Here is a 135,643-nt window from a genome sequence, read left to right on the forward strand (position 1 = left end):
ATTACATATTATTATTAATTTGGACTTTTCTTTACCTCTTTTTGGACTTTATTTTAATCTGCAACTTCTCCACTTAACAAACTAATAATTAGTATATTCATAGACAGTTGAGACAACATCTCTCTTATCGTATTAATAACCAACTCATGGATGCCGTTTTCCGAGGGACATACCGCGTGAGAGTTACCAAGGACATGACTAAATTATAAAATAATTAATTTAATATCTATGCGCTATTTATACAATCAACTGGTTGCTTAATAGATGACTATAGACAAATCTCTCAGCAAAAATTTATTGATAAATTAAATTAATTGTTAATCTGCTATCATATGTTAAAATTGACCGATATTTAAACAATCTTTACAATGCCAGTACATTAAATGTTAGTGCAGTTGGTTCTTTCTCAAATTAGACAAAATTTATAAGTTTGTCAAATTAAAATTCAATGTACATCAGATAATTAAGATAGAGACAGAGAGTACTTTTCTTATCATTATCTCAAGAAATTTTACCCATATATAGTCATGACAAATAATCATGTAGTAATAAGTTATTCAACTAATAATAGCAGCAATAAATTGGTAACTATTGCTCTATATATTTTTTCCGGCCAAATGTTCAAAATACAGTCAAACCTCTCTATAACAATTTTGTTGGTTCCGAATATTTTTGGATGTTATAGCGAAGTGTTGTTATAGAGAACATATATTATGACATAACACAAAAATTGATTCCAAAAAAGTTTGGCTTTTATAATGAAGTGTAGTTATATATGGATGCAATTACAGGGGTCTGTATAGCCCTGCTAAATTGTTCAAAGGGAGCAGCTTGATATGTAAAGTCAAAGTAGTCAACGTTTTTCATAAATTCCCATTTGTAGTTTTCCCCAAACCTAATTCGACGCCACGTATTCGAAAATGATGTTTATCTCCCTAAAATTTAAGGATTTAAATACACTAACATTACTTATAAAAAACTTATACTATTACCATAGTTTCATAACTTACTAGATTATTATTTTATTTTTCAAATTATCATGCTTTCTGTATGGGTCCAAATTTGAATAACCACGATCATCGACAAGTACGATGAAATGGCGAGTTCCCCATAACTTAACACCTTGGAGAGGATGACCTTGAGACAAACAAGAGATTGTACGACCCTTGTAATAATATAGGCCCGTTAGGAGATACCAAGAATATTCCTTATAATCTGTCTTTTACAGCTTAGAGGGGACTCACTCCCTATATATATAGCAAACCATAACCTTGTAAAGGGGGGATTCAGGATATTGGTTATAATTCTACTTATGAATGAGAAGTTCTCTTGAAAGGATTTTACTGATTCAGATCGATAAAGAAATCTTATTACCCATCTTCCTCTTATCTATCTTCCAATCTAGAGATTATTATGCTTAGCTAAGATTTACCCCTTTAATTTTGATTGATTTGTTCAAAAAGGTTTCGATATCTTTTGAGTCAAACACTTCCTACAAATTTTATCTGCTATTGTAAGTCAATTTAAAATTTAACCTAATAATGTAACAATAATAACAATAATAATATACCCAGTGTATTTCAATAAATAGGGTATAAAGAGGATATAATGTATGCAAATTTTACTCTTATCTCGTATAAGGTAGAGAGTTATTTCCGATAAACGCTCAGTTCAAGACAAAATTATATGTACATTACGTTGCTGGTGTGACCGTAGACAGAGCTTAAACTCAACAAATAACAAGTCATCTAGACTTTGAATTTAGGAGGAAAAAAATCATATGCATCGGTAATGTGATAAAATTTAATACTTACTAATTATAGATAATTATATGTATAGTAAGTACGAATATTCGAATAAGATCTCAAAAAGTGGTTAAATAACGGTTAACAGCTAGATATATATATCAAGTAAAAACTACGTTCTAATTAATTTCCTGACACCTAAGTTTCTCTTCTGATTCAAGCTTCATCTTTCACAAGAATATAGAGAGAGAGAGCAAGAGAGAGAGGAGTAAAATATTTACATTTCCACCATTGAAGCATAGATGTAGAGAGAGAAAAAATTTAATTAAGTTGGAGAAATCAAATTCATATTAATTAAGTTGAATTGAATGCTTAATTACCTGTTTTCAGGATGAATAATGAAAACTTGAGAGAGATTAATCTTAAGGCGGCTAATTCTCCGGCGAAACAAGTTTAAACCCAGATCGTCTTCTATAAGTTGAAATCGACTTCCTCTAGAAGATTCTATTTTATCTCTAACATCTTCTACTTCATACTCCACTCCTCCATTCATATTCATCGTCTCCAGTACTTCCTCTGCTACTCTCGTCATTATCACCAACTATATCAATCAATTACCCAAATTCTCGATGTATAAATAGATCGAGAAATTTGGAATATTTTCAAATGAAAGTTGATTGAATACTGAATTAATGAAACTTTTCTGGAGAGTTCGTGTGATGGATAATTGAACTCGTGGTAGCTAGATTTTACGAATAAAACTGGAAAAGGAATTGGCCCAGAGAAATTGGATATTAGAAAAGATGAATTTTCACGAGAAAGTTATGGTGAAAATGGCCTGAGGAAGAATTTAGCCTGAGATTTAGATGTAATGTGTATATGGAGAGAGAGAGATTTGATGAACTGTTGAACAAAGAGGATGGACTATTTATATGCAACTCAAAAACTCTACCACAATTTTTTAAAAACTTTAATGTGTTTATTTATGTTTATATATAATTTATATAAATATGGAAATTTGTGACATCACGTGTGAGTTTATGCGCCCACAAACACTTGAGAAGTGCATGTTATTTTAATATATTTATTAATTATAAAAGTATAATAATATATATGTGGCCTAAGAAACTAGGATAGTATAAAAATATTTTAGATTATCCTGTTCAATTTAACCGGTTAGTAATATCATCTTATTTTTAAATTGCTATATCATACTTATTATAATAAATGTGTTATTGTACGTCAACTTAACCAGTTAATTTAATCTATAGAGTTTAAACTCAAAAAATAATGATACCAACCTGATGTTTGATTATTATTTTTTGATTTCTCATTCGGTGTCTGATACTCTCATTGGAACCCGACTATATTCGGATTCGTGCCGCGTATGGCCCCATTCGGGGGAACCCGCTCCCTATCATAGCCCACTGGAAAATTTGAACAACCTTGTTGAATTTCCTGGTTTCGCTACTGCTCGGTATCTTCCGACTATATCCGGATTCGGGCCGTATAGGGTCTCATTCGGGAGGAAGTGCTCCCTACTAAGAATTTTTTAATACCAAAGGGTTGAACCGAAACCTCTGATTAAGGGAAGAGCAATCACATCCGTTGCACGACATCCTTGGGCGGTGATGTTTGAAATTAATTACCAAAAAAAAAAATAACAAATGATATAAGAGAGATGCGAAGCACGAGAGAGCCGTACGTAGAGATTAATTCTAACATGCATGAGGACAATTAATAAACTCAAATGGTCAAGTTGGCATAGCTTGATGAGGAAAATCAAAGGTAAACAACGTGCGTTAGCAGCTTGATAAGAAAAATTAAAAAAAAAAATTAAAAAAAAAATAAAACGTTAGCAGTTTAGGTGGCTTTGCTATCTGTTTAAGTGTATCTGATCAAATACTAGGTAAAAACATAATAAATGACTATATAATATAGTTTGACAGCAATTTTCTTCTCTATGTTTGACATGTTCAATTTCAAATCATTATGAGCTTTTTAGTGCATGAACTATTTATTATCTATCACTTTTGCTTTGTATTTTTCTTCTGCATTTCATGTTATTCCTATTTTTTTTTATGATTTTTATGGTAATACTAATATTGTCTTTTTTTATCTTTTTATTTTCTTGAACTGAGGGTCTTTTCGAAAACAGCCTCTCTACTTCGCGGTAGGAGTAAGGTCTACTTACACACTACCCTATCCAGACCTACTAGTGGGATTCTAGTGGGTTGTTGTTGTTGTATATATGAGCACATATTTTACTTTTTTTCCTGCTTAGAAAATGATAATAATGTCCAAATATATAAGGGCAAAGGGTCAAAATTATCCCTCTACTATTGTTTATTGGTTACACTTTTCGGCCATTTTTGTCCCTGCCATTAATGAAATTTGAAAAAATACCCCTAACCCTAATTCAGTTGAGCACAAGAGCCTTCACCACCGACATCATTGCCGTCTCTCCGACCACCGTTACAACCAAACAATCCCAAATCGGATTCAAGTAACGTTCATATTCCCAGAAAACATCGACAATTATTGTTCTCATTTTTTTTTCACAAGGACTTTTCCAGATTTTGAAGAACTTGAAATAAGTGTTAAACTCCGAATCTAACACAAATAAATGATTTTTAGAAGATTTAAACAATAAATCGCTGAACATCTATTAAATATTCAGATCTGTGAACATGAAAACCCGAAATGGGTTTTTGATTTTATTTCAAAATTAATCCAAACCAAGACGGCAGCAAATCCGATTTGGCACATACTGACATAAGCTAGGTAATTGCTGCAATTCACTTTCAGTATTGTTTTGGCACGTTTGTTTACTAAGGACCGTTTTGACCAAAGTTCAAAACTAAACGGGATTACTGTTAGTGTCGACGAGTAACAGCTTGTTTGGATGGTTGTTACTCATTGTATCGTATCGTATTATTACTTTAAATAAATGTTTGTTTTGATTGTTACTTAAATTTTATTGTATCGTATTGTTAAATCCGTCGTTACATAACGACGAAATGTGCCACTTTATGTAACGACCGATTTGGTGTGGTCGTTACCTTGTCTTTTTCTTTTAATTTCGCCCTTTATTATTATTAAATTATTTTATTTTATCATTTACCCTATCTTTTTATATAGTAATTTTACCTTGTATCATAATTTTTCTTTATAATATTGCAAGTTTCTTCTTCGTATTGTTGGTGCGTAATATCATGAAACGACGACAAACGACACAATCTATTCAAATATTGTATTTATCAAACGATACAGTACAATACAATATAGTACGATACGATGCGTAACAACCATCCAACCAAACAAGCTGTAAAATCCCATACTTGATTCTTGAGCTGAATCATCGTACAACAGCTACAGAGAGGGCCACAATTATCATGAACAAAAAGAAATTTCCGGCCACTTCATTTAGTTCATACTAGCTATTCCACCATGCCAATCGTCGTCCCCAAACCTCTGCAACTCTCCGATGAGCACCAGGTGGCCGGAAATGAAGTTCCGGCCGTCCAAATCGACCAAAACCAATGCGAAATGATTTCTGTTGATGAGGAGATTGCTCCCAACACCTCAAACGACAACAACAACGGGCCAATCTTCTCGATTCTGAAGAAAACAAATTCTGCAGAGACGACCATGCCAGGTGCTCGACAAAATGCCAAAGTCAGGGGAAATCACGCACACATACATAGATCTGTACAAAAATAAGAAAAAGGGGTATTGGAAGATATCCTTTTAAGCCATCCATTTGTACAGTGAGCAAAAATTCGCGAATTAAACATACGCCAAGTGAGTAACTTGTTTGATTTTAATTACATGCCCATAAAGAAAAAATCCGGTGAAATTTAATGATATACAATTGATTAAACCAAATTATATATCTAAATAATTAGTAAAAAAAATAATGATTCCACTTTTGTCCGAAATGAAAGAAAAAAGAAACACAAGAAACCAATTACTGAAGAAAATCAAAATGATTAAAATAGGATTAAGCTTGACATGCGTCCCTTGGTTTTAACCTCTCCTCCTTTGGCGTCCCTTCTAAATTCTGATTTCTTAGCTCAAAACAGAGCTTGTAGGAAGGATCTTTGGTGTGATTAATTAATGACTTGGCAGCTGACATGGCAGCTGACATGGATAAAGTTGATGTGGTCAGCTGCCACAGTGTCAAAACGTTAGGGTTAGGGGTATTTTTTTCAAACTTTATTAACGGCAGAAACAAGAATGACCGAAAAGTGCAACGGGTGGCACAAGTAACCAATAAACAATAATAGAGGGGCAAGTTAGTTTTTGAAAATTAAAATTATGTCAGAGAAGATATAGAGACGTCTGAAATACTTGCGAACCAAGTGAAATGAATTTTGCGATACACAAAATCGAAATATAATTTTACTGGTGACCATAACTATATATTTGGTCACTATTGTGCTGATCATGAGTTATCAAATTTGGCCTGTCTTATGTGGGGGTAGTTTCGTTTATTTCTTCGAGTCAATCCTTAATTTGCTTCTAATAAGAAATAGACAACTTAAAACCATGGGAAATTAATGTTTTGTCCCTTTTTAAGATAGAGATAACACATAAATAGAATAAATATTTAATAAAAAGAGATTATATTTTAAGACATAAATAAGGGTAGAATAGTCAAATCTCTTTTTTAATTAATATTTTTTAACGGACGTGTAAAAGAAAAACACGACACATAATATGAGACGGGGAGAGTAATAGACTTTCTTCAAGCTGTGGTTTCCATGGTTACATTTTATGTAACTAGATCTTATCCCAAAACTAAACATTAACTATCAAAAAGTTTGGTCGTACCATTTATTAATAGCATAAATTTTTAGCCAATTTACCAAAAAGGAAAGCTAAATGAGTTGGCTAAACACCTAACTTTTGAGGATATACAGTTAGGAGACTTAATAAATAGGTTATATTAATTTCCCTTTAAATGGAGACAATGCATTAAGCCTTCATCTTATTGCTATTCTTGATATAATTAAACTTCACATTAAGCCTTAATGGAGAGTGATGTTTGATTACTTTGCTCTAACAACTTTGGCTCTTCTAATCTAAATGTTATTTTAACGCCATTGTTAATAAGGTATTATTTAATTTGAAAAAAATGACATTGTATAACCGCTGTAAAAAGAATAGTCGAAAAAATGTATAAAATGTGTATATTTTTTTGTGTATATATAAATTCTGTACGTTAAATACAAAAATTATATCAATTTTATACATTTTTTCGACTACCAAATATAAATAGTTTCTGGCGCGAACTAAAAATGATAATAACCCTATAATTTTGTTGTAGCCTATTACTTCTAAATATAAGAAAGGAAAAGGTCGCATTTAAGAGAAACCTCAAAACTAATTATCGCACTAACATGTCGCATTTAAGAGAAAATAGACGATAGAAACAAAGAAAGTCTAAAACTATTTAAAACGAATTGAAGAAATAACAAAAGAAGCAACTTGAAATAGTGAACCAAATAGGACCTTGCTAATGGGAATATATGAAGGCATAAACCACTAATTGTTATACTTTAATAACAATAAACCTCAAAACTAATTGCTCTAACATGTCGCATTAAGAAAATACTACAATTGCTCTTTCATCCCAAATAAGTTGGGGTCGGCTCGTTTGATGAGGATTGATCATGAGTTTGACAAGTTTTACGCTCGCTGTCAGCCTACAGCTGTAACCCTCCTTCTTTATCCGGATTCAAACAGACTATATGAGCAAGTTACACAAGCGGAATTGTGTTGTTTCTTAAAAAATAATAGAATAAAATTAAAAAAGAAAGAAAGAAAGGAAAAGGTCTAAACATTTTAAAGCAAATTGAAGATTACTAAAAGCACACCCCGGTGCACTAAGCTCCCGCTATGTCCAGAATCCGGAAAGGACCGGACCACAAGAGTCTATTGTACGCAACCGTACCCTGCATTTCTGCAAGAAATTATTATTTCCGCGGCTTGAACTCGTGACCTTCTTGTCGCACAACAACAACTTTACCAGTTACGCAAAGCTCCCTTCAAATTGAAGATCACCCAAACCACAAATAAACTCTGCTAATGGGAATCTATGGAGGCATAAACCACTAACTGTTCTATATACTTTAAAATACCCATCAAACTTAAACATCTTTAATTTTAGGTTTATGGTGGTGATGTACAAAACCCACTTAATGACCTAAAGAAACAAAGTTGCTAGTGTTAAACCCACTTAACAATTTTATTTGAATAAATGCTTAACCGCCATACATGATGCTAGCTAGCTAATTTATTTTCTCATGGCCTAACATGCCTTTTGATTATAGTGTAATGTGTTGAATACCACCATAATGCTTTTCTATTCTAATGAAGATGGAGCTGCAAGCAGGATCCGGCTAGCTTGAGCACACCTCGATTAATTCTATAAACTATCTGCTATTGTTCACTCATATAAATATCGAGTAACCCGATTCACTAGCGCTTGCACAGATCATGAAAAGAAATCACTTAATGTTAAGTTTTTTACCTAAGTAATGTAAAGTGAAGATCACTAGACTACAATTATCCTCGAGATGTCAGTGGAGAAACCAGAAATTTTACAAAGAGTGTTCGAAGTTTAATAGTATATATTTTTAAAAGTAATTTTTGATCTATATGTATAATATAATTTTTTATATACATAATACAATTTTCCGATAAAGGATGTTCACTCTAATGTGGCTACGCCATCCTAAATTGTAATATTCAATATGTAATTATTCCCCAAAAAAATAAAGAAATTGATGGAAAATTTTGAATGGCCCAAAATATTTCTATCTACAATACACCTCGTATTAGACTTAGTAAATATTATATATGGTCATGGAATTTCTAATATTAAGACGTGATTATGTACCCCAAGAAAAAGGAAAAAATGAGTTCATTAAAAGATTGTTTTGAGCTTAAAATGGTCACTTTCATCTATCTTTCGCATGACCCTCATGCAAGTCCTAAAAAAGGTGCAAGCTCTTTAATGTAATTAAAGTTTTATAAGGAGTTGTGGTTCACATACTCCTTTTTTGTTTATTTTGTTAAGTATTTAATTTCTTTAAGGTTTATGTTACAACAATTATCTTACACAAATCGCAGTAAAAATTTACCTACCTAATTGGAAAGGTAATAAACACTATTATAGAAATATCCTGGGGCGCAGGCATCTTGTTAGTCACGTGACACCGCTTTGTCGAATTTTTTCGTAATTTGTGTGTGTAAATGATAAATAAAATTAAAATATTTGGTATAAATATTTTTACAGAAATAACACCACTTGCTGGCAATAATTTATTCATGTGTTCACTTCTTCAAATATTAAGATCACTTACAAAAATTCCTGCATATGCCACTATAAATATCAATTTATATATGTTTCACTTTCATAAAGAAATGTCCCAAATAAAGAGACCTCTCTAATTTTATTGCATTTAATCATAAAAGCATACAATACTTGGTAGGAAACGCTTTACTTTCAGGTGAAATTCAAAAATCACCAGATTTATCAGCGGTAATTGAAAAATAGTTATAGTTTCAAAAGTAATTGAAATTTAGTCACTTTTCATGCAAAGATAAATCTGAACGAAAATGTTATTCAAAATCCGAAAAATATTCCAACACAATATACTGGAGTTCGAATTTTTTACATGTGAACTTCCAACATAATATACTGGAGTTACAACATAATATGCTGGAAGTTCATACACAGGTGCTTCAATCTCCAATATATTATGCTGAAACTTTTCGTGTGCTGGAGTTCCGGCATAATATGCTGGAAATTCATATACATATGCACTAATGTCCAGTATATTATGCTTGAACTTTCTTGTTGCAGCAAAATAATAGTTATTTTTCAATGACTTTGCAAATGCTGGCTATTTTTCAATTACAAGATCGAAACCTCGCTTGCCCGTGCTATTTTCACTTACTTTCAAAGTGGATCTTTCTGTGCGAATCTGGATTAGTCGGACTCCAAATACGAATGTGGGGGGGGGGGAATAAAATTACTCGACAAAAAGTTAATTTTTCGTAACCAGATACAATAATTTTGGATTTAACCTGGCGATGAAATTGATTAACCATCTTATTTCAATCAACAATAAATATTATTATTTTTGGTTTCCTACCCAATGTTCGTTGCTTGCATTGGAGTTTGACTATATCCGGATTCGCATCGCGTAGGGCCTCATTTGTAGGGAAGCGATCTCTATCAAAGATTTTTTCATACTCAAGGCTCGAACTCGAGACTTCTGGTTAATGGAAGAGCAGCTTCATTCACTGCATCACATACTTTGATGGTAATCATCAATAAATTATTGTTATCCAATACTACTTCATTCCCTTGTTTTATTGGCCAATCCATTTCCTTTCTTTGTCTTTTGGAGTTGCCTATCTTCATCGTTGACCCCTAATACTAAAAGAAAAATAAATTCTCAAAAGCCACAAGATTGGTCTGTCTTTGAAAATTAGACCAGTAGAAATCTTAGTCGGCTAATCAAAATTGGCTCTTAATTAATTATTATCATATGTAAGACAACTGTCAAACAAGCACTTGAAAAGTTATCAAGAAAAAAAAATTCCATTTTCTGAGTTCCACTTTGAGGTGAATAAATATTTAATAATATATCAAAGTCATTAGTGGTGTGAGAATTTTCTCAACTCTTAGGACACTTGTTGGCCAATGAGCAAAGTAACAAACACAATATTTGTTTAATTAATTGGTAAAAAGCAAATCAATAAATAAAAAAAGTCTGCTTGGATAGAACCAATTTTAAGGTAAATGAGGATGACAAGGAAATGAGTCATTGTTGTATAATGTTTTGGCAGACATCATGTTACCATTTACTAGAAAACTATGGGAAAGCATGTTTAATTTGTATTAGAAGAAAAGCAAACAACGACAACATACCTAGTAATATCCTACAATATGAATTTGGGGAAGGTAGTGTATACACAGACCTTGCCTCTATCTTGTTAGGATAGAGAGGTGTTTCCAATAGACCTTCGGCTCAGGAAAGCATAAGTGTGAGCACGTGATTTTTGCCTCACAAGAATTACTCCAAAAGAAATCACAAATAACCTTTTTTTTTATGCAATTTTGAATTTTTCGTGGCATTTTATTTGTGCATGATTGTTTTATTTTTAATAGGAAAAAATATAAAAAATAGTAATATAGGTACATGTGCATTTAGGAATTAATGTTGCATTTTTATAATTAATTAATCCTGGGTTTTTATAAAAGGATAAAATAAAATAAAAAATAATATATTTAGGAATTAAATAAACCATAGTTGGTTTTAAAAGAGGGAAAAATCGCAAAAAAATATGCCTATGTGTTTCTTGTCATTGTGTTTAATTTTTTTAATTAGAGCATTAATTATCATGGGTGTTAAATAATATGTGTTTAATTTTACTTTATTTTTATTTAGTGTTATTTGAGTGGAAATTTTCTGATTTTAAAAGAAAGGGGTCAGGCAGCATTTAAGGGAGGGGGCAGACTTGTATAAGAAGGGGGTTAGGGACTGATTTCAAAAAAAAAAACAGATAGAGAGGAGAATAACAAAAGAGGAGGAATAGATCTGAAAAAATAGATAGAGAGAAAGAGAGCTGAAAAATCAGTAGAGAAAACAAGAAAAGATAGACAGAGAAAAGAAACAGAAAAAAAAAACAGAAAAAGAGAGCACACACACACACACAGAGAATCTGAAACAGATAGAGAAGAAAAAAAGAAAATCAGAAACATAGTTTTCCTTGAATCTGTCCGGGTTTGTTTGTTGATATTGTTTGGTTTAAGTCTGAAATTTCCTAAGATTCCTGCTACTGTGCGTCTGGGTTTCACGGGTCTTGTTGTTTTGCTCAAATCTGCTTAAATTTGAATAGTTTTGAGGTATATAATTCATACGCGTAAAATATAACTTGCGGTCAACACCTAATAAATTTTGAATTCTTTTCAAGAAATTTGGAGGCGTCCAAATCAGTGATTTCCCATGACTTTCATATTTAAGAATAGGGGGATATAATAAACACTTGAAGAAATTTTATACTACCATCAAGAATATTTTTGTGAAATTAGGGATACGTTCGCGTGACCTAATTACATTTTCTAAAAGCAATTCGGATTATGCGTTCGCGCAACTTCGAGCAAACTTTTAATAAAAAGGGGTTCTTCGGAGAATCTTAAAGTAATTTCATATAACCCGAGATGTGCAGTTCACTATTTGATCATACAAGAGTGACGAATGTTCTTAATTTTATTTTAAGCACAATTTCGAACATAAGTTTTTTTATAAAAAAAAAATAAAAAAAAAAATATTATCAATCTTATTGTGTACACGTATGCGTGACACGATTCTTTACATTTATAAAAAAATATAATACGAATATATATACGCGTGATTCGTTTCAAGAAAAGTCTATAAGTGTAAACAATCTAAACAAAAGCGGTAATAAAATCAGGCAACAGGAAAAAATGTATCTAGAGATAATTAAGCCAAGTATAAAAACGGTTAAGCGACCGTGCTAGAACCACGGAATTCGGGAATGCCTAACACCTTCTCCCGAATTAACAGAATTCCTTACTCGGATTTCTGGTTCGCAGAATGACAAACAGAGTCATATTCTCCTCGATTCGGGATTAAAACCGGTGACTTGGGACGCCATAAAATTCCCAGGTGGCGACTCTGAAATAAATAAACAAATCCCGTTTCGACTGTCCTTCAATTGGAGAAAACTCCTTCACCCCTCGCGGGGGCGAAAAAAGGAGGTGTGACAGCTCTGGCGATTTTTATTGAAAACTTTAACCCATAACCACTGGTTCAGGGTTTAAGAATTCGAGCTTAAAATAACTGTTATAGTTGGCTTTATTTATTATCTGATGTTTACATGTTTATGCTTAATGTGCTAAATGTTGCTTTTACCGCTTTAATATTATCTGAATTGTGTATATAAAATTGCTACGAAACCCTCCTTCTTTCTGAGTCTTCTGAATTTATGGTGCACACGTGCTCGTGGCCCACCTTTCTGTTAAAAGTCATACCAAATAAGACGAAGTTGGGACAAGTAACTAGGCCGGGTAGACTTTCGTGCTCCCGGTACGTTGCCCCCACTTCGGCTCAAACTGTCTGTTTGGGTAAGCCAGGTCTAGAACAATCTGCCTCAGGTTTTTCACTTAGAATAACTCAGCCTCATACCGGATCCCTAGTAGGAACGTCTATTTGCATCATATACATTTGACATTGGAGACTCAACACAGGGGTTGGGTCTGTCTAGGACAGGTGAACCCGAAATAAAAAGACCATCCTGATGCATCCTACTTGCTACTTGTGCATTCATTTGCCTCGGATTTGCTTGTTGACCGGCGTAATCGAAAAAATCATTGTGAGAGTTGAGAAATAAAATGGGTCGTTTTAGGAAATTCCCAAAATAGTTTCAAATTTTGAAAAAAAAAAGAAGTGTTAAATATAAAAAAAATATATTTTTTCTGAGTGTCTGTTTTCAAAATGAGTTTTGATTTTGTTAAAATTAATCGCAGATACAAAATGAGCACCACCCAAAACCCACCATTCGCAGATGTAGATGAGTTTCTATTTCGGCTTCAGGTGTGGTGGCAGGAGTTAGGAGAAGATGGTCAGAAATGGGTCGTTAAGCATTTGGGAACTCTTACAGATATTATGAAAGTTAAACCACGTGATGATTTGATTACGGCGTTAGTAACTTTTTGGGACCCCGTTCACAATGTCTTTCGTTTTTCTGATTTCGAGCTTACTCCTACAGTAGAAGAGATAACTGGATATGCTGGTTTTGATGGAGATCTGAGAAATCAAAATCTGATATTCCCAAAGGCTCCCTCAGTACATCGATTCTTTGGTCTTCTGAACATCAGTAATCAAATCAGAAAAAGCAATGTTGTCAACGGGTGTTGTTCTTTCAACTTCCTATATTCAAGGTTCGAAAAGCCGGACGGATTTGAAATCCATAAGAAGGGCCTTACTAACAAATAGAACAAAGACACCTGGCAGATTCACCGTCACTTCGCTTTCATGGTGGCTTTTCTGGGAATCATGGTCCTCCCAAACAAAGAACAAACAATTGATATTCGCACAGCGAAAGTCGTACAGGTCCTCACTACCAAGGAAAATCACACCCTTGCCCCGATCATTCTCTCAGACATTTATCGGGCATTAACCTTATGTAAATCAGGGGCAAAGGTCTTCGAAGGGTGCACAATTTTGTTACAAATGTGGATGATTGAACATCTCCAACATCACCCCAAGTTCATGCAGTATGGTCCAAGCAATGATAATTTCATCGAGAGTTATGAAGAAGAATAAAAGATTATAAGTCTCCAGAAGGGGTGGAAGCCTGGGTATCTCATCTAAGATCTTTAACGGCAAATCAAATTGAGTGGACTTTGCGATGGCTCCCGGTAAGGGAAGTGATACACATGTCAACCCTGAATAGTTATTTGCTGCTATTGGGATTGAGAAGCGTCCAGCCATATGCACCACAACGAGTTCTAAGACAACTAGGAAGATACCAAGTGGTGCCTGATGATGAGGATTTGAGTATGCAAGTAATCGAGTTACATCCCGAAGCCACTCTTCTCGAGGCTTTAATTCAGCAGATGTGGAATGGATGTCGATACTTGAAAGATGATACTCAAGTTCCAGATACTACAAAGGGCGAGATAAATCCAGGGTATGCAAGGTGGTTTGAGAAACGATCCCGCGTGGATGATGCACCAGAACCCGATCTGAGAAAGCCTATAAAAAGACCCCATGTTCAAACCTTTAACGATAAAATCCAAGAGCGATTGATTTGGGGAGAAAAGGAAAAGGGATACAAAGCGACTATCCATGCCTTAAAGGAAAATCTGAGGAACCTCAATTTGGAGAAAGACTTACAAGCACAAGAAGCAGAAGGCGAGAAGAAGAGTCTGGCTTGTGAGAATAAAAATCTTCACGCTCAATTTCAAAAAATGAAGAAAGCTTCTGAAACACCAATGAGAAGTTGGAAAGATCAAAAAATCATCGCCAGCCTTTTGGAAAAAATGCAAGATTATGATTCCATTTTGGCAAAAACCGAAAAGACGTTGGGCAAAGCTAAAGAAAGAATCATACAATTAAATGAGGAGGCTAGATCTAATAAGGAATGCCAAATAATGCAATCCGAAGAAGACAGGGCACAATTCAAGAAAGAGAAAGACCATTGGATACATTCAGAAGCTCAACTCCATGCACAATTGGAAGAAGCGAGAAGGTACAATAGAGAACATCAACACGCAGACATTGACAGAGAAAGAGCACAGGCGAGACTCGATCAGGCCAGACTCCGAGCTCAATTAGAGTCAGCTTTAGATCGCGAAGACCATATAAGAGATATAGCCACCACTCGCCAATAGCAACTGCAAAACCAAGACCAACGTCTCCAAGATTTCAGGGCACAAATCCATGATTTGGAGGTTTACACCTCTCAAAGTTATGTAAACTGCCAAGGGATGGATTATGAAAGGTTTATAGAGCATGCACCTATTTTGGCCCGTCATCTGGCAATGGAGTTAGAAAGAATGTATCGCACGCTAGGAGGTCAGCCGGGTCAAGCCCCACTGTGAGCAGATGATCCAATGATTGAAAACAAAAGTGGGAAGTGGAGCATATTTAGAGGTGTTAAGAGTTGTGTCTTTTGTTTGATTTGGGTTTGTGTCGAGTTTTTAAACCATTTTCTTATAATGTTTTCCAAATGTAGTGTCTATTCCGTCTTTGTATTATTTCAAGAATAAATAAAAGTGTTGACAATTGCTTTATGGTCCGAACTACGCAAGGTCTGATTCATGCGGGGGCATGATACGTAGGCAATCTCTATAAGATTCGACCACATTTAAAAAAATATAAGTAAAATAAAGAGAGAGTGACAATAAAAGGGTCAAGAAAAGCTGGGATGACACAAGCAGCCGAGCAAATGCATAATAGAAAAGGGTTATTTGTCTAGGAACATTGCATCTCAACGTGTAATTATATATGTGTTAAACTCTCAAAACTAACAAGTTTGCTCATTTCTAGAATTCAAGCAGTTAGTTTTTCTAGGAGTATACTGGCATATTATCATTATCACACCAGATCAAAAGGACCGATACCCAAAAGCATGTCTATCCCGGATGTCGACACAGGTATTGAGATAGAGGAGATGGACGTCGGTAAAATGAAAGAAGAGATGCTTAAACTTAAGCAACAAATGGCTGAGATGTATCGGGCCTGGACCACAGGGCAATCACCCCCATCTTACCCAGCTAACCCTGCCTCTACACCATCACTAGCCCAAACTCAGAATAGTCCTACCACTGAACTATCCCCGAGTTTCTCCATCTACCAGCACTACCGAGGCACCACCTCTCATACACCACAGTCTCCACCTCCTAAACCAGTTCCATACCCTCCTCCACCAGTAACTCCTGTCTTCGTGGCACCTCCCACAGCTACATTCCACAAATCTCCTAGTGAGCCTATATTCCAGGCCCAGGACAACCAATACTACCCCCCGGAGCCCACTTTCAAAGCCTCCGAAATCCATTCATCTACTCCTCGTTTTGACCTCCCAACCGAAATTGACAAGCCAGTCAAAAATGCTGAACAAGAAGAGATGTTCAGGAAGGTCAAAAGCCTAGAACAATCGTTCCGAGACATGCGAGGGTTAGGAGGGCAGGTCAGTGTGGCCTACAAGGATTTATGCTTGTTCCCAAATGTGCAATTACCAGTTGGTTTCAAGATGCCCAAATTTGACCTATACAATGGGCACGGCGATCCAGTAGCTCACTTGAGGGGTTTCTGCAGCAAGATGCGAGGAGCTGGGGGAAGAGATGAATTATTAATGGCTTACTTCAGCCAAAGTTTGAGCGGATCAGCTCTAGAGTGGTATACCCGCCAGGACCATGGGAGATGGTATACCTGGGATGACTTGGCGCAGGCATTTGCTTGTCACTTCCAATATAATCTGGAAATCATCCCAGATCGACTATCTTTGACAAAATTTGAGAAAAAACACAATGAAAGTTTTAGAGAGTATGGTTTCCGGTGGAGGGAACAGGCAGCAAGGGTGGATCCTCCTATGAAGGAAAGTGAAATGGTAGACTACTTCCTACAAGCCTTGGAGCCAACTTACTATGCCCATTTGGTTTCAGCGATAGGAAAATCATTCAACGAAGTAGTGAAGATGGGAGGTATGGTGGAAGAAGGCCTCAAGACGAATAAAATCATGAGTTATTCGGCTATTAAGGCAACTACTCAAGCTATTCAAGGCAGAGTAGGAGGGATTGGAAAGAAGAAAAGAGAGGAAGCGGCAATGGTTGATTCAGGAACTTGGTCGGGATCCAGAGGTTCACCTCAGTACTACAGTCAACATCAATCCCACCAACCAACTTATCACCACAATTCTCCCCAACACTACTATCACCCGAACCTCATTTTTTCGTTAACCATGTGCAAGCATACAATCAGCCACCTGCCCATGCTCATTGGCGTGCTCCTGCCTCACCAAGCACCTACCCTTATCCGCGAACCTATCCCAGACCAGGTTTCAGGTCTAATCAATCATTCAGGGGTGAAATAGGGCAGAAAAAGAAAGCCTTCACTCCACTGGGAGAATCCTACACTAATCTGTTCCACAGACTGAGACAGCTAGATATGCTAAGGCCAATACAATCCAAGCTGCCCAATCCTCCTCCAAAGATTCTGGACTACACTGTTAGCTGTGAGTATTGTTCTGGTACACCAGGCCATGATACAGAAAAGTGCTGGCATTTAAAGAATACAATACAAGAGCTGATTGATACTAATAAAATTGAAGTTCAAACCCCCGAAGCTCCCAATATCAACAGAAATCCAATGTCAGCCCATCAGGAGACCAATATGATAGAGATAGTACGGGCTGATGGGGAAACAAAGAAGCCATCACAAACCGTCATGATGATTCGGTCTCATGAAGCCAAGCCAAATGAACAGTTAGCAGAGAAGAAGTCGGTACCTAAGCAGAACAAAAATGGTGATGAGCCATCTGTGGTAGTTGAGAAGGGATCTTCGAGCAAAGTTGCTACGAAGCAGGTAGGATCAAAAGTGATTGTACCAGGGGTCGCCAGAAAACCCATCATAGTCGTGGAAGGAGCCCGTGTAGACCGAGTTATTATCAAGCCAGTAACCCAGTTACCAGTGATCAACAACAAGGCCATTCCATGGAACTACGAACGGGTGACGGTAATGTACAAAGGAAAAGAAGTCAAGGAAGAAGTCTGTGAGGTGCAAGGCTTGACTCGCTCGGGAAGATGTTTTACTCCCGAAGAGTTAAGAAAAACTAAAAATCCAACACCAATGAAGAAAGCTGTGACGGAAGAAGAAGCGGAAGAATTCTTGAGAAAGATGAAGCTCCACGACTATTCTATCATGGAACAATTGAAAAAGACACCCGCTCAAATTTCATTATTGTCATTGCTGATCCATTCTGACGAGCACCGTCAAACTTTAATGAAGATCCTAAATGAGGCACACGTTCCTGACAAGATCTCCGTGAATCACTTGGAAAGAATAGCCAACAAAATCTTTGAGGCAAACAGAATCACATTTTCTGATAATGAATTGCCTGTGGAAGGTACTGAGCACAACAGAGCCCTTTTACCTCACCTTGAAATGTGAAAGCTCTGTAGTGACCCGGGTGTTGGTTGACAACGGGTCAAGCGCAAACATCTGCCCTCTCTCCACTCTAAGCAAGTTGAAAATCAAAGAGGAGAGGATCCAGAAGAATAGTATTTGCATACAGGGGTTTGACGGTGGAAGCAGAGATTCATTTGGCGACATAGTGCTGGAGCTGACAATAGGGCCAGTTGAATTCACGATGGAGTTTCAAGTGTTGGATATAGCTGTTTCCTATAATTTGCTGTTGGGTCGACCATGGATCCATGCTGCTAAAGCAGTCCTGTCAACACTACACCAGGTGGTCAAGTTTGAATGGGATAAACAGGAAATAGTTGTGCATGGGGAAGACAGTTTAAATGCTCACAGCGGTGCCATTGTACCGGTCGAGGGAATAGAAAATGACCAGGGACCATGGGTTTACCAGGTTTCCGACACAATGTTGGTAGAGAAAATTCCAGAGGGGAAATACATTCTGAATCCAAAGATAACCTCTGCATCAGTCATGGTAGCCTATGAAATGTTAAAGAATGGTTTTTTACCCGGCAAAGGTTTGGGCTCGTCTTTGCAAGGCATTACACAACCAGTATCTCTCCCCGAGAACTGGGGAACATTTGGTTTGGGATTCACACCCACTGTCACAGACGTGAAAAAGGCTAGAAAGCTGAAACAAAAGGCATGGGTTCTTCCAAAACCAGTCCCACATCTATCAAAGTCTTTTGTCAAGTTCGGTACCAGAAATCACCCGATAACAACAATTCCTAAATCCTTGATTAATCCGGAGGAGGAATTAATTGAAAGATTTGAAAAGTTGTTTGACGATGTGAACATGGTGGAAAACGATGAAGGTTCTAGCAACGCGGAAGTTCAATTCGTTGGGCCAGAGACAAAGCTTAATAATTGGAAAGCCACTCCTCTCCCCATTCGAAAGGAGTCTTGGTAGTTTATTTTGATTTTCCTTCAGTTTGTTTGGGTTACTTCAGGGTTGTAATCCTGTTTATCTTACAGTTTGTTTGAAGTGTGCAAACCTTGTTATCTTTCATCATCCAATGAAAATACAGTTTCCTTTTCATTATCATTCCTGATAGTTTTCTTTTCTTTTTTCTTCTTTTTCTGTACAGTTCTTTTTACGCTGGCTCTAGCGATATGGCATGCATGAGGAATCCTCAGCCCAGTCTTAAAAATCAATCTGGTTCCGAAATAATAATTCAAGAAGTATATTGTGATTATGAATCAGAATATGATGAGGATGAGGCTTTCGAAGAGATTAGTAAAGAGTTAATTCATTTTGAAGAAAAAACCAAACCTAATTTGAGTGATACCGAAGACATCAATCTAGGAGACACAAATAATATCCGAGAAACTAAAATAAGTGTCCACCTCGAACCAAAGATCAGGGAGGAGTTAATTAAAACACTCATTGAATTCAAAGATGTTTTTGCATGGTCATATGATGACATGCCAGGCTTGAGCACTGATTTAGTGGTTCACAAGTTGCCCACTGATCCAATGGTGTCTCCTGTCAAGCAAAAGCTAAGGAAGTTCAAGACTGATATGAGTGTGAAAATTAAAGAAGAAATTACCAAACAGTTGGATGCAAAGGTCATTCGAGTCACTCGGTATCCTATTTCGTTGGCTAATGTCGTTCCTGTGCCAAAGAAAGACAGCAAGATTAGAATATGCGTCGATTATCGCAATCTCAACAAGGCAAGTCCGAAGGATAACTTCCCATTACCCAATATCCATATTTTGATCGATAATTGTGCCAAGCATGAGATAGGATCTTTTGTGGATTGTTATGCCGGGTATCATCAAATTCTAATGGATGAAGAAGATGCAGAAAAGACGGCATTCATCACACCATGGGGAACTTATTGCTACCGGGTAATGCCATTTGGTCTGAAGAACGCCGGGGCAATTTACATGAGAGCAATGACCACGGTGTTTCATGATATGATACATAAGGGATTGAGGTATACGTGGACGATGTAAACATAAAATCAAAGCATCAGGCCAACCACGTTGGGGATTTGAGGAAATTCTTCCTGAGACTTCGCAGGTACAACCTCAAGCTTAACCCTTCCAAATGCGCATTTGGTGTTCCATCTGGAAAGCTGTTGGGATTTTTATAGTCAGTCGGCGAGGCATCGAGCTAGATCCATCAAAGATCAAAGCCATCCAAGAATTGCCACCTCCAAGGAACAAGACTGAAGTAATGAGTTTGTTAGGGAGGTTAAATTACATCAGCAGGTTTATTGCTCAGCTCACGACAACCTATGAGCCTATTTTCAAATTGTTGAAGAAGGATGTTACGGTCAAATGGACCGATGAGTGTCAAGAAGCATTCGATAATATAAAAGGATACTTGTCAAACCCACCCGTGCTGGTTCCGCCAGAGCCAGGAAGACCTTTGATTCTTTACTTGACAGTCTTGGAAAATTCATTTGGTTGTGTACTGGGGCAACATGACCTCACCGGCAGAAAAGAACAGGCCATCTACTACCTTAGCAAGAAGTTCACAGCTTATGAGGTTAAGTATACTCATCTGGAAAGGACATGTTGTGCCCTAACTTGGGTAGCTCAGAAATTGAAACACTATTTGTCATCCTACACTACTTACCTCATTTCGCGTCTGGATCCGTTGAAATATATTTTTCAAAAGCCTATACCAACGGGGAGACTTGCAAAGTGGCAGATATTGCTCACAGAATTTGACATCATCTATGTGACTCGGACTGCAATGAAAGCCCAAGCATTGGCCGATCATTTAGCCGAAAACCCGGTCGACGAGGAGTATGATCCATTGAGAACCTATTCTCCCGATGAAGAAATAATGCATATCGGTGAGATGGAGCAAATTGAAAACCCTGGCTGGAAGCTTTTCTTTGATGGGGCTGCTAACATGAAAGGAGTCGAGATAAGAGCTGTAATTATTTCTGAAACCGGGCATTACTATCCTGTTACGGCTCAACTTCGATTTTATTGCACCAATAATATGGCTGAGTATGAAGCTTGTATTTTGGGGTTAAGACTAGCCGCAGACATGGGCATCTAAGAAATCTTGGTCTTGGGAGATTCGGATCTTCTGGTACATCAAATTCAATGAGAATGGGAAACACGAGACTTGAAGCTCATACCATACCGACAATGCTTACATGATCTTTGCCAACAGTTTCGATCAGTGGAGTTCAGGCATATTCCAAGAATCCATAACGAGGTTGCCGATGCATTGGCTACCCTGGCGTCAATGTTGCACCATCCGGACAAAGCTTATGTGGATCCACTGCATATTCAAGTCCACGATCAGCACGCTTACTGCAACATGATTGAAGAAGAATTTGATGGTGAACCATGGTTCCACGACATCAAGGAGTATATCAGAATGGGGATATATCCAGCACAAGCCACCGGGGATCAAAAGAGAACCATTAGACGGTTGGCAAATGGATTCTTCTTAAGTGGAGGAGTTTTGTATAGAAGAACACCAGACCTTGGATTATTAAGATGCATAGATGCTAAACAAGCCACGACTGTCATGTCTGAAGTACATTCGGGAGTTTGCGGACCCCACATGAGCGGATATGTGTTGGCAAAGAAAATTCTCCGAGTTGGTTACTATTGGCTTACCATGGAGCGAGATTGTATCAGTTTTGTGCGCAAATGTCATCAATGCCAGATACACGGAGATTTGATTCATTCTCCACCATCTGAGTTGCACACAATGTCGGCACCATGGCCCTTCGTCGCATGGGGCATGGATGTCATTGGACCAATTGAGCCGGCAACATCCAATGGGCACAAGTTCATTCTGGTAGCCATTGATTATTTCACCAAATGGGTTGAGGCCAAAACATTCAAATCAGTGACCAAGAAAGTTGTGATCGATTTTGTTCACTCAAATATCATATGTCAATTCGGAATCCCAAAGGTGATCATCACAGATAACGGTGCTAATCTTAACAGTAACTTAATGAGAGAAGTATGTCAACAGTTTAAGATTGTACATCACAATTATACCCCATATCGGCCCAAGGCGAATGGAGCAGTCGAGGCAGCCAACAAAAACATAAAGAAGATACTTCGGAAAATGGTAGAAGGTTCAAGACAATGGCACAAAAAATTACCATTTGCGTTGTTGGGATATCGCACTACTGTTCGCACTTCAGTAGGAGCAACTCTTTATTTGTTGGTATATGGCACTGAGGCGGTAATTCCTGCAGAAGTTGAAATTCCTTCCCTTCGGATTGTCGCCGAAGCTAAGATTGATGATGATGAATGGGTCAAAACCCGTTTGGAACAGTTAAACTTGATTGATGAAAAATGATTGGCAGCAATATGTCATGGCCAATTGTATCAAAGAAGAATAGCAAGAGCATACAACAAAAAGGTGAGTCCCCGAAAGTTTGAAGTGGGTCAACATGTGTTGAAACGTATTCTTCCACATCAGGTTGAAGCAAAGGGCAAATTTGCCCCGAATTGGCAAGGACCGTTCATTGTGACCAGAGTATTGTCCAATGGCGCATTATGTTTAACAGATATTGAAGGAAAATGCATAGACATGGCTATCAATTCTGATGCGGTAAAGAGATATTATGCATGATTTTTCTCTGGTGTAATTATTGAATGTTTGTATTTGGCATTATTTCGAAGATTGGAATGACAAAGGCAATTCGTTCTGCTAGCTAAACACCGTACCCTTTGTTTCCCCTTTGAGCCACATTTGTTTCTTTCCTACCCTATTTTGGAATCAATGAAAAAAATTATCATTATTATTGGAGTGAACTACGTTTGACCTGATTCCTCAAAGAGGATACGTAGGCGTCTCACGGCTCGGTCATAGGGTGCATAATATGCATAATGTGCATAAAATGAAACATCAAGAGACCCCCAATCAAGAAACTGGGGCAGGGATTGTATTGGCAATAAGAAAAATGATTCCAAGAGTTGTAATTTTTAAACCCATATCAAAATTGTTTAACTTTTGATACCCTTTCATTCCAACCACATACCAAAAGACCTTTCGATCAATCTTAGAAAAATGCCGAGTCAAGCAAATGGAGATGGTTCATAACACTCAGGTCCAAACAAGAAAAGCAATGAAGATGAGAGAGTCTTATAGGTGAAAACCCGCACGGGCACCATGAGACGACGGAAGCTAAGAGAAAGTAAAATGAGAGAGTCTTATAGGTGAAAACCCGCACGGGCACCATGAGATGACGAAAGCTGAGAGAAAGTAAAATGAGAGAGTCTTATTGGTGAAAACCTTCGCAGGCACCATAAGGCGAAAAGGAATTAAGAAATAAATAAATGAGGAAGGTTTGTAGGTGAAAACTCTTTAAGATACTGCAAGTCGGACAAGGTCTGTAAAAAAGTAAAATTGGGTTGTGGAAATTTTGGGAAAGCAAAGTGAAACAATTGAAAAGGAGATTGGCTAAAAGACTGGGCTGATTAATCCAAAATGCATACCCTGATTATTGGTGCCAGTAACTCCAATCAGATAAGTTCCTTATTCCTTCTCCAACAGTCATCCAAATTTGGATTTTCCTTTTCATTCTTAATTGTCAAAATCATCATGTTTCGTCACTAATAATCTTACTCTTCTAAAGCTTTTGAGGTAAGTTTCGTTCCAAACAAATAAAAAGGAATGTCAAGGTATACTACCAAGATTCAAGATTGCATAATGCAAAATACGGCCACGAGAGGCGGGAAGTAATAGGATGAAAATAAGATATGGTTGTGAGAAAAGTTGAATCAAAAAAGTGGTTCAGAAATGTCAGGAGAGACATATGATTACAATTGAAAGGGTTTGAAGTGAAAACAACAGTTAGGGATCCTACGGTTAAGGATCAATTACAAGGATAAAGCAGTCTTTTCAACCACTCCAACGCAGTAAAACAGGACAAAGAGAAACCCCACCCTCAGCAAGAATGCCACAACTAACCACCATGCCTTAAATTAACAAAATTTTCTTTGATTTGAAACAGGGGCAAAAACAATATTTGTTTCAGGAAAAACCCGGTGAGGGAAGCAATCAGGCGTCCACCTGGAGAACAAGGAAGAGCAATGGAAGTGTTAGAAATCAGGCGTCCACCTGGAGAACAAGGAAGAGCAATGGAAGTGTTAGAAATCAGGCGTCCACCTGGAGAAAAAGGAAGAACAATGGAAGTATTAGCAGTCAGGCGTCCACCTGGAGAACAAGGAAGAGCAATGGAAGTATTAGCAATCAGGCGTCCACCTGGAGAACAAGGAAGAGCGATGGAAGTATTAGCAATCAGGCGTCCACCTGGAGAACAAGGAAGAACAGTTAAAGTATTAGCAATCAGGCGTCCATCTGGAGAACAAGGAAGAGCAATGGAAGTATTAGCAATCAGGCCTCCACCTGGAGAACAAGGAAGAGCAATGGAAGTATTAGCAATCAGGCGTCCACCTGGAGAACAAGGAAGAGCAATGGAAGTGTTAGAAATCAGGCGTCCACCTGGAGAACAAGGAAGAGCAATGGAAGTGTTAGAAATCAGGCGTCCACCTGGAGAACAAGGAAGAGCAATGGAAGTATTAGCAATCAGGCGTCCACCTGGAGAACAAGGAAGAGCGATGGAAGTGTTAGCAATCAGGCATCCACCTGGAGAACAAGGAAGAGCATTGGAAGTATTAGCAATCAGGCGTCCACCTGGAGAACAAGGAAGAGCGATGGAAGTATTAGCAATCAAGTGTCCACCTGGAGAACAAGGAAGAACAGTTGAAGTATTAGCAATCAGGCGTCCACCTGGAGAACAAGGAAGAGCAATGGAAGTATTAGCAATCAGGCGTCCACCTGGAGAACAAGGAAGAGCAGTTGAAGTATCAGCAATCAGGCGTCCACCTGGAGAACAAGGAAGAGCGATGGAAGTATTAGCAATCAGGCGTCCACCTGGAGAACAAGGAAGAGCAGTTGCAGTATCAGCAATCTGGCGTCCACCTGGCAAACAAGGAAGAGCGATGAAAGTATTAGCAATCAGGCGTCCACCTGGAGAACAAGGAAGAGCAGTTGAAGTATCAGCAATCAGGCGTCCACCTGGAGAATAAAGGAATACAAGTCAAACTTTAAGTGATCAGGAGCCCCCCTGAAGAACAGAATGACATTTTACTTTTGACATTGCTGGTTGGAGTCAAGAGCCCGCCCATATAATAGAGAAGTACACCTAGAGTCAATAAAGCAGAGGAATCCAACCGATTCCCTAGAGGGAAACAACAAGAATCCCAAACAGAGGAAGGAAGTACATGACACAATGAAAAACAATGCGAAAAAAATAAGCAGTTCGAGATCGGTGGTCAAAGGAGAATACGAAACAAATCGGAAGCAAAGGATACCAAAGAGTCACCAAGACATCAAAGCAACAAGAAGCGCAAGGGCATGATCTAGATAAGATTTTGTAATTCATATAACATGTTCTAGTCTAGCTTTTTGTTTTCTTTAAGCAGGGTGTAATAAGGAGGTCAACAAACAGTAAAAGCAGCACGCAACAGCAGTAACAGCAAAAAAGCAATCCCATGGTAGTCCCAGCTACCAAAACTTCCCGAACTACATTGACCTGATTCCTTTATAGCCAAGGATATGTAGGAAACCTTTGAAGCAGAGGTTCGGTCAAATCTTTCAAAAAACGCTTCCCACGGAGTATCCAAACAGGCAAAAATCGCTCGTATCCGCTCACTTTATCTTTGCACGAAAACTCTTCGAATTTTCGGACAAAGAGGGGCAGCTATGAGCACGTGATTTTTGCCTCACAAGAATTACTCCAAAAGAAATCACAAATAATATTTTTTATGCAATTTTGAATTTTTCGTGGCATTTTATTTGTGCATGATTGTTTTATTTTTAATAGGGAAAAATATAAAAAATAGTAATATAGGTACATGTGCATTTAGGAATTAATGTTGCATTTTTATAATTAATTAATCCTGGGTTTTTATAAAAGGATAAAATAAAATAAAAAAAAATATATTTAGGAATTAAATAAACCATAGTTGCTTTTAAAAGAGGGAAAAATCGCAAAAAATATGTCTATGTGTTTCTTGCCATTGTGTTTAATTTTTTTAATTAGAGCATTAATTATCATGGGTGTTAAATAATATGTGTTTAATTTTACTTTATTTTTATTTATTTTTAAAAGGAAAATAGGAAATGAGTCATAAATCAGACTTGGACCGAAATCCAGGCCCAAACCAAATTAACCCCTTCACACCCCAACCCAGACACCCTTTTGCCCGGTCCAAATCTCATAAGACATCCGAGCGACGTCGTTTCAGCAGGCGATCAATCGCGGCCATTGATCCTGCATGATCCAACGGCTCAAAGGCCATCTCCTTTACCCACTCCCTGGCCCGACCCGTTGCCCGATTCAAACCAGCACCCAGTTACAACCAAACGACATCGTTCCCCTCATACGAATTGATCCAGGCCTTTGATCTCCGTTGATCTAACGGCCATGGTCCATCCACCTCACCCGTATATAAGTCATAAACCATACCCCACGCCCCCTAGGCCATACCCCCCCATTTCCCCTTCGTCTCTGATGTTCAGAGACCAGATCAAACCCCGTCTGTAACCACCGTCAACCACCCACCGGAAATCGCCTCACGGCGGTTCAGATGGTTCAAATGACCCCATCTTAACACCCTCGACTCTTCTTAACCTCCCCGTTCCAAATCCATAACCCATATCCCTCGAATCAGGCCCCAACGTCTCGAATCTTCGATCGAAGGTTGGCCTGAAAACCCAACCGTCTCTGATGGCTTCCAAATCAACACCATAGCTTCTCCTGACTACCCTCGTCATAGATCCGGTAATGGCTTAGGTCAAATCCTCCTAGAACTGCTCGAATCTTCATTCGAAGATTCGAGTCAAACAGGAACTGCCCAGATCCTTTTCAAATTCGTACTAAATGACCCCTAAGCCTCCCTCACCCCTAAGTCATCCTTAGTTCCCTTCAAATCTGCCCAGAATTGGTCAAACCCTAAATCTGAGAAAAAATGAAACCCTAAAATGCCAAATCGTGGAATTTGTCCAATTAAACGAGGGATTGAGGTCTAAGAGACTTTAATCGAGGTATTCTCAATTGAGAATACTTCGAATAAAGTCTATTCAACCTCAAAAGGTCCGAATCCAAGTTAAGCATGTGTCCGTATGAATTCTGAAGGTTGGAGGTATTTTTCCTTTTTCTTTTCCTGTGTTTATGGTTTTGTTTATCCATATATTTGTGTAGTTTAGTTTTGATTAATTGTCCACATTTTTCAAATCATCTTTTCAGTCCCAGTATCCCTCTTATTTGTTTGAATTTGTTTATGTTCTTTGTTGTGAATAGTCATATGATGTGTAATCAATTCGGATAAGTTCTTGTCAATGCCGATTGAAATTGCCTGATTATTTATAGACTGATTGTTGACAATTATTGTAGATAATCAGTTGATTAGTGCTCGTCAATCAAATCATTCTTGTTTGAAAATCAATAAGTTCGTCAAAAGGATGTTGTGTATGTTGATCTCTAGGAAATTAGTTTCAGGGCATTGTCAATGTGCTGACAATGTTCCTGCATTGATGTGGATTTTGATTCAAGTTTCCATTTCAGCTTCAGTGATTATTTCGAGTTCTGTGTGATGTAATGTGATGTTTGGTTTGAATTCAGTTTTACAAGTGTTGATTAGATATAATTGGGTTAGAAGGTTGCATTTTCAGTTAAGATTCAGTCCAAAATTTGTTGTTGTTGGTAAAAGCTGCAGTTTAAGGGTATTGCAGGGGGCAATCTGGGAATGAGACAGATGAGGATAATACTTTGGTTTAGTGCTTTGTTAAATAGGGTATTAATTAATGCAATAATGGGGGACAAAGGGAATTGGGAGTGCTGAAAATAAGGGAAAAGGTATCCTTAGTGGCTGATTGATTAGAAAAGCAGTTTTAGTGTTATTTGAGTGGAAATTTTCTGATTTTAAAAGAAAGGGGCCAGGCAGCATTTAAGGGAGGGGGCAGACTTGTATAAGAAGGGGGTTAGGGACTGATTTCAAAAAAAAAAAAGAACCAGATAGAGAGGAGAATAACAAAAGAGGAGGAACAGATCTGAAAAAACAGATAGAGAGAAAGAGAGCTGAAAAATCAGTAGAGAAAACAAGAAAAGATAGACAGAGAAAAGAAACAGAAAAAAAAATAGAGCACACACACACACACAGAATCTGAAACAGATAGAGAAGAAAGAAAGAAAATCAGAAACATAGTTTTCCTTGAATCTGTCCGGGTTTGTTTGTTGATATTTTTTGGTTTAAGTCTGAAATTTCCTAAGATTCCTGCTACTGTGCGTCTGGGTTTCACGGGTCTTGTTGTTTTGCTCAAATCTGCTGAGTCATTGGCATTTTCTGTGGGTTTTTGTTGTTGCTGCTACTGCTGAACTTTACCTCTTTTACCCTCGTTTCCAGGTACATATCTGTAAACTCATGTCATGAAAAGCTTCAACATTGCAAGTAAATGAAGTTTGGAATTACAATTATGTCTTCTACTCATTTAAATTTATTAGTTTAAGTTTCACTTTTGTTTTAGTTGGTTAATATAGTATTATACTTGACATGATAAACTATTAGCAAATTGACCTTTTGAAGTAGTAAATTCTACGATAATCTTATTTATTTTGAAGTTTAGTGATGACATTTATTGTTTGAATTGTCGAGAATAGGGAACATGGCAGAAAGTTGGCCATTAATTAAATTTTGTGACATTGTTGGCTAAGTATAGGATAGTATGGAAATATCAAGAAACTACATTACTAGCATATCTCATCCAATATTCGATTTTGTTTAAAGCTAGATGATGAAAGTTGTATTTTGTTCGTACATTGCGTGGTAACGGTTATGTGCATAACCATGGTGAGAGGTGAATTGATATAATTCGTTACGTTTACGATGTTGGAATATTATGAATGGTTCAGATTGTATACCTACGTTACATGTAATGTCATTTTATTAAATCAATTTGTAAATTAGTTTTTTTTCCTTAACAACAAATGGACCATTTATTTTAGGAATGCGATCAATTCATTTTCTTAAAAATAGTATATAAAATAATGCAACAATTTTTTTTATAAAGTGTAGATTTAGTATTTGTGAATAGCTTGTATAAGCCGAGATAAAGAAAATTGGTTTAGTTTATCTATCCCAAATTCAATCATTGTAGGCAAATTAACCAAATAATTTGACCTTTGGACTAAAAACTAGTTGTGTAAAAGGTTGGATTTGTAAATACTAAAATGCAACATTGAAGTCATAGATATACAAAAATAGAGTTCGCTCTAAATATAACAATGAAAATTCTTCGAAAACTATTAGTTTGTTTATCAAATTAATTCTTTTCCTAGTTTTGCACGTAATTCGCTTTTTGGGTATACGAATATTGTATTCACAATAAAAATGGTAGTTTTAGTTACACGTTGTTTGTTTTTCATATCATTAATTCTTTAAATTTAAATAGTTTTGAGGTATATAATTCATACGCGTAAAATATAACTTGCGGTCAACACCTAATAAATTTTGAATTCTTTTCAAGAAATTTGGAGGCGTCCAAATCAGTGATTTCTCATGACTTTCATATTTAAGAATAGGGGGATATAATAAACACTTGAAGAAATTTTATACTACCATCAAGAATATTTTTGTGAAACTAGGGATACGTTCGCGTGACCTAATTACATTTTCTAAAAGCAATTCGGATTATGCGTTCGCGCAACTTCGAGCAAACTTTTAATAAAAAGGGGTTCTTCGGAGAATCTTAAATTAATTTCATATAACCCGAGATGTGCAGTTCACTATTTGATCATACAAGAGTGACGAATGTTCTTAATTTTATTTTAAGCATAATTTCGAACATAAGTTTTTTTATAAAAATAAAAAATAAAAAAAATATATATTATCAATCTTATTGTGTACACGTATGCGTGACACGATTCTTTACATTTAGAAAAAATATAATACGAATATACATACGCGTGATTCGTTTCAAGAAAAGTCTATAAGTATAAACAATCTAAACAAAAGCGGTAATAAAATCAGGCAACAGGAAAAAATGTATCTAGAGATAATTAAGCCAAGTATAAAAACTGTTAAGCGACCGTGCTAGAACCACGAGATTCGGGAATGCCTAACACCTTCTCCCGTATTAACAGAATTCCTTACTCAGATTTCTGGTAAGCAGAATGACAAACAGAGTCATATTCTCCTCGATTCGGGATTAAAACTAGTGACTTGGGACGCCATAAAATTCCCAGGTGGCGACTCTGAAATAAATAAGCAAATCCCGTTCCGACTGTCCTTCAATTGGAGAAAACTCCTTCACCCCTCGCGGTGGTGGAAAAAGGAGGTGTGACAATAAGTACCATATTAATGAAAATATAGAGAAGAAGAGACAGTACAAAAAAGCTATATAAAAGCAAAATAAAAACAAGACAATAAGGTGATCAACAATGAAAGAAAACAATGGTTAGTCATAAAAACCTGCTACCAATATAAAGCGAGACTACGTGTCAATACTACTGTTATGAACACTCTATACTACCTACTCTACTACCCTAATGCATGACCTCCATATCTTCCTATCAAGGGTCATGTCCTCGGTCAGCTGAAGCTGCACCATATCTTGCCTAATCACCTCTCCCCACCTCTTCTTTGGCCTACCTCTACCTCTCTGTAAGCCCTCCAAATATCAACCTCTCACACCTCATCACCGGTGCGTTTGTGCTCCTCCTCCTCACATGACCAAACCACCTAAGCCGCGCTTCCCCCATCTTGTCCTCAATAGGGGCCAGACTCACCTTGTCGCTAATAACCTCATTTTTGATCTTATCTAACCTGGTGTGCCCGCACATCCATCTCAACCTCATCTCTGGTACCTTCATCTTCTGGACATGAACGATCTTGGTTGGCCAACACTCAGCCCCATACAACATCGTTGGTCTAGCCACCACTCTATAGAACTTACCCTTAAGTTTCGGCGGAACCTTCTTGTCGTACAAAATACCGGAAACGAGTCTCAATTTCATCTATCACGCCCCAATACGATGTGTGACATCTCCATCATTCTTCCCACCCCCCTGAATAATAGACCCAAGTTACTTAAAACTTCATCTCTTAGAGATGACCTGCGAGTCCAGCCTCACCTCCCCTTCCTCTCCTTGAGTCTCGCCACTGAACTTACATTCCAAATATTCTGTCTTAGTCCTGCTTAACTTGAAACCTTTAGATTCTAGGGTCTGCCTCCATACCTCTAATTGCGCGTTCACACCGTCTCGCGTCTCATCGATCAGTACAATATCATCTACAATTAGCATGCACCACGACACCTCCCTTGGATGTGGCGCGTCTGTACGTCCATCACCATAGCAATGTATTAGGAGAAAAAGAAAAAAAATTTGAACCAAAATGGAATAACACAAAGTGGCCTTTAGTTGAAAATTTCTTTTTTTTGTTTCATGTGGATTTCCCAATAACGTATTCAGAAAAAGACCACTTATCCTTCGGACGCCGTAATATAGACTATAGAGTATGTGGTATTATTAAACCATAATCTTTTTTATGCTAAACACTTATTCGCATCTAATACTTACCTCAAATTATATTAACTTATGGTTAAGTAATTTCATGAGGTAAGAACATATATGTAAGTTAACTATAATTAAATGATAAAAGTTTATGCACAAACATATATCATGCATCTTTTGATGTAAAATCAAGCATACATAACTATAAAATACAACCTCTAATGAGCAGAAATTCTAGCTAGACTACATAATATCCTATCCTTTAGTGTGAGAATCGTCCTTTTTCTATGATCCTAAAAATTCTACAGATTTTTTAAACAATTAAGAAAGCAAATTCACTAAACTATCCAAAATGCAAACCTCAATGTGATGTTTTTCAATATATTAACTTTTTGACCACTTTAATGTTTTCTACTTCTATCATCAATATATTATACAAGTCAAATTAACGTACTGCACCTGTACCCAGTTAAAACACGTAATATTGTTCAAATTGTTAGCACCAAGACTCAAATAATCCGAATTTAATTCGTTTGACCAAAGCTTAAATTCGAACAGGAATTAGTTCATGATTAAACACAACCTAAATGATATAAACATATTACCAAACTGTCTAAAACTAAAAGAGCAAGCCCTTTAGTATTAGCTGATTGAATAATTACTAGTTCTAATCTTTGGGCTGCAAATTTTTTGGCTACCGCTTCACCATTGCATAACAATGACAGTAACTTGCAGGCACAATTTAAGAAACCCTATAACAGAGTACAGAAAATTTCTTTCACAACACAGCATGACTATACTTTTCTGTTCCATTCTCGGCTTGTTTAGCACAGTGGCATCCAAAAGGACAACTCTGGTGCCAACTTTAACTATGTCCATCTTCAAAAGGAGTTGCCTCAAGTTCATTACTCAAGCCTAAATGTAACCTAAGTACAGCTCTTTTCTCAACAACCGCATTACTCTTTGACAACAGAGTACCCAAATGAATTTGGTTCATTGTTCCTATTTACTTGCAGGAGCAGGCAAAATCCTAGTTTGCAGGTCAAAGAAAAAGTCATAGTTCCATATCAGCTCATGGAAATTGCAGCACAGAAACTCAATGCTCATCCTGCATTCACTGTGTTGAACCAAAAAATCTTCAGTTCAAGGAACAAGTGATTCAGAAAACCTTGTTACCTACAGTCAAAAGGACAAATATTTAGCATGGGAGCAACCAAACTACTCCAGAGACACACGGTCAGAATATGACGGTGAGGGAGAGACTAGAGAGAATGTGTCCTACCAGCAGAAGCACCTTCACAAATGTTTAGCCCTCCAGTCCACGGTAAGATTCTCATCACTGTCACCATCACTTGATGATTCATCATCACTGGACTCCTTATCTACAACCTTATTTTCTTTGCTGCCTAACGAAGAATTAGCAGCCTTAAGTTCCATCTTCTTCCTCCTCAACATCTCCAGTCTTTCCCGATAGCCCCTGAAGTCATGCAAGATAAAAGTTTATTAACTTTGGACCATGTAAACAAAATATAGCAAAATTTTCAAAAAGGAGAAAATCATTTCGTCATTTGAGAAACTGACCTCTGTTCAACAGCTACTTCCTCTTCAATCATTTCTGCAGCATCAACCTGCAATATAAATGGCAAAGTGGGTCGATAAATGGGTTAATAAGATAAAAAATTCACAGATGGCTCAACAACTATTTTGTAATAAAAGATGACCTCTTCTTCTTCTAAACGGTTGTCAACCTCTTTTAAGTCTTCTTGGATTAACTTCTCAAATTCTTTGTACTCATCCCTGCAATGAAGTCATTAGAGTCAAGGTCAACTTTGTCTGGAGGAGGAAACATATTGGGTTGGGGGGGGGGGGGTAAGTGTGGGGGGGGGGGGTTCCACAAGGACTGAGACTAGATTAGTTATGCCACTGAAAGAACACAGTAGTCATATAAAAAGTAAGATGATTTATCTACTCCAAAATGTGAATGAGCTGATGAAAAAACAGAGAGAATAAATTTACTTTCTGATGCAACAGCTATATTTTGATTACATCCAAATCAATAAAATCAAAGACTTCATATGCCAATTAGCTTCAGCTATTGCACGACACAACCATGACCACTACACATTTCCAGACTGTCCACAGAATAAAGCGCACCGGGAAGCAGTTCAACTGCACCACTGAACCATGACTGTTACAGCAACTAATTAGAAGTAATCGTGATGAAGCTGGAGGTAGTGGTGCTGTAGCCTGCAATTCAGGAGAACATGAATACTATTTCGAAAGTTGGAGGAATAAATGGAAGAAACATGAGCCTTATAGCTCTTATGACTCTGAAAGAGAGCAGCATCCGACAATATCCTGCATCTATATTGCCAGCATAACGTGGTGCTTCTCCTCTGGATATCCTATTCATCTAGGGTAGCAATTTACTTTCTGGTTCAGGCTACTCATTTGGATATTCTATTCATATAGAGTAGCAATTGGCTTTCTGTTCAGGTTAAAGAGACAGCAGGACAAGACATGAAAGATCCCATCTGAGGTCGAAGGTATTAAAAAAAAGGAAAACAGTTGAAGACACAACAATCAAAGAGTAAGAAACTAGGCTGCTTAGCAAGCGATATCAAGTTATCAAATCTTACTTGACATCTGGTTTGACTGGTGTAATACCACGAGCACGTAAGTCAGCATCTTTGTTATCAAAGAAACCTGCAGGGAGAGCTCCTTTGACCTGCTTAGCATCTGAACCAGAACTCAGTTTTGACATTGGCCCATTTTCACCAGATCGCTGATTTTCTGTGCTTCTAGTGTCAGCATTCTTGGAAGAAGATAAGCCCTGCATGCTAGACCTTGACAACGACGTTTCCTCCACTTCAGTTTGATCTGAAACTGGAGCATGTCTGTTTGATACGTGGTCTCCCAACCTAGCCGAATCTTTCTCTGAAACACAAATATATAGATAAGGCATCCATGAAAATGAGAGCAAGATAAACTTTTATATTGCAATACCATGTCTTCATTACTGTAGAATAATATTTTTAGGGTAGGGGATACCAAGTCCTCATTACAAAGTATATATCAAATCAGAAATATCATTGTATATCTAAGTCTTCCATACAAAGTACAGAGAGGCAGAATCAGGCACGCCAAAAGCAGCAAAATTACTGATTTCTCTACCTATCGTTCCACCTTTTCTCTCCTTCTCTCATTGCAAATACGTTCTTCCTTTAAAGCAGATATTAAACAAAATATACACAAAATGGACCCAACAAAGACTCACCATACAGCCAATGTGCATGGATTTTATGATTAACACTTGCAAAATCTTAGAATGTCTTGTTTTTTTTCAATATCATGGAATGCATTGAAGACAGTGTCATGCTTCAATCACTGTTTAAATTTTCTATACGGAAACCTTCTAAGAAAAGGTAAATTCCCACAGAAGCACCTTACCAATTTTTGGCCTCTTTGTCTCTTGATTATCAAAAAAATTGGGAGGAAGCATAGATGATGCACGAGGCTTGGACAATCCAACAGAAGCTTCAGGTTCTTTACGGCTTACGCCCTCAGGAAGTTCAGACTTGGGTTTAGGCAACTCCTTTGGAGGCTCGCTTCTTACAGTGTTTGGGCTTTTCACTGCAGCAGCATTAGCTTTGAGATTATTTATGGCCTGTACAAAACATCAGAATCTGTCTAAGCAGGGAAGAGTACAGCACAGACCTCACATGTGATATCTAAAGGAGAAAACAAGAGATGAATAGCAAGAACTAAGGAAGTCCTTAGAAAGCACACCAAAGGTTACATAACACGTGCATGAAGCTTAGATGACCAGCAGAAAACTCGTACAAATTAGTTGAACCCAGCCCTTATGAGTTCTTCCCTTTTAGCTAAAAATTCAAATATTTCTACTTCGTACCTATGTGAGGCTAGTCTGATAGGATTTTTGTCTTAGACTGCTAGTGGTTAATGTTGTGTCTTACTACTCTTCCGTTTTTCATAGTGCTTGGTCTTTTTACTGGCTATCGCTTTTGCGTTTCATCTATTTTCTGGTTTTTACGATGTTGTTATTATTCATTTGGTCTCTGTTGGCGATACTAATATTGTCTCTTTTCGTCTTCTTGAGTCGAGGGTCTTTTAGAAACAACCTCTCTACACCCTCGGGGTGGGAGTAAGGTCTACATACACACTACCCTCCCCGGACCCCACTTGTGAGATTTTATTAGGTCGTTGTTGTTGTCAACTATAGTAAGCCCCCTGACCCAAAAAAAAAACCCAAAAAGGCATTATAATTCCTCCCCAATCAACCTTCCTACATTAGATTCACAACACATTGTTCCAATCAATTCCTATTCCTTTTGCTTCCTGTACCGGCATGCCACTTGAAATGCCTTTTTCATTTTCAATGAACCCAGAGCAACTTCTACAATCACAAAGCAAAAGTAAATTTAGACCATCCCAAAACTATGAGTTCTTGATGAAAACGTAAACTAGCCATATGGCCAATTGAGAATTATGAAGGACAATGATCCCTTTATTAGAAAAAGAAGCAAACTGATGACTTCAAAGCTGACAAGTCTGGCATGGCCTTGTGGAACCTACTTTACCTGATGCTTATACTCGAACAAAAAACATACCTCAAGCTAAAAACAAAAGGCGAAAGGATATGCTCATGTTAATATACAAATGGCTTAATGTGTTCATCTTAGCATGATCGAAAGCACCTTTTTCTTAAAGAAGTGCGAATGACCACATCGTGACTATTTTACTGAGCTTGGACTAGCATGCACCAAATTCCAGTATGCAAAAAGTTAAGACCAAATTCCAGTATGCAAAAAGTTAAGATCCTACCTCATGATGTTTACGAGAAGCTTGATGTCCAGGCCACTGTGATTCAGATTTCAGAACAATGTCACACACTCTACATACAGGCTGATCGTGCTCATTGTACCTGTGCTATACATTAGACATGATTTGAGAGTGAGAATCAGAAAAAGCTAGTGCCTACAACTCTACAGTAGACAATGCACCTTTAACTAGGACTGTAAATACAAAACTGTGTTAAGTATAGATCGCAATCATGTCCAATCATGTAAAAGATCAAATACAACAAATAGTATATTTATATCACATCCGAATGCAGATAAAACTTCCCATCTTGAAAAATAAAAGTAGTTTACATCAAAACCAAGAACACACGCAGATGCTGATTTGGTAATTAAACAAGGATGACAACAACTGGAGTTATAGATGAAAGCATTAGGCTAAATTTTAGAAGCCAAGATCTTGCTATAACTATCAATAGCATTGAGTTTCCAGATGCTCAATCTATCTTTGGATGGCAAAAACATTTCAGAAAGCTTGTTGTCATACATGAATTTTTTAAAGGGCATATAGCAGGGACTTTAGTCATTTTTCGATAACAGAGAACTACCCAAGGGCTATTGGCGCACGGTTCGAAACTTGGTAAGTAATGGACTCGCACCTCTATCCTTCTCCACTTAAATATACTTAAATACAGGTTCTTATCAAGAATCCAACATGTGATGTGTGCCTAACCCACATATCACGCCTTGCTCCCTTACAACTAGACCCCTATCAGGGACTTAATAAGAAAATGGACATTCTCTTTTGGAATGAAAATAAGAAAATGGACCTTGGACCTAACTCAACCCAATAGGGCGTTGTCAATGGCTCATTTAAGGCGCGCTTAATCCCTGAAGCTTAGAAAATATCAGGGAGGGCATTTCGCCTCGCTTAAGCTGTGCTTCAGTCTAGGCAAGGTACTAAGGTGTGCGCATTCATTGCCCATGAGTTCTATCTTGGACCGAGCGGTGCTAAACACCAAATATAATCGGCAAATAAGTGTAATAGATGTTAAGGAAAATGTTATGAATGAAATTTCTTACTTTTCTCTAAAATTTTATATATATATAGGGGTTAGTGTTGTCAAAGGCGAAAAACTCTGAAAAGCGCTTCAGGTCTATTGGGCTTTGAGCACAATTTAAGTATGCGCTTTAGTTAAAAAAAAAAAAAAGGGTGCAATAAATAAAGTGTGCATATATATATTATTTTTTTTATTTTTTTTCATTCTCAACAAAAAAAATACTCCCTTCGTTTCAATTTATGTGAACATATTTCTTTTTTAGTCCGTGCCAAAAAGAATGACCCCTTTCCTTATTTGGAAACAATTTACCTTTACACAAAGATTTATAGCCACACGTAATATATGTGCCTCATTTTAGACCACAACATCAAAAGTCTTCTCTCTTTTCTTAAACTCCATGCCCAGTCAAATGAGTTCACACAAATAGAAATGGAGGGAGTATATATATGTATGCACACTTTATTTATTGCACCTTTTTTTTTAACTAAAGCGCATACTTAAATTGTGCTCAAAGCCCAATAGACCTGAAGCGCTTTTCAAAGTTTTTCGCCTTTGACAACACTAATCCCAAAAGCTAGTTCATCAGTTGAAGATTGTCCAAGACAATATAAGGAGACCGAATACCCACCCCACAACCGATTGGGACAAACTCAATAGGACTTTAGTCATTTACTAGCCATAACTTAACACCATGAAATGAAAATAACGAAAAAATACTTTATTGACTCCCTTGTATATAATAATACCTTACAAGAGGGGAATCAATTCGCTTTTGCTTCTGTTCCTTCAGCTTTGCCCGGTATAATGCTCTCTTGTCCATTGCAATATTCTGTGTTAATACAGCACCAAAATCCAGTCAGAATAAAACCCAAAAAACAAATTAATTCAATAACAAAGCACCCGTTTTTTCTAACTTTCATCTGAGAAAAATATACTGTAAATAACTGGCCAGCAAGTTGCAAAGTTTTCACCAAAAAGACAAACAAAAAAAGAACTCCAATTCAGTAAACGAAACACCAAAAAAAAGAATATATATAAAAAAAAAAAAAAAAAAGCTTCAGCTAATTCTCATTTGGAAAATAACAATTGTCTAAATGGCCTGAAAAAATTCAGCAAACCCTTTCTACTTGTAAATACAGTAAGATTTAGTCCAGCTACTCAGAAACCAAAAAGGTAAAAAGAATTAAAATAAACACCTTTTGCTAATTTTCATCTAAGTAAAACAAAAAAGTGCATAAATGCAACAAATTTTCAGCAAAATCCCTGCTCAATTGGGAAACAAAACTAATTATTAAACCTTTTAGCCAACAAAAAGTATGTCCACTTCAACTTCATTGAGCTGAAATTCAGTGCTCAGATTAAAAAAAAATACTTACTTGCAAATACCAGAATCTACGTTAGGGTTAATAGATTATCGCGCTTTTATCTTGTGGGATTCAATTCTCTGCTTCGTAAATTCGAATTGGGTTTTCCTGTTTCTATTTTGGTTCGAGTGAAAGGAGGGGGTGGGGTTAAAATTTGGTTTTGGGGTTCGGTCCCCAACTTATGGAGTGACTTTACATTTAGACCCTCTTGAGTTTTAATTTACCAATTTGACTCTAAATAATAATCACAAGAGGAATTAAGGGAATTTTGTGTGCTTCATATATTTTATACTCCAGTATGAATTTTCAGCTTAGTAACTTTTTTATATTTATGTTATGTTAGTCTAACTTCACTTAATTTCTCATCCAAAAAGAATAAAAAAAACTTTTCAAGTAGTGTAGGAGCATTTTCGACCAAAATAAATGTAAGTATATATTTGTTGAAAATATTATAGCATTCATTTTTCTTTGAAAATTATTTAACTATTCTTCTTCACTTTTATTAATATTCAGCTGAATAATCAAATATACATTTGTACTTGTACTAACTTTAAATTATGTTTTAAATTTTTTATAATAAAATATTAGTATCATATAAACGACACAATGAACCAATAGAATAATATTTTTGAAAAAAGTAAAATTATTAAGTACAGTCAAACTAATTCCTCAAAAACGTATTTTTGTGAAACAACTTAAATAAACATATTTTGAAGAAATTTTTTATGAGGTATCAAAAAAATATTTATACAAACAAATCAACTGAGGGACGAAGAATTTTTGCTCAAAAAAAATATTTAACGTGAATTCATATTAGCAGCTTATTTGGATGGTTGTTACATATAGTTTTATAATATATCGTATCATACTGTATTGTATTGTACCGTATCGTTTGATGAATACAATGTTTGGATAGATTGTGTCGTTTTCCATCGTTTCATGATATCACGCACCAGCAATATGAAGAATAAATTTGCAATATTATAAAAATATTATGATACGGGGTAAGATTACTATATCAAAAATAGGGCAAATAATAAAATAAAATTATTTAATAACAATAAAAGGTGAGATTGAGAAAAAAAATAAGGTAACGACGTGACCACATCAAATCGGTTGTTATATAAAGTGACAAATTTCGTCGTTACGTAACGACAGATTTAATGATACGATACAATAAAATTTAAGTAATAATCAAAACAAGCATCGTATTTAAAGTAACAATACGATACAATATAACAGGTAACAACCATCCAAACAAGAGGTATATTTTTTTTTACTTTTGCTATTGTTGATGTCTGGTGCAGTTTATGATGTTGCAATTTCTTGGATGTTAAGGAGTTAATTGTTGATTTCTAGTTAAGATTTTCTCTTTGTTCTTGTTAGCGTTAGAGTTTGTTACTTAAAGGACCAATATTTCTCAGGAGAAACTTCAAGAGACCATTTTAAACATACCTAAAACTTAAGGGACACATTTTGTCATTTTCCCAAACCCTTTTTGTACTATTTTCCCTTATCGTCCATATATGAAATTTTCAAAATTCACTAGCAGTAAAACTCCTGCTCCTGGTCCCCGGCGACGATCTCCGATCACCGGAACATTTCAACTCTCCGATTAGTCAACATCTAAATTATAACCAGTGAATCGAAGGGAGAGAACCCACAAGTTCTGAACCGGACAAAAACCGTGTCCATATGGTCTAGGGTTTAGTGTTCTAGAAGCTTCACTATAACAACAACTTCACTTCCGTCATGGACGATACAAAGCTCTTAGTTTTTCTTCTCTGCTTCATTGCTCAGTTTTGCCTCTCTATCTCAGGTCACTCATTTTTTTTCTCTTTATTTTTCGCGGCAGCTTGAGTTAACAATGAGGTGTTAATGTTACTGTTTTGATAGATATGTTAATCAACTTTTGTTATTAATCAAATTAACAAATCACTAAGCTGATTTTTTTTTTATGTTAAATGAAGTGCAGATATAGATTTTAACTTAGCTTAGATTGCCTCTCTTTCTCAGGTCACTTTTTTTTTTTCTTTTTTTGCAAGCTTAGTTTTTCGGTCAATAATCAAATTTTCAGTCAATGCCGAAATTAAGGTGTTATTTGACAACAATGAGGTGTTATATTTACTATTTGATGTAGATATTAATCAATTTTGTTATTAATGGAGTTATCAAATTGCTAAGAAAGAAAAGGAAATTGATTATATGTCAAATGAAGTGCAGATGTGGATTTTAACTATAGTGGAAAGGTAGCTTTTTATGAGCTTAGATGTTGAAAGATTGGATTCAAAGAGCATGGCTTTTGGACAATGATTTGCTTTTATGATGGTGGTGTCCAGGCCAGTCAAAAATAATTTCCTCATGCCTGGCCAAAGAGAATTAGAACTGCATGTGAGGAAGGCGTGTTGAATACATAATTAAGTAAATAAAAATATGCTCTCTCTAACAGCTTCAACTTGAGTTTAAATGGAGAAACATGGTCACTGAGAATTCATATATTCAACCCCAACTTGTTTGGGAATTGGAATCAGTGTTGTCAAAGGCTCATTCGAGGCGCGCTTAATCCCTAAAGCTCAAAAAAGCTCAGGGTATGCACTTCGCCTCACTTAGGTTGCACTTCAGTGTGGGCAAGGCACTAAGGTGTCCGCCTCATTGCCTATAAGTTATATATTGAATAAAGCGGTACAATACAATAAATATGATTGGCGAAAAGATATATTAATTCTTGAGGAAATCATTATGAATGAAATTGTCACTGCTTTCTTGCATTACATATATGTTTTTATTTTTTTTCTTCGTTGTGCCTTTTTTGACTAAAGCCCACACTTTAATTGCGCTTAAAGCCCCGATAGACTTAACCACTTTTTAACGCTTTTCGCCTTTGACAACATTGATTGGGATTGAGGCTTAGTTGTTGTTGTTGGTATCCGAGCAAATTTACCCACACCTCGACTATTTCATCGAGTACTTGTTAGTTTGTTACCGGCACAAGTACCAGATAACTCTGCCCACCAAGGCTTAGGCAGGTGGGAAGAAATAACCTAGTAATTGTTTTGTTTTCTTATTTCTCTCTTGACATAGAACATGAGATATTTCATGTACTTGAGATTTTCTGGAACTGCGTAGATCAGGTAATTGGAAGCCTATGTTAAACTGGAGCGTAACTAAGTTAACAATAAAGGAAGTTAATGCAGCTAGATTATGAAAAAGAGTTTTAAGAATCTTAGTGTTTTTATTTCCAGAGGAAAATCCATAACAATGCGGAAAAAATTATTATATTGGGAGTTTTAATCATTCTAAGGAGCACGGCTTTGGTTGGATATTTGAGTTTGCATTTGCTAATTAAGGAAGAAACAAGCAAGCTGCACTTTATGTCATTTTACCCTTCACTTCAGAAAGCATTTTCCTGTCCCGTGTTCTTCACTTTAAATGCATGTCTTCATTTCGTTCTTTAGCTTCTTAGTGATACTTTTGTATAATATATTTTTGCATTTTATTAATTTGAACAGCATCAGACCAAGTGAACTCTTTCCAGTCAGTTCCTGATCTTGAGAAGTCAATGTACATGGCCATTGACGGGTATCCGTGTGTACGGCTGCTAAACCTTTCAGGGGAGATCGGTTGTTCAAGTACGAAGTATGCGTTTAGTTGCATTTTTCTTGGTCTACAAGATGGCTGATCTGCTTTTAATTTACTTGTCTAACTCTTCTTATGCATGGCTAGACCCTGGGCGTGCCAACATAGTTGCTCCAGTTGCTAGGTTCAAGACAGCAAATAAGTTGGCTGAGCCATCTGCATTAGTGGTGTCTATAGATCAATTTGAGGAACTCTTTGGAAGGCATGTAGATCTCTCTCTTTGTAGTTTTTTTGGACCAAAGATTGTGTATCTTCTGCGTTCCTTTGAATGTAAAACGCTTTCTGTTTTAATATTTTATTTAAAAATTTTGAGTCATGTAATTGTTGGACAACTTTCCCTGTCGTACCGCTCCTTCCCACATTCGCCAAACAGTAGAGCCTCTTTGAGTGGTTAATGAGGTTGCGGTACTTCAAACTGTTCCACTCTTTAGTTCTTCTTAATGTGCACCTTATACTCTATTTTCTTTTGGTACAGATTTATCAATTGAGTGTCTAGATGTTAGCAAATGTTGACCTATCAAACAAAGAAAAAGAAAAGAATAATTCGAAAAATCTTCCAGTTCAGAAAAGAACACATCTATAGATGGAGCTTGAATCAGAAAAGATGTACTATCGTTTGGAGACTTAACTTAAATAGCTAACTGGTTGAAACCCCTGCTTGTGTTTAGCTCGGATGAGTCAGAAAGAATTTTGGAACTCCCACGCCATAAGATAAAGAAGCACTTTGCCATCTTTAGATATGCATCTTGTGTGATCCTACACTTGCTTCTTTTAATATTTATGCACATTGAAATTCTTTAATTTATATTATCTTTGTTCAGTGTCAAAAGCTGGAAACTAATGAGGATGGGCAAATAGGCTAGCATGGATTTTACATCATAAATTAAAACTTAAAGATAATCTATATTCTGAATCATTGTTTTTCGAGCTCAAAAAGGAAACTTGTGAATCGGACCTTGTAGGTAGCAGTGTTATTAAAAGTCATCACTTCGTCATTTAAATGATGAGGTGATGTGAAGCGATATCCCTTCAGGGGTGAAGCCATGCACTTCAAAGAAGTGTGATCTCTTATGTCAAGGTTCTGAAAATCAATGTTCATTGTGGTTTGGGTTATGGATCATTTACACTCATCATTCCAGGAGGCTTTAGATATAGGAAACTAGGAATAGAACCAATGCTGTTAAGCAAACTAATGTGCTAATGAAAATCTGGAAAATTATACCCCATAAGTTGATATAAGCCTCCCTACCCCTTAAAACATATATCTTGATGCTGAAGGCAAAACTACTTTATGATGACAGACCTTATCGTGGAGAAAGTCTATGCACCAAAAAAGAAAAATGACTTTACAAGATTTTTGCCGTCCCTTGCTAAAGGATTTTTGTAATTTGCTAAATGGAAGCGTGAAGTTCACTGAATAGTCATATCCAATTGGCAATTTATAACAAATAACATTCTTTTATTTGATATGTTGATTATGTTAGTGATTAGGGAGTAGACCATAGAGGGACAAATTGGTAAGAAAGTGGCAACAAAATTGAAGAGTAAACAACTACTTTGTTGTCACCTAAAGCGATGAGTTGTGTTTTGCCAAGGTAGTTTTTAAGGCATCTGTAGAACGTTGTCAGATGCAGGCTGCTTCTTCGTTTTTATTTAAAGTGGTCCATTTAATTGCATACTTTAGGCCATGGTTGTGGCTAGTAAAGTCTTTTGCATTCTCTAAGATATTTATGCGTGTCAAATATCAGATGCTATAGTTAATTACTTAATTGTGGACTCTCTAGTGTATATTCACTTGACAGAGAGCAAAAGCTTCATGATTTGCTTTAGGAAAAGCCTGAACATTGTCATTTATAGCATCTTGGTATGTCTCCCGCATATGAGCGAGGTGTATATGCTGAACTTCTCATGTGTGACATACATGCTTTTGTGTACAATCGAATTGGCCTTTTGAAGATGTCTATGCACCAGATTTTAACACAGAATATGGATCCTTTTTTTTTTGAGATGATAACAGTTAGAACAAGGATCCTTTGTTAGAATAAGAAAATGACATGCAAAATGTTTTGTTATATGCCATTTTCATACATTTGCTAAGTATGCAAGTTTTTTCCTTTGTTGGACTTCTGCCTTACCACAATGGGCACATCATCTATCTTTGATTGAATTCAAGTAGTGTGTTGTGTTTCAGGTTGTCAAATGATGCAGAATTTTCAAGGCATGTCGTCGGTGTATTAGTTGAATCAGGTTCTCAGCTTCAGAATGGCTTAAAAGGTAAGTATTTATGTCATTTTTTCTCTTATTAGTCTTTCAATGGATTATGATAACTAATATGGCCCTTTTCCTTTTACAGGATTTTCCCCTGACAAAAAGTTTCCACAAGCTGAATTCGCTCCATATCGAAGTGGCAGTTTTGAGTGGAACCCAATTGTATGTTGCTGAGAACTATTATGATTGTAATCTCTCAAACGAAAAAGAAATATTATGACTGTACTTCTCTTTGTTTGAGTGATTATTAAAAAAAACATGGAACAATAATTCATTTTAAATGCAAATATAGCACCAGTTGTTCCTGTGCTTCCCTTTTATTCGTGGTGCTTCCATCCAAATACACCATTAGAGTTCCTTATCTCTTGATAGTTTATTTCACTCTAGGGCTTGCTCTTTTGAAGCACACCATGATATGTTAAGCTAAATGAAATTTATAAGCTCCCCATGGTGAACCTTGTCGCTGTTACCCCAAGAAGTATGTTGTTCCTTTTTTGGAACTTTTAGTTTTGATCTGTGGAATGAAGGCAAAGGATTTGTCTACTACTTTTAGCCTGAGACAGCAAGCCAAAGTTTTTTTTTTCTTTCTTCTCTTTCTTGCTATTGCTTCATGATTAAAGGAAAGAAACCTCTAAAGCAATGATAGGAATGCTCCTTCTTGCTTTGCTCCCCAGATTTCCTCTCCCCAACTCCATATTCTGGGTATCCTTTTAACAGTACATTGTACGTGGTATGGTCTAAGATTTATGGTTAACTAAGGATGAAATCTGTAATAATTAAAAAAATTGTCATCAATGTCCTTTTACCTAGAGCAATACGATATTCCACTCAGTTGTATGCTCTTTGTAAAGAACTATGTTTTTGTATAAGATCGTATATCTTTTGTATGTGTCTTATGTCCAAGAGAAAATTATCAACGTCATCAAAATAAACAAATAAAATAAACAAGTAAATAGATAAATGCTCTTACAATCGCTTGTAAATGACTCATCCCTTTATTCAACTTTGCATTACCGAACCTGTAAGATAAAGTAAATGTTGTCGTCCTTAACTTGCAGGGATCTGGATTGATGTGGAAGGCTTACAACTTTCCTGTATTTTTGCTTTCAAACAGTAGCACATCGGCCTTGCAAGAGGTTTGTTATGTTTTTTTATCTTTGTATATCTCTGCTCCACATTTAATTTGTCCATAAAGAACTTTTTCTTTAGTTACTATGGTAGTTATTAATTACATTATGAGCTCTTTAATGGATGCTTACTAACTTCTTCAAGAAATCTTGCCATACTAAGTTTTTACTACTGTTGTTTTTTAAAGGTGTTTATATGCCAACATACAATAGACATTACTGCCTTCAAAGTAATTATTTAATGATGAAAATGGGAGGGACGAGGGTATCTAAGATACTTGGCATCATGTTCTGGCTGTGTCAAGAAAACAAATGTTTCGAAATGAAAATGTCCACAAAATTTTCTATTAACGTAGCTTCTGCTTGTTATATGGTGCAGATTGCTTTGAGAAATGAGAAGCGAAAGAAATCATACACTGTCGATGTGGCCGACTTTAATCTTGTGATGCAGGTTAAAGATTATTCATGTTAATAAAGATTTGGAAAAATATAGTCCTAAAAGTTCCTTGATAGTCTGATATTTTACTTATGAAACTTGCCCATATTGTTTCCTTTTTATCAGACAACAAAGTCCGGGACTCGCGATTCAGAATCTTGTCTTAGAGAACAAACTTGCCTTCCATTGGGTGGGTACAGGTAAGATTCTTTCCAATTTATTTAGCTCTTAAGATTCTCAGTTTACTCTTGAACAGATTGAACTACTATCCATTTCCTTATTAGTTTTCCAACTAGAAGCAGATTCAATATGAGGCATTTTTAGTGAAAGATAATATTAAGATCACAATTATGGTTTAGACCTTAACATTGACTACCATATAAGGTATCTTAAAGCAGATGTAATTCACGTATTTTGTTGTTTGCACTTACCATCTCTCCTTTTGGTTTATTAACTGATGATTGATGTTGTTATATGGCATTTTATATTTGGTGTTCTTGAGTTGTTCGGTTATAACTCACTAAAATTAAATAAGAGGAAACCACTCCTTATCCAGCTCATGGTAGAAAAATATGATTCAGGATATCCTGCTAGTATTTCTTTATTTCGTAATGGAATCTTATATACTGGATTTGTAATTTTTGGTTTGGTTCTTCTTCTTTGTTCTTTTTCTTGGGGGGGTGGGGGTGGGGTGCTGGTTTTGCATCTTCTGGTCCTATATAGATTCAGTAGGATTTAAATTAAAATGAAGGTTTCTCAATAGATCCTTCTCTTTCCATGGTGTCTTTCTATATCTTGTTGTCTGACCCTCCTGTAATTGATAGTGGTGCACACATGGAATCCTTTACTCTTGTTTCACAGGCAACTGAATGCTAAAATGTTATTGTCTTTGCCTTGCCTTTTTCAAGTAGTTGATGCGTAGGATCCGACATTATCTTGTCTGTAGGGTCTGAAACTCTTGCCTATAGAATTATCCTCAATACCTTACCTCTAGTATGCGTAATCTGTAACAACAGTGTCTGGTCAGCGCTCCCACCAATGGCCATCTCATCGTCAGAGAAGGCAAAGCCTGTGATATTGGTTGTGGCTTCTATGGATGCGGCTTCCTTTTTTCGTGACAAAAGTATTGGTGCAGATTCACCTATATCTGTGAGTTACTTCTTCTCAGTTGTTATTTGCATCACTGTTGTAATGGATTTTTTAATTATGCTTCAATTTGCTTGCACTCTCAAAGCTAGATTTTTTTGCACTTCTTATTTTCTTCTTAATACCATGGATTATGTGTACAAACTTCTCTCTAGGGGTTGATCTCATTGCTGACTGTGGTGGATGCTCTTTCACGTGTTGATGGCTTGAAGGACCTTGATAAACAGGTGGACATACTGTTATTTAATAAACATGCCTATTGTACTCATTTCCATAAGTGTTTTGATTTTCCTCGTTAGTTCTGGTTTTTGTGCATTACATCCTTGTCTTGGCGAACACTCTATGTGGTGCAAGTCCTGTGAGACTATCTCCAGCTACAACAATGTACAGGCTTTTGTGCAAATTATTTTAGCATTTCTTGTTTTAGTTTTTGTTTCCTGAACAGTTGTTATGAAGAAACTCTTTCAGTAGCTTTGTCTGCTAAGTCATATGCATCGAATGCTGTTTATTAACCACTATAATGCATAATCTGACATTTTCCTTTTGCAGCTTGTATTTGCTGTTTTCACTGGGGAGGCCTGGGGCTACCTTGGTAGTAGGAGATTTCTCCTTGAGCTTGATCAACATTCTGATGCTGTTAGTGGACTTGACTTGGCACTAATTGAAACGGTATATCTTTTCTGTTGCATGACTTTTGCGAGAGTGCATCAATGGTCAAAGCTGCTTACATCAGGTGTAAACTTGACAAATGATATCATTATTGGCATGAGAGTTATAGATGTTAGAAATATCCCAGAGAACTACTCGTTTAACCTGAGGATCTGAATACCTAATATGCCTATGATCTAAAGTATAGAACAAATTTCGAACAAGGTAGAGGGGCCCATTATCCACCGAATTTCGAGCCATGCGCCACTGGTCCTCAGGGATTTCTCAACTATGAGAAAAGAAAGTAATGAACAAGTAAAACCTCATCTATTCAAACCCTTGTCTTCTAATAATCTCCAGTTTCTGCTGATTGTTATCCCAACCAGTTGTTGATTGTCTAACCATTCCAACATGTTCTAGAAATACTTTCTCCACTGTTATTGAGTAAAAATGAAATTTAACACTTATTAGTTAATTAATGTCTGGTGGGTCCTTTTAGGTCCTTATGAAATATGTTCAATTTACAAGTTATGTTACTATATTAATGTATTGAGAGGCCACTATTAAATGAAGTATGTGCATTGATGCGACTGTTATATTGGAATTTGTTTGTATAGGTTCTTGAAATCGGATCAGTTGGAAAGGGTTTCGCTCAGGATGATAAAACATTCTTTGCTCATAGTACAAGTGTAAGCTTTTTCCTGCTTGCTAATTTGTTTTTAAATTGCATCAAATATGTACATTCCCCTTTGCTGTTGCACATGTTAGTTTCTACTCTATTGTGTTTGATTGCTCATTAAATTGGCATATTGTCCATCTACCGTTTTCACTTTTTTCTTTTCTTTTCAAATCTAGTATTTCGCTTTTCACGCAGTGTGCATAGCCTTTGATTCCTTGTTATGTATGGCTTCTTGATATATGGGATGTTTTTTCTTTACTATTCTCTTGCTTGTTTAAGCCATAGAAGTTATGATATATGGACATAGTGTTGATGAACTGGTTGATTGACTGGCTGGTTCATAGAGCTGGTTTCTTTAGAAGTAGGCACAACTCACAAGCAACCGATACCTCCATGTCTTACACAAATGCTTAATTGAGAAAAGGAAGAATATTCTCCCTTGATGAGAAAACATTTATGGTAAAATTTCCCCCTTAATTTTCATCCATGAAATCCCAGATCACAGTTGGTTCTTCAATTAGGATGACGAATAATTCACACACTGAACATGATTCACTTTTGCAGGAGACTGCCACAAATGGAACTTTAAGTGCCATCCAGGATGCTTTAGGTTCGCTTAGGACTCAAAGCATTAAGATCTCAAGGGCAAGTAAATCAAACCCAGGGTTACCCCCATCCTCTCTGATGTCATTTCTGAAGAAGGTTGGTGAAAATGCCCCAGTATTTTTGTTTATAAATGTATTTTTATATTTTCTTTGTGCCTTCTGTGATCTTTATTTTGATCTACCCTATGCACTTTCTCCTTTTAAAAGGAAACTACATATGGTGAATAATATGAAGGTAGGAGAGATAGAAAGAGTATACAAATTAGTTTCTGCACCTCTTACAGGTAACTATTCAAAAAAGAAAAGGAGTCCTGCATTGTCTGTTTGGTTGCCACTAGTACTTTGTGCGAAGTTCGTTCATACCCTGTATTATATTGTAGTACATATATACGGCTTCTTCAAAGTGTTAGCAGCTTATGATCTTGGACACTTTTTTAGCCTCCCCCTTCTGCTCACACAATAGGCTTTTATGCTAAATTAAGCGTGAGTATAGCTTGTTTAGAAATAGCAGCCTAAGGTTTTCCTGATAAAGTTCTCTTTCTCAACATCTTGTATTTATGAATTGCGTCTTATTGTTTTTTTGGTACTTTATTTTATGCATTGCGATGATCTGTGCTCCAATGGTCATTTTTGCTTTTTTGTCTTTAGACTCTGATATGGTGGTGGTGGTTGTCCTCCGGTGAAAGGGTGGGGCACTGTGTGTGGGGGGGGGAGGATAGGATGGTGGCGGAAAATGGCTGAAGGGAATAATGGAATTGGAAACATCCTGCGAATATCTGAATGGTGTCTGCTTTCTTTATTGCTTTAGAATAGAGTTACTTGAGTATGAGCAGAAGTTTGGATAATGAACTTTAGTAAGAGCAACAAAGATATGCAAATTATTGACCATTAACAAGGTCTTTGATGGAGGATTGCAGGTTTGTTGATGATGATAGAATTGAAAATCAGTTGCTATCAACGAAAAGAGGAAAAAGATGTATTAATTGAATGAGAAACTTTTTACCAGTTTGTCCTTATAAAAAATAAAAATAAAAACTTTTTACCAGTTTGTTTTATCTAGCTATGTGGGAGCCTATTTATTGTTTCTTCTTAAACAGAATCCAAAGACTTCTGGGGTAGTCCTTGAAGACTTTGATACTGCCTTCACTAATAAATTCTACCACAGCCACTTGGATGATCTACGTGAGTTGCTATTTTCACTCTTTGGATTCCTTGCCTTTGCCCGGATTAATTCATAGTACTGTTGTATCACATAATGTTTTCTAATTTAAAATATTATTTTCCATGTTAGCAGTGAATATAAACTCCTCGGCCATAGTGGCCGCTGCTTCTGTTGTTGCCCGAAGTCTGTACATTCTGGCCAGTAATAAGAAGGAAATTAAAACTTCAGCTTTGAATACCATCAACATAAATGCCTCCTTGGTTGAAGAACTCCTCGGCTGCTTGTTGAGTTGTGAACCCGGATTATCGTGTGAACTGGTAAATCGCTACATCGCTCCCTCTACAAGTTGCCCAAGCCATTATGTGGGAGTCGTCCTGGGGGAACCTTCCTCTCAGCCATATCCTGGTAATGTGGGCGATGTTCCTCGGTTTGTGTGGAATTTTCTGGCTGATAAAACAGCTATCCCTTCAAAGAATTTGAGCTCTACTTGTCCAAAGGGCTGCAGCGGCAAAGGGGAAATGTGTGTCAAAGCAGAGACAGATGGGAAGGGTGTCTGTGTCATTTCCACAACCAGGTAGTTGCACAATTTTAATTTAAAATAAGCTCATGCCGCCTTATATGTTAGCAAAAGCCATTGCTTTGTTGCTTTAAGCAAGGAAGCAAGCCAAAACCCGATCTATTCTTCCTGTCATAAGCTTTTACAACTACATTGACTTCCATAGCTGATAAAAAACATAGACGGTTTGGTCAGCTTGCCTATTTGTTCTAACAAAACAAGGAAAAGGTTAACTTTAGAATTTTCTTTTTCAAAAAGCAAAAAGCTTATGAGGATTGTTCACTTTCCGCCTGTATATACTTTTGTCGGTACTGTGACTGGATTTCTAGGCTGATTGGGCTGTCTTCATAATGTAATTTACACCATTGTTGTTCGACGGCTATATAGTGCTATTCTTGCTCTTGCTGTGAACTCATCTATCAAATGTAATTCCAGGTACATCCCAGCATACTCAACTCGATTGAAGTACGAATCTGACACTTGGGAGGTTTTACCTCATAATTCCTCCGATATCATGGGAGAAGCTGACCCTGTTTGGACAGAGAGTAACTGGGAAACAATAAAGCTTCGTGTCTACACAGTACAGGACACTAGATTTGACACTTGGATTCTGCTGCTAGGTATTGCTGTTACAGTTTTGTCATACATTATAACAGTAATGGCAAAAGCCTTCATAACAAAGGCCTTGAAACGAGATTAGCATAGAAATTCTTGATAAAACATATTTTTGTTGAAATAGCATTCTGATTGCTTGTAAAGCACAGCCTCGCAAAATGACGAGAAGGAAATGTTATTCTTCCCTGTTATATTGCTTAAAACACAAGGTGAAAAATGCTATGCAATTGTATGCTCCCACCAGGGTGAAGAATTGTCGTTGGCATTGCGGACAATATTGAAGTGTAAGCTGCAGCCATGAGATATTTAAAGTTTCTAACATGTCAAATTACATCACTCTCTTTTTCGCATATTTGTGAATAAAAGCAGCTTGGAACAGTATTTTACAAGATCTGGGAAAACATTATACTGATTTCCCCAGTTTTCGAAGGATAATTTCGTGGGTGCAGGGGGTGGGTCTGATCCACAGCTTGATATGGATACATTTTTGTGGATCTTAGGGTGTGTTTGGTATGAAGGAAAACAGAATGTTTTCTGGAAAATAAGTCATTTTGCTAGCAACCAAACACTAAAAACTAATTTCTTTGAAGAGTCCTTTCCATTTAAAGGACGAAAAATGACTTCCTTCGCTTATGTTTTTCTTTGATAGCCCATTGTAAATAGTTTCTAAATTTTAGAATGTTGAATAGTGAGACACTTTCTTTTGAAAAATATTATATTTTCGGGAAAATGTTACACACCCTTAAAATTGGTTGATTAGCTTAGGTCTAATTGGCAATGGGTAAATGCTAAGAAATTTTTGGGTAATTTCAATCCAGTTTCTCAGTTCAATGCAAGTACTAAAGAAACTTTTGAAGATATGCTGTGTTAGTATTAGCCTGAGATATCAATTCCGAAGTGGATGCACCTATATATCCAAAAAGGACAGCCCGGTGCACTAAGATCTTGCTATGCGTGGGGTCCGGGGAAGGGCCGGACCACAAGGGTCTATATTACGCAACTTAAGGCTAAGAAAGTTTATCTGTTCACACGACACAGCTAAATAATACTCCATCTCTTTATGAATTTTTAGAAAACTAACCAAAATGGTATTGAAGCTTATTGTCGTCCCCCCTATTTATATGATGAAGTCTATCCATTTGAAACATTTTAAAATGCTTGACACCAGGGAAAGGAGCTGCTCCATCAGATCAAGCCAAATTCTAGACAATCTACTGCAGACTAAACTTTAGACAAAATTTGTAACTGCTGACGCGAAGTTAATTCTAAAATATGACTAAACTTTTACAAATTTCAGTTTTATGACTAACAAGAACAACATACCTAGTATTATTCCATATTGTGGGGTCTGGGGAGGGTAGTGTGTACGCAGACGTTACCCCTATTGTGAGGATAGAGAAATTGTTTCCAATAGACCATCGGCTCAGAAAGCATAAGCACCACATTAATGAAAATATAGACAAGTTATATGACTAAAATTATAAATTTCGGTTATGTCTTAAATAGGGGTCCTAGAAACGGCTATCTGTGCACTTTCCCAAGGAGAAACCTAAAAGGCACATTGTATTGAAGTAGCGGCGAATCCAAGATTTAATATTTATGGGTTCCTGTAATGATCTCGAGTAAATTTTCAATAGTAACTGGGTTCACATTTAAATATTTAGTAAATTTTTCGAACATATTTAGAGTGTTTGAACAAAATTTACTGGGTTCACGTGAACCCGTAGGTCGGGAGGTGGATCCGCCCCTATCTTAAAATACTAAGTAGATGATCTTAAATTTGTCCCCGCTTGTCCCATAGGCAGAACTTCAAGTTTAACAAGTGTTGCTCCTCGCTTGCCCCATGGGCAACACTTATAACTTTGAACCTTGAAGTCTGCACATAGGACAAGCGGGGGTCAAAAGTTAAAGACCATCCCAAAAATGTCGTATTTCGCAATTTTTTGTCGTACCAATCCACTCCACTGTACACACTTAAGCCCATATATTAATGGGCCAGTTTACTTAAAGCCCAAAACTCAGAAGCCCAATCCGCTTGCAAACCGACCCGAACTCCATTCCCACAAATTTCCCTGCTCCGTTGAAACCAAACGTAGCACATCTGCTCTCCACACTCCAAATACTCTCCTCATTTCCATTTCACAACACAACTGAAGAAGATATCTATCTCTCACAATGGGATTAGGGTTACTCGCTTCTCGAGCCCTACGATCTTCTAGAATCTTCCGTAACCCGACCAATTCCGTACTCCGCACCATCGTCTCCACACCGGAACTAAACAACGCCGATGCCGCCGCAGCAACGGCACCAGCACCCGTACCGTCAGATCGAAGCCCGGTTGGTGGGGCACGAGTTCATTTCCCTAACCCGGATGACGTCATCGAGGTCTTTGTGGATGGGTACCCGGTCAAAATCCCTAAGGGCATGACTGTACTTCAAGCTTGTGAAATTGCTGGAGTTGATATCCCTAGGTTTTGTTACCATAGCAGGCTAAGTATTGCTGGAAATTGCCGGATGTGTCTTGTTGAGGTTGAGAAATCTCCTAAGCCTGTTGCTTCTTGTGCCATGCCTGCACTTCCAGGTAATACTGATTAGTTTATTGATCTCGATTTGTATTTGGATTTTTATGCTCCATTTGATGCTTGTTGAAGCTCTAAAAATGTCTTTTTAATACTTCCTCTATCCCATTTTATGTGATGATGTTTGGCTGAACACAGCTTAAGTAAGAAAGTAAGCCTTTTGAAACTTGTGATCCTAAAACAAGCCATAGATATTTGTGTGATGTGATTATAAATGAGAGAAACAAATTAAAAAGAAAGTGCATCAAATAAAGGGGGTAATTGGCAATCTGGTAAAATTGTAAAAATAATAACTAATCTGCTATCACATGTTATAGTTCACTGATAGTGTAAACACATCATTACAATGTGAGTGTATATAACTTAAATCCCTTTGGATTTATATGCTCAATTTGATGCTTTAAATGCTTGTTTAAGCTCTCAAAAACGTCTTTTTTACATAATACATTAATTTGTTGGGTCAGCTATGACAATTCACAATATCTATTCGGTTCTATTTGGACATGTGAGAAAATAAGGAAATAAATGAATAGAGAGATTTCCTGCTTAATATCTTGCGCTTAACCAAAGCAGACAATATGGGTTGATAGTGGTGATCATATGTTCATTTGAGGTTTTTTTTTCCCGACAACCATGGTGTGCGGGCCAGCTTGTGCGCACCTCAACTAATTCCACCAGATACTTGTTGCCTCCCACCAGCAGCAACAAGTACCAAGTAATGGATAGAATGGGAAGAAATCACCTTGTGTTTTTTGTCTCCACTTGGAACTGAATCTGAGACCTCTTGTTTCTTGCCTACTTTATTGACCACTAGGCCACATCCTTGGGTGTTAAGGGTGTGTTTCCTTGAGTGGTGATATTGGATTAGTGCTTTTTTTAGAAAGAAAAAAATATTAAAGAAGTGCTCTCAATTAGGTACATATGCAATCTTCTCATTGTATTTCTCCAAAAGAGGCTGCTTATATGCATCAAACTCATGAAGTGCAGGTAACCATATGTGCAATTATATAGTTGTACCAAGGGTCAACTAAAAAAGACCGTCTTTTGATCTCACGAAGAAGAAGCGACAAAAATAGAGCTTTTTAGCTAACAAACCCGTATATTATGGGTTAGTGATATGTTCATTTGAGCCTGTATGCTCTTGAGTGGTAATATTACCTGCATTGGATCAGTACTAAATAATAATTAAGTTTTGGTCAAGACAAAGTTTCTATGGCCCTTTATTTTCTTCAATTTTCCCCTGTGAAGAATTATAGAAAGCTGGTACTTTTTGATTTTTTCTATAGGTATGGTTTTCTTTAGCTTAGTAACATCTTGACCTGTTGTTGTTGTTGTTCGCTAGGCATTTGATGATTCTCACGAAGGCTGATCTATTCATAGTTAGTGTTGAGCTATTATTGGCATATTACTGTTTGCTTTTCCATCTGTTCCTTGGATTGCAAATTTATCTGGAGATTACTCTTACAGGAATGAAGATCAAGACAGATACACCTATTGCCAAAAAGGCTCGTGAAGGAGTCATGGAGTTTTTGCTTATGAATCATCCGCTGGATTGTCCAATTTGTGATCAGGGAGGAGAATGTGATCTCCAAGATCAGTCTATGGCCTTTGGCTCAGACCGCGGGCGTTTCACTGAAATGAAGAGGTCTGTGGTTGACAAGAATTTGGGCCCATTGGTGAAGACTGTGATGACCCGGTGCATCCAGTGTACAAGGTCTGTGTTTGATTCTTACCTTGTGTTATTTGTCAAATGTAAAATGTGAGTGGTTCGATTTATTTTGTGATGTGAAGGTTCAAATCAACTTTGATGTATGGGACCGAAACTTGATAACTATTGTTGCAAGTGTGGGTTCAACTGACATTGTGGTCGGACTATGAAAAGTGTCCACTTTTTCATTTTCAAAAAAAAAAAAAAATTGTAATTTGTGAGATGCCAAGTCTATGCTACATGGATCCTTCATGTGCCATGATGTACCCTGGTCAAGCAGGTGTGACTTGAGTTAGGTACTTTGTGCAGGTTTTAATTTAGATTAAAATAGCAAAAAGGTACAGATGTATATTGGATAGTTACATTCACCCGCATCCTGAATCGTACGCATATCTTGAGTTGATGTAACAGAAGTAACCGTCAATATTGTATTTTATTTATGGTTCCCAAATCTCATGAAAAAACTTGCAAGTTTTCCCTTATATATATGATTTCTATTAAGAAAGGTTTGAAGAAGAGTCAGTCTAATATCCTACCGGAAAAAGAAAAAACAAATGAAGGAGGTAGCCTAATAAGATGGATATGGTAATTCTAGGGAACATTGATGTGTTACAGGAACTTCTGCTTAGGGTCAGTCTTTCTCAAAAAACTATAGGAAGTTTTGCATAGTGCCAGTAGCCTAGCGGAAAACGCCAGCCTGTCTTTTTCATTTTTTCTCCTAATCTGTGTAATTCATAGAATATTACATTCATATTTTGCTATATATACCGTCCTACAACAGAATGATTTATACTGGTTTTTTTCATTTCTCCAATGTGGTTATGCCCTTTTAAGCTATTCCTTCCCATTGATAACTGCTAAATTTGATCTCTTTGGTGCTATAGCTATAAGAAAACTTTGGGGCAGTTGTGAGAGATTGAGTGCAACAAATATTTACTGGTTTGAGCTTTAGATACATGAGGATTAGTAAAGACTTGCTTGTGCATTTTATATCTCTTGCACGGTATCCTCTAATTTTTTGCTGTTGGTGTAACAGGTGCGTCAGGTTTGCTACAGAAGTAGCTGGAACGGAGGACCTTGGAATGTTGGGTCGTGGTAGTGGAGAAGAAATTGGAACTTATGTTGAAAAACTTATGACAAGTGAACTTTCAGGGAATGTGATTGATATTTGTCCAGTTGGAGCCCTTACCTCAAAACCTTTTGCCTTTAAAGCCAGAAATTGGGAGCTAAAGGGCACAGAAAGCATTGATGTGACTGATGCCGTTGGTTCTAACATTCGAATTGATAGTAGAGGTCCGGAGGTCATGCGTGTTGTACCGCGATTAAACGAGGTACTGCACTTTATTATTGCTCTTATGTCTTTCCTCTCTGAAATGTTTAGTGGTGCTAATACATGGATTGTCATATTCATGCCGATCACCTGGCTGTCTTGAATGCCTGCGTTTTGTTCTGGTTGGAAGTTTTTCCACTTTTTAGTTTGTGTGGGTAGCCAAGCTGTAAGGGTGGTTTAAATCATTTTTTTGTTTCCCACAGTGCTTGTGCATAAGCTGAGTGTTTCCCAAGGCTCTGCCATCTTCTCTTTGTTGTTTAGTTAAATTTGATCATTTGTGTTCAATCTAAAAAAATATTGATAATTTCTGCGACCTAATCTCTTATTGTTAGCTAAGAAGCTAATAGGTGACAGAGACTTTATTTTGGAAAAAGAAAAGCCTTGGTGAAGAGGCTGCACCTGATTCTGAAAGGAGGTGTAACTAGTTCAATAGAGGTTGAATGATGTACTGACTAAAATTGATTTCTGCTTCTCTAAGGTTGTAGCTTCCTGTTTTTCCATCCTTCTCATTTGCATTCAGCGGAATGCAGCCATGCAAGTATGGCCGTTTCACCCTTTATTTTGCTCTTAACCATTCAAGAAGCATGCTTCTTTCAGTGAAAGGAAGTATATCTATGAGATTCAGTATTAACTGTGAATACATCGTTAATCTGAATTGGATCCCCTGGTGGTTTTTCTTTTATGTGCTTTTTTCCTCTGAACCTCTGCACTTTCATAGTCTTGGACGTTGATAATTTTTGTATCTGTACTGACAGGAAAATCTGCCGCTTAGTGATAGTAGAATTCTGAATTATTGTTTGTATTATTGTGTTTCTTCCTTTGTCTTCCATTGTAATTAAAACAGTGAGTTGCTGCACATAATGGCACAGGACATCAACGAGGAATGGATATCAGACAAAACACGATTCTTTTATGATGGTCTGAAGAGGCAAAGACTGAATGACCCCATGATCCGTGGTGCTGATGGACGATTTAAGGCAGTGAGTTGGCGAGATGCCCTAGCTATTGTTGCTGAAGTCATGCATCAAATTAAGCCAGAGGAAATTGTCGGTGTTGCAGGAAAGCTGTCTGATGCTGAATCCATGATGGCACTGAAAGATCTTTTGAACAAAATGGGGTCAGACAACATCTTTTGTGAAGGGAATGGCAAGCAACCAAATGCTGACCTTCGTTCTGGATACATTATGAATACCAGCATCAGTGGCTTGGAGAAAGCAGATGTTTTCCTCTTGGTTGGAACCCAGGTAAATGTTTGTAAGCATTTGGTTGGTTTAATTTTGCAAGGTTAGTTGTCTGATATTTTAAATGTGTCTATAGTTGATTGAGAAAGTCCATGATTTTTCATTCACTTCCTGTATCCATGTCTCCTACCCCTTTCCCTGTTGGCACACTTGTCCAGATACAGTAAAGGCATCCCAGGGTGTTCTTTTGGGGGAGGGATGGGTGGATCTAGCTTTAGCCAGTTTAATTGTTTCCTTATCAGCGAAAAGTTTTATCTGTAGCCAGTTGAGAGAAACATCTCATTGTAATGCCTTTTTTCAATTTAGATTAGTCTTGTCATGGTAAGAGCATAAATTCTTTCAATTGATAAAACTTTCAGCTTTCACTTTTACACTGATAGGAAAAACTAGTCTCTCTCTCTCTCTTTGAGACTCCCCCCCCCCCCCCTCTCCCTCTCCTCTCCTCTCCTTAAAATAAAATAAATAACATCAAGTGCTGAGAATGCAATATTGTAGAGGAGTTCAAAGAAAAATCAATGATAGTCAAAGGCAGATCCAGGATCTAAACTGTATGGGTTCAATCTCCAAGTCTTTTAGCATTAAACCCATTATATTTTTAAAGTTATGGATTCATATCTACTATTTGCTACAATTTTAATGAATTTTTATATGTAAATCATGCTTCGCGTTAAAAGTACTGGGTTCAGATGAACCCGGTACCATAGGGCTAAATATGCCTCTGTTGGTAGTTCCATAAAAGACGAGGTTTTTTTTTTTGGGGGGGGGGGGGATGGTCTGGATGGGGAAAATAGAGAAATCATTGATGGTATGTTATTACATGAAGTTATTCAATGAGGAAAGAGCGGGGAGGTGTGAAGAATATGTGGAACACCAAAGCATTTAAGAAGTTTTCTCACTGGGGTCAAATCTAAATTAGATATACTAATGCCCTACCCTGTTCATCTGGAAATCTTGGTTCAAACTCTTCGCTATTGGGTAAAGAAATTGAGTCTAATGAAGTGTGGATAATGGTACTTGAACGTTGCAATTTTTGGGGGTAACTCGGGTACCTAGGTTCTTTTTGTGCCAATGGTGCACATATATTTATTTATTGTCTTTAGCTAGCTGCATATCTATTATTCTCATCCTTTATTGGTGATTGACTTCTTGAATTCCAGCCAAGGGTGGAAGCTGCTATGGTGAATGCCAGAATACGCAAAACAGTTAGAGCAAATAATGCTAAGGTGGGTTATATTGGGGCTGCTGCTGATTTCAACTACGATCATCAACATCTCGGAACAGACCCTCAAACACTAGTTGAAATTGCTGAGGGCCGCCACCCCTTCTCCTCGGCTCTTAAAAATGCTAAGAACCCAGTCATCATCGTCGGTGCTGGTGTGTTTGACCGAGAGGACAAGGATGCTGTTTTTGCTGCTGTTGACACTATTGCGAAGAACAATAATGTTGTGAGATCTGATTGGAATGGACTAAATGTGTTGCTGCTGAATGCTGCCCAAGCTGCCGCTCTTGATCTTGGACTTGTGCCTGAATCTGAAAAATGCATTGATTCTGCGAAGTTTGTATATTTGATGGGTGCTGATGATGTGAGCTTGGACAAACTTCCAGATGACGCCTTTGTGGTTTACCAAGGTCACCATGGTGATCGTGGTGTATATCGTGCCAATGTGATTTTGCCGGCATCTGCTTTCACCGAGAAAGAAGGAATATATGAAAACACAGAAGGATGTGCTCAGATCACACTGCCAGCCGTTCCTACTGTGGGTGATTCCAGGGATGATTGGAAGATAATCAGAGCATTATCTGAGGTCGCAGGTATTGGATTACCCTATGATAGTCTAGGGGCAATCCGATCTCGAATTGGGACAGTGGCACCAAATCTCCTGGAATTGGATGAGAGAACACCAGCCACATTCTCAACTTCTTTAAGACCTGAGGTCAGCCAAAAAGTAAGTTCAACTCCATTCACACCTGCTGTGGAGAACTTCTACATGACTGATGCAATTACTAGGGCCTCAAAGATTATGGCTCAGTGTAGTGCCTTGCTAAGGAAATGAGCATCGGGTTTCTATACCTGTAATAAGATTTTTCGTTCACTTTTTCCTGCCAGTGTTATCAGTTTTAAAGTTGATGGATTTTTTGTATTGGGATCAAAAGAAGAGTGCAGAGAAGACTGTAAATTGATGTGCCACAATGAATGCCCTCATAAATGGCACCATAACTTGGGTCTCTGGTTTGTACCTTTTTCTGTAATTCAATCAGCAGGTTTGCTGTATTCTTGAGTTTTACACACTAAGATAGGAGAAGCTGGGGTATTCTCTTGCACAAAATATGAAACTGAAGAAACTCTTCTTCAACACAATAAGACATTGCCTCAATTCAGCAGACTGCTACACTATATTATCCAGTTAGTAGTTTGTCTTTCATAAATCATAATTGCGGTTGTTAAGCTCATTCTTTAACTTATTTATTCTTAAACTTATTTTCAATATGATAAAGTTCAACTTGTTTGAGATTGACTCGTAATAGTGTCCTAACCGATAAAACTTATTCGCACCTAATGCTCACATAAAACTAGTAGATATAACACATGAACTTCTATCACTTTTGCTTCAAATAACCTCCTAGACCATAAAAATTTACCTGCAATGTTTACGTTAAACCAATAGGTGCATGATATGGATTATTAACAGATGGAACTTCTATCACTTTCCCATGGTTTATTGAAAAATATTGTCATCTCAAATCATTTAACCATTGGTAATTGATAAATTTTAGGGGTAAATATCAGATGCGAGTAAGTATTTACCTTCCTAGCCACATCAATTATGTGTAAGCGTTTGCAATGTTACGTGCCAGAAAACCTCCTAATTCACACACATCAAATTCCAAAATAGGTAAAAGCAAAGACAATTCCACAGGAAAAGACTAAACTTGTAGCCATTATTCTTTATCACAGAGCCAGAAATGTTCAGAGAATTCCCTCAGAACAAAGAACAATAAACATGCATGTTATACACAGAACAACTACATATGAGACTTTTGAGATAACTACATATGAGACTTTCATCCAATAGTCATCAGTGGCAATGAGAAAGTAAAGCTCGCCTAACAAATAAACGTACTAAGCATCAGAATCCTCCACCTTACCTCAATTCTGATGTTGCTAGATTTTGACGCAGCTTCTATGTATTCGGATCACATACTCTTTAAGTCATTAAATCTCCATTAGCTTCACTCCAGTAGTCAATGATTGAACAAGTCATTTCAGTACAACTGTAGCCAACAAACGGGGCAGAGACCCTCTGTTCCGAATCGTTCATTCCTTTAATGAACATGATGCATTATGACTAAACATGTGAATTTACTTTAAAAAAAATAACAATGCATCCTCGCAGGGACCTAAATGCGATAACATCTGGACGAAGCTTGCGTCTTCTTGCCTGTCATATTCTAAATCTAGTCTGCTATATCTGGGAGCTGTACAAGACTATCTGCTTTGCCGGATGCCCGTACAAGTCTATAGTACAAGAACCGCCAAACTAGCACTATTATGCTGCAACCTTCTCCAGCTGCTGCTGGTGAGACAAAGATGTTTCCTGTCTTCTCCTGAAAATGGAATCAAATGAGTAAGCAAATTCCTGACGTCTTAGGATTGGCTCTCGCAGGTAAAATGTGTATAGTTCTGACATAGTAGCATAAACAAAACAACAACAAACCCAGTGTAATCCCACAAGTGGGGTCTGGGGAGGGTAGTAGCAGACCTTACCTGAAGGTAGAGAGGTTGTTTTTGATAGACCCTAAGCTAAAGAAACACTAAACAAGAAGTGACTAACAGTAACAACACAGGAAAAAAAACAAAGACAAGACATAGTAGCATAAGGTAATATGATAAACAAAGGATGCAACAAACATAACTTTAACTGTAAACTGTTTGAGTAGCAAAACATTGGCATAAACCTCTAGAGGCCTTTCTGTTAATGACTTGTATATGAGGAGTAAATTTTGGAAATGATCAAAGATTAAGCAAAGACATTAATGCACCTCCTCAACCTATCATCTCTTCATGCAATATACTTCTAATGCAAATAAGATTCCGTTAGCGCCAAGTAAGATACCGATTCCTGTGGCCCCGCAGTTTTTTCCTCTCTCATGCTGGTTAGAAGAAGAAGCGGGTCCTAGCAGGAATAAACTGTGTTGGTCTTTGCAAGCATGGTATCGAGTACAAGTAATAAGAATCCTAATATTTTTTTTGAGAATATAAGAAACCTAATATTATTGTGCAGTAAAATGTACTCGGTGATTTTACCTCTAGAATCAGTCGTATTAGTCATTGCTTTTCGCCAGAGGAATCTCAATTCTCAAGGAAAACGGATTAAAATGACCAATTCATTTCTATGCCCAGGTTACAGAATCAGATATTAAAGCTACAAATTTTAATACTTCAGTGGAGAATGAAGAGTAAAGATGAAATAGCTTGAATGGCCAATCATATCACCTCCACAATTGCAATGATTTTGGAAGTATCTCGTTAAGTGATAATTAGGTGATCATAACAAAATACGAAAAATAATAGAAGGTAATAATTGCCTTTACCAATTCATGAGAGGGGCATGAGTTCGACTCATCCGGCATAATTTAGATGTCATTTTGCGTATATTATTTAAATTGCTCAAATAAAGTTCGAGAAAGAAATAACCAATTGCGGACCAAAAAGAATTCAATGGAACTTAACAACTGACCTTGGCCTTTCATTACCACCATCCTTCTCCTGGCCTTTTTGTTTCCCGGAATTCCTTGACTCTGGTTTCCACCGAGCATTTGCTAGTGATTCACCTAGTAACTCAGCAATCCCTGTTGCCATTGCCTCAGCCTTTTTGAAATATGGAAATTTGTCGTTCTCAAAGTGATTAGATAACCACATATACATGGACAACACTTGGTGCCTAGTCTCAAGATCCAGGAGCTCCGAATCATTACGAGCAGAACATTTTGGCATGCCCATTGCTATATTAACAGGCAGCTCTTGTGCATACGATGACGCAAACTTCAGAAGATGGTACATTGCTTTTGGGTCTCTAATGTTAACAGGAGCAAAGCAAAAATTGAAACGATCTTCAAGAGATAATCCTTGAACTTTCTCCAGCATATTAGCTATCTTTTTTATGTGGTTATACTGGCACAAGAAATAAGAACCGTCCAAACGGCAATTTTCACCAAACCTATCAAGCAGCTCGGAGAATGTAGAATTTGGAATTTGCCCCGCAAATAACTCAACCTGCTCATAGAAAGGAAAGAGACCAACTTTGTGAACTTCGTCAAATGGCTTCTTCAGACACTCGATTAAATAGTCCAAATCTTCCAGCTGTAAAGTGGTGGTTAGTCCTTCAGGATAGCGACTTCCCCTCCGACCAGCTCTTCCGGCAATCTGCTTCACCTGTGACGAGGGAACAGGAACAATCTTGTCACCATTGTACTTTGACAGGGTGTTGAAGATGATTCTTCGAATGTTCAGGTTTAAACCCATTCCGACTGCATCGCTGGCAACCAAGACATCAAACTCATTGTTCGGATCGTTAAATAAGGTAGCTTGCTGTCTTCGAGTTTCTGGTGGTAAGGCACCATATATTACACAACAACGGTGATTAGTATGCTTCTCAATCGCCAATTTTACCTCAAATATTTCTCTCCTTGAAAAAGCAACAACACAATCCCCTGACCTCACGTTTTTCAGATCACCTAAAAGAGTCTTGGCTTCAACCACCAATGGCTTAAACCTCTCATAATGTTGTTCTACCAACTCATCCCCAGTTTCAGAACAGATTTTGCGAACAATATCCAGTACACTTGGATCTCCACAAACATGTATCTCGTCAGCCTTTAACCCTAGTAGAGCCCTTGTCCATGCATAACCTCTATGCGAGTCCGCCATCATTTGGATTTCATCAATAACTGCTACATCATACATCTCATCAGTTGAAACCATCTCAACCGTGCAAGCAACGTGATTAGAAAATGGGACATGCTTCTTCTCCTGCCCTGTAAGAAGACTACAATATACTCCTAATCCATTCACCTTATCGAAAACCTCCATAGCCAACAATCTTAGAGGACTACAATAAATTCCCTTCTTCGCTTCCATGAACCTTTGCAATGCGTTATATGTTTTACCACTATTTGTGGGACCACAATGATATATGATCTTGCGTTTCATCGCCCTGGCAAATGGAAACCAAGTATGAGGTTTTGTCAAATCTGCCGACTCAACCATTTTCCTGAAATTCTTTATCTCATCAGGAAACTCTTCTAAGCAAAACTCCACGAAGATCGGAAATAGAAACTTCTCAGCCTCAATGCACGGACCAAGCGACACTAAGTACTTCGCAATATCAACCTTACACTTCTTAAAGAAAAAGTTACGAAACTTATGCGCTGCTGTAGGAAAGAATGCAGCCCCAATATACACAGCTAGAGCCTGATTTGAAGCCCATCCGGACTTAGCAAAACATCTAAAAATCTCAATCAAAACATCCCAATCGGCTCGCGCTTGCTTTTCCCCCTTGGAAGCATCCCTAAGCTCCTTATATATTTCGACCGGATCACGACTAGCTATTTGAACAAAATTCAATCTTTTCTCAGACCCTAACGTTCCATTTTCACACTCATTCTCTTCAACATCCAAATTACAAAGTTCTGATTCATTATCTTCATTTTCCACCACTGTGGAAAAAGGGTGTCCATAAAAATTAAAAAGATCAAACCTTTTCCATTGATTAAACCATAAAGGTGAAAATCGAGGTGGGGTTGGTAAAGGGTGTCCACAAATGTGAAAATCTTGGATTTTTTTCGGTTCTGTGAAATGGGTATGTAGGAATCTACTGGAAACTGAGAAAAATCTAAACTTTGAACTGTTATTATTGTTTAAATATAGATAAAGGAGATTTCTTGCTGGTCCTCTTGCCATTAGGAGTTAAAAGATTATTGCTTTAAGAATGTAATATGCATAGAGCAAAAAGTTAAATTTATAGAGAAGCTAAAAATTACAAGAGTTAGGGAGTTATTGAATTAGCAATAGAAGCATACCTCGAGGAAGACGGAAGGATTGAAAAGAGAAGCTGGATTGGAGGGAAAAGAGTGGTGAAGTTTGTCCACACCAAAAACCCTATGGAGGTTGGATACAGTGGACAAAAACGAAAAAGAAAAATTTTCTTCTCGCAGGCGGTTATTCGGGAAATAGTATAGCTGCGGGTACGGGTACTTTTTTATTATTATTATTATTATTATTATTATTATTATTATTATTATTATTATTATTGTTGTTGTTGTTATTATTATCGTTGTTGCTGTTGTTGTTTAATAAATATATTTGACGTATTTTTGAGTTGAGTTTAATTGAGCAAATAGGATGCTTACGGCGGACCATAACTTATTTAAGATTGTTGTTATGGCGATGATATAATAGTAGTGATAATAATAAAAGTAAATAATGAGAAGTATGTTATTAACTTTTATATTTCTAGTGGAGAAAATATGCTAAGGAACTAAAATTCGGGAGAATTTTTTTCTCAATCATGAACAAAATTTTCCATTTAATTTTGAAAGATAATATTTTATTCACGACGAAAATAAAATAAAATGCTGATATTTTGTTGCGAGTAAGGAGTTTGCAACTTATTGCTGAAATTGTAAAGTATCATAATTTATACATCATTAACAACAACAATAATATACCCAATATTATCCCATATCGTGGGGTCTATGAAGGGTAATGTGTACACAAGTCTTACCCCTATCTTGTGAGGATAGAGAGGTTACTTCTAATAGACCATCCGCTAAGGAAAGCATAAGCACCACATTAATAAAAATATAGACAAGAAGGGACAACACCAAAAAGCCATATAGAAGCCGAATAAAAACAACAAGATAATAAGGTGATCAACAATAAAAGAAAACAACGGTTAGTCATAAAAACCTACTACCAATAGAAAGCGAGACTGCGCGTCAATACTACTGTTATAAACACTCTAGACTACCCGGAGGCGGACCCAGAATTTAAATTCTATGGGTTCAACTTTTAAGGTTCTTAGTATTGAACCCATTATATCCTAAAGTTATGGGTTTATATCTATAATTTATTATATTTTTAGTATTTTTTATATATAAATTTGTGCTCTGTGTCGAAAGTTATGGGTTCAATTCAATCCGGTGTTATAGAGCTACATCCGCCCCTGAGACTACCTAGTCTACTACCCTAATCCTCGATCTTCATACCTTCCTATCAAGGGTCATGTCATCGGTCAACTGAAGTTGCGCCATGTCTTGCCTAATCACATCTCTCCACCTCTTCTTTGGCCTACCTCCACCTATCTGTAAGCAGTGGCGAAGCCAGGTTTTCATTAAGCAGGGTCAAAATATAAAGAAATAAACTCACAAAGAAGCCAAAGGGTATCAATATGTAGCATATATACATATTTTTAAAATATTACCTAGCTACACAGTATAAATTTGCGACGAAGGGATGTCGGTTAACACCCTTGAGTACATGTGGCTCCGCCACTATCCGTAAGTCCTCTAATGTCAATCTCTCACACCTCCTCACCGAGGCGCCTGTGCTCCTCCTCCTCACATGACCAAACCACCTAAGCCGCGCTTTCTCGCATCTTGTCCTCAATAAGGCCACATCCACCTTGTCACGAATAACCTCATTTCTAATCCTATCTAACCTGGTGTGCCCGCACATTCATCTCTGCTACCTTTATCTTCTGGACATGAGCAATCTTGACTGGCCAACACTCAGCCCCATACAACATCGTTGGTCTGATCACCACTCTGTAGAACTTACCTTTAAGCTTCGATGGCACCTTCCTGTCACACAAAACACCGGAAGTGAGTCTCCATTTCCTTCATCCCACCCCAATACGATGTGTGACATCTTCATCAACCTCCTCATCCCCTGAATATTAAACCCAAAGTACTTAAAACTTCCTCTCCTAGGGATGACATGCGAGTCGAGCCTCACCTCCCCTTCCCCCTTGAGTCTCACCACTAAACTTACACTCCAAGTATTCTTTCTTGGTCCTGCTCAACTTGAAACCTTTAGACTCCAGGGTCTGCCTCCATACCTCTAAGTGCGTGTTCACACCGCCTCGCATCTCGTCAATCAATACAATATCATCTGCAAATAGTATGCACCATGGCACCTCCCCTTGAATGTGGCATGTCAGTACATCCATCGCCAGGGCAAACAAAAAAAAGTTGAGTTACTAAATACAACATCATATGCACCATTAAGTTATTAATAAATTCTACTATAAGCTATTACAAGTATTAAATCTTAAATTTTTTTCTTAAATAACAACACTGTATTTTGGGATTCAAATTTTTTGGGGGAGGGGATGTAGTTCTTCTAAAAAAAATGTAAACGAAAAACAATAGAGTCAGGAGTTAATGAGTCAATTTGACATCATGATTGAACTGAAAACCCAGACCAAGAGGTTGTGAGTTCGAGTCTCCCCAAGAGCAAGGTGGGAAATTCTTAAAGGGAAAGATGTCGGGGGCCTATTTGGAAACAACCTCTCTACCCCAGGGTAGGAGTAAAGTCTGCGTACACACTACCCTTATCAGACCCTACTAAGTGGGATTATATTGGGTTGTTGTGGTTGTTGATTGAACTGAAAACCTTGACAATTTGACCACTTTTGCTTTCAAAACTATAAAGAGTAAGAGGCTTGATCAAATAAGCAATTTTTTACCAAAGTTACTTCTACTAAAAGAGGCCTTTCTATAAATGAGCTTTAATAATTCTATGATGGTATAGGTTTATTTCAGCAAATAATTTGAGAATGGTCATAAGCTTATAACCGAGAAATATTGGCCAAAACAAAATATTCAAGAAAAATTTCACCTTGTATGTAGTTTCTAAATCTTGTTATTTCAAATGGCTTTATAGCAATATCTATAACCAATGTTTTCGGATGAAGGGCTACTAATTAGCAACTCTTAATGCAGAGGTTTACAGCTACTTAGAAGCGCAAGACTTTAAGTTCTATGCACTAATCGTGTTAAAAATATTTATATGATTATTTATAATTATATCTCTACGATAAACATTACTATTGGTGATCATAGAAATAACAAGTTATCTGCTATAATAGGATAAACTGCACTGATAATGTAAAAAAACTTTTACATTGTCAGTATATATTACTTCAATTCATATTCTAATATCACGATTGAATTCACAACATACACAAAGTGTAACACAAATGAATCACTCTGCTGTATCAAGATTTGGTTAAACATCAATATAATTTTATCATCATTTTCAAGGATGAATTCAAGTTATAACCATACAAAATTGTGAAAAAACAGGTAGAGAATGATCTTATATAAATTGTGTGCATGATCTCATCAAGACACTAAAGGTCCTGCAACAGCAAGCTCCAAGAAGTTGACATCATGGACTTTGAAACCAAAAGTTGATATCACTTTGAATCTTCATCTGTTGCCTTTGAGCAAGATGCGATGCCAGTTTGCTTGTACGAGCCTTCCCAATTTTGTCCATCGAAACATTTGATCTCAACATGAGTTAAGGTACCAGGATCAACACACCTTAACGTAACAGCTATTCCATCTGGATTCGATCGTGGAATGTAGAAAGACGTTATGCCACAAACTTTGCAGAAGGTGTGCTTAGCTGTATGAGTCCCAAATGTATAAGTTGTAATGAACTCCTTGGAGTCGCCAAGAAGTTCAAATCACTCTGAGGGAACTATGAAGTGTGTGTTTCTTCTCATGGAACAGTCAGAGCAGTTACAATCCCAGGCCACAACGCTAGATGGTGCATAGACTCGCCATCTAACTCTTTTACAGTGACATCCGCCAGTATGTAGTAACAGCTCAGAATCCATTCTTCAGAATTATCAATACCTGCACCGACTCTGCAACAGACAACATATATTACTTATTTCATAATCTGCAAACGACAAATCTAAGGAATTATCGTACTAGCAGGCAAAAATTAGTATCTCCTTATATCTAAACTTGGCACGTGTTGCTTCAATTAAAGCTGATATGTAGAAATTCCAGAAGGAATTAGCATGTGAAAACTGAAAATGGATATTTACTAAAAGTGTTTGTACATATATTTTATCTGCAAACCTTATAATGGACTCTCTTTTCGATGATGAAATTTAAAAACACAGCTCTTTTGTGTAAATGAAATATATGAGAAAACTCTTTTTAGTATGATCAGAATGGAATGATGTGCTCTGACAGTCATTTCGAATAGAAATGTCTGCTGAAACTAGTTTCTACTTACAAGTTCCAGAAAACGAGCTTGACGATATCCAACAAAGAACTTCCTGTGCAAATAGAACAAAAAAGATAAAAGGTATTCATGATTTAAGAACTGATATTGCATTATACTGCGCTTTATTATAAGGATACAAAATCTCAGCAACAAAAACTTTAAACTTCAAGAATTATAAGAATCTTAACATGCAAAAGTTAAAGCATTAAACAAAATAGACATGCATATAATTCTTTGCGGTTAATGATTTCGGATCAAAATAAAGCTTATGAGACATGGCAGTTGTAGACAACAGAAAATCCAATCAGAACCACCATGGGCAGGCTTTCCTATTAGTTTAAGCCAGCTAAGCAACAACAACAACCCAACGTAATCCCACTAGTGGGATCTGGGGAGGGTAGAATGTAAGCAGAACTTACCCCTACCCGAATATTGTCAAACGGGATTGATGCAACACATAGATTGTGTTTAACCAGCATATTTTGCTTAAGATGAGCAAAATAGAAGATATTCATCATCAGAGAAAAGCGATGACAATCCAAGATCCATAGTGAGCTCATTTGTACCTCGTCTTTAGAATTGATCAAAAACAAGTAGGCTCAAAAAGCATACCAAGGAAGGTATTTTTACGAAAAACTATATTAATCATAGAAGTATCAGAAACTCATTCCTATCAATTCAAAGTCTTCCCTCCTTCCCCTCGAACACTTCTTTTTAAACAGACCGGATATATCAAATCAATCAATCAACTATGCCTCAATATTGAACGAGTTCTTAACAAAGAACATGTCTTCCTTTTATCTCTCATGTATGTATTTTGTGAAGCTTGAAAGGAATTAATGGTACATCTGATTATTCAGATAGCTTTAGTGAACCCATGTATGATACAGAGGAGCCATTGTAGAAAGCTATTACTTTCATGATTCTTTATGTTGTGCTAGTGAAATACCAAATGTATAAGCATGGGTGAAATTTCTGTTGCTAAATGCAGTTCACACATGAATGAGTCGCTGAAGATAGCCAATACACTTATGATTGATGATGTCGTGTATCCAAATTGAAGCATCTATTAGCAGTTTGGATACTAAATCCATGGCGGCTAAATGCATATCAGTGGGCTAAAGCAACCACTGGCTGCGATCAACAATAGGAGTGTTAATGTCTTCCCTTTGTTGTCCTAAACAACCATACAGAAATAACCAAAAGCATATAGGATGGACAAAACCAAGCGAAGTAAGAAGAAAGAGAAGTAATAAGCCTTTGACTATGCCGCTTGTCTGCAATCTGCACTATGATTTTGTTGCGAAAACATTAGGGAGCTCAGCCCTTGATCTTAGCCAATATCTAGATGCTCTGCTGTATATATGTGGAAATAATTTTCAACACAACAACATACCCAATATAATCCCACATAGGGAGGTCCGGGGAAGGTAATGTGTAGGCAGACCTTACTCCTACCTTCTGAACATAAAGGGGTTGTTTCCAATAGACCCTCAGCTCAGGAGTGGAAAAATTTTCAACTAAGATCAAAATTAGAACGACTTCTGTTTCATCTCTCTGAGTTAGCGGTAAAAGTTTTAACTGAACTTATAATCTAAGGAGTTTAATAGTGTCAAATCCAGCCATGCAGTGGTAGAAAAGATGGTAAGCGATCCGCTGAAACAGCTCAGACTATTCTCAAGTTGAGCGCATAAAAATTCTTTACACTTTCCATCTATATTGCGCGGACTCTACAAAACAGCTGCCGCACCCGTGTCGGATCCTCCAAAAATGCACTACTCTTGGAGGATCCGGCACGCGCCATCGACATTTTCGGAGAGTCCGAGCAACATAGCTCTCCGTAGATACAACTTACATTCTAACCTAATCATTAACTTGATAGGAAATAGGAAATCACCATAAAAGAATGCACTTTCACTGCTTAAAAATATTTTTCCAGCCTATTCTTATTGCAGTCGTCTACTGTCACACTACAACAACAACAACAACCCAGTAAAATCACACAATTGGGGTCTGGGGAGGTAGTATGTATGCATAAGGTTGTTTCCAATAGACCCTCGGTTCAAGAAGACAGAGTCCACTGTCACAATCTTTGTATATATTCAAGCATGGTAAAAAGTTTAGCATATAATTAGTGTACATGTTCTTCGCTCAAACACGAATAAACATACAACAACTCCAAAATTTTACGGTTCATCCTACTGGTAACTTAAACTTGGAGCAGAAGTACAACTGCCGAACTGTTCAAGTGAGAAAAAAAATGAACTTGGAGAGGATAATCACATCTATAAATGGGATACAAATTGCAATCACAAAGATATAATCAAAACAATTTAAGCAATATGAGCATATGACACAAATTTTCAAATAAAAAAGAAATAAATACTAGTTCGAATCTTCAAATTAGAGATTTTGAGAGCAAACAAGAAATTACCTAGTACCTATAGAAACTTAACTACCCAACAAGTTGAACATAGCAGGTATAAATTCATAAATAGTACACCATTTTCTTCGACACCAAAATTGAAACTCTTGTTTTTTTTTTTTTTTTTTTTTTGGTAAAAAATTTGGAAAAAATAAATTTCTCTGAAGGCAATCATCTGGGCCGGGCCTATATCATTGCCGATCCAGTGTCAAAGCAAGAAAGAATAGTCCACTAATTAGGTGTTTGGCCCAGTTTTGCAGATCAACAGACTTGTGGGCCAATGGGCCTACTCTGACATTTGTTTTGGGTGAAATTCAAAAATAGCGAGATTTATAAGTGGTAATTGAAAAATAGCTACCGTTTTAAAAATAATTGAAATTTAGCAACTTTTTATGTAAAGATAAATCTGAACGAAAACATTGTTCAAAATTCGAAAAATATTCCAGCATGGAGTTCCAGCATAATATACTGGTCCAGCATAATATGTTAGAAGCTTATTAACAGGTGTTCCAATTTCCAGTATATTATGCTGGAAATTTTCGTGTGTTGGAGTTCCAGCACGATATGTTGGAAGTTCATACACATGTGCACCAGTCTCCAGTATATTATGCTGGAACTTTCCGTGTTGCGGCAAAATAGTGGCTATTTTTCAATAACTTTGCAAATGCTGGCTATTTTTCAATGATCAGTCCGAAAACTGGCTAGCCCGTGCTATTTTTACATTTGTTTTAGAACGAAGAAATTAAGGAAAAATGACATTGTATATATAGCCGCTGTAAAAATAATATATATATATATATATATATATATATATATACACACACACATTATGTATGTTATATACAAAAATTAAGCAAATTTTATACATTTTTTCGGCTACCAGATCACATACTTATTCTGAATCTACTAACATAAATCCTGGATTTGCTTCTAGCAATCACATTCTTATGTCTTATTTTGGAAAAGCGTCAATCAACTTCGTATTCAGTCAAATATCACATATAACACGGGGACAGAAGAAATAGCTTTCAATGACATCCATGCATTATATTGTCTCAATCGTAATAATTATAACTTATAAATACAATTAAATTGTTCAAACTCAGTTGAATTAATATTCAAACTTCTCTCTCCTAGGTCCCTTTTTCTTTCTCTTAAATTAGAGGATAAGCATTGGAAAATTAATGATGCATAATTATATGTGAATGGGTTAGATAACGTGGTCCAAAATGGCATGCAAATATTTAGTATAGCAATATGGGCAATATGCATGTATTTAAATTGGTTTAAAATATGGTCCTAAAATTCTTTAAAGGAACTGAACTGGAGATTAATTGTGAGACATTGACTATCTCTACTCTAATGACTGATGTTGATGGAAAATACTTACATTTCGACTAGGAATTTCATTAATAACTGGTCGTTTTGATCCTTTTTGGAACAACTCGTTACTTCTACAAAATAAAAAATCTGGAAAATAGCTTACTGTAGATAGAGGCGGAGTCAGGATTTCAAATTTATGGGTTCAGGATTCTAATCGTTTTAAGTTACTGGATTATAAATTAATAATTTATACATATTTAATAGATTTTGAAGACAAATACAGAGTTGGAATCAAAGCTATTGAGTTCAGCCGAACCTGCTCCCGACACTCTAGTTCTGCCGCTCGTTGTAGAATTGATGGGTCTGATATAGTTGCAAGGTTCCAACCAACATGCACATTGAAAGAGATTTTATTTATGGAAAATTAACGAGTCTTCTCAATATTGTTCGTGTAGTACATTTATGAGTTTAAGTTTTGTTTCCCAATAATGCATAAAGTTTTTATATCATCAGTTAAGTTAACCTACAATAAAGCACAATTTTTTTCCCTATAATACCGATTAAAGTAATCCGAAAAAATAACAATAACTTGTTATAATCGATTTAATTTCAATATCAAGAGTATTGCATATATAAGTTTGAAAGGGTGCATCCATAAATTTTTAAAATCTCATAAGCTCCATGTCAAATATTCAGACAAAAACATCTAGAAAATCTTCATATACATTAAGCTATTATAATTCATCCAACACTTAATCTGTCGCTAAATTGATCATAACTAATCGAATTTTCTGATAATCTATCGCTAAGCAAAAATAGCAACGAACTTTAATGTTTAGCTACAGAATTTGTCCGTCGCTAATTCTTGTATTTTTAGTAGATATAATGCAAAATAATATAATGGAGACAAAGTGCCTAATGGGCGGATTATTTTTTTCCTTGTATTTATCCGGTTGGTATGCAATATAAACAAAATATTTACATATTCATATAAAAAATAAAAAATGAGAAGAATATACTAAAATTATAATCCTTGACACGAATGCTAATTTTAGTCACTAGGTTAAGAAGTTGTTCCCCTAGACCTTAGCCTTAGGGCAGGTCCCTACCATCAATTGACCAAGACAATAATAAAAAATCTTAACAGGAATTTATTATTTTAGTTCATTGAACGAGAATGCTCGAGTGCGTAATAATAAATTATATTTTCTTTTTATCATTTGTAATGTAGTGAGAATGTCAGACAACACAACAAACATTCTGCAGATTATTTTTTATTTATTTAAAAAAAAAAAAAGAGAATCTTATTAGGTTACAGTTCTTATCTTGAAGACTGTCGTTAGCTAATGGATTTCTTAAAAAAGATACGTATCTTTATAACAATAGTCGTCCCAATTCACTATTTACTTTTTATAATCAGTATATATAAATTATAGAATAATTATATATTTTTTATATTTATTATATATATTTGTCGATTATTTTTAATTTAAGCGGTTGATAGACAAATATTTAAATTTCAGGTAGAAGTAAGGTCCGCCTACACACTACCATTTGCAGACCCCACTTGTGGAATTATATTGGGTATGTTGTTGTTGTAGTAGTAATTTGGACAAATATTTAGATTAACTCTTCTTAAAAGTAATAAATGTAGTTTCTTTTATTTAGTAGATAATTTAATCATATGGAGCTAAATAAAGGATACATCTTTTGGTGGTACAATGAATTATTTCGTAAAGAAAATAGTGACATTCAAAAAATAATAAAAAAATGATTCAAATTTGTCCATGTACTATTTGATGTATAATTGTAATTTTACTTTCCATTCTCGAACTCACTTTGTTGTTATATTTTATTCATGCTTTTATTGTTAGCAGATCCATCATAAAATTAAATGGGTGGATTTTATTTGTCCAAATATATATACTTCAAGGAAAAATATCCAAATTCAACCCTTTATTTTGACTAAAATCTAAAATTATCGTCATGTTGGAGCTTTATTAGGGGTCAAGTGTACAAACGAATATTTATTTTAATGAAAAGGGTAAATTAGATTATAACGGAGGAAAAAAGTTACTTAATTTTGAATAATACTAGGACAAATTCGAGCCATTTTTCCAAGAGAAAAAAAATTAAATTAAAGATACCATTGGAATTGGAAAAATTTTGATAGGATTATTCAAATATTGTAGGATTCTAACATCATGAATTTGTATAACTAAACTAATGATATCATAAAAATAAATTATTTAAGCAATTCAATCAAGCAAGAAAACTTATAATTTAGTGTACTTGTTCAAATTCCTTCAACAGTTCGATGCACAAAGTATTTCGCATTCAGTTATTTAAGCAGGATCCGAGAAAGAACCGCACCCAAGGAGGGCGCTCGTCTCCCTTAGTGTACTTGTTCCAAACTCCATGGCTGCAAAATCTAAGGTTTTAATTTCTTCTTTTATTTTCCCTATATTGCAATCCACTCAGAAAAATTATATATCTAAAAATTTAACATTAGTCATAGTACCAATAAGTGATCATCATGTCTCATTTAAGGGAGGCAGCAACTTGAATGGATAAAACTTGACCTGCCACAGAGTTTGTTGCATGCATTCATTTTCAAATTTATTGTTAATTCAATGCTCAATTCGGACTAATTCAATAGTTTTTGCTTAAACTTTTTATTTATATTAAAAAAGCTATTAAATATATAAAAATATTTAATTGCATATTCAATAACTAAAACGAACTAAGGTTCAATGACAAAATCTGAACCCATAAACTTCAACTCCTAGCGCCGCCTCTATATAAAAAATGGTCAATGGATTTTTGGTTCAAAGTTCCAACTTTGCAATGTAATTTTTTTTGGTCTATTTGGAATTTTGAATTCAGTTTCTCTTTGGTACTTTCTCATATTCTTTTAGCATTTTATGTATTTTAACAAGTTTAAATTTTGTTCACTAATAATATATATACAGATTTTCTTACCCTATGATCAAGTTAAGTTAATTACTACAATAGTAATTAACTCTTTATAGAAAGTATAATATAGTAATTAACTTGAGATATAGAATAATTTTTTTGTAGCAAACTAAATTGCATTCAAACCTAAAAGTATATCTTTATTGTTAAAAGATTATACATAATTTGAACCTTTTATTTCTAAAGCAATATAAAGGATTATATATCTTGTTAAGATTACCCCAACTTAACCACCAACCACCACTGGAGCGGAGACACAAGCTGCCCTACGGTTCGGCCGAACCCAATAACTTTTAGTTAAACAGTATAAATCTAGAATCCAGTCATTTGAAGTCGTGATCCAAAAATCCTGAACCCATAAAATTAAAATCCTGGCTTTGCCTCTGCCAACCACTAACCTCCAAAAAGTTTTTTATTTAAAGAAAATTAAAATAAATATTTTCCCATACTTAATTATGTTGCATTAGAGCTTGTGGTAATTGGACAATAATTTTTATTCGTCTTGGTTAATATAGTTTCTTGCCACAATCGACAAGGTAGAGTTAGCCTTTAGGTTGCGAGTTCGACCAACTTCAATAGCTTCAGTCGAAATTTTGTATTTGTCAATTTATTGAATAAATACAAATTATTATAAAGTTATAACTCGAACTCATAAGCTTCAAATCCTCATCCGCCTCTAATAGCGACTCGTGCTAAGTTAGAAATATATCCCTATCTTTTCTTGTTATTAATAAATGAAACAACAAAGCTTGGCCCAAAATTTCGTCCCTCGTTATTTTTGTCGAAGTACATTAATTAAGATATGCCCACCCCAGAAAAATACACTATTCATATATTTTATAAAGTTAAGAAAAGTTTATGTTACTATCTTCCCAAGGGAGAATCTTCCACCAATTTCTCTACATCTGTCCAAGACAATTAATAAAAAAAGTTGAAATTAACAAGAAAATATTAATGGTGTTTATTACTTGTTATGTCGAGGAAGAGGCAAACCCGAAAATAAAGAAGATAAAGAACACCAAATTTTAACGTGAAAAACCCTTCAAATCGAAGGTAAAAACCACGGGATCACAAAGATCCAAAAAGCTCAACTATAACAATAAGAGGGTTACAAAAGTTCTCCAAATTGGCTACACAACAAGTGTCAAACACGGAGTAACAATAGCAATAAGAGCAACAACTAATCAATTGAAGAAAAAATATAATCCACAAAAACGAAGCTGCTTTCAAGGCTCGAAATAAGATGCTACGAGCCTCCAAATCCGATATTCACCGTTCAAATCTAAGACCAAGATGTTACAAACACTCAATCAAAATTTCAGCCCGATCCAACGGTTAACGAATTGGTAAACGTGATTTGAAGTTGGCTGGTCGGAATAAAAATCTGCAGCAAAACAAATATTTTTCTTCTCTCTTCTCTCTTGACGAAATCTCTCTCAAAAACCACTCTTATGTGCTTAAGTCTTTCAAAGACTTGTATCAATAAGCCTAGAATAATTCTCCAAGGTTGTCATATTTATAGATCATGAGTGGTGCTTTCTCTTAAAGCCAAAACCCACTCAAAATAGGAATAAACCGAATCCAATTCCAAATAGGAATGGAAAACAAAAGAGAATAGGATTAGGTCATTGGGCCTTTGGCTGGACAACATGGACATGTGCCCAACAAACTCCCCCTCCAGCCAAGGGGCCAAATGTGTCTTTAAGTAGAGGAACTATTGACATGCTCCATGCCTGCCAATTTTCTACAAAATTCATATTTATCTGTAACCACCGCCTTTGTCAGCATATCCGAAGGATTTTCATCAGTGCGTATCTTCTCAACCTCAAATAATTTCTCTTCCACGACCATTCTTATCCAATGATACTTTCTATTTATATGTTTGGTCTTAGAATGAAAAGTGGAGTGCTTGGTAAGACAGATAGTACTCTGATTATCACAAAATAAGATGTACCTTGGCTGCTCAAAGTCAAGATCATTAATAAACTCCTTCATCCATAATAGTTCTTTCGCACCTTCTGTGATAGCAATATATTCGGCTTCTGTGGTGGATAGAGCTATGCACTTTTGTAGTCTAGGTTGCCAAGAAACAACTCCCCCTGCAAAAGTGATCAAATAACCAGAGGTGGATCTTGAATTATCAAGATTGCCTCCTAAATCAGAGTCTGTGTAACAAACAAGTTCAGGCTTGCCATTGCCAAAGCACAACTTCAAATCTGCAGTACCTTTCAAATACCTTAATATCCAGAATCTACTATTCATCATAAAACCTTCATCCCAAATTGTTAGGTATTTGCCATAATTTTCTTACCATATTTGGTTTTCCTATTTGTTGAAGGAAACGACAATATACTTACCTTAATTGGGTTTCTTTTTTGTAGAAAGAAATTATAATTCTCCTATACTTGGCTAGTCCTTTTTCTTGTAGGAAAAGGTTTGGACTTCTATAAATTGAGGATCCGTCCTTCTCATTCAGTAGCATCCACAATGTAGCCATAAGGGGCTTGAGAGTCAAGTTTAGGGGGAGAACTTTATGGGACAAGTGTTAGTGTGTCACTTGTGTTTGCCTCTTCGTGAGGTTGTTCTCTCGATATTTTGTACTCTCTTTTTATATAGTGGATTGCTCATCTCCGCCGTGGATATAGGTCAGTTGACCGAACCACGTTAAATGTTTGTGTCTCTTTTGGTATATTTCTCTTTTGTTGTCTGACTTATCATCGTTCAAGATTTGCTTTGCTAGCTTCCGCACGACACCTGATTTTTTCGGTCCTAACAAGTGGTATCAGAGCCAGCTTCGAGCGAGATTCAAGACAGGTTCATCTTGGAGGGTTTAGTTCTAGCCACAACATATTTGACGATAATCGTAATTTTTTTCTGAGAAATTTGACCGGTGTGCAACGCACGTTGAGACAAACTTTGTGGTGGAGATTTGGAGATGCGACCTGTTGAAGGTTATGTGAAGAAGGTGGATCAAGTTTATTTTGTCAGAAAAATCCGGCCAAGGGGGAGAATTGTTAGGTGTTTGCCATAATTTTCTTACCATATTTGGTTTTCCTATTTGTTGAAGGAAACGGCAATATAATTACCTTAATTGGGTTTTCCTTTTTGTAGAAGGAAATTATAATTCTCCTATACTTGGCTAGTCCTTTTTCTTGTAAGAAAAGATTTGAACTTCTATAAATTGAGGATCCGTCATTCTCATTCAGTAGCATCCACAATGTAGCCATAGGGGGCTTGAGAGTCGTGTTTAGGGGGAGAATTTTATGGGACGTGTGTTAGTGTGTCACTTGTGTTTGCTTCTTCGTGAGGTTGTTCTCTTGATATTTTGTACTCTCTTTTTATATAGTGGATTGCTCATCTTCGCCGTGAATGTAGGTCAGTTGACCGAACCACGTTAAATGTTTGTGTCTCTTTTGATATATTTCTCTTTTATTGTCTGACTTATCGTCGTTCAAGATTTGTTTTGCTTGAAATTAGCAAGAAAAAATTAATGGTATCAAATAAGTCATTAAGTATACTGAATTTAGTTTGAGTCTCTATATCCTACACTACTTTAAAAAAAATAAATTTATACCCAGTTCAAAACTTCACCCCTTGGAAAAGAACCGATAGCCAAAGAAAACCCAACGGGGGTTATTGCCTAATAGATTAACCTTTAAACTAACTACTCAAAACAAATAAAATATTTTTGTTCTTTGCTTTATTTGTCTGTCAATTTCCTAATACTAACACTACTTCCTAGAATCAAATGAAAATCTGTTTGTCTTTTTCCAAGGATCTTAATCCATCAAGAGAACTGTCTAGATTTTCTGTCGTCGGGAAAAGTTCTCTATTTTCTGTTATTTTTATAAGGCTATTTACTACAAATGTAACAACACGAGACTGAGAGGTACTACTTATAAAAGAATTTACTAACTATTACAGGCCATTAATTTAATGAATATTACAGCCGCAAAAGTATCAAAAGTAACAAACATCGTAATAGTTAAGTACATTCATCCATACAAAAAAATTGATTAACAATTCTTTTTCCTCCTCATATAGCTCGGGGTTTAACAAACTAGAAAAATTAGTCATGATAATGATTAGCCAAGACGAAATTTTTTCGAAGGTACGTAGCTGAAATAAAGGAAATTTAGATAGAGATGTCTATTAATTAACATCAAATCTGAGTAAGAGTAATTTTCATGAGAGTGGCTTTCTTTCCTTATCCTAAAAAAAGAAAAGACTTCTTGATAGTTTGATTGTCGCACCATAATTATGTTGTTATTTTTTATTTGATGTTCGATATTCGCTTTGAATTCGACTAATTCAAATTTTTTCTGTGTAAGGCCCATGACTCTCTGTAATAAATTTTTCATACTTAAAATTTTCGAGACTTTTAATTATTTTTACCAGAACTATTGATAATTTATTTTTACACATATAGTAGTGGTGATATGTGGACACCTTTATGAAAGATTTGGAGAAAAAATTAATTAATTAAGATAGTTACTCTTCTTTTAACAATTTTTTTTTAATAAAGTTTTCTTGAAAGATCCAACTAACTATTTTTTTGTCTTTTTGAAAGAATAGAACCAAACAAGCAGATAGAGAAAGTTTGTACACCTTTTTAAGCACAAACATTAACAAAAAAAATTTGTAGGTTTTAGAGCAAAATGTGGGTGGAGTTGATTGTGCCATATGGCTTGAACTTGCCCATAATTCAAAGCTTGATTGTTACTTCAATTTATGGCTTTTTTATGCTACGTGTTAGAAATTAAGAGACTCTTTAAACCTTTCACATAGATAGAGTGAAATGATCGATAAATGTATGATTTAGATAGTGACTAGAGTAGCTTCTCATTGTAAACTCAGACGTGATGGCATGGATGAGATCTCTTACTCGTTAATTAGATGCTTCAGGTTCGAACTTGAAAATTAAGAACCTCTTGATAGGAAACGCTTCCTCTCGAACGTGCGTAACTCGATGCTATCCGACTTACTTAGCTAGTAGATTCCGGATTACGTTGATTACACAAAGGGTGTTTGACTAAGCTTATAAAGTGGTCAAACTGGCTTATACGCAACTTTTGGCTTATCTACGCGTTTGTTAAATACCCAAACAGCTTATAAGCCAAGTGCTTATAAGTTAAAATCGGTCATAAGTCATAAGTTGGTCACCCCCAACTTATGACTTTTTAGCTTATAAGCACTTATTGTTTGACCAAGACTTTTATTAGTATAGCCTTAATAATATTTTCTAATCACAAAATAACTTTCTTTTCATTCCATTTCCGTGGGTCATCTTTTTCTTCACAAAGAAACTTTTTAATTTATTATCTTCTGTAAAGTTTTAAGGATATTTTAGTCATTTTAATAAAAGAACAACTTATCAACCCTTTTCTACCAAACTTATTAACTGCTTATTATCAGTTTCGGCACGTCTATCCAAACACATAAATGTTTATTTAAAAAATCAGTTTAAGCACTTAAAATGCTTTTCAGCACTTCAAGTTTATCAGTTATTTATAATCAGCTAATCCAAGCGGGCTCACAAAACAAAAAAGATTCAGAAGTTGTCAATAATGAATATAATTTCTATGCATAAGTTGTGTTAAAAATTATTGACACTATATATCAAGTCACTTAATTAAAAGATAATAACAGGTAATAGTTCAGAAAATAGGATTAATAAGCTGGAAACAATATAAATTATCTTATATTTACCACTACAAGTTAAAATACACTTACTAGCATAACGGTTCTTCCCACTACTAATAACAGGTATTCCATAGAATTAATTGAGGTGGACACAAGCTGAATGAAAATCACCGTAATAAAAAAAAAAATGATGAACTAAAGAAGCTTTCATTGAACTCAATAGCGGTGGAGCCACGTTATAGCAAGGGGGTGTCAGTTATAGGCGGCTCAAGAACAATGGGGGCCTAAAGCTAAAGTTTATAAAAGACCTTTTTGTAACCAATATTAAGAGGCTTTAAACTTTAAAAAATATCATATTAAGTAACACGATTCATATTTATAGTTGACATATTTAAATTCTGATAAAATAATGAAAAGCAATACACTATTATTGGTAAAGATACACAAATAAATTTCAAATTTGAAGAAAAAGATAGTAACAAGTTAGAATAATCGAACCCGATTCTAAATGTTGATAATTTGATATCAAATCAAATTTTAATATTTTTAATTTGTTTGTTGAAATGCTTGAGAAATAGAGAAAGAACCAGAAATGCAATTTTAATTTATTCAATGCCTTTCGTTCGTGTGTTTTTTAGAAAATAGAAAATTTAGTGATGACGAAGGAGAATTTAAAATACAAGATTTTTAATAAGAAAGAAAAAGAATATTAACATTAGAATATAAATTAATCATCAGTCATCATCAATCTTATACTTTTTTACCATGAATATTAAATATTTTCTAAGATAATTACCATAGATTAACCTATTTTTACTATTAATTTAAAAAATGGGGCCTTAGAAACTTAGGGACCTAAAGCCCTTGCTTCGGCCGCTTGGCCCTTGAGCCGGCACTGGTGTTAGTTTGTGGGAAAAATACAATGTAGATAGATAAAAAAAAATTATATGCATATATACTATATGTTATTTCCCTTGATTTTTTTAATATATTTATTTTTATATATTTTGGTACTCCTTAATAAAATTCTGGCTCCGCGAAACTCGACCCTAGAATTAAAACTGGGTACAGCAGAGAGATCATTGAATTCATGTCCAATATACATCATTATTTGTACTTGTTTAAAAACCCATGATAGTTTTGAAAGACACCATAGGACAGAATTCAATGGAGGAAATAATTGCTACTCCTAATTATCATATTCAATTCTATGGGTTTACCTACAAGTTTGTGTTATAATTTATGAAATGATGCCAATGAGCTAGTACAATCTCTTATAGCGTTTGGTCATAGATTCTCAAATTTATTTTGAAAATTTTGATTTGGGTGAAGTTTGATTTGAAGATAAAAATATGTTTCGACATACGTTTTCAAAACATATTTCCCAAATTTATTTTGGAAAAACATGTATATTATTAGTGTTTGTGAATATTTTGGTTCAAAACCAGCTATTGGGATTTGAGATTTGGGATTTTGCCAAATTATAGGCAAAATCTATGACCAAAGATATGTTTCCCAAATAAAACCTAAATTTATTTTGGCAAAATCTATGGCCAAACGGGTCCTTAATATCCTTCAACTTCCATTTTACGTTTTTTTTAATCATGCAACAAAGCAAACTAATGTTTTTCCTCTCTTTTAATTATTTTTCCAAGAAAAAAAAGGTGTTTACACTGTCATGCATAATCTCTCAGGCTATCTTCTTATTGATATTAACCTATGATTATTTTTTTCTTGGATTTAAGTTCAAAATTTGTATACTTTTTTGTATATATATATATATATATATATATATATATATATATATAATCCCTTTAATGGGATTATATATTCTGCCAACATGGATATTTATTATATGATTCATATAATTGCTTTTCCAAACAATTTGAGAAGTCTTGATAATTTTTTTTATTTTTGTTTTATTATTATTATTATTATTATTATTATTATTGTTGTTGTTGTTATTATTATTTGATTTGCAATATGCGACCTGTAATACGTTCTTGCATTTTTTTGGTGGGGTGGGTTGGGGTGGGGGGACAAACTAAAGGTAAATATATTATCATCATTATCATTATCATTATCATAAAATTGAAAACTAATAATTAAGCACTAGACACTTGTTGCTAGATCTTTATTTATCATTATTCAAATCAAATCAAAACAAAATTAAAATTTCCACATAATATATTTTCTGCTCAATGGTCTCAGACAAGGGATGTCAATTGGCAAATTATGATTGATGTCTGCAAAACACCAACTATTTGAAATAGACCTTATACCAATCCTTCTAATTTTTTTAAGCATTTGCATTATATTATACACTATGAAATTTAGTGCCAAATTATGTGATTTAACATACTAATTTTCAACTGTATGATTGGAACAACGGGGCCCCACCATTTCAACTGGGTCCCATTAACAAGAACATTAGTCAAGAAAAGAAATATGAACAGAAAATGACTGGTTAATAGAAGAAGATTCTATATATGTTCTAAACCACCTTATAATTTTAAGCAAGATTGATTTCCACTTTAATGCTTTTGATAAATAACTTTTAATTTTCTTAATAAGAAAGGAAAATTTTAAAAATATAAAAAAAAAAAAAAAAGATAGCCAAAAGACATGTTCTCCCCTTTTTTCTATCGAATTTTATCATTTTTGTGTCTAGAAGATACCAATTCTTGATTAGGTGAACAACAAAGGATTATAACTAAGAAAAAATTAGGCCATAGGCTGTTTCTTGTACTATTATAATAATATAGCCCCTTAATATTTATAAAATTTATATATTCTAACTTTATATAAATCTGTAAGTGGAGAAAAAGGTGGAGCTAAAAGAATTACAAAAATTAGAAAAGAGAGAATTAAGAACAAAAAAGAAGAAAAATAAGAGAAAAAGAAGAATGCAATGATTACTGTTCTTGATTGTCCTAAAATGATAAGTAGAAAATGTTTGAACATTAAATTAAAATATACTCCCTCCGTTCACTTTTAAATTTCAAGTATTCCAAAAATAAATTTTAATTTTTATTTGCCACTTTTCTCATATCAAAAGAAAAATAATTTATTTTTCCTATTTTGTTCTTAAAATTAATTACTCATTTCAAATTATTTTTCAAATCCATTATGACAATACACCAATTAGTATGGTTATCATGATAAATTATGCACTTTATTTATTGTTTCTTAAGAGCGCGCTAAGTCCAAAGTGGACAAGTTCTGATTCTGCCTCATCTGATAATATAGGTACTTTCGTAAGGACTCCATCTCAATATCAATTCGCAAGGCCTAATTCCATCGATGAGTCATTCGAGAACGAATATAGCGAGACTAATCTAATCTTATTCAACCTTAGAAAGGAATTAGGGCGAAGCCTGGGGCGGTCTCTGCCTTCATAACACACGGCACACCAACTTGAAGTTTGATTTTAAATCTCTCTCTACCTTCACAAAACTTCTCGCGCGCTTCTCGTAGTTTTGACTTGTCCTTAGGCTACTGGAATAAAAGTGAACGGGTGAAGTAATTAAGAAAGAGTAGTGGATGAACAAAAATATACTCCCTCCAGTCCATAATAAATGATTTTTTGGCTATTTTTTTGTTGTCCAAAATAAGTGATTTTTCCAGATTTCAAGAATGAATTAATTATTTTTTTTCCTACATTGACCTTGGAGTAAATAGTATGAAGTATGTGTTAGGAGTGTTTATGTGAAGAGATAATAGACGTTAATATGGTCAATTTTATTGCTAATTAATGTTAAAAGGTGAGTTTTTTAATATGTGTGAAAAACAACTAAAAAATATCTAACTTTTTTTCATTACTTTCATGGTCTGTCTCGTGGCACGATATTACCCGTATTAATAAAATGGTTCGTCAATTGTCTAAAATACTTGGAAAAAGATATGGAGAAAACTATAAAGAAGATAGTGAAAGGAAAGAAATAATTAATGGCTAGTGAAATGGTTCGTCAATTTTCTTAAATAGTTGGAAAAAAATATGGAGAAAAATTATAAAGAGGATAGTGAAAGGAAAGAAACAATAGCTAGAGGACAAGTAATTGCTAACCAAACATCCACCTTTTTGGATGTGCCTTGTGCTTTGAGGAAATTAAAAATTTGTTCCTTGTGCTTAGAAAATCTTGTCCTCGTAAAAAGCTAAATACTTAAATTTCTAAATTTGTCTTCCTGATTAATACAATAGAATATAAAATTATTTCATCTATTTTTTGTTATTTTCCACCTTTCAACTTCATTCACTTGTTTTAATTGTGGATGTTAATAAATTTATTTTCCTTAGAAACAGAATGAAAGAAAAGGAGAATTCCCTAACTAGAAAACCAAAGCTAATTTTTTCAAAAAGAAATTCTTGTTCCAAATAAAAACTCTTTTTTAATTTATTTTTTTCGTTTTTAAGGTAATCGTATGTTGATAGAAGGGTCATTTCATAGGGAAAGAGTATATGGCTCACAAAAGGAAAGAAAAGAGGAATTCTCTATGAAGAGAAACAAAAGCTTTTTAATTTATTTTTTTTAAAAATCTTTTTATTTAATTTTAGATATTCACTTAATCTTGTTAGGTCTAGCGTTTTTTTTTTATATATAGTATTCAAGGCTCTTTATTTTGTAGGCGTATATGATATTTGAGCTCCGGGAGGGAGAGATGTCATTCAGGTGAAATCCAATATTATAGATCCAACTTTCGATCGAGGAATCCTTCATCAATGATTGTGAATGACTAATTTTTTTCAATCTTTTTTACCTTAGTTTCAGAGGTGCAAGTCAGAAAAATTTAGAAATAGAATCATTTGAGCTAAATTCTTTATTTCATCTTCCTTTTTCTTTTTTCCTTTTTAGGTTCTCATAGGGTTGTAGAAGGATTATTTCATAGGGAAAGAGTCTATGACTATGAATTTATCGATGACTATAGTAAGACGATTAAAATTTCTTTATCTTTAACTAAAAAAATTAGGTTTGAACAATCGGAATAAAAAAACTCCTAACAGATAGTACTGCTTTCATCTTAGTGAATCTTACACGATACGAATATAAATTAGCGTCATCAATGGCGAAGCCAGAAATTTCATTTAGAGTATTTAAACTTGAAATAAATAAATAAAAAAAACCCAGATAAAAGATATTCAATATGTGTTATATACCATTAAAATCTAATATTTTACCTATACATATAGTGTAATTTTTTAACGAAAGATGGTTAGTTGACCATCCTTAAGGCTATGTACCTTTTCCGCTGAGCGCAATATCAATTAATTTTTATTATCACATAGAAAAAGAAAGAAAAATAACAATCAGTGGCTCAACTACAATTTTCAGTAGGTAACTATGATCATTATAAAACAGCTTACAAACAACTCAAAATATTATCTTCAAAACCGCGTTTGGCTTTTGCTTTTCTTTTTCCCTTTTTTCCTCTTTGCCTTTCCTTTTCCTCTTTTTTCCTCTTTACAAAATCCATATAAATAGCCAAACATCCACTCCACTTTAACTCCAAATACCAACCACCCCCTTCTTCAACCCCTACCCAAATTCTTGAATTTTCTCCATGGAAATTTACAAAGCTTTCTTGCTTCTATTTCTTAGTTTTCTTCATATAACAATAGCTAAAAAATCCCATGAAAATAAACCATTTTCACTTTCTTTTCCTCTTACTACAACCCCTTTATTATCTCAAAAATCTTCTACTAAATCCATTTTTCAATCTTCTAAAACCATGACAAGAATGGCATCTTTAAGTTATAAATCAAATTTCAAATATTCAATGGCTTTAATTGTTACACTTCCTATAGGAACACCTCCACAAAATCAAGAAATGGTTTTAGATACTGGAAGTCAACTTTCTTGGATTCAATGTAATAAAAAAATTCCAAAAAAACCACCTCCTACTACTTCATTTGATCCTTCTTTATCCTCTTCTTTTTCTGCTCTTCCTTGTAATCATCCACTTTGTAAGCCACGAATTCCCGATTTTACCCTCCCAACATCGTGTGACCAAAAACGTTTGTGTCACTATTCTTACTTCTATGCTGATGGTACTTTAGCTGAGGGTAATTTGGTACGAGAAAAATTTACCTTATCAAATTCCCAAATTACCCCTCCTTTGATTCTTGGTTGTGCTACGGAGTCTAGTGATGATAAGGGTATTTTGGGAATGAATCTTGGACGGTTTTCTTTTGCTTCCCAAGCTAAGGTACAAAAATTCTCTTATTGTGTGCCTAGTAGACAAGGGAAAATATTACCTAGTGGAACATTTTACCTAGGTCAAAACCCTAATTCATATATGTTTCAATATATAAATCTTTTGACTTTTCCTCAAAGTCAACGCATGCCAAATTTGGACCCCCTAGCTTATACTATTGATATGGTGGGGATAAAAATTGGCGGGAAAGGATTGAATATCTCCGAGAGGGTTTTCCGGCCGAACGCTGGTGGTTCCGGCCAGACGATGATTGATTCCGGCACCCAGTACACTTTCCTGGTGGAAGAAGCATATAATAAAGTCCGAGAAGAAATTGTTAAGTTAGTAGGTTCGAAATTAAAGAAGGGGTACGTTTATGGTGGTTCACTCGATATGTGCTTCGATACTATAAATTCCATACAAGTCGGACAATTAATAGGCGATATGACGTTAGAATTTGGAAATCGAGTTGAGATTATGATTAATAAAGAGAAAATGTTGGATGATGTAGGTGGAGGAGTTCATTGTATAGGGATTGGACGATCGGATTCACTTGGAATAGCAAGTAATATTATTGGAAATTTTCATCAACAAAATTTATGGGTAGAATTTGATTTGAGTAATAGAAGAGTTGGTTTTGGGAAAGCAGAGTGTAAGTAGGGTATATTAGAGTAGTGTAGTGGGTGTTTCGAGTATATATTTTTATGAAACTTTTTAAAAAGTGTACTCCTTCCGTTCCAATTTATGTGAATCGGTTTGACTGGACACAGAGTATTAAAAAAATGAATTTTTTTTGGAATAAAGACCAAAAAAGAAATAGATTCACATAAACTGAGGTGGGAGTATATGTTAGTCCGGAGGAGTTGTTGGGGGCTTGTGTTTTGTACATATAAAATATTTTCTTGGTCAAAGAGATAATGTTATAAAATATGGATGTACACGTACTATGTATAAATTATTTTCTATTTTAATCTTCTTCCACACTATCGAATATTATTGGTAGGATCGAACTCTCTTGTTTTTTATTTTATTTATTAACGATGATATTCGAATTAGCTTGAACGTATCTGAGATTATGTGTTCAACCGATCGAACTATATAACCTCTCGCTAGTCTAAGCTAGCGTTTGGACATAGATTTAATTGAAACTTAGAGAAAGAGTTTTTGAAGTTGTGTTGAAATATAATTTTTGAAAATTGAAGTTGTGTTTGGACATGCATTTTATTTGAAGAAAAATTGAAGTTTTGTGAGTGAAAGAAAAAAAAATTTGAAAAACTATCGTGAATTAGTTTTTGGGAACTTAGAATTTTTTTTTCCCCAAAACATAATCATATTTCATAAACAAACAATATTTTTAATTTTTTTTGAAAAACAAAGCCAAAATCTATGGCGGCGCTAAGTATCAGATAATTATTCTTATTAAAATTAAGAAAAAAAGAATTTTATTCATTTTACCACAACTCTCGATTGCATTACTAGTCAATTTGATGATTGTGACATGACGAGATCACTCAAATTTCGTTAGTTAAAATTTTAGAAACTATGTATACTCTCCTTATTCGTTTCACTGCTATATATATGGATGACTACACATGAACCTAATTAAAAGGACAAGAAAAAATAAACACACAGGGAGAAAAAATTGTACATATGTCCTTGTCCATTAATTAATTTGCCGTGGCCAGTCACGTAAAGATTTAATTTTTGGACAGACTTTAGTGGATAGTTGTACTAACCACTACTACTCCATAATTTTTACGGTAGTTTGAGGCTAGTAAAAGAAATTAAGCTAGCGTTTGCATATAAATTTGGTTAAAATTTGAAGATGATATAAAAATAATTTATAAAAGTTAAAATTATATTTAGACATACATTTTAATGGAAAAGTAGTTGAGTTTTTTGAGTAAATAACTTCAAAAACTTGAAAACCTAGTCTAACCACTTTTTAAAAACTTGGAAAATACATTTTTAAAAATTGCCCGAAAATTGATCACTTTTTATAATCAAGCAATGTTTTTGAATTTTCTTTTAAAAAAAGTAAAAAAAATAAAATTTATGCCAAACGGGACCTTACCATTATAGAAATATGTGGTGGTCAAATAATAGTGGCGAACACAAAATTTTTAAAAACTGAAATAAGTCAATATCTGAAAAAGTTAAAAAGATTTAACATCTAATATATATGTCCATCTATCAATCGCCGGCATAACAATAAAAAGATCATTAAAAAAGCGTAAGTCGTTATTAAAACATTATAAAGTTGATGATTCCCACCAAGTATTTGATAGCCGGATCATTCCATACGAATCATTTATATATATACCATAAAATTTAATTTCTAACGGACAAAGTTCGAATGAACCCCTTCCGCTCCTAACTCCGCCAGATAGACTCAAGCAAAAAAACAATGATTACATGCAAAATAATGGTAGGGTTTACCATATCGGCAATTTGCATGCAACTAATAAGAATTAGAAGACAAGCACTTTAGAGTCTTTTGCCGGACTTTGTTAAAAGTGTATTCCCAACACTTGCATGATTAAGACGATTTTAGGTGTTAATTGAAGTCATTTAAATTAATCCCCCTTTCTAATTTTGTTTTCCTTTTGCACAAGTCTATTTGTACTTGCGTCATTATGTCGCGAATAGTTTATTAACGTCTAATTTCATTTAACCACGTTTAGAGAATGATCTCCTTTTGGGTTTAATTTTTACCTTATACATAAAATTATTTAAAATCATAAATTTTAAAAGTTTTTTTTCTTTCATAAATTATGTGCCAAATCAAAAAACTGAATCGCAAGTTATGCGTTCGACCAAACTCAGTAGGTTTGTCCTAAAGTCTATATTTGTGTTAGGGGTGTGCATTCGAATCGATTTATCGATAAATCGAATCGATTAGTTGTTATCGGTTTATCGATTTCGATTTCAAAATTTTCCTTATCGAGTTATCGATTTCGATTTTGTCCTCTTCGGTTATCGGTTTATTGATAAACCGATAAGATATACTTAAAATTATTATTATTATTATTATTATTATTATTATTATTATTATTATTATTATATTATTATTATTATTATTATTATTATTACCCTTATTCTATAATACCCTTTCCTTTACCCTAAGTCCCTAAACCTATTTTTTCCTCTACCACATTTAAGGAATGATCATATTTAAAGTTCAAGGGAATGAAGTTCAAATTAATGGAAACCAGAATTAGCCGTGATGACGTATTTTTTTTATACCGTTGGAGTGTTGGTGGCATACATTTGATCTCTTACTTTAGTTTCGTTGCATGTGTTTGTTGACACAATTTTTATGTCATAAACGGTGTTCGTCTTATTTTTGCTTCTTTTTGTCCATATTAGTTAGGCGTGTTTATAGCGATATACTTTCCGTGGAATCCCGCAATTTTTCTTGTTGGTGTAATCGATAACCGAATCGATAAGCCCCAAAAATAAAAAAAATCGAAATCGAAAAATCGAAACCTTATTGAAACGATAACGATAAGCATATGTAAAAATCGATAATCGATAAGTAATTATTGATAAGGGTCAAAATCGAATCGATAAATCGAATGCGCACTCCTAATTTGTGTTATGAAAGTCACCAAACACTACTAAAAGATCAGATTTTAGCGACACACAAATTCTGTAGTTAAATAGAAAAATCTGTCGCTAATATCATTTCGCGATAAATTATCAAGAAATTCTGCTAGCTACTTAGCAACGAAATTCGTAGCTAATTTCAATTTTTTTTTAGTGAAAATGCACAATTTTAAATTTAAACTCAGTTATTAACACTAAATATTGTACATTATTATAGAATTTGAAACTCATAAAGTTTAAATTCTAACTCTGATCGAAATGGGTAGAATAATATATTAATGTGAAAAATAAATTAAATAGAAAAGGGGAAACCAGTTACCTAGGCTGGAAGGCAGTAGATATTTGGCTTTTTATCTTGTCTCGTCATACAATTATTACTATTTTTGGTCGGTACCTTAACTTCTCTTTATATTTGCCAACAAAATATAAAGTTTTAGGTAATCAGTAAATTGTAGACTTAGAATAAACTTCTTAGCTGTAAAAACATATGCATCTAAGAACAAAAAGACATTACTGTCACATATACTTTGAGAAAAACTTCTTAGCTGTAAAAACACACACTTGCAAGTAAGAACAAAATGATATTTTTCCTTTTTGGTTTTTCACTTAGGGTGTGTTTGGTATAACGGAAAATGTTTTCCGCAGAAAATGTTTTTCGAGAAAATATTTTCTTATAAAATAAGTAGTAATCTTATTCATTTTCCAGTGTTTGGTACGCAAATTAAGGAAAATGACTTCTCAAGAGTATTCACAAATAGTTTAGATATAATAAACATGAAGCCATAAACTTTCAAACCAATAACCGTCTGAACCCACAAATTTCATAAACTTTCGAACCACTAAACTTTCAAACCGCGGAATTTCGAACCCGTAAACTTTATAATTTCTACACTCGTAAACTTCCAAACACATAAACCTCCGAACTCATAATTTTGGAATTTATAAAATTTTGAACCTTTAATCTGATAAATAAAAAAATTAAGACTGAAAAATATATTTAAAAAATATTTTTTTCCGGGGGGGGGGGGGGAGGAGGGTTGGGGTGGGGGGCGTAGTAACGGAAAAACTGAAATTTGATGAGAAGAAAAAAAAGACTTTTTTGTAGAGGGGGTGAGGGTGGGGAAGGTTGAGAAGAGTTTTGGATAAGGAAAACATTTTCCTCCAATTGGAGGAAATGAATTGATAAGGAAAATATTTAAGCCAAACCAACATGGGAAAATTGAAAAATTCCTTCATACCAAACACACCCTTAGTGTTCTATATTAGTACTAGAAATTCAATTAATTCGGATTCGTATTGCGTAAAACTTTTTTTTTATTATTAAAGAGGAAAGCGTTTCCTATCAATATTTTTTTCGTATCTTGAGTGCAAAATTTCTGAGTAAAGACAGAAGAATCATATTCATCTCACTGTAATCTTTTACAGTAAAAAGAGAATATAATTAATTACTATCAACAATAATAGTAATAAATATAACGAAATTTACGAGTGGGGTCTAGGAAAAATAATGTATACGCATATCTTACCTCTAATTTCGGGAAGATATAATACTATCACATCATTAAATATCTTTGGTCTTGATTCTTTAGCAACTTGACTTCTCAGCTAGAAGAGGACTTTATTCTTTTCTTTTTGTTATAATTGACTAAACATTTGAAAAGGAAATTCTTTTCTTCTTTGAGGTCGAGAATTATTTTGTTCTTTTTTTACTATTACTGATCCTTTGATCTTTAATAAAGGAGTGTATTTTACTATGGAAAATAGGAGAATTGAAAGTGACAAATTTTTGACGTTCGATAAGGTTTCATAGAGGCTCTTTAATTAATTTTATCTTTTTCCCATGCCAAGAAAGTAAAATCTCAATAATTTTACTAATAGTTAAGTCTTGAAATCTAAATTATGTGGACAATCACACCTCTCTATAACAACGTCGCTATAAAATAACCATTGAAAATAAAAGCCCATTTTTTTTACGGAACCAATCTTTATGCTATGTTATAATATATGTTCTCTATAACAACACTTCGTTATAACATCCAAAAAAAATCCGGAACAAATGAGGCTATTATAGAAAAGTTTGACTATATATCATAAGTTACATGTGAAAAAAGATAACGACATATTTTAATAATAATTTGCTTTTTCTAATTGATTTCTAGTTGTTTTTTTTTATACTTGTTATATAGTTGACTCTTACCCAATCTTTTGTTAGTTTATTTATTTTAGAAAGGTACTCAAAAAAGAATAGCTGGCTCCTATTAGCATACAATTAAATTAAAAATATCTTTTCTCCCCTCAGTCAAAATTTAGACAATCTTTTGTTACTTTATTTTAAAAATGTCAAAAGAAATGAATAAAGTATCACGAGACTTAAATTTGGAAGAGCAAGACATTAGCTGGTACCAAACCTAAACGATAAATGCAAACCAAATACAACTAAAAGGAGCTAGTCTAAATATAGAGAAGCCAACGGCAGATAAAGAAAAATGAAAGGAAATTTAAAAGGAAACAGCTGGCTATAGCTATATAGATAAAAGAAATAGGGTTTAGGTTCAAGTTGTCCGATGACTTTGGTTCAGTAGTAAGAACGTATCGCATGATGTGTACGCAAATGCGAGACGCATATCATAATTGTTGGAACTTTGCCGTGCACAAAAACCTAATTTTAAGTCGAGAAAAATGGACGGATATTGAATTTATTATCCATTAAGTTAAGAATTGTAGTATACCACCAAGCATCGGAGGTTTCTCAATTATAAAAGAAAAAAAGAGAGAAAAAAGGAGAGAAAGAGAGATCGTCTTCAAAGTTGTCCCATGACTTTGGTTCAGTAGTAAGAACGTATATCATGATGTATGCATTAAACGCAAGGAGCATATCATAAGTTCGAACTCTGCTGCAACAACCTAGTTTTAAGTTGAGAAAATGGACGGGTAAATTTTTTATCTATTAAATTACAAACTGTATAACACTGACTTTTCGAGGGTTTTTAATTATAGAAAGAAGGAAAAAAAAGGTGAGAGAGAGATCGTCTTCAAAGTTGTCCCATGACTTTGATTCGGTAGTAAGAACGTATATCATGACGTGTGCGTTAAAGGTAAGACACACATCATAAGTTCGAACTCGATTGCGATAACCTAGTTTTAAGTCGAGAAAGATGGACAGTTTGATTCATTATCCATTAAGTTACGAACCGTATAACACTATTTTCGAGGGTTATTATTAATTATAAAAAGAAGAAAAAAAAGGTGATTGAGAAATCGTTTTCAAAGTTTTGATTTTAATAATAATTGCCAACTGTAGTTTACACGCACGCTTGGAAAATCTTACTTTAATTAAATGAAAAAGGAGACTGCAGAGAAATAGTAGATAAGCAAAGTATATAATAAATAATAGAAAAAATATTTTGGTCTGCTATGAACAAACGCCCACTACTTTTGACTCGATATCTTCACCAAATTTTGGTCCCCCCACCCCTACCCAACCACTCCATAATTCTTTAAATCTTTTTTTTTCTTTCTTTTTTTGTTCAAAAAATATGTCTCTCAGATGCGGATTCATACATACATACATATATATATATATATATATATATATATATATATATATATATATATATAAATACGAAAAATATTAAATGATGCAAGAAAGTTTCTATTTTAATTGTTGATTTCGATCCGAAAGTAATATACGCCTTAGTTGTCAGTTTGATTTATTTGGATCTTCATTTTTATGATCATCTTTATTGATTTTGACGATTGAATCTCTTTACGAATGAAAAATAAATACTTTGAATAGCAACCACTAACATTAAGGCAAAAGGGACGACACTCGCTAGTGGCGGAACTAAGCTCGTCGGAAAGTTAATACTATGTAAATATAGTAAAAAATAATCTTTTTATTTATATGTGAGATGTTAAATCCCCTTGACACGAAGAAACAATCAAGTATAGTAATAAAAGGGGTAAAGAATTGTTTTAGGTCATAATTAAGTTCAAATTCCAAACTATTACATTTTAGAATTGTTTTGAATTCCCTTATATAAATTCCTGATTTCGCCCATGTTAATATTGTATCTAAGATTACCCGTCGCCACGCCGAATTCAAGATTGAAATCAAGGCATTTTACAAGTTTTGCACATTGAAAATAAAATCTAACTCTAACTTACTAATAGTAGTTTTTTACATTATTTTCTAAGTTATTAATCTAGGCTTTTATCACTTTTAGCTCGCGCCAGAAACTATTTATATTCGATAGCCAAAAAAGTATATAAAATTTGTATAATTTTTGTATATAACATACATAATGTATATATAAAATATATATTTTTTCTGCTATTATTTTGAGAGCGACTATACAGTATTATTTTTTCAATAATTAATTAATTAATCTACTTGCAATTGTAATTGGTTATTTAAATAACCTGAGTGTAACATATTTCAGTCAATGCAAAAATCCCAAAATCTGTTAGAATTAATAAAATCTTTTGATATGGTGTATAAAATAATGGGAAAATTGAGGCTTTTTATGTGCTTTATATGCTGAATTCAAACTAAAACTTTCTGAGCTTCAAAATTTTCAAAATCGACGGCAATTTTTGTTGTTACATTGTGCTGTTCTCCATTTGCTCCATTGAGTTAATCCCCAGGCACTTTTCCCCCTTTATTGGGACAATCCCTGTGCTCTAGTTTCTTATATCTGAATTCTATTTAAAATTCTATGAGAATATAATAATATAATATAGTGGATTCTTTGGCTTATTATTAGCCTATGGGACCAGTTTCACTAGACCTTGGCAGTTGCTATCCATTTTAGACTTGAAAATAGTGACATTCTACTTTGCTTTTTGATAACCATAGTGTCCCGACCAACTTGGTTATACCTCGATTAATTCCACACATCAATATTTGAACAGATAAGGCACACATATTTTATGTGACTATAAATTATCCTATAGAGTTATTATTTTCAGCACGAATTAAAAAAGAAATAAGTTCACATAAATAGAGAGAATAATATTTTTGTCTCCGTCGAGATTTGAACCTGACACCTCGTAGTTCTCAACCAACTTCATTTCATTGACTACTAAGTCATACCCTTTAGTGCCTTATAATTTTCTTTGATGGGGAAATAGTGACTTTTTCTTATACTTTTATTTTCCCCATCTCAATTGCAACAGTAAAAATGACAATTATCAATTAGTGTATGATTAGAAAACAATGTAGAAGCTAAATTTTACAGCAAGTGAAAAAAGTGTGGTAAATGGCGACATGAAGCAAATAAATTAATTTTTTTGACTTCTATGGGTGGAAAATTGAATTTGGTAACAATTTTTTGAACATTTTTTTAATTGCATAAGGAGACAAGGAACATTTTTTAATTGCATACGTCTACCTGAGACAAAGAAAGAACTGCAAAATGTTAATACTAGTAGTATTAAGCATCCTACACCCATGCTTTGCTAGTTGGTTTACTACTTAAACTTTATAATGCACATAGAAACACTTTGAGCCGAGGGTCTATCGGAAATAATCTCTCTATATCTATAAGGTCGGGTAAGGTCTGCGTACACACTACTATCCCAAGACCCCATGTATGGGAATACACTGGATTTTTTGTTGTTTTGTATCATTGACAGAAGATAAGTGCACATTAGAAATTGAAGTAAACTGGAAGTTGAAATGATTCAGATTAGTCATTCCTCAACAGAGCTATAAAGGGCAATCTGGTGCACTAAGCTCCCGCTATGCGTGGGGTCCGAAGAAGGACCGGACCATAAGGGTCTATTATACACAGTCTTACCCTGCATTTCTGCAAGAGGTTGTTTCCACGGCTCGAACCCGTGACTTCCCGTTGACATGGCAACAACTTCACCAGTTACGCCAAGCCCCCTTCAACCTCAACAAAGCTATAATTTGTAAAATTCTCATACACTGGCCTCATTGGTAGAAATGAAAATCCCATTTTCAGGAGCAAGGATTCCATAATATCTATCAACAACTCCAGCAACATCATCTATGTCAAAGATAATTTCTGTTTTTTGTTTTCTCATCAGTTTATTTTGTTGCTATCACAGTGAACAATCACTGCCAAAACTTGCCGGTTGGACTATGCTTTCTTAAGAAAAACTGACTAAATACCCGGCTCTCAAGGCTAGGGTGTAAATGACACGATGTTGAGAGATCGTTGCAGGGTATTTCGTGTTTTTGAATCCTCACAATATGGTGCATCGCTTCAGGCCAACAGATGCAAAAAGCTTTCTCAATTGGGACAAAATACCTGAGCGAGGTGGAGGCACTGTTGTCTGATGAGTTCTCTCTTCATGGCCGTCTAAATTGTCAAGATCGTCCTTCTCAAGATTTTCACCTGTAGCCTCATCCTCTCTGTCAATAGTCCCGACTTCAGAGATCTCACCAGGCCTTTTGTCAAACAGTCCCTTAAATTGCTTACGAACCCTCCTCTCGACTTCCTGGCTTGTCCAAATGATTGGGAATTACAGTCAAACAACTTAAAATGGATAAAAGGTTTGTGCACGGTACAACTACTAACCTGTTCCTCCTTTTTCAGTTTCAAAAGTGCTGCCTTAGCACTCGCCTCGGATGACTTGTCGATGCTCATCATCTACAAGCATTGCACGCGTAACTTAGAATGTCTCAGCATCCAATTAAGCATAATATTTAACTCTATCTTAAATTGAGCCAGGAGCACTTAACTACTCTAAATGTGGCACTGAACCCCTTTTGTCTTTGATCTATTCAGCACCTAAACTTCGAAAATTGACCTCATTAAAAGTTCTTACAATAACATTCAAAAGTGAGACATATCACTCGGTATTTGCTAGTCATTTCGGCCGACCTTGATGACAAAGACTAAGGGGATGATGTTCATGTTACTCGGTATTTGTTAGTCATGGCACCCAACATTGATAAGAGAGACTAAAGGGGAGTGACGTTCCGTGTTAGTTATTCCAAACCCTCGGAAAAAACTTCTGAAATCTCTATTTTAAGACTATCTAATTTAACATTTTTGCCATTGTTTACGGCATTTCTCACAAATGACAGTGGAAGCCTAGACGGACCTAGACCATCTGAAAGGTTAAGAACTATAATACTGTCAACGGGGTAAGTTATCTGTTCGTAAAATTCCAAATGCCCCAGTTCCTTTTGCCTAATAGCCTAAATACAAGAAGAAGAAACTACCTTATTAAAATCAGCTCTTGCTTCTTCGAAATCTCCAGAAGCCATGTAGGCCATCCCACGTCGATAGAGAGCTTTCACATGAACAGGATTTGCATCTAACACCTACACAATACCATCAGAAACAAGTCTAGCTAGATTCAAAAAAGAGAGGCCTGCATATATGCCAGCTAGCACAAAGTTCCAGGGTCACCTTATTGCACGCCTCAATTGACTTCTTATGCTCTCCCAGTTTCAGAAAGCAGGCAGCAACATTAAGATGCAACAAGTTCTTTGTACATTCACAAGGGAAAAAAAGCCTTTAAGAAGTTGAAAATTGACAGAAAGGAAATATTCAATCATTTTGATTGTAATGAAAGCAAAATTTTCCTCTTTTTTCAAAAAAGTAATAATAATAAAATCTTCTTTTTTGATAAGTTGAAATAATAATTATATAATCTGTTCTGCGAACAAAATTACCCTAGTGTTCGAAAATTCCTTTCCCTCCTCGTCATCTTGAGGATGAACATGATTAAACTCGCGAAGCACCTGTAAGAAAAATACAAGTTTAAAGTTCATCCCTCAAGTTTAGAATTCCTCATCAATCCAAATAGAAATGCCGCATAAAATGAAATATCTAACTTTATGGGAACCTTGTTTCTCATAAATGTGAAGTAGTTTGAGGAATCAATAGCTAGCAACGTCTTTAATTTCAAATAGATATTTATAAGAAGGCAAATTCCAAGGTTCTTGATTGCTTTGAAATATAGATCAAAACACAATGGAATGGAGGAGGAATCAATCAGAAGTCTTAAACAGGCAGTCCTTGAGAAACAAAACTCTGGCGATTATGATTAATCAAAAACCAAATAACTTAAAAACTTATTTAGTAGCAACAAACAGTTCGTTAGAGCTCTTTTGCTTGCCCAAGGTATGTGTAGTAAATTAGATCACGATGCTAACAGTACAAAAAACCAACATTAAGTCACATTATTAAACCCTCCTAGAAGTGACAATAGAATGTAATAGAGCTCCAACTTCAACCAGTAAAAAAGAACAACCAATATGAACACTGATCCCAACTGAAGTTAATCCGGGAGTTGGAGGGAAAAACACCAAAACAACTTCTGGTCAAGAACAGAGGCGGCTTAACCCCCAAGCCACTAAAGCGGCCGCTTTATGCCTCACAAAATTAGAGGCCCCAAATGCTACTCTTTTTATATGTAATTAAAATATTACTTATATTTATTACTATTAAATAGTGATAAAAAAATTCAACCATCTTTTGCTACCTCATCACCGATCGTTAATAACATAGTTTTATATTTTATGTTGTCTTTTTTCGGATTTAGTTGAGAAAATTCAAATGAAAGTGAAAGGCAATTAAATCTGCAGTTACTTTCTAGTTCTTCTTACTCCAACTTGAATAAATTTTATTTACAACTCTAACTTTGTAAGATATTTTCTTTCAAGATCTCTGTAGGCACGCTTCAAGCTAGTTAGATCATAAAATATTTATCATCTTTGTAAATACAAATTTCTATTTGATTGTTACTTTGGGAGGCAATGCTATATAGTAAGTTATGTTGACGGTCATGTGAAAAGAAAAAATTCAAAATTAAACTCTTAATAGAATCTTATCAAAGGTTAGTAATGTTTCAACAAAGATTAAAGGGGTTAGATTACACCGTAAAGATGAAATTGCATCTCAAAAAGTAAAAAAATAAAATAAAATAAAAAAATTCAACAAAAATATCTAGGATTATTAAACAAGTTTAAGGCCTTTTATTACGTCTTGGCTTTTGGCCTCCAATACTATTGAGCCGCCTCTGGTCAAGAAGAAAACCAAAAAAGAAGGGAAGAAAGAAAGGAAAAAGAACAGGAAAAGAGAAGAGAGCACTTGCCTTCTCATACTTTGCTTTCGCTAGTTCAAATTTCTCTTCCTTGAAAAGCCTGTTACCCTGAAAAGGAACATGTCGCAGCAAATGACTTCCCTTAGAATGGCATACCAGCTCTGTATTAACCAACTTATATCCAGGTATGACAGACTAAACTGGGAACTAGACTACGTGTTTCCAACTACAAAAGCAAACTTTCTTAAAGGATCAAATATATCCAGATTACAGGTTAACAGCTGAGGCCCTAAACCTAGTCCAAGCATCCAAATAAATATTAGGACAAAGCGCCTGTTTATTGAACGGATGCATATACCAACCATACTCCAAGCTATAGACATGTATCTACCGTGGAAACTCAATAATCATTTAAAAAGCAGGCAGAATATCTGTATTAATCAAAGTTTCTGCAAACATACACTTGATACATACCGTGCCTTTGATCTTCTCTACATCTTCCATAATTTCTCTGAAACTGAAACCAGTCCAGTCCTGCAATTTGGCACGGAGAGTACAAGCATTCAGTCCTATGAATCAGCAGAGCATGAAGATTCTTTCCCCTTCTCTCACCCTATCAAATTACTATCTTTTACATCGCCATTATTGATAATTTTACCTTCGGTGTGTTAAAGTCAAGAAGCTCAATTTCCCACTGCACATAAGCACCTTCAGGAACATTAGCTGGCCTGAGCACATGAAAAATGAATTATAAAATGCTACGATTAGTGGAGAGTTCTCATCAGAAAAGACGTGTTCGTGATGATCAGATTTCAAATCGAGAGCACCAAGAAAAGGCAAAAGTACAAGCCCAAGTTTTCTACCTCCTAACCTTTCAAATTTGTCATAAGCATAATCAGGCGGGCATGTCACAAGAGCTATCTCTCCAGGCAACATCAAACGAACACACATTTCAAACCCTTGAGGTACCTAGATGAATAAAGAACTTAGTCATACATACTGAAAGAATTAAAATCAAAAGAATGTTTAACTCCTACATACAGTATCCTTGTAAGCAAGCTATACTGACAATGGTGAAATAAAAAGATTAAAAAAAAAACAAGGAATAGATCATGTTATGAAGTCAAATGACTTACAAGCCCTTCTCCAGAGCTGAACTCCAAAGGCTGACCATTGTTGTCAAATCTTGTATCATAGAATACCGTCTTTTCTTCATTAAGAAGCAATCCTTTGTAGTGTACACGCAGTAGACTGTCTTGCAGAGGGCAATCCATAGGAAATTCACCTAATCATTTCATAGAAGTGAGAAAGCTTTTTTCAGTTAATATTAACCTTATTGTAGATAACCAACAGGTGTACATGGCATTGAAAGCAAAAGAACATGTAACACCTCCATCAAATAGGAACATCTTAAACACAAGGGTGAAAGCACCAAACTGCCGATTCCATACAGAAACCAAGCAAAACAATTATCATTTCTTACCATGACTGCAGTTAATAACCTTAACAATGTCTCATTTAAGAAACAACCTTGGTGCCTAAATAAGATCGTTGAAAGCTAGATTAGTCATAGCCCTTTTGTCCGTCAGTAAGTGTGGGCCACTACTTAAGGAGTCATAGGATAGATTAGCGGCCATCAGACACTAGTAGACAAGTTATAATGAGTGTCATGCAATATAATCTGAAAAAAGATGGACCAAAAAGAGTGGGAAAACTGTTGCTGGGTTTTGTAATTTAGCATCCAAGTGTTTGCACCTCACTGGACATCCTCCTCCTAATCTTTGTAAGCTACGTATAATCCAAGTTTTTTAACGAACGAATGCAGAAAGTGAGAATGACCCTTACACTATCCACACAACTGGGGTGGGTTATTAACACATACCTGCTGTCTAAGAGATTTGAAAAATATGAGGTTATGTCAGATTCAATTGTATTTACCCCAAAGGGAACAAATAAGCAAATCACATAAGTAAAATAAATGATCTATAGCTCAAAATAGTCAATCATAAATACTGCAGTTTAATAGTTGAGAAAGATAACCAAGAATTTATGAAAAGGAAGTTAATTTAGGGAAGTAAATACTGTGTGAAACAAGGGAATAAGATGAATCACCATATGGACAACAAATAGAGTACAATGTAGGACCCAGATAAGCTGTTTAAATCTGATATAAATAGTATTAAAAACCAAAAAAAGAATAATTCAATTGTCCTTATGCCATTCAGATATATTAGACAGTACTTGACAGATCATAGTGATGAGGTGTGTGGAAGAGGTAACAATACATAAGCTCAAAGTTGTGCGTGGAACTTAAGCCTCAAAAGTACCTCTTCCATCACGAATTCGGCGTTTTATGAGGCGTCCATCTCCGAGCACATCTCGCACCTGCGTCACTAATACCCACATTTAGATTTTCAAAGCAAAAAAGCAGTAAAAGATAAATCGAGCAGACTTCTTCCTTGCCCATAAAATGTAAATCGCATTGAAGTTAAAAGTCTGCACCACTTTTCCAAATCAATAAGCAAATGCATAAAACACAATCAACCAAACAAATCATGCCTCAATCCCAATCAGTTCGACTCAGCCATACAAATCTCATATATTCATTCTCGCTTTATTCAGACCTGTTTCGTTCAAACACTAAGTAATTTGTTTCTTACAGCAATTAGGAGTTCATTAATACTATATGTTCCCTAGATCACTCGCTTATCCTTAGCCAAATTCCAACTAGAATGAAAAAGACGCCTGATTAACGCCAGATCTAATGTAAGTGTAACAATAACAACTAAGTCTTAATTCCAACTAGTTGATATCACATATATGGATCCTTTGCTTCCATTGTATTTTTTCTCTGGTTAACTTTACCCTCAAGAGGCCCAAAAATCTGAAACAAATATGAGAAACCAAATTTACACTAATTTGTGCTCCATGGAACCTACACACCACACCAGTGCTTTGAAGAAACAAGTTCCTTTCTTTGGCCTCAAGCTTATTAGTCAACAATGGAGACACATAGACGTTTATGTTTACACTTGTGGTTATCATTGCACACATCCTTATGAAAGTGGAATTCAAGCATGAGATTATAAAATAATAGTAAAGTGGTTACAATTATAATGAAATACTTCCTACCAATAGAGAAATTATATCAAGCACAAGACAAAAGATCATGATTACATTCAGAGGAATACACCAAATTATAGTGGTAAGGCTGAACAAACACCAAATTGAAAGATTGAACTCATTAAACATGTAACTGCGAGTTACTGAGTGAAATGGGAATATCATAGAAGACCTATGTTACACTGACTTGCGTATTGGTATGTATCAGGGTATAGGTTACGCGTGTGTATACAACACCTACACGTTCAAATATTAGGAAGTCTTAGTGTAGCTTTAAGGATCTGTCAAGTACCCATACCCATGTGATATCTGCTCAGAACGGGTAGGTATTTCATTTATAATATAGTGAATGAAAGTTGAAGATGAAGAACACAAAAAATATAGATAAAAGAATATGTTCTGCGATAGAAAGAAGCGCCTTTGGAATAATCAAGACATACAGCGTCTACCTGAACAAAATGGACAAGTTCAACCTCGAAATGGACTTCGTCAACACCTTCTACCACAGGCATTAGAGGTGATTCTGTATAATATTGACTTTTAACGTAAATCACTGCTTTCTCTCCACGTGACATGGTCCCCGTTCCCAGTTCGAGACCTTTGGGTACCTAAAGTTGGTGAAAATAGAACCCAAGATTAGATAATAGATAGTTAGATACACATTTGCGGTCAATATAAAAGGAGAATTCAAATCCTGGACAGCAAGATTAAGGAGTTTGGCATCTGAACTCAATTTAAAATGAAACTACAATACTAGTATTAGATAGTAGCTTTTTCATTAAATAGGGGAAAAAGCGAATAGACAAGGGATAAGCTAGTGTATTAAATACTGGAGCAAGAATCAGCGATCAAGAAGGTATAGCAAAAGTTCACAAGGTATTAGCGAACCTCAGATTTACCAAATGTGAAGAAATATGGTTCATCCTGAGTCCGCGATAGAATCACTTTCCCATCCCCCGACTTTGCGGAAATCCTAGAATAAATAATAATTCAGATTATACACATCTGAGTGACATTTAAGGACGACTCAGATATACACAACTATCAGTGCAACATCCTTAGGAATTAGCTGCCTCAGGAGAAATAAGGGTTTCTACCAAGCTTTTACTTCGTAAGGTTCCCGAGGTGTTTCCCAGCTTTGTCCTTCTTCTATAACCTGTTTAGTAATGAAAAGAAACAGTTAGAAACAATCATTTTACTTATTCCATCTAATACACTTAAGTTCAATATGCTATTACACTGATAACCAGCTTCGAATAAAAACACCAGATTGTGACGGAGACTCAGACAAACACATATACACACACTTGCACATATTTTACCCATGCGTTCAAATAGGTTGATGTGGTGCAGGGCGGATAAAGTAAAAATATTCTTAATACCTTCTTTAGGACTCCAAGATCAGCAGTTATCACCTGAAAATTAAAAAAAAAAAGAACTGTTTGAGATACATCTTACCATCAATGAAACCACCAAAATTTCTTAAAAAGAGGATTAAAAAGGTAAGAATTCAAAGGTCCGAGAGAAAAGTTTTCGACAACTTTGGGAAATCTGGTACTGGTCTGAAAAGGAAAGAAAATAACAACAAATGCATATATAAGAAATACGATAAAAGGAAAGAACCCAAAATGATAGAAACTTCCTTAAGTTGGTAGCTGGCAGTTTTTTCTATGCTCCTTCAACCCTAGTCATTCTCCAAATTGAAGAAATATCAACAAATCTAAATAGTCAGCTATAGGTGTCCAAGCAGTCCATGCTTTGTATGTAAAGTGTACAACCCTAGTATTCATATTTTTTTAATGCCTCCACCTTCTCTTCGTTCCTACATGTTTCTAATAAAAATAGGACTACCATCCTTGCGGTACTTAAAGATATAGAATAGCAAACTAAGGGGCAAAATAAATGATATCGAGAGTTGCCATCGTCGGGAATAAACAACAGTGCATACAGCTCCAACAAGGCTATGAAGGCACCACCTCATATGAGCAATTACAAAGAGTAAAAGGGACTAGAGGGAACAGATTGGTCTTTCATTGTCACTAACATTATATAGGATTTACGATCATTCTTGCCTTGACTTTGGAGAATTCAATCAGCTCAATCTCAAAATGAAGCTCAGAATCCTTAGGAAAGTTATCTGGAACTGCAACTGGACAATCCTCCTCTCCATAGTGCATTTCAGGTTTCATTTTGAACTGCGATAACACGAGCCACACTTAAAGTGAGCTAGGAATATGATTATTCATATCATCCATGCAAAGGTGTAAGAACAAAGGGAAAATGACTTCACAAGCTCATATTAAGGGGCATATATAAAGCAGGTTGAGTTGGCAACTACATTTAACTTATCTGAATGATCGGAGATTATTTTATCAACTTTATCTCCTTTAACGGTATCCAAAATATTACTTGAATAAAAAAAATGTATGCAAAATATTGGAGATGTATCATATTCTGAAGAGGTTACTAAACAAGTAGATTTAACCATTGCTATAGTGTTGTCAACAGAAAATTAAGGTTTGACTGATTCACTGCATCTTGTTTGAGGAGATTAATTTACCATTGAAGTGTTTTGCACTTATACTTCTGTCCAGGTAGTATCACTAAATATTCGTTCTGGTTTTTTTTTTTTTTGGTTTTTTATTTTTATTTATTTGGGGGGGTTGGAGCAGAGAAAGAGAAAGAACAGTTGAAACTATGCACTTGTCATGATAAGCAAATTAGTCGAGAAGATAAAGGAATTATCAACAATTTCAAGATTACTTAGCTGAAAAAAGTAGAATGTTATGATTTGTTTACTTTTAACAGACTTTTTTGGTTAAAAGGGGGGAGATATTCTATATAACTAGTTAACAAAAGATAATACAGCAGAGTCATTGTTAGGGTATTGTAGTACCCCCCATAGTAGTAATGTTATTTAACAGACTTTAAATAGACAGATTTGCATCATAATAACTAAATTTGAGGTTCAAAATGATCTACCATTGCAACTTCGCCCTTCAACATTGTCGGAATCCCCTCTAGCAATCCCAAAATCAACTTGCTCTTTCCCAAAACATGTCTTATTGGGGTACCCTTGCCTGTGTAACGAAAATGTAAAACAGAAGAGATTGCAAGGCAATATGAGTTGGCATATTCCAAATTGTTGAGTAGAGGCAAGAGGGAGTGAAGCAAAAAGAGTAGTATAATCAGGGGCGGATGTAGTATTCTAGTGACGGGTTCATTTGAACCCATAACTTTCGACGTGGAGTATAAATTTATGTGAAAATATTCATTACAACAACAGCGACCCGGTAAAATCCCACAAAGTGGGGTCTGGGGAGGGTAGTATGTACCCAGACCTTACCCCTACACCGATAGGGCAGAGAGGCTGTTTCCGATAGTGAAAATATTCACTAACATTTCAAAAATAGTAGATATGAACTCATAACTTTAAAAATATAATGAGTTCAATATCAAAAACCTTAAAGTTGAACCCATAGAGTTTATATCTTGGATCCGCCTCAGTATAATCATTCAAAGAAACAGAGTTAAAACAATTTTATGTCGCATGAAACAATGGCAAACAAGCGTGAAGTCCTATTGCATCCATGGAAATAAAACTGAGTTAACTTATATGACAAAATCAAAATGTAGAGGTGGGGTATATTTAATTTGTAAATCCTGTCATCATATAGTTATTTGTAAACTAAAGTATAACTCGGTATTCCTTATTCCAAAGCAAGAACAGTGAATTAAGTAACACGTCACATCCATAATCCTTCTGCATAAGTTGTTTGACAGTAAACCTATAGCTTCTCAAAGGTTTCATTATATTAACCCTACCTCCAAATTCTGACCGTGTTGATTCAACTGTAACTCCATCCAGTGTTCTAACTGTGCAATGATATATAACCTGTTCAAAAATTCATTGAAAAACAATGATATATTTCCCAACCTAACACTCACAAAAACTGACCTATCCATCAATATGAATCATCATCACAAGCACATAATTCAGAAAATCAAATACAAAAGTACTACCTGTTCACCCTCAGCAGGTCTTGATTGGCCACCACCAGGCCTCACCACAGCTTTCATCAAACTTCCAGGAACAATCTTTTTCCTTCTGCATACAACTTATCATTGAATAAAATGTGAATAACAGCTAAATACTTCATTAGAGACATTCTTTTTTATGATGGTGGTGTCCAGGCAGCTTGCGCACACCTCGACTATTCCACCGAGGCTTAGATAGATACATTCAAACACTTTTCTTTTCATAAATTCATGAATAAAGTGAACTGGGGTAAGTTCTTAACAAAAGAAACATTTGACCTTTTCATTCTAAGTCTCTGGTTTGTTGAAAAAAATTGATTAACAACTAAAAAACACTTTTCTTTCATAATTTCATAATAAAGTGAACTCTCTAAATTCTTAATTTATTAGACCTTTGTCACCCTCAGTCTCTGGTTTCTTGAAAAAAAGTGATTAACAGCTAAAAGCTTCATTAAAACACTTTTCTTTTCACAAATTTATGAAATAAGTGAACATTGTCAATTATTAAAAAAATAAAGATTACACCTTTTGTCATCCTCAGTCTCTGGTTTCTTGAAAAAAAAAGTGATTAACAGCTCAAAAACACTTTTTCATAAATTTATGAAAAAAGTGAACTGATAACAGAAAAAAAAGATTTGACCTTTTATCATCCTCAGACTCTGGTTTCTTCTTTTCTTGTGGTGGCTTAACTTGTTGCTCATGATCATCATCATCTACTACTGCCATTTTCCCTTTAGCTACTGCAAAGAGTCATAATATATTTTCCAAGAACAAATTTTTATAATCAGTAACTCCAATTAAGATCAAATAATGAACAAAAACACATAACCCACTTAATAAAAACAAACAAAAAATCAAGAATTTGAAGGATTTTACCTTAATGGATATGTAAAAATTGGAGTTAAAGATTGCAGCTTTTCCACTAGCTACTGCAAAGTGTAACAATACATAGCAAGAACAAATTATTATATTAACTAACTCCAAATTAAGATCAAATAATGAATAAAAAACACATAACTCCACTCAATAAAAACACAAAAAAATCAAGAATTTGAAGGATTTTACCTTAATGGGTATGTAAAAATTGGAGTTAAAGGTTGAAGCTTTTTATCAAAAAAATGGCTAGAAGTAAATGGGTGTCAGCTGATGGTTTTTTTTTTGCTGTTTGATATTCTTGTTCACCAACTAATCACTGACAGACGATCAAAAGGTCCAACCTTTGGCTCTGACTTTTAGTAATAACAAAATTTAGATGTAATTTTCGATTTATTGAACAAGAATACAAGATTGGGCATTTGGGCTGGAGCCAGGGTTAATGGGCTGCTACAAATAGGAGTGTGAATAGGTGAGTTGGTTCGAACCCAATTGTATCGGGTTATTAAATTTTGAGAAATTTTCATAAAGTACTATTTTTTAAAGACCAAATCAAACTAATAAAAGTCGGATTTTTCAATCTCGATTTTTTTTGGATTTTTCAGGTTTACGGGTTTGGTTTTTTTTTATAAAGCCTTCGTAGCACAAAATATAGAATTTGTGCTCCAAATATTTCTTTAATTCTAGTAAGATAGAACTATATAAGGTATTTTTTAATAAAATAATATAAATATGAGATGAGTCATGGCATTATACTAAAATATTCAACAATAAAGATAATAAAATCGCATAAAATATGTATTATTAATAAGCCAGAATGAAAACAAACATAATTTAAAATTACTAATAAGTTGCCAAAATAAGTACGACTAATAAGTACTAATATTTACCTGACTAAACACTAAAAGAAAAATAAGTTATGCATTTTATCTAAACCACAGAAAAACTAAAAATTAGATATCCAACACTAATTTCATTCATAATATAATTGAATTGAATGTCTTTATTAACATTAGTATTTATTTGAGTTACTAATATTTATGAACTATAAAATTTATTGGAGCATCAAAAAATTATAAGTCCAAGCTTTAAATAATACGCGAAAAGATAAAACTATGAAAAAGCTTAAGAAATATTTATAAACTACACTAAAATAAATATGTTTATATATTAAATATATTTAAAACTTCTATACATATAATGTCGGGTTGGTTTGGTTACGATTTGACTTTTTTTAGTTAAAACCAAATCAAACCAAATATGGTCGGGTTTTTTTTCTCAACATCAAACCATAGTCAGGTGTTTTTTTCGGTTTGAATCGGATTATCAGATTGGTGCGGTTTATCGGTTTTATTTGTACACCCCTAGCTACAACAATAACATTGATCACTATTAGCCCTCGCAAGAAGTTATTTATATTTAGTAGCCAAAAAGGTATATAAAATTCATATAATTTCTGTATATAACATGCGAATGTATATATACAAAAATATACAAACTTTTTATATTTTTTCGATTATTATTTTACGGTGGCTATACAATATCATTTTTTCACACAGTGTCATTTTTCCACTCATTAAAGACAAAAGTGTCCGCTAAATTTAGCTGCTGGATAAAGAATGTCACCGATAGTTCGTTTTTTCCACCAAATTATCCTAATTTTAAATTTAGGATGAAAATAATTTCCCTCTGTCCAAAAAATTTGGAGCACGAGGGTTAACTAACTTTAATATCCTTTTGGAATTAACTCCGATGATCTGTAATTTTTAAATATTATTTTAATATTTAAAACTACGAAAAAGGCCTAAAAATGCCACTCAACTTTCAGAAATGGTCTATCCATACCATCCGTTAAAAAAATGTTCATTTCATGCCACTGCCGTTACACATTTGGCCCATCCATGCCATTATTGACTAGCGGCTCAATTTTTATTTGGCTCATCCATGCCATTATTGACTAGGTACTCAAATGGTTTGTCCAAGAAAGGGCTAATATTCCTAGTTTAAAACCTCCAAAAAAGTGTCTAGAGTTGTAATCATCTCAAAGGCTTAGATTAATCTATGAGACTGAGGATGATAACATTGTGAAGAAAAAATAACTTTAATCAATTTGAGCAAGTCAACATTTCATTTCGTAAAACTCAAATAACTATGTAGAGGTCAAGAACAATAAATAAAATAGTGAATTATGACCTTAATCCCCCAAATAACTTTCCTCAATTAAATTGAAAAGCGAATATGTCGTGACCACAAGCGTGCAATAGAAAAAGAGAAATTTTGATCCTTTGCAAATCTAATGTGATTAAATGAACTCCAACAAAAGCAATATTGAAGATCAAATTGATGAAGATCATAACTAAATTACTAACTTTGAGAAAGGTGCATCTCCTGGTGCTGATAAAATATATTCCATCCGATCCACTTTAAATGATTTTTTTGTCCTTTTTTTGTCAAAATATTTGCTTTTTTTCAAATATCAAAAAATAATTAACTTCTTTATATTTTTAATGAACAAATTAAGGTTAATATGATTAATTATATTGTTAAAAGGTAGATTCTTTAATATGTATGAAAACAACCAAAAAATCACTTAAAGTGGACAGAAGGGTGTAATACAAAATATTACGATATTACAAACTCAAAGTTTCAAATTTGTGCATAAAATGAAAAGGTCGTTGCATGTCATGACCCGAATTTCCCACCCTCAGGAATCGTGATGGCGCCTACTAATGGGAGCTAGGCAAGCCAAACCTTAACTACTTGCTATACTTTTATTTTTGCCTCTTTTAACAAACACAAGCCGATAATATGATAAAAACGAAATTTTAAATAAATAAGCGGAAGTCAACAATTATATATCTTAAGGCTACGTCTATTACAACTTTTAAAACCTCAAATACCCAAAACCTGGTGTCACAGACTGTCTAAGAATTACTACATACAAGGTCTGAAGAAATACAATACACTGTTTCTGAACAAAATGAAATGAAACAGGAAATAGAGATAGAGGGAGACGCCAGGGCCTGCGGACGCCTGTAGGTCTACCTTGGGTCTCCTAGTGGACTGAAGGAAGCCCTCCAACTACTACCCGAAAGCTGCTTCTGGATCTGCACACAGTGCAGAGTGTAGTATCAGCATAACCGACCCCATGTGCTGGTAAGTGTCTAGCCTAACTTCGGCGAAGTAGTAACGAGGCTAGGACTAGACTACCACATAAACCTGTGCAATTTAACTAAATACAACAGAAAAGAAGTACAAAAAAAACAATCATATACAGTCAAGTATGGGAGGGGAAAACATGTTGCGGGGAAACAACAAGTATTAACAAGAAATCAGCAATTTAGTGTAGAGAAAACCGTAACACAATTATCAATAAAAATTAGGAAATCAAAAACGAGTGCACGACATCACCATTCGTGCTTTAAATCTCTCTCACCAAAATAATACACGGCATCACCCTTCGTGCTTTACGCTCTTCCTCACCCAAACAACAATCACAAGGGAAATAGGGTAAGGGAATCTATAACCTCGAAGTAAATCAAATAACAACAAGTAATGAAAGAAACAACATCACTCGGATATCAACAAAGAATCAGAAATCAACAAATGCACGACATCACCCTTCGTGCTTTTACTCTTGTCCTCACCAAAGCAATCATATAATAAAAATGTGCACGACATCACCCTTCGTGCTTTTACTCTCTTTCCTCACCATATAATCAATAAAATCGGCACGGAATGGTACATCGTGTGGCACGACATTACCCTTCGTGCTTTACACTCTTTCCTCACAATAACAAACAATGCACGACATCACTCTTCGTGCTTTAACTCTCTTCCTCACCCAAACAACAATCACAAACAATAGGGTAAGGAAATAAAGAAAATTTGCAATAAGAATCCCGGCAAGGGAACAACAAGTCACCAATTAAATCTCGACAAGGGAACAACAATTAAACAATTAAATCCCGGCAAGGGAACACAAAATAAATCAACAATAACCCGACAAGGGTGACAACATAATGATCTATTCTCTTTCTCAATTTTTCTTCACAATTCACTTCACAACTCGATCCAATGTTCTAGAGGTTCGATTATCACTTATACTTTCACAACTCGAGCCAAAGCTCTAAAAGTTCAATTGTCACTTATACTTTCACAATTTCGCTATACAACCTGAGCCAACGCTCCTCAATGTTCATAGGTCACAATTATTTCCACAAACTTTGTACAACAATTAGAAATCTTCACCAAGGCATGAATAATACAATGAAATCATGTAAATCACAATATAAGACCCATAGTTATGCTTGATACAAACTTATAGATACTCGTCACCATGCCTATACGTCGTACTCGACATGAAGCAAATAGCAAATAGGACACAACTCCTAATCGCTCAAGCTAAGGTTGGACCAAACACTTACCTCGAAGCAACGAACACAATTCAAGCCTCAACTACCGATTTACCTCTTGTCTCCACCACCAACTCGCTTGTATCTAGCCACAATTTGCTTAACGATATCAATAAATGCTAAATGAATCAATTCTAATGCATGAAAATAGGTTTTATAAAGATTTCCCCAAAAAGTCAAAAATCGACCCCGGACCCGCTTGGTCCAAAGCCGAAATTCGGACCAAAACCCGATTACCCATTCCCCTACAAGCTCAAATATGTAATTTGTTTTGAAATCGGACCTCAAATCGAGGTCCAAATCCCCATTTTGTTTTTGAAAAACCTAGGTTCTACCTAGAACACCCAATTTTCCCCATGAAAATAATTGATTTGAAGTTGAAATCATGTTAAAAGATATTAATGATTGAAGAAAACTAGTTAAAAATGACTTACAATTGATTTGGAGAAGAAAGGTTATTTTAAAAATCGCCTCTTATGTTTTTGGGGTTTTGAAAAGTGAAAAATAACTGAAAAGTCCATTTAAATATACTCCTCTCAGACCCTCTCCGCGGACCGCATAAAAAGGACTGCGGCCGCGGAGCTCCACCGCGGCCCGCATAAAACGGACTGCGGGCGCAGAGCTCCACAACAGACCACATAAAAAGGACTACGGCCACGGATCTCTACCGCGGACCGCAAGAAATCGAGCGCGGACGCGGAGGCTTAGCCTTGCTCACCGCGGAGCGCACGAATCCCGCCGCGATTGCAGAGTCCCTACCGCAACCGCGAAGTTTCCACCGCGGACCGCGAGACCTGTCTTCAAAGACCTGCACCTTCTTTGAATCTGCAATTTTTTCCTAAGTTCAAAACTTGCCGAAACACATCCGAAACACACTCGAGCCCTCGGGGCTCCTAACCAAACACACGTACTAACTCAACAACATCATACGAACTTATCCGTTCAATCAAATCGCCAAAATAACCTCAATAACAATGAATCAAACCTCAAAATCAAGAACTTTTTCTCAAACTTCATCAAGTATCAAATTTAGCAATTTAGGTCTGAATCACGCCAAACGACGTCTGTTTTCAACCAAACTTTACAGAAATGACTTAAACTATATATAAGACCTATACCGGGCGCCAGAACCAAAATACGGGCCCGATATCATCTCTTTCTAATAAAACTTCATTTCAAATTTCCTTAAAATTTTTCAGAAAATAATTTCCTTTAAAAATTCATTTCTCGGGCTCGGGACCTCGAAATTCGATTCCGGGCATACACCCAAGTCCCACATTTTTCTACGGACCTCCAGGACCATCAAATCACGAATCCGGGTCCATTTACCTAAAATGTTGACCGAAGTCAAATTTATTCATTTTACAGTCAAAACTTATTATTTTTCACAAAATTTCATATTTAAGCTTTTCGGCTACGTGCCCGGACTGCGCACGCAAATTGAGGTGACTCTAAATGAGGTTTTCAAGGCCTCCGAATATGGAAGTTTTGTTTTAAAACAAGTTATGACCTTTTGGGTCATCAAATTCTCCACCTCTAAAACAACCGTTCGTCCTCGAACGGACAAAAGAAGGAAATACCTGAGTCGGGGAAAATATGGGGATAACGGCTCCGCATATCGGACTCGGACTCCCAGGTCAATGCCTCAGGAGGATGACCTCTCCACTGAACACGAACAGAAGGAAAACTCTCCGCCCTCAACTGACGAACCTGCCGGTCTAGAATAGCTACTGGCTCCTACTCATAAAACAAGTCCTTATCCAACTGGTCAGTGCTGAAATCTAACATGTGGGATGGATCGCCGTGATATTTTCGGAGCATGGACACATGAAACACTGGGTGCACTACTCATAAGCTCGGGCGACAATGCAAGTATATAAGACACATCTCCCACTCGATCAAGAATCTCAAACGAGCCAATGAACCTAGGGCTAAGCTTGCCCTTCTTCCCAAATCTCATCATGCCCTTCATAGGCGACACTCGAAGCAATACCCGTTCACCTACCATGAATGTCAAATCTTGAACCTTGCGGTCTGCATAACTCCTTTGCCTGGACTGAGCTGTACGAAGCCTATCCTGAATAATCCTGACCTTGTCCAAAGCATCCTGAACCAAATCCATACCCAACAATCGAGCCTCTCCCAGCTCAAACCATCCAATCGGAGATCGACAACGCCTACCATATAAAGCGTCATAAGGAGCCATCTGGGTACTCAGCTGGTAACTGTTGTTGTAGGCAAACTCTACTAAAGGCAAAAACTGATCCCACGAGCCTCCAAAGTTAATGACACAAGATCGGAGCATATCCTCCAAAATCTGAATAGTCCGCTCGGACTGCCCGTCCGTCTGAGGATGAAATGCTGTACTTAACTCAACCTGGGTGCCCAACTCTTGCTGAAATGCTCTCTAGAAATGCGAGGTAAACTACGTACCTCGGTCCGAAATGATAGATACAGGCACACCATGAAGATGAACAATCTCTCGGATATAGATCTCAGCTAATCTCTAGGATGAATAGGAGACTGCCACAGAAATGAAATACACTGACTTGGTCAGCCTATCGATAATAACCCATACTGCGTCGAACTTCCCCCGAGTCTGCGGGAGTCCAACAACGCAATCCATAGTGATCTGCTCCCACTTCTACTCGGGAAGCTCAATCCTCTGAAATAAATCACCAGGCCTCTGATGCTCGTACTTAACCTACTGACAATTCAAACACCGAGCTACATATGCAACGATATCCTTCTTCATTCTCCGCCACCAATAATGCTGCCACAAATCCTGATACATCTTCGCGGTGCCCGGATGAATAGTGTACCGGGAGCTATAGGCCTCCTCTAAAATCAACTCCCGAAGCCCATCCACATTAGGCATACATACTCGACCCTGCAATCTCAAAACTCCATCATCATCTAAGGTAACCTGCTTGGCACCTCCGCGCTGCACCGTGTCTCTAAAGACACACAAATGGGGATCATCATACTGCTGATCATGAATACGCTCCAATAAAGAAGAACGAGCGACCGTGCAAGCCAATACACGACTAAGCTAAGAAATATCCAACCTTAAAAACTGATTGGCCAAAGCCCGCACGTCTAAAGCAAGCGGTCTCTCACCGACCGGAATATAAGCAAGATTGCCCATACTGGCTGACTTTCTACTCAACGCATCGGCCTCCACATTGGCCTTTCCCGGGTGATATAAGATAGTGATATCATAATCCTTCAACAACTCCAACCACCTCCTCTGCCTCAAATTCAATTCCTTTTGCTTGAACAAATACTGAAGACTCTTGTGATCCGTGAACACCTCACATGCCACGCCATACAGATAATGCCTCCAAATCTTCAATGCGTGAACAATGGTTGCCAACTCCAAGTCATGAATCAGATAGTTCTTCTCATGAATCTTCAACTGCCGCGAAGCATAGGCAATGACCTTGCCATCCTGCATCAACACTACACTAAGCCCAATACGAGATGTATCATAATAAACTATATAAGGCCCTGAACCTGTGGGCAAAACCAACACCGGTGCCGTAGTCAGAGCTGTCTTGAGCTTTTGAAAGCTCACCTCACACTCGTCCGACCATCTGAACTAGGCACCCTTCTGGGTCAACCTGGTCATCGGGGTTGCGATAGATAAGAACCCCTCAACAAACCGACGGTAGTAGCCTACCAATCCCAAGAAACTCTGAATCTCTGTATCTGATGCTGGTCTAGGCTAGTTCTTGACTGCCTCAATCTTCTTCGGATCAACCTGAATACCCTCTGCTGATACAACATGACCTAGAAATGTAACTGAACTCAACCATAACTCACATTTCGAGAACTTGACTATCCCTTAATGTCTGAAGAACCACTCTAAGATGCTACTCGTGCTCCTCCCGGCTGCGGGAATATATCAAAATATCATCAATGAAGACTATCACAAACGAGTCCAAATAAGGCCTGAACACTCGGTTCATCAAATCCATAAAAGCTGCTGGGGCATTGGTCAACCCAAATGACATGACCAGGAACTCATAATGCCCATACCGAGTGCGGAAAGTTGTCTTAGGGACATCGGATGCCCTAATCCTCAACTGATGATAGCCAGATCTCAAATCAATCTTCGAGAACACCTTGGCACCCTGAAGTTGATCAAACAAATCATCGATCTTCGGCAATGGATACTTATTCTTGATTGTAACCTTGTTCAACTGCTGGTAATCAATACACATTCTCATCGATCCATCCTTCTTCTTAACAAACAACACCGGCGCACCCAAGGCGAAACACTGGGTCTAATGAAACCCTTCTCAAGAAAGTCTTGTAACTATTCCTTCAACTCTTTCAACTCCGGCGGGGCCATACGATACGGCGGGATAGAAATGGGCTGAGTACCCGGAGCCAAATAAATGCAAAAGTCAATATCCCTGTCGGGTGGCATACCTGGCAGGTCCGAAGGGAATACATCAGGAAACTCTCGAACAACGGGCACAGAATCAATAAAAGGGACCTCAGCACTAGAATCACGAACATATGCCAAATAGGCCAAACACCCCTTCCCGACCATACGCCGAGCCTTCACATACGAGATAACACTGCGGGTAGAATAACCAGGAGTCCCTTTCCACTCTAAACGGGAAAATCCGGTAAGGCTAAGGTCACAGTCTTGGCATGACAGTCCAAGATAGCGTAGTAAGGTGATAACTAGTCCATCCCCAATATAACATCGATATCGACCATGTCTAGAAGCAACAAATCCACATGAGTCTCAAGACCCCCAATCACTACAATACAAGAACGATGGACTCCTACCACAATAGAATCACCCACCGGTGTAGACACATAAGTATGAATACTCAATGAATCACTAGGCATGACCAGATACGGTGCAAAATAAGATGACACATATGAGTAGGTAGACCGTGGATCAAATAACGCTGAAGCATCTCTATCACAAACCAGAATAGTACATGTAATGACTACATCTGAAGTCTCAGCCTCGGGCCTGGATGGAAGGGCGTAACATCGGGGCTGGGCCCCACCACCCTGAACTACATCTATGGGATGGCCTACAGTTGGCTGGCCTCCACCTCTGGCGGCCTGAGCTCTACCTCTAGTACCTTTACCTCCACCTTTAACACCTCTACCCCCACTTCTAGCTGGCTGGGCGGGCTGTGGAACACTTGGTACCTGTACCATAACACGAGAACCCTGATGTTGAGAGCTACTCGGTGCTCGAGGGCAAAACCTGGCAATGTAACCCGTATCACCACAAGTGTAACAAGCCCTCGACTGCTGAAACTACTGACCCTGATGGCCTGAATGACCACCCCGAAAACTCTGAAGCGGCAGTGCATTGATAGGAGCAGGTGGTGCACTATAGGACTGCTGATCGGGATACTGCATCTAGAGACCACGACCACCTGAAGTACCGTGAGAAACCTGGAGCACTAACTGAAAGGGCCTAGGAGGATGGCCTCTACTATACGAATCTCGACCTCCGGATGAGGTACCACTGAATCGGACTAAATTATGAGGCCTCTTGTCTGACCCATGTCCGCCTCTCTATGACAAACCATCTCAACTCTACGGGCCACATTGGCCGCCTCCTGAAAAGTAATCTTACTCCCAACCTGTCTAGCCATCTGAAGACGAATCGGCTAGATAAGACCGTCAATATACCTCCTCACCCTCTCTCTCTCGGTGGGGAGTATAATGAGAGCATGGCGATCTAAGTCGATGAACCTTGTCTCATACTAGGTAACAGTCATGGAACCTTGCTGGAGGTGCTCGAACTGCCTCCGATAAGCCTCTCGCTGAGTAACAGGTAGAAATTTCTCCAGAAATAGCTGTGTGAACTCCTCCCAAGTCAAGGATAGAGATACGGCTGGTCTCACTAGGCAATAATCCCTCCACCAAGTCTTGGCGGATCTAGACAAGCGAAATGTAGCAAAATCGACCCCGTTGGTCTCAACAATGCCCATGTTCCTGAGAACCTCATGGCAGCTGTCTATATAATCCTGGGGATCCTCAATAGATGCACCGCTGAAAGTAGAAGTGGAGAGCTTGGTAAACCTATCCAGTCTCCACAAAGCATCGGCGGATATAGCCGCTCCATCACCGGTCTGAGCTACCACACCCGGCTGCACTGCGCTAACTGGCTGAACCGCTGAAGTCTGAATCTGAGGAGCTACCGGCTCTGGAGTGCGAGTAGTAGGAGTCTGGGCCCCTCCTCCAGCCTGAGAGATGGCTGGTGCTACAGGAAGCAAGCCTGCCCGGGTGACACTCTCCATGAGGCCCACTAATCAGACCAGCGCATCCTAAAGAATTGGGGTAGCAATAAACCCCTCTAGGACCTGAGCTGGGCCCACCAGAACTGCTGGAGCCGGAACCTCCTCATCAAAATCAACCTGAGGCTCCGTCACTGGGGCTGCTGCTCGGGGCTGAGATCTGCCCCTACCTTGCCCTCTGCCCCTCGTGCGAGCGGCTGCTGGGGGCTCGGGCTGCTGAGCGGAGGATAAGTAAGCGCGTGTTCTCGCCATCTGTGAAAGAAAAGAGTAGAAGTTCAATTAGCATTGAGAAACAAAATCGCACGATAGGAAAGAATAAATGTGAAGTTTTTCCTAACTCTGTTGCCTCTAGGGGATAAATACTGACATCTCCGTACCGATCTCTCAGACTTTACTAAGCTTGTCTGTGAATTGTGAGACCTATGTAACCTAGAGCTCTGATACCAACTTGTCACGACCCGAATTTTCCACCCTCGGGAGTCGTGATGACGCCTACTAATGGGAGCTACTCAAGCCAAACCTTAACTACTTGCTACACTTTCATTTTTGCCTCTTTTAACAAACAAAAGCCGATAATATGATAAAAGCGGAATTTTAAATAAATAATCTAAAGTCAACAATTATATATCTTAAGGCTACGTTTACTACAACTTTTAAAACCTCAAATACCTAAAACCTGGTGTCACAAACTGTCTAAGAGTTACTACATACAAGGTCTGAAAAAATACAATACGTTGTTTCAGAACAAAAGGAAATGAAACAGGAAATAGAGATAGAGGGAGACGTCAGGGCCTGCGGACGCCTGCAGGTCTACCTTGGGTCTCCGAGTGGACTGAAGGAATCCCTCCAACTACTATCCGAAAGCAGCTCCTGGATTTGCACACAGTGCAGAGTGTAGTATCAACCCAACCGACCCTATGTGCTGGTAAGTGTCTAGCCTAACCTCAACGAAGTAGTGACGAGGCTAGGACCAGACTACCACATAAACCTGTGCAATTCAACTAAATACAGCAGAAAAGAAGTACAGAAAGAAACAGTCATATACAGTCAAGTATGGGAGGGCGAAAAAAACTGCAGGGAAACAACAAGTATTAACAGGAAATCAACAGTTTAGTGTAGAGAAAACCGTAACACAATTATCAATAAAAATTAGGAAATCAAAAACGAGTGCACGACATCACCCTTCGTGTTTTAACTCTTTCTCACCAAAATAATACACGGCATCACCCTTCGTGATTTACGCTCTTCCTCACCCAAACAACAATCACAAGGCAAATAGGGTAAGAAAATCTATAACCTCGAAATAAATCAAATAACAACAAGTAATGAAAGAAACAACATAATTCGGATATCAACAAAGAATCAGAAATTAACAAATGCACGACATCACCCTTCGTACTTTTACTCTCGTCCTCACCAAAGCAATCATATATTAAAAATGTGCACGGCATCACCCTTCGTGCTTTTACTCTCTTTCCTCACCATATAATCAATAAAATCAGAACGGAATGGTACATCGTGCGGCATGACATCACCCTTCGTGCTTTACACTCTTTCCTCACAATAACAAACAATGCTCGGCATCACCTTTCGTGCTTTAACTCTCTTCCTCACCCAAACAACAATCCCAAACAATAGGGTAAGGAAATAAAGAAAATTTGCAATAAGAATTCCGGCATGGGAACAACAAGTCACCAATTAAATCCCGACAAGGGAACAACAATTAAACAATTAAATCCCGGTAAGAGAACAACAAATAAATCAACAATAGCCTGGCAAGGGTGGCAACATAATGATCTCTTCTCTTTCTCAGTTTTTCTTCACAATTCACTTCACAACTCGAGCCAATATTCTAGAGGTTCGATTATTACTTATACTTTCACAACTCATTTCACAACTCGAGCCAAAGCTCTAAAAGTTCAATTGTCACTTATACTTTCATAATTTTGCTATACAGCGTGAGCCAACGCTCCCCAATGTTCATAGGTCACAATTATTTACACAAACTTTGTACAATAATTAGAAATCTTCACCAAGGCATGAATAATATAACGAAATCATGTAAATCACAATATAAGATCCACGTTCATGCTTGACACCAACGTATAGATACTCGTTACCATGCCTATACGGCGTACTCGACAAGAAGCAAATAGCAAATAGAACACAACTCATAATCCCTCAAGCTAAGGTTAGACCAAACACTTACCTCGATGCAACGAACACAATTCAAGCCTCAACTACCGCTTTACCTCTTGTCTCCACCACCAACTCGCTTGTATCTAGCCACAGTTTGCTTTACGATATCAATACATGCTAAATGAATCAATTCTAATGCATGAAAATAGGTTTTATAAAGATTTCCCCAAAAAGTAAAAAATCGTCCCTGGACCCGCTTGGTCCAAACCCGAAATTTGGACCAAAACCCGATTACCCATTCCCCCACGAGCTCAAATATGTAATTTGTTTTGAAATCGGACCTCAAATCGAGGTCCAAATCCCCATTTTTTTGAAAAACCTAGGTTCTACCTAGAACACCTAATTTCCCCCATGAAAATAATTGATTTGAAGTTGAAATCATGTTAAAAGATGTTAATGATTGAAGAAAACTAGTTAAAAATGACTTACAATTGATTTGGAGAAGAAAGGTTATTTAAAAAATCGCCTCTTATGTTTTTAGGGTTTTGAAAAGTGAAAAATAACTGAAAAGTCCGTTTAAATATACTCCTCTCAGACGCTCTCCGCGGATCACATATAAAAGACTGCGGCCGTGGAGCTCCACCGCGGACCGCATAAAATGGACTGCAACCGCGAAGCTCCACCGCAGACCGCATAAAAAGGACTGCGGCCGCGGAGCTCCACTGCGGACTGCTAGAAATCAAGCGCGGTCGCGGAGGCTTGGCCTTGCTCACCGCTTTCCGCACGAATCCCACCGCGATCGCGGAGTCCCCACCGTGGCTGCGAAGTTTCCACCGCGGACCGCGAGACCTGGCTTCAGAGACCTGCAACTTCTCTGAATCTGCAACTTTTTCCTAAGTTCAAAACTTGCCGAAACACATCTGAAACACACTCAAGCCCTTGGGGCTCCTAACCAAACACACGTACTAACTCAATAACATCATACGAACTTATTCGTGCAATCAAATCGCCAAAATAACCTCAATAACAATGAATCAAACCTCAAAATCAAGAACTTTTTCTCAAACTTCATCAAGTATCAAATTTAGCAATTTAGGTCCGAATCACGCCAAACGACGTCCGTTTTCAACCAAACTTTACAGAAATGACTTAAACCATATATAAGACCTGTACCGGGCGCCAGAACTAAAATACGGGCCCGATACTATCTCTTTCTAATCAAACTTCATTTCAAATTTTCTTAAAAATTTTCAGAAAACAATTTCCTTTAAAAATTCATTTCTCGGGTTGGGGACCTCAGAATTCTATTCCGGACATACGCCCAAGTCCCATATTTTCCTACGAACCCTTCGGGACCGTCAAATCACGAATCCGGGTCCGTTTACCCAAAATGTTGACCGAAGTCAAATTTATTCATTTTACAGTCAAAACTTATCATTTTTTACAAAATTTCATATTTAAGCTTTCCGGCTACGCGTCTGGACTGCGCATGCAAATTGAGGTGACTCTAAATGAGATTTTCAAGACCTCAGAATACGAAAGTTTCGTTTTAAAACAAGTGCACCTCCAAATAGGAAGAGTTAAGATTGGTGCTAAGCAGAAATATTGTAGATTTGTTACCTTCAAGTTTACCAGGATATCATGTAATTATCCAGCCGGCACAAGGAACTAAATCATACAAAGCATATTAAGGACTAAATCAGAAAAGTATTCAAAGTGATGAACTTAGACTGACGAATAGCTCACATCCAAAGTTGCACAAACATTTGGTATGCTCATATAGTAGATAAAAGAAACTACAAACAAAGATAATACAACTTAACTAGAAAAGAGAAAGACGACAATGTTTCACACAAACAATTCAAAAAAAGACCAAGAGGCAAGAGACCAGCTTCATGAGATGAATTGATCAAAATAGCAGCAGAATACCACGTATTAGATTAGAGAAATTATATAAGAGGCAATTTTAAACACTTGGAGGCTTCATCAACTTGATAAATAAGAAAGAAGTCCAAAGAATATATGTAACGTTCCAAACTCCTAGTAATTATTACCACATGTATTATAACATTAAATTCTAACAATAAACATAAGTTGCCAAAAGAATCAAATACATTGTACATTATAGTTTCATTCTTATTCGAAGAAGTGGAAGAAACTTAATCGTCTTATCATAGTTATGATTATTTTTATATTTTGTATTAAAAATTAATTATTGTCTTCTCAATTCCATTCCATTAGCTTCAAATTAAAAGATTATAGAATTGAGAAAATGAGGAGAGGGAAAATATAGAAAAAGATAACTTGGAATGTATATTTATAATTTTGTACAAAAATATTAAACTAAGTATATCTATGATAGGGATGAGGTGGGCTTTTGGCCCATTGGGTAAATTTCACAAATGGTCATATACATATTTTATATATTTTTTGGTTAGCGAATGAAATTAGTTTCCGTCAACCGATCAATTTTATATTTTTTTTTAAAATATGAATGACCCAACTCAACCTGACTCAATACTCATATACATAGATTAAACTAATATTAAAAGTGAATCATTCTCCCACAAAAAAATTTGTTCGGAATGCATGAGATTCTAATAAAAAAAGAAAGAAATAAAAGGTATAATTAAAGAGAGCTTTAAACAAAAATGCTACTATCAATTTGAATAATAATAATAATAATAATAATAATAATAATAATAATAATAATAATGTACAATTAGCGAGCGTTGAAAACAAAAATGCCATCAATTTGAATGAAAATCTTGAAAAAAAGAGAGAGGAAAGTATCGTGTTTTGAAGGATTCACTTTTAGTATTATTTTAATTTGTATATATCGTTGTTGGGTCGGTTGGACGAGGTTTGGTTGGGTCATTCCTATTTTAATTCAATTAGTATTTATTAATCTGAAAATAAAATATAAAAAATCATGGAATAAGAAAATACTACTGAAAACTTATATTTTTCGGTCACTATGATTTTGTGTAAGCTAGTAAAAATTTTATTATTTTTATGTGAAAAAACATAGGTATATGACTTTGATGATGTCATAATTATATGACCATTTGTGAAATTTACCCTAACTTTCACAATTTTGATTTAGATTTCTTTTATATGGGTTCCAAGTGATTTGTTTTCATTTCTGTCACGACCCGAATTTTTCACCCTCGGGAGTCGTGATGACGCCTACTAATGTGAGCTAGGCAAGCCAATTATTTGAACAATTTATCTTTTTACCTATTTTATATCTTTTATCAATTAAGAAGAAATAACATTTAAACAACGGAATTTAACGTAAACGGAAGAAATACAATAAGCTATCTGAACATGAATATCTAATACAACTGTTAAGTCTCGACTACCCAGAACTAGTGTCACAGTTTCACAGTCGATCTAAATACTACAAAAAAAGGTCTGAAAGAAATAAATACAACACTGTCTCTGGAAATGCATGAAAGAAACAGGAATAGTAGATAGAAGAAGACGCCAAGGCTTGCAGACGCCTGCAGGACTACCTCGGGTCGCCTGATGAGCAAGAATCAGCAATCCCACCGCGGTCCGAAGTCTATAACACTGGGGTCTACACAAAAGAGTGTAGAGTGTAGTATCGACACAACCGACCCCATGTGCTGGTAAGTGCCTAGCCTAACCTCGGCGAAGTAGTGACGAGGCTAGGACCAAACTACCAAATAAACCTGTGCAATTTAACTATATATAGCAAAAAAGAAGTACTGAAAGAAACAGTTACAGTCAAGTATGGGAGGGGGAAACATGCTGTGGGGAAACAACGAATAGTAACAGAAAAACAACAAATAAATATGAGGATCACTACAGTTCAATTGAAAATAAGAAGGGGAAATCATGTTGCGGGGTACAACAAGTATCAGCAGGAAGCCAACAATTTAATGTAGAGGAACTGTAACACAGTTATCAATAAAAGTTAGGAAATCAAAGACAAGTGCACGACATCACCCTTCGCACTTTTACTCTCTCAATCCAAAACAATACACGGCATCACCCTTCGTGCTTTACGCTCTTCCTCACCCAAACAACAATCACAAGGCAAATAGGGTAAGGAAATCTATAACCTCGAAGTAAATCAAATAACAACAAGTAATGAAAGAAACAACATAACTCTGATATCAACAAAGAATCAGAAATCAACAAATGCACGACATCACCCTTCGTGCTTTTACTCTTGTCCTCACCATAACAATCAATATAAATTGCAGGGCATCACCTTCGTGCTTTTACTCTCATCCTCACTATGAAATCAATATAATAGGTACAGAATGGTACATCGTGCGGCACGATATCACCCTTCGTATTTTACACTCTTTCCTCACAAAACAAACAATGCACGGCATCACCCTTCGTGATTTAACTCTCTTCCTCACCCAAACAACAATCACAAATAATAGGGCAAGGAAATAAAGGAAATTTGCAATAAGAGTCCCGGCAAGGGAGCAACAAGTCAACAATTAAATCCCGGCAAAGGAACAACAAGTCAACAATTAAATTTCGGCAAGGGAACAACATCACTAACAACCACATCCCGGTAAAGGAGATAACAAATAAATCAACAATAGCCCGACAAGGGCGATAACATAATGATCTCTTCTCTTTCTCACTTTTGTTTCACAATTCTCTTCACAACTCGCGCCAATGCTCTAGAGGTTCAATTATCACTTATACCTTCACAACTCGAGCCAATGCTCTAAAAGTTCGACTTTCACAATTCATTTTACAACTTGAGCCAACGCTCCTTAATGTTCATAAGTCACAATTCTTTCCACAAACTTTATACAACAATTAGAAATCTTCACCAAGGCATGAATAATACAACAAAATTATGTAAATCACAATATAAGACCCACGGTCATGCTGGACACCAACGGATAAATACTCGTTACCATGCCTATACGTCGTACTCAACAAGAAGCAAATAGCAAATAGGACACAACTCCTAATCCCTCAAGCTAAGGTTAGACCAAACACTTACCTCGAACTTCCACGACCAACTCAAGCCTCAAACACCACTTTTCCTTTCGAATTCAGCTCCAACACAATCGTATCTAAACATAATCGACTTAATAATATCAACGAATGCTAAACAATCTAATTCCAATAACAATTATAGCTTTCTAATCATTCTTACCAAAAGGTCAAAAATTGAGCCCGACCCGCTTGGTCAAAATACGAGGTTCGGACCAAAACCTGATCACCCATTCACCCACGAGCCCAAATATATAATTAGTTTTGAAATTCGACCCTAAAACGAGGTCTAAATCACAATTAATCAAAAAGCCCTAACTCTATCCAAATCCCTAATTTTCTACCATTAATCTCATGTTTTAGGCCTAAAAATCTACTAGGTGTTGATAAAAATAGAAGAAAACAAGTTAAAGATTACTTACCCAAGAGAGTACGGTGAGGAAATGCTTCAAAAATTGCCTAAGAGCTTTGGAGAAGAAGAGGTTTGTGAAAATTTATGAAAATCCCGTAAGTGTTCTGTTTTTGAGACTTAAAAATAACTGGGCGAAATTACTCTATGCGTTCGCGAAAGGCTCACCGCGTTCGCGATGAGTCAGGCCTGTAAACCTTCGCGTTCGCGTAAAGGGCTCGCGTTAGCGGAGAAGAATCTCCTCGAGCCCTCGCGTTCGCGTCCAATGGGTCGCGTTCGCGTAGAACAAATGCCCCACCCCCTGCCCAGGCTCATTTAGCCTTCGCGTTCGCGTGGCCAGGACCGCGTTCGCGAAGGGATAACCACCCAATGCCTCGCGTTCGCGATCTGTGCTACGCGTTCGCGCAGAAGGAATTTTCTTCATCAAAATTTAACATATCGCGTTCGCATGGGTCCTCCTGCGAATGCGAAGAAGGAAACATCAGAAGCCCAACAGCTGAAAACCTACAATTTTCCTTAAGTCCGAAACCTTCCGAAACACACCCGAGCCCTCAGGGCTCCTAACCAAACATCTGTACTAACTCAATGACATCATACGAACTTATCCGTGAGATCAAATCGCCAAAATAACCTCAATAACAACGAATTAAACCTCAAAATCAAAGACTTTTCTCAACCTTCTTAAAACATCAATTTTTGCAATTTAGGTCTGAATCACGTCAAATGACATCCATTTTTTCACCAAATTCCACAAAAACATTTTAAATCATATACAAGACCTGTACTGGACGCCAGAACCAAAATACGGGCCCGATACCATCATGTTCTAATCAAATTTCATTTCAAATTTCTTTAAACAGTTTCAGAAAATAATTTTCTTTAAAAATTCATTTCTCGGGCTTGGGACCTCGGAATTTGATTCCGGGCATACGCCCGAATCCCATATTTTCCTACGAACCATTCGGAACTGTCAAATCACGGGTCCGGGTCCGTTTACCTAAAATGTTGACCGAAGTCAAATTTACAGTCAAAATTTATCATTTTTCATAGATTTTCACATATAAGATTTTCGGTTACGCGCCCGGACGCACGCAAAATAAGGTGATGCTAAATGAGGTTTTTATAGTGTAATCAAGAACATTTATATAGATTTTGAGTAGAAAATGTTATTAAAAAAACATGGCATTAATGATACCTATGAATGAATATTGTTATGGGTAAAAAAAGTAATAGTATTACGAAAAATGTGATAGTATTACGGGAATTGTGAATTTAATAGTTAAAACAGAGCAAAATATAATTGCTTGTAAAGAAATATAAGTTCACCTTGCTCTTAAAATAAAGAAATTATACCAATTACCCTTTGAAGATTTGAATGTGACGTTTCTATTTTTTTTTTACTGCATCTGAAATTTTATTTTATTTCACAGGGGGTATAAAAGGAGAAATAGATATTGTCACACAAACAAACACATATTGTATGAAAAACCTTTTTTTAATGGTACACTTGAAAAGACTAAAAAAATTTAAAATCGTTCTTAAACTAATTGACTTAAATCTACTACGAGAAGAAACTCCATATTTTCAAATTAGCAAATCTTATCTATATTATATTAAAAAGAGAGTAGTGAAGCATGAGGTTAAGTCAAATGGCAGACACTTGACAATTTTAAGACAACATTAAAAATTTGAATTATAAATAAAAATATAATTAATGAAAGTAGTTTAATGAATCTTATACATAATCTAAATAGATCTTAGACAAATCTAATTTATATATCTATATTTATATGTATATTGTTATCTATCTATTTATATATATATTGTCAGTCATAGATTTTCTTCTTTGTTAGCTAGATATATGAAGGTAAAAAATTAATTAAAAACTATAAAAAAAATACATAAATTGAGATAACCTATGACTATTTATATTTTGGAGTAAGTTAAAATATAAAATAAAACTGAAATTTACTTAAGATGCTAAAGATTTATTGAGTTTAAAACTAAATAAATTCAAGCAGAAAAATAAGATCTTACATAAAGTATACAAATTATTAATAAGGTAAGAAAAAAATTAAATAATCAGTAAAAATATTTTAATAACAAGAATAATAAAGTCATATTAATATCGATAAATCGGGTAAACAAATATTTTATACGTAAATATTACTACAACATTTAGATATAATTTGTTCAAACAATTAAGAAAATATTTTTGTATGATTAATATTTGAATTGAGTGCAATTAGTTTAAGTTTGAAAGTATAACATAAATTTTTGAAAATACGGTCCAATTTAGAAAATAGAATGATAAAGATTATTTGAATTTGAGATGAAAAAGTTATTTAATTTTTGTCTATATTATATTAGAATGAGTGTGGTAGAAATAGATATTAAATTCAAATAAGCTAATAAAAATCCGCATGACAGTGTAATAATATTAGGAATTGAATAATATAATATTAAAAATAAATAATAAATAGAGAAAAAATTAAAATTCAGATTTTTTATCATAGAGAAAAAGGGTTAAACTAATTTAAATTTGAGACGAGAAAGTTTTTTATATTGTGATAAGAAAAGTCATAATATGGATAAGTCCACGTAACTCAAGTCTAATAGATAAAATCAAAAACTAAAAATATTGAATAATAAAAATAAATTCGAGATAATGTAAGGATATTTATAAATCATACGTTTAGAAAATAAAATAAAGTAAATGTACAATACTTAAAAATATTATTAAAATTTAAATAATTTAAAATTTTCAAGCAATATTTTTAAAACTAAATAAGTATTTATTTTTTGATTAAAAAAGTTATATATTTATCTATTATTATATTAAAGAATAGTAGTTGATAATGATATTAAATAAAGTTACAAGTTAATGACAAGTCACATAAAGATTAATAAGACTATATATTAGATAAAGAAAATAGCAAAATTACTTTAAATTATTAAAAATTTACTACTAGAAATGAAAGGGAAAGACTATTTGAATTTGAGATTAGAAAATTCTTAAAACTATGATGAGAATGCTCAAACTATGGATAATTGGTTATGACACATAATACAAAAATAAAAATTATTAAAAATTATCAGTAGATGTTATAATAAAATAACAAATTTGATTTTACTTTGGACAAACCCAATATCACAAATTAGTACTACTAAATATGATATTAAAGGTAAAAAATTTAGATGCTAAAAACCAATTAAAAATATCACAACAGTTTTGAAAAATGTATAAATAGGGAGATAGAGATAATATGAGGACATTTATACATTGAATTAATAAAAAAATGAAGTAAGTACATAATACACAAAAATATTACTGATTAACTTAGAAAATTAAAAATAAAGTAATAAAAAAAGGTACCAAGAGTAAGATGTATATATATATATATAAAATCTAATATGCTCAAAATAACATATATCACAATTTGAAATAATTAGTATTTTTTAATACGATCCGCGCATCACGCAGGCTCTAATACTAGTTCATCTTAAGTGCAGAAATAAAGCCTCTTTGAGACTTTGACCTTCTCAATGATTTGATCTTGATGGGACTTCCAATGCAGTGTCACCAGTTTAGTCCTCACTACTCAGAAGAGTCCGCAACTGAAATGATGCCTTTTTGGACATAAAATACGCTTATACAATTAAAAAAAAGTTACATTTCTACATAAAATGCAATATAATACTGCGTTTTACTTTAACGGAAAGTTAGCCGTTAAAGTAAAACGCAGTATTATACTGCATTTTATTAAAAAAATGTTTTTTAAGGGAAACATAGTATAATACTTCGTTTAAGGAAAACACAATATTATAATATGTTTCCCTATAAAATTGGGCCTACCAATAATAAGAGTTCTGCAGGACTGCAGAGAATATTTGTTTTTTTAGTGTAAAACGAATTATAATACTACGTTTTACACTGAAACATGGTATTATACTGCATTTTACACTGATTTTTGGACCCACCAATAAGTGTTCTGTGGATAACTGACATAACAATAATTCAAATACATAAAACGTGGTATTATACTGCGTTTTACATAAAAAAATTTTACACCCCAAGATCGGACTTACCTTATTTAAAGGTGTTTGATTTTTATGAAAATCCATTCAAAACTTTCTTTCAAATTTCCGTTCATACTTCTCTCTTCTTCTTATCAAGTATTTTTTTACAATGTCTGAAGAGCCAAAAATAAGGGTTTCATTATATTGGGGTGGGGGAGGGGGAGGGGAGATGGGGTTGTAATGGAGAATAACTCTGTGAGGTATAACTCACCTCCACATTGTCATGTTAAATTGCCGCTTACAATGAAGTATGATAAATTAGTATCGTTGTTACGTAAAAAAATGAGTGTGAGGAAACACTCGATGAACCTTAAAGTAACCGGTAGGTCTCCGTATTCAGTGACTACGCAGGGGTTTGCTTATTATTCTGAGTTTAACATCGAAGATGATGAAACTCTTAGAGATTTTTTTGCGGATTCCGGATGAATACAGGGAATTTATTGTAATAAAATTATTGGAAATGTACGTCAAGGTTGAAGACGTTCCCAATAATGAGGGTGCGCATAGTAGGGATAACCCCCAGTCATCAGGTGGTTATTCTGGAGCAGTTTTTGCCAGACAGATTGCTGATGAAAGAGCTTGTCTTGATTTAAACTTGTCACCACCGGCGAATGAGCAGCCACAAAATAATTTTTCGACTTTATATAATCCACAAGACGACTGGTAAACTTCAATTTTTCTACGCTTTAGCGATATTTATTTTATGTTTTAATTGGATTTGTAATAACACTCTTATTTTTCATAGGGGGTACCGTCCGGATATGAATTTTACAAGTTATGACCTCGCCTCTAGTTGGAATATGCGTAGTTCTGGCGTATCGGACCACGGTGGTCCATCCGGGAGTCTTCACCAACAAGAAAATATCCATTATGGAATGTCAACACAGTACGACTTGTAAGTAAAGTGATATAGCTATATATAAAGTATTTATCTAGTTGGGTAGCTTATCATTTTGTTCTTTTTGTGCAGTGAAAACGAGCAATTTGATTTTCCTAACCTCACACAGTTGCCCATAGACGACGTACTGACTCATGATTTGGTAGATGCGCCGAGTCAGGAAGATGATAGTGATTATGACAACAATGCCGATGAGTTTGGAGATGACACACCCTTCTATGATGAGGAGGAAGTGGATGCCGAACCTGAGCTGACGAGGGAGCATGCTCCTCCACCTCATGTTAGACCAAGAGTGTACGAGTCTCACGTGCCCTTTCATGAGCGGAATATTCCCTACCTTGATTTCATGAGCGGAATATGAATTTCGGTCAGCGATGTGGGATGAGTCTAGACCAGCGGTGCTTGCAAAGGGCATGTATTTTCCTGATAAAGCTCGCCTAAGTAGGGCTGTAAAAATCTACAACGTAAGAGAGTATCGTGAGATGACGGTAAGGGAGTTAACTACGGAGGTATACAAGGCTGTATGCCGTAGACTTTATGGGTTGTCACTGGATGTTGCGTGCCAGCAAGAAGAAATCAGGTTTGTGAAAAGTGGGTAAATTTATTAGCACCCACAGATCTGAAATGGACACATTCAATGAGAATCACTACAATCTGGATGTAGACTTGATTTATCTTGTCTTGATTCCATATTTGGAAGTGTCCATTAGGTTCAAGATTAAAGAGTGTATTACAGCCGTCCACTAGGATTATGGTTGTACTATAACCAAAAGAAAGGTATATCTCAGCCGCAAACGTGCCTTTGAACTTATTTATGGCGACTGGGATAAGTCTTTTTCATCTCTGACCAGGTATATGGCCGCACTACAACACTTTAACCCCGAGACTATTGTTGAATAGAGGCGTGAGCAGAGTTCGGATAGACCCGAATATATTTTCAACTATGTGTTCTGGACATTTAAACCAACAATTGATGGTTTGTGCATTGTCGTCCTATAATTTCCATAGACGGTACTCATGTCTATGGAAAGTATGATATTAAGCTTTTGATTGCAGTTGTAGTAGATGCTAACGGACAAATATTTCCACTAGCTTTTTCCATTTGTGCCAATGAAAGCAAAGAGACATGAACGCTTTTTTTGAACCACTTGAAGCAGCACGTTGTTAAACAACGTTTAGGTATTTGTCTAATATCTGATCGACATGGTGGTATTTTAAGTTCTGTATGGTACTTGCCTGAATGGCAGGAACCCTATGCATACCACCGTTACTGTGTGATGCACCTGAAGGCCAATTTCCAGAAGAAATATCCTGACAAGGCCTTGCATGATTTAATATGGATGGCTGTAACTGAGCACCAGCAATGCAAATTCATGAGACGCATGGAAGCGATCCGGCAGTTAGATCCACGAGCCTATACTTGGCTGATGGGACATGAGCTTCACATGTGGACATTGCATGCTGATGGCGGCAGACGATGGGGAGCCCTGACTACAAATGTGTCGGAGTCATTCAACGGCTTGTTGAAGTCTACCCGTGGATTGCCTGTCACTACCATGGTCCGCATAACATTCAAACAAAGTGCGGAGAGGTTTGTTGAAAGGCATGGAGTTGAATCGGCATTAATGGACAGGGGTGTTCAATTTATGCCAATACCGATGAGAAGATTTGAAAGGTACAGGAGGCGAGCACATTTGCATTCATTTTTATAGTATGATCACGACCGGGGTGTTTTTGAAGTTAAGACCGCTATCCGCGGACACCGGGGGAATAATCTACAGACGGTAAATGAAGCCATCATGTTGTGTTCATGTGGGAAATGTACCATCTACCACATATCGTGCGCATATGCCTTGAAGTGCTTTCAATAAGTTGGTTTAGGGGCAACCAACTATATTGATAGGCAATACAGTGTTGCTGCATACGTAGACATGTATAGTGGGCAGTTGCAGCCATTAGGTGCTGAGCATTATTGGCCGCCGGAACCTTTTAAGATGGTGTGTATCAAGGACTATTTGCGCAAGCTGCAAGTGCAAAAGAGAACGCGTATACGGAACCAAATGGATGTTGGTGTCACCATTTATGCGCGTAAATGTGATATATGCTCGCAAACAAGACACGACCGTCATAAATGTCCTTCAGGTGGTGTGTGTGGTGGTGGTAATCCAGCTCCTGGTGCAAGTTCATTGAATGTACCAACTATCAAGGAAACACCTAGTCTTTTATTTTCGTATTGTTTTTTGTAATACGTGTCTGTACTTGTGTATGTTGCAATATCTATCAAATAAAATTATGTTCCACAATCTCGTTAAATCTTATTTTTTAACATAACCTTTTGAATTGGGATGCTGATATGGTTGTTCAAATATTAAACTTATTGGTATTAGTAAAAAAGACCAATCTAAAATTTTTAAAAACTATAAAATAAGACATCCTTTATTATCCTTCTTAAAATTAAATATGTAAAGCGTGGTATAATACTAAGTTTTATGAGTTGTCTTCTCATTCTGAAAAAGCTGAAAACCATGTGAAAAAGCTGTTTTGTTCCAGAAAAATTAAATATGTAAATCGTGGTATGATACTACGTTTTGTGAGTTATCTTGTCGTTCTGAAAAAATTGAAAACCATGTGAAAAAGCTGTTTTGTTGCAGAAAAATTAAATGTGTAAAGCGTGGTATAATACTACATTTTGTGAGTTGTCTTGTCGTTCTGAAAAAAGCTGAAACGACTGCAAAAAAGCTGTTTCGTTTCATAAAAAGTTAAATATGTAAAGCATGGTATAATACTACGTTTTATGCGAAATCTTGCCTATAAATAACGGGCGCATTCTAGTTATTTTCTACACTTAACAATAACCAATAACAAATATTTCCATAAAAATAAAGTTTCTCTTTA

General features: G+C 35.8%; 7 protein-coding genes and 1 long non-coding RNA gene across 11 annotated transcripts in view; 3 read left to right on the top strand and 5 right to left on the bottom strand.

Moving 5' to 3' along the window:
* The window catches only part of LOC107783733 (potassium channel SKOR), an 8,002-nt gene extending 5,280 nt beyond the window's left edge, over positions 1 to 2,722 (bottom strand). Inside the window, exon 1 of the mRNA XM_016604753.2 lies at positions 2,126 to 2,722. Within this exon, the coding sequence (XP_016460239.1) occupies positions 2,126 to 2,337 (212 nt within the window). The 5' untranslated portion in view covers positions 2,338 to 2,722. The remainder of the gene's footprint in view (positions 1 to 2,125) is intronic.
* Positions 2,723 to 32,680: 29,958 nt separating this feature from the next.
* Positions 32,681 to 39,392, bottom strand: LOC107818606 (protein ABA AND ROS SENSITIVE 1). The gene is made up of 9 exons (XM_016644644.2): positions 39,265 to 39,392; positions 38,635 to 38,717; positions 36,853 to 36,952; positions 35,458 to 35,674; positions 34,647 to 34,944; positions 33,729 to 33,804; positions 33,589 to 33,635; positions 33,290 to 33,484; positions 32,681 to 33,183 (listed from the first exon to the last, which is right to left on the bottom strand). Exons 2-8 carry the CDS (start codon positions 38,706 to 38,708, stop codon positions 33,304 to 33,306), a joined length of 993 nt encoding a protein of 330 aa, XP_016500130.1. The 5' UTR covers positions 38,709 to 38,717; positions 39,265 to 39,392; the 3' UTR covers positions 32,681 to 33,183; positions 33,290 to 33,303.
* Positions 39,393 to 40,778: 1,386 nt separating this feature from the next.
* Positions 40,779 to 52,461, top strand: LOC107818604 (nicastrin-like). 2 transcript variants are annotated; one of them, XM_016644642.1, is made up of 16 exons: positions 40,779 to 41,071; positions 42,762 to 42,881; positions 42,976 to 43,090; positions 45,080 to 45,162; positions 45,242 to 45,318; positions 46,215 to 46,292; positions 46,663 to 46,734; positions 46,846 to 46,919; positions 47,736 to 47,868; positions 48,021 to 48,092; positions 48,415 to 48,534; positions 49,131 to 49,202; positions 49,757 to 49,894; positions 50,895 to 50,979; positions 51,089 to 51,533; positions 51,951 to 52,461. In XM_016644642.1, the coding sequence occupies exons 1-16, from the start codon at positions 41,005 to 41,007 to the stop codon at positions 52,213 to 52,215; spliced, it is 2,016 nt and encodes a 671-aa protein (XP_016500128.1). In that variant the 5' UTR covers positions 40,779 to 41,004; the 3' UTR covers positions 52,216 to 52,461. The 2 variants fall into 2 exon arrangements, with proteins under 2 accessions (XP_016500128.1, XP_016500129.1); XM_016644643.1 differs by having other exon boundaries at positions 51,092 to 51,533.
* Positions 52,462 to 54,216: 1,755 nt separating this feature from the next.
* Positions 54,217 to 61,260, top strand: LOC107818601 (NADH dehydrogenase [ubiquinone] iron-sulfur protein 1, mitochondrial-like). The gene is made up of 5 exons (XM_075228556.1): positions 54,217 to 54,711; positions 56,177 to 56,423; positions 57,454 to 57,748; positions 58,617 to 58,991; positions 60,146 to 61,260. The coding sequence occupies exons 1-5, from the start codon at positions 54,306 to 54,308 to the stop codon at positions 61,040 to 61,042; spliced, it is 2,220 nt and encodes a 739-aa protein (XP_075084657.1). The 5' UTR covers positions 54,217 to 54,305; the 3' UTR covers positions 61,043 to 61,260.
* A 641-nt stretch (positions 61,261 to 61,901) lies between these two features.
* On the bottom strand, positions 61,902 to 66,101 carry LOC107818603 (DExH-box ATP-dependent RNA helicase DExH18, mitochondrial). The gene is made up of 2 exons (XM_016644641.2): positions 63,728 to 66,101; positions 61,902 to 62,594 (listed from the first exon to the last, which is right to left on the bottom strand). Exons 1-2 carry the CDS (start codon positions 65,947 to 65,949, stop codon positions 62,537 to 62,539), a joined length of 2,280 nt encoding a protein of 759 aa, XP_016500127.2. The 5' UTR covers positions 65,950 to 66,101; the 3' UTR covers positions 61,902 to 62,536.
* Positions 66,102 to 69,240: 3,139 nt separating this feature from the next.
* On the bottom strand, positions 69,241 to 72,838 carry LOC107818602 (uncharacterized). 2 transcript variants are annotated; one of them, XR_012698201.1, is made up of 3 exons: positions 72,731 to 72,838; positions 70,306 to 70,348; positions 69,372 to 69,925 (listed from the first exon to the last, which is right to left on the bottom strand). It is a non-coding gene; the product is annotated as an uncharacterized LOC107818602 (long non-coding RNA). The 2 variants fall into 2 exon arrangements; XR_012698200.1 differs by lacking the exon at positions 72,731 to 72,838 and having other exon boundaries at positions 69,241 to 69,925; positions 70,306 to 71,787.
* A 15,209-nt stretch (positions 72,839 to 88,047) lies between these two features.
* Positions 88,048 to 89,826, top strand: LOC107782066 (aspartic proteinase PCS1-like). The gene has a single exon (XM_016602898.2). The coding sequence runs from the start codon at positions 88,223 to 88,225 to the stop codon at positions 89,513 to 89,515; it is 1,293 nt and encodes a 430-aa protein (XP_016458384.1). The 5' UTR covers positions 88,048 to 88,222; the 3' UTR covers positions 89,516 to 89,826.
* An 8,579-nt stretch (positions 89,827 to 98,405) lies between these two features.
* On the bottom strand, positions 98,406 to 109,896 carry LOC107782047 (peptidyl-prolyl cis-trans isomerase PASTICCINO1). Of its 2 annotated transcripts, none has more exons than XM_016602883.2 (22): positions 109,718 to 109,896; positions 109,529 to 109,581; positions 109,293 to 109,392; positions 108,638 to 108,722; positions 108,440 to 108,509; positions 107,597 to 107,694; positions 106,687 to 106,809; positions 105,997 to 106,029; positions 105,712 to 105,770; positions 105,503 to 105,587; positions 105,064 to 105,222; positions 103,819 to 103,876; positions 102,628 to 102,776; positions 102,363 to 102,460; positions 102,150 to 102,219; positions 101,966 to 102,025; positions 101,543 to 101,599; positions 100,119 to 100,187; positions 99,853 to 99,930; positions 99,663 to 99,764; positions 99,013 to 99,084; positions 98,406 to 98,932 (listed from the first exon to the last, which is right to left on the bottom strand). In XM_016602883.2, exons 3-22 carry the CDS (start codon positions 109,376 to 109,378, stop codon positions 98,678 to 98,680), a joined length of 1,866 nt encoding a protein of 621 aa, XP_016458369.1. In that variant the 5' UTR covers positions 109,379 to 109,392; positions 109,529 to 109,581; positions 109,718 to 109,896; the 3' UTR covers positions 98,406 to 98,677. The 2 variants fall into 2 exon arrangements, with proteins under 2 accessions (XP_016458369.1, XP_016458376.1); XM_016602890.2 differs by having other exon boundaries at positions 109,529 to 109,578; positions 109,718 to 109,892.
* Positions 109,897 to 135,643: the final 25,747 nt, after the last annotated feature.

The sequence above is a fragment of the Nicotiana tabacum genome, chromosome 13 (assembly GCF_000715075.1).
Source record: "Nicotiana tabacum cultivar K326 chromosome 13, ASM71507v2, whole genome shotgun sequence".
Classification (NCBI taxonomy): Eukaryota; Viridiplantae; Streptophyta; class Magnoliopsida; order Solanales; family Solanaceae; genus Nicotiana; species Nicotiana tabacum.

What these genes read in the sequence shown, in the direction of transcription:
- LOC107782066 (XM_016602898.2), top strand. Translation starts at nt 88,223, where the DNA reads ATGGAAATTTACAAAGCTTTCTTGCTTCTATTTCTTAGTTTTCTTCAT.
- LOC107782047 (XM_016602883.2), bottom strand. Translation starts at nt 109,378, where the DNA reads ATGGCAGTAGTAGATGATGATGATCATGAGCAACAAGTTAAGCCACCA. An exon ending in CCTTACGAAGTAAAAGCTTG is followed by an intron (nt 105,588 to 105,711) that starts GTAGAAACCCTT and finishes TATTTATTCTAG; the next exon opens with GATTTCCGCAAAGTCGGGGG. An exon ending in CAAGAGCTGATTTTAATAAG is followed by an intron (nt 99,085 to 99,662) that starts GTAGTTTCTTCT and finishes CAATGCTTGTAG; the next exon opens with ATGATGAGCATCGACAAGTC.
- LOC107818603 (XM_016644641.2), bottom strand. Translation starts at nt 65,949, where the DNA reads ATGGCAAGAGGACCAGCAAGAAATCTCCTTTATCTATATTTAAACAAT. An exon ending in GGTGGTAATGAAAGGCCAAG is followed by an intron (nt 62,595 to 63,727) that starts GTCAGTTGTTAA and finishes TTCCATTTTCAG; the next exon opens with GAGAAGACAGGAAACATCTT.
- LOC107818601 (XM_075228556.1), top strand. Translation starts at nt 54,306, where the DNA reads ATGGGATTAGGGTTACTCGCTTCTCGAGCCCTACGATCTTCTAGAATC. An exon ending in CGGTGCATCCAGTGTACAAG is followed by an intron (nt 56,424 to 57,453) that starts GTCTGTGTTTGA and finishes TTGGTGTAACAG; the next exon opens with GTGCGTCAGGTTTGCTACAG. An exon ending in TCCTCTTGGTTGGAACCCAG is followed by an intron (nt 58,992 to 60,145) that starts GTAAATGTTTGT and finishes CTTGAATTCCAG; the next exon opens with CCAAGGGTGGAAGCTGCTAT.
- LOC107818604 (XM_016644642.1), top strand. Translation starts at nt 41,005, where the DNA reads ATGGACGATACAAAGCTCTTAGTTTTTCTTCTCTGCTTCATTGCTCAG. An exon ending in ACTTTAATCTTGTGATGCAG is followed by an intron (nt 46,735 to 46,845) that starts GTTAAAGATTAT and finishes CCTTTTTATCAG; the next exon opens with ACAACAAAGTCCGGGACTCG. An exon ending in TGAAGGACCTTGATAAACAG is followed by an intron (nt 48,093 to 48,414) that starts GTGGACATACTG and finishes TTCCTTTTGCAG; the next exon opens with CTTGTATTTGCTGTTTTCAC.
- LOC107818606 (XM_016644644.2), bottom strand. Translation starts at nt 38,708, where the DNA reads ATGGACAAGAGAGCATTATACCGGGCAAAGCTGAAGGAACAGAAGCAA. An exon ending in CCAGTCAAACCAGATGTCAA is followed by an intron (nt 33,805 to 34,646) that starts GTAAGATTTGAT and finishes ACTTCATTGCAG; the next exon opens with GGATGAGTACAAAGAATTTG. An exon ending in GAAGTAGCTGTTGAACAGAG is followed by an intron (nt 33,485 to 33,588) that starts GTCAGTTTCTCA and finishes GCATGACTTCAG; the next exon opens with GGGCTATCGGGAAAGACTGG.